At 44.8% G+C, this 144,179-nt stretch overlaps 1 protein-coding gene and 2 long non-coding RNA genes across 15 annotated transcripts; 1 reads left to right on the forward strand and 2 right to left on the reverse strand.

The window, feature by feature from the left end:
• Nucleotides 1-10,964: 10,964 nt before the first annotated feature.
• On the reverse strand, nucleotides 10,965-114,082 carry COL6A3 (collagen type VI alpha 3 chain). 13 transcript variants are annotated; one of them, XM_083702486.1, is made up of 46 exons: nucleotides 113,918-114,082; nucleotides 91,683-91,823; nucleotides 88,787-89,404; nucleotides 83,464-84,066; nucleotides 76,415-77,017; nucleotides 73,840-74,418; nucleotides 71,623-72,189; nucleotides 69,240-69,845; nucleotides 67,127-67,729; nucleotides 64,863-65,462; nucleotides 62,770-63,372; nucleotides 60,725-61,071; nucleotides 58,999-59,077; nucleotides 57,800-57,945; nucleotides 56,421-56,513; nucleotides 55,254-55,307; nucleotides 54,289-54,360; nucleotides 52,106-52,132; nucleotides 51,930-51,974; nucleotides 51,759-51,812; nucleotides 51,313-51,375; nucleotides 50,668-50,733; nucleotides 50,492-50,545; nucleotides 49,202-49,237; nucleotides 47,517-47,579; nucleotides 46,499-46,561; nucleotides 45,332-45,394; nucleotides 43,703-43,765; nucleotides 43,338-43,388; nucleotides 41,777-41,812; nucleotides 41,616-41,678; nucleotides 40,485-40,547; nucleotides 38,544-38,576; nucleotides 38,410-38,446; nucleotides 37,637-38,307; nucleotides 37,146-37,242; nucleotides 34,648-35,340; nucleotides 32,713-32,806; nucleotides 31,663-31,721; nucleotides 27,895-28,161; nucleotides 27,192-27,275; nucleotides 22,063-22,233; nucleotides 21,897-21,944; nucleotides 17,260-17,343; nucleotides 12,927-13,097; nucleotides 10,965-11,764 (listed from the first exon to the last, which is right to left on the reverse strand). In XM_083702486.1, the coding sequence occupies exons 2-46, from the start codon at nucleotides 91,771-91,773 to the stop codon at nucleotides 11,724-11,726; spliced, it is 9,624 nt and encodes a 3,207-aa protein (XP_083558612.1). In that variant the 5' UTR covers nucleotides 91,774-91,823; nucleotides 113,918-114,082; the 3' UTR covers nucleotides 10,965-11,723. The 13 variants fall into 13 exon arrangements, with proteins under 13 accessions (XP_083558612.1, XP_083558607.1, XP_083558609.1 ...); XM_083702481.1 differs by having other exon boundaries at nucleotides 21,897-21,947; XM_083702483.1 differs by lacking the exon at nucleotides 88,787-89,404 and having other exon boundaries at nucleotides 21,897-21,947.
• On the reverse strand, nucleotides 14,323-16,782 carry LOC310833611. The gene is made up of 2 exons (XR_014558843.1): nucleotides 14,812-16,782; nucleotides 14,323-14,766 (listed from the first exon to the last, which is right to left on the reverse strand). It is a non-coding gene; the product is annotated as an uncharacterized lncRNA (long non-coding RNA).
• On the forward strand, nucleotides 78,092-90,422 carry LOC310833824. Its single transcript, XR_014558948.1, has 3 exons — nucleotides 78,092-79,053; nucleotides 85,067-85,198; nucleotides 90,236-90,422. It is a non-coding gene; the product is annotated as an uncharacterized lncRNA (long non-coding RNA).
• Nucleotides 114,083-144,179: the final 30,097 nt, after the last annotated feature.

Below are 144,179 nucleotides of genomic sequence, written 5' to 3' on the forward strand. Positions count from 1 at the left end.
AGAGTGCAGGCAGTGCAGAAAATTGGGACACATCGCCCGGGTGTGTCGGGCTCGGCCCACCCGACGCCAGGCATCAGATGACCAATCCAAGAGCCCCAGGTCCCGGGGCCCAACGCACCAAGGCAACTCGACGGAGCTCACGGACTTCCAGGTATACCAGTTGCCCTACCCCAACATAGAGAAAATTTATGTAGAGGTACGGATAGAGGGGGCCCCATGCCGCATGGAGCTTGACACGGGTTCAAATCTATCCATAATCTCGGCAAGGACCTTAAGGAAACTGTGTCCTACTGGGGGTCCCAAACTCAGGCCGGCCCCATTCACCCTCCAGGACTTCCAGAAACGTAAGGTCCCCACAATGGGGGTGGGGACCTTCAGGGTGCAATACCGAGGGCGGACGCGGCAACTGGACTTGCTTGTGGTCAAGGGCCCCTACATTAGCTTACTGGGATTGGCATGGTTTGGACCACTGGGACTAGCCATCACCGGAGTGAACCACACTACCTTACAAGTGGATGTGGACGCTATATGCAAGGAATTTCCAGGGGTTTTCGATGGGAAATTGGGACAGTATACGGGCCCCCCCATTGCTCTACAGCTTGACCCCGCAGTACGACCAGTCAGGCTCAAGGCCCGCCGGGTCCCGTTCGCCCTGAAACCACGTATAGACGAGGAATTGGACCGGCTAGTGGAGCAAGGAGTGCTGGAGCCGGTGCCTAATGCCCCCTGGGAAACCCCAATCGTCACACCCGTCAAGCCTAATGGTTCGGTCCGCATCTGCGCAGACTACAAATGTACTATAAACAAGGCCCTCACGGCCCATGCATACCCAGTGCCAGTGGTCAGCCATGTCCTTGCTACCCTGGCTGGGTCGAAAATTTTTGGCAAGCTGGACTTGGCCCAAGCATATCAACAGCTGCCAGTAGATGAGGCCACAGCAGAGGCACAGACGATTGTGACGCACAGAGGAGCGTTCAGGGTAAAGCGGCTGCAATTCGGTGTCAGCGTGGCACCAGGCATATTCCAGAATCTAATGGACTCGCTCCTTAAAGGGATTCCTGGCGTCACCCCCTTCTTCGATGATGTGTTGATTGCCGGGCCCACACCAGAGGAGTTTGAGGACCGCCTCCGCACCGTTCTGCACCGTTTCCAGACAGCGGGTCTCAAGGTGAAGCGGGAAAAATGTCTACTAGGAGTGCCTCAGGTGGACTTTCTGGGATTTATGGTGGACGCAGAAGGGGTCCACCCGACTGGGGACAAGGTACGGGCCATTTGTGATGCCCCAGCGCCCAAGAGCAAGACTGAACTTCAGGCCTTCTTGGGACTATTGAACTTTTACCATTCCTTCCTTCCCCACAAGGCGGCGGTAGCGGAGCCCCTACACAGACTCTTGGACAAGCGGGCCCCTTGGGTGTGGGGCCAGCGCCAGGAGGCCGCATTCCAGGCAGTCAAGGACTTGCTTGTCTCAAACTCGGTCTTGGCACACTTTGACGAGAGGCTGCCGGTGGTGCTAGCATGCGACGCCTCGCCCTATGGCATTGGCGCTGTCCTGGGACACCAACTCCCGGATGGGAGAGAAGTACCGGTGGCATACTTTTCCCAGACACTCAACGCAACCGAGCGGAACTACTCACAAATCGACAAGGAGGGTCTGGCAATTGTGAAGGGAGTAAAAAAATTCCATGATTTCTTGTACGGGCGGCCCTTCACCGTGGTGACTGACCACAAACCGTTGCTTGGCTTGTTTGCCCCCGAAAAGCAGACCCCCCAAGTGCTGTCTCCTCGTGTCCTCAGGTGGTCAATTTTCCTTGCCAGCTACCAGTATGCACTGATTCACCGCCCGGGGAAGGCGATGGGCCATGCGGACGCCCTCAGCAGGCTACCACTACCGGAAACAGGCCCCGACCCAGCACCTGCACAAGAGGTTATGAGCCTGGAGCTGCTTCCCGACCGCCCCATTCAGGCACAAGAAGTTGCACACCACTCCAAGAAAGATAGGGTCATCTCCCGGGTCCTGGACTGGGTGTGGAGGGGATGGCCCAGCAGCAGGCCTGGGCCAGAATTCGCTGGCTACACAACCCGCAAACATGAACTGTCGGCCCACAAGGGGTGCCTTTTATGGGGAAGCAGGGTCGTTGTTCCCCAGCCCCTCCGCAAAAGGGTCCTCACAGCCCTACATGAGACACACCCAGGGGTAGTAAGAATGAAGGCCCTTGCCAGGAGTTATGTGTGGTGGCCGGGGATCGACGGAGAGATAGAGGCCTGGGTCAAACACTGCCAGGCCTGCCAAGAATCCCGCCCAGATCCCCCAAGGGCCCCAGTCCAGTCCTGGGAGTCCGCCCGAGCACCATGGTCACGCCTGCATGTGGACTTCGCTGGCCCCTTTCAGGGGAAAACATTCTTCATAGTGGTGGACTCCTACACCAAATGGCTGGAAGTCGCACTGGTACCGTCCACTTCTACGTCCGCAGCCATCCGGGTACTACGCAGGCTGTTTGCAACCCACGGGCTCCCTGACACTCTCGTCTCAGACAACGGGACTGCATTTACGTCAGGAGAATTCCAAACCTTCACAGTGCAGAACGCCATCCGCCACATCCGTTCGGCGCCATTCCACCCTGCCACCAATGGCCAAGCAGAACGCATGGTGCGGACCACCAAGGACACCCTTCGCCGCATGACGCAAGGGGATTGGGAGTACCGCCTTGCCACATTCCTCCTAGCACAGCACAGCACCCCCAGCTCAACGACTGGCCGGAGCCCCGCTGAACTACTAATGGGTCGGCGCCTTGCAATCAGATTGGACCGCCTTCACCCCGATAGAGCTCAGGATGAGGTAGTGGTGGGGGAAGGCAGGAACCCCCGGACCTTCGAGGCCCAGGACCCAGTGTACGCAAAGAATTTTGGGGCAGGCCCAGCATGGGTACCCGCCACAGTCACCAGGGTCACTGGCCCTGTGTCGTACGAGGTGCTAACGGATGGAGGGCAATGCTGGCGCCGCCACTGCGACCAGATACGGCGACGATTCCCGGGAGAAACCCAGGAGGAGGAAAGGGCAGAGGAGTCCCAAGGGAACAGTGGGGCAGTGAGGCCCATAGAGCAGCAGGGGCCAGCAGGAGAGGCAGAATCAGTAAATACAGAGAGGACCCGTGAGGCCGAAAGGACACCGGAACCAGAACCACGACTGAGCGAGCCGGTTGCGCCAGACCAAACAGCCCCATCACAGCCAGCATCCTTGGAACACGAGCCAGAACCTGAACACCGGACCAGGGAACACCACAGGCCGCAACGGACACGTAGGCCGCCAGCGTACCTTGAGGACTACGAATGCGACCTCCCGGGCAGGACTGGAACTTAGAGGGGAGGGGTGTTATGTACTGAGTCGAATAGGATCCAAACTGCAGCAGTCTGATTGGTCCTAGAACAATAGGATCCAAAAGGCAGCAGTCTGATTGGTCCTAGAACAATAGGATTCAGAATGCAGCAGTCGGATTGGTCCTAGAACAATGCAGCAGTATGATTGGTTGGCAGGAACCACCCAATCATGCTCCAGATTTAAGTGAATCCACAACCTGATTGGCTTACAGTAGAATTCCGGAATTAGCCAATCATGTGCAGCCCATTGTGTAAATAATGTATATAAAGCAGATACCTTGAGGGGACATTCATTCATTCCTCCTCACCACTATGAGCTGAATAAAGAGCATGAAATCACTTTGCGACTCTGAGTATATTTCAGGGACCATCCCACTTCATAAAATTTCCCACTTCATAAAATTTTCCTCCTCAAGTGACAATGGGAGGCAGAGCTAAGCGCTGCCATCCCCACTGACCATGTCACATCAAACAGTAAATGTTTGCAGTGTTTAAAGTTAACACTGCAAATATGGTCTTGAAGAGTAAACTGTAAAAGAGTTTACAGTGTAAACTGGCTAGCTGTGAGCAGGGCCAGCCCAAGACATTTTGGCCCCTGAGATGAACCACAAAATGTCCCTCCTGGCCAGAGAAGAAGGGGTGAGTGAAGAGCACAACATTGCTGAGGTGTTAGAGTGTCATTCTGTGCTTCTGTGCTTCTTTCTAGCATATAGCATATAGGAGTAGATGGAGTTGTATTTGGCATTGTTGTCTGTTGTCTTGAGCTTTGCAAGATGGCTGTTGGGGGAATAATATTTCCAAATCATGCAATGCAGCTGCCTGTTATCCTGACACTGGAGGGGGTACCCAGCTTGCAAAATATGGTGCTCTGCTTCTTGTATGTTGAGGTTTGTCTAGAATAGATTCAATATCGCTAACAAAGAGCAGGATTCAGGTCCTGAGCTCTTCAGAGAGGAAGTTTCTTCAAACTAGGTGTTTCCATTCAGAACTGGTGGAGGCACAATAAGACAGAAGACTGGAGATCCCTCAGATTAGAGTGACTATTTGTCCTTTAAATAAATCGCTAGCAAACGGCAGACAAAGCTGGGCTGCTTCTGCCTGCAGAGGGGCTCTGGCAAACTGCAGTGAGTTATTTTTGGTCCTCTGTCTCCAGCCACGCTGGCAGATGCTCTTCCAACTGAATGACAATTGTTTCCATGTATGCACTGGAACGCAGCTGTTGAACGTTCTCCAGCAACGTCACCTGCTTCCTTAAAAGGCCCAAGAAAACTGAGCTGCAAGTCCTGATACCTTGCAGGGCAGCAGAACGAAAGTGGAGGCTTAGCAGCCGCTTATCACGGGGGATGTGTTCCCACTTTCAGCAAATGGGAAGCTATCAAAGCATTGCACTCAACTAAGAGAAGGCAAAGAAAACCCCGTCTGAAATGGGACCATGTCACAGAGGAGGAAGAGACTGCGCAAAGCCCCAAACCAGGCCTGGCAGTATACACTCATTTTCCAAAAGAAGGGGTGTGTGTGTGTGTGTGTGTGTGTGTGTAACTTTTGGGAAACCTTTGGCCTGCCAGAAGTTGCTGAACTGCAATTCTAATCAGCAAAGGAGGCCAGTATGTTGGGAGTTGTAGTTCAGCAACATCTGTGGGGGGCAGGAAACAGCAGATCATTCCCCACCCCCTTGTGATGGTACAGAGTTCCTACCCAAGCCCTGGCGACCGCAGATTGGAGGGCCAGCTTGGAGGGATTCTGGTCTGTTTCCTGAGCTGCCCTTGTTATCTGGGGGCTTCCAAGAAACAAGTATGAACCGGGCTGCCTGCTGACCAGAGAACATGGTTTGGGTCAATCTTTATTAACCTTTAGGCCAATGACCTGGATTTTTGCATCTCTATAAATTTTTTGGCTGGTTGCTGGAATCCGTGTTTCCACTGCCAATGACAACAGGAGTCTTTCACTTAGTGTATGGCCTGTATGGCCCATGTGTTTCACTTAGCGTATGACCTGTATGGCCCATGCGCATGAAGGAGCCAGGATGCAGCACTCAGGCCTAGCAGACCATTGCACAGGGGCTGCTGTTGTGGGTGAGCTCCCTCCATTGTTCCTGGCTTGGCTGTTCAGCTGGGGGATTGGGGGAATGTGATGGCCAAACAACAAGCCAACTGGCCTATGGTAGTTGTGGGGAAATGGTCCATTACACCCACTTTCCTACACAGCAGTCACACTGCACAAGAGCATAGCCATATCTGCAAGCAGCAATGTGAGAAAGTGTGTGCTGTTAATTCTGCTTCCACTGGAGTTACATCAGGTTTGGCCCAGGCATGTCCCACAATCTGCCTCCAGCCCCAAGCGGTACCAACATTTCTGAAGCCATGTGCTGATTTTCTGAGGTGCAGAAAAGAGAGGATGAAGAGTAGCGGACTCCCACATGTAACCCTGAGCTAAACCATGGTTCAGCTTAGGGTGGCATGGCAGCAGCAGGCCAGGAGAAGCAGCACAGTAGCTGCAATTTCTCTGGGGACCCTCATATGGCTGAGCACTGCATGTGAGCTGAGTAGGTTTTCAGACCCACACATCCCCTGAGTCAGCGGTCCTCAAAGGGTGTGGCATGTTACCCTGACATGGCAGGAGATGATGGCAAGTGTGGCAGGAAGATTCAAGGGCAATCAAAGAAACATTTGCACATTTCAGTGTAGAATAGTATGGTATAGTACACTATCAAAATAATATTTTTATTTGCAGAATATGAATCTTTTCAAAATTAAGTACTGCTGGGAGTTGTTTTGTTTTCCAGTGTATTTCTTATTTATAAAAAAAATTGGTGTGGCACAAATAAATTTTTATTCAGAAAGTATTCCGTTTGAGAACTGCTGCCCTGTCATCTTCTAAGGGAGGTTGGCAAATTGCTTCAACTTTGAGCTGTAGCACCGGAAAGGAGAGACGTGCTGATTCTCCTTTTGGCAGTAAAACCCATTGGTTGTGTTGCTGCAGTTCCAGATGCTGCTCTAAGTATAACTTGCCCCCTTAAGTCCACTGGTGGGCAGACCAGTGATATGCCACTGGACTGACATCTGACAATTGATTTTTTTTTTAAAAAAAAAAAGCACAATGAAAAGGGCATTTAACAAACAAATCAGTACTTTACTCTCTGCTGACAATAATCTCAGAGCTGATTCCAAATAGATATTCAGTTAATTAGTCTGGCTTCCAAGTCTAGAGAGCAACCTGATCCTTCTCCTTTGCAATGCCAGAAGGGCACTGCCAACACTGCCCAACATTTCGGAGCAGTGGCCCAATGTCAATAAAATGGCAGGAGGAGAAAGAAAGAAAGAAAGAAAGAAAGAAAGAAAGAAAGAAAGAAAGAAAGAAAGATGAGTTCTGCCCAGCAGGATGAGACAAGCTCACAGCCTAAAATGTTGAGGTAAGGAATGCTAACTAATGGTGCATGTTGCTGTTAGCTTAGACCTAAATGTAGGAAGCTTGTCATTTGTGTTATGTATTAATATTTTTAAAATAAATAAAAAATGATTTGTGTGTGTGTCAGGCACTATCCAGAATACTGGAAGGCAAGGCTCAGTTTGCTTCTTTACTGAGCAACTGGGTGGAGTGTGGCTGCACGTTTTTCTTTCCCCCCAAGTAGCAAGATGAGAGACTTAGGGCACTGTCGTCATCAACAGGAAAACTGAACATTTGGGAAAGGGTCCTTATACCTTGGAAGGAGCAGGCCCACACAGCTCCCCTGAAGCAACAGGTTTGAGGGGGACACTTGGCAGCATGGCCATTGGTGGCTCTTTCCAATCTCCATGAACCTTGGGGGGCTGCCTTGCTGGCTAGCAGTGGTGGCGCATGGCAGCAACACTCCAACACATGGCCTGTGGCTTGGTGTGGATGCCATTTCTATTTCCCACAATGCTATGGCAGGGGTGCTCCAGGGCAGTGTAGGAAATGAAGATTTTGGTGGCGCCAAGCCACACTGGGGTTAATCCAGGCCATTTTGTTTCTCTGATGCTGGTTTAAATCAGACCTGAGTGATGTTTTCCGATTTGGTGTTACACTGCGTCACACGGGGAAGACTGAAGCCAAGGGAGAAACCTCGTGCTCTTCTAGACATGTCCAAGTAAGGACAAAGTCAGTCTCTGTGCAGGATACACTTTTAAATTCTCCCCTTCAACAGTTAAATTCCTTTGTTATCCTATATTTTATGTGCTTGAAAGGTCTCTTGCTAGTGTGGTTTTTGCAACATGTGAAACGTTTTGGATGAGCATAATCCCACTGCTCTTGTCCAAGAGCTTTTATGAAAAACAGATACTAAAAGCTGCATGAGTTACAAGCCTTTGTATCATCCCTCGGTGTGGAGATTCTGTTCTCAACAAAGACTCCCATTGCATCTTAAAGACTACAGTGGTACCTCGGGTTACAGACGCTTCAGGTTACAGATTCCGCTAACCCAGAAATAGTACTTTGGGTTAAGAACTTTGCTTCAGGATGAGAACAGAAATTGTACTCCGGCAGCACGGCAGCATCAGGAGGCCCCATTAGCTAAAGTGGTGCTTCAGGTTAAGAACAGTTTCAGGTTAAGAACGGACCTCCAGAACGAATTAAGATCTTAACCCGAAGTACCACTGCATTCTAATTAAATTTTAGATCCATGAAGTCCACTTTCTCTGATGCATTAGAATGGGTTAGATTTGTGTGGGAACCACAAGTGGCCAGAGTGTTGCTGCACTCAAGTGAGTCCTGCTTGTGGGATTCTCATGGGCATCTGGTTGCCATGGTGAGATGAGAATGCTGGACTTGTGATAGGTATTTTATGGTCTTAGATATATGGTAATGTTCATAAGTGTACCAACCAAGCACGTACATAGACCGATCTGGAACCATTTTGATTCCTAAACTGAGCAAATGTTTTCTCTGCAAGGTCAAAGTGCGAAACCTCCCATCATCTCTTTCCTCACAAATCCTGTCTTAAGGGCACATTTAAGATATGAATAGGGTGTGAGCCTGTGACCTGGCCCAGGAACTAAGTATTTATCATTACAAAAGACTGGCCAGGCTCCCCAGGCAATCCAATCAAGTAACCTGCCAGACAGGAGATAAACAGTGACAGGAGAAAAACAACATTACAATTTCTGTTTTAAGACTGCCTTTTCTGTGATGTAGGTATGATGTATCTGAGGGGTGGTCTTAGGTTACACCTCTTCTGTGATGTATGATGTTCCTGGGGGTGGTCTTTTGATCTCCAGGGTGGCAATTTCAAAAGTCTTTATAAGGTCTTGCATGCCATTTTTCTGGGTCCCTCCTCTCTCCTGCGGGTGAGGGCAGCACCCTGTTGCAACAGATCAAAAAAGATCATGCTTACTAGCTGCTTTGCTTCTCAATATTCTCTGGTTGGCCTGTTATTCTCTCCTACCAATAGGGAACCTGTGTAAGGACTCTATATGGGCTCTTGGATACCCCATAAGGGAAAAGGGCAATTTTTGTTTACAACAGACTAAAGAAGAGCCAAAGGCTCTACTTAAGTTTGTTTTCTTTGCATGGTGTATGAAGTATGTGAATAAATATATCAGCTGGGTCATTGTGCTGTTGTCATGGGCCTGTGGGGAGGAAGAGTGGGCTTCAGGCAAGGCATGCTTCCTCTCCTCTTCTACTTCCTGTACATTTGTCTCCCTCTCTGCACTGCCAAAGTCCCGCTGAATGGTCCACCCTCACACTGTGCCTGTTCCCAGCCTCCCTGCTCCTTTTCCTGGCATTGACATCAGAAGTGTGTGTGGGGAAAGAGGCCCCACTTCCTCTCCCTCCCCTGGTTGGAGTAATATGAGGGGTGGGCGAGAAATGCATGAAGGGAAAGGAGATGCACATATTGAGCTGCCGTAGAGAGGAGAAAGACACAAGACAAGCAGAAATCACGGGTGGAGCAATATTCACAAGGCCACTTCATATGATTTTGGGGTGGGAATTAAAGATGGGTAATTAATACTGTTCTAAAGATGCATTTCTTTTCACATTTATTTGCTCGGTTCCGCTGGCCCAAGGCAAGCAACAACACATTTTTCTTACTTTGCTGTGTATGGAAAACATCCCTGTCATTTAAAGCACCACCAGTAGCTCTCCTGAAAAGTGAAGTTTATGTAAGATTCAAGCCAGTACAGCTCTTGAAAACTGTAGGAATCTTCTTTTCCAACACCAGGAGGGGATGCAGGGTTGATGCAGAGCAACTTTTCCGATCAAGTGCAATCCAGATGTTGCTGGACTCAGACATCCTTCATCCACGACCCACGTCCAGGAATGATGGGAGGTCATAGAGCTGGACGGGATCACCTCATCTCCTGCAATGCAGGAACATGCAGCTGTCCCATACAGGGATCGAACCTGCAACCTCAGTGTTGTAAGGAGGGGTGTGTGAATCTGAATTTATGATGTGGTTTATCTCTCTAGATCATGGCTGAAGTATAAGATTGACATAACTCTTAATATGACATAAGACCCTCCATGATTAGCTTTGGTGACTATGGGACCAGCCAGATCCCAGCCCCCTGCTGAAAGGCATTTGGGCCATACCCTGAGTTCACCCACATCTGACCTAAAAGATTAACCCATGCAAATTTAGTTTTCTAGTACAGAATACTCAACCTCTGAATGGGATCCACCCATGCAAAGGTAAGAGACAAGCAAAGGCAGAGATGGCTGGTTCAGGTCATTGCTCCCTATCACAAGTCTTTCACTGTTTGTTAAACAAACAGGAACAGGATGACCAAAGATGGGCAAGGTGAGAATTAGGCAGGAAATTCCAAAAGTAACTATAGAAATTTTGAGAGTCATTCATTTCTCAGCCCCCTCCCCTATCCACTGGCAGCCTTGGCAAAGTGTATAAAAAAAAATTAGATGCAAAGGTTCCTTAGCCCTTAAGGCTCCAACAGCACAGCACTTAACCCACTTAGCTCCCTAGGACTGCATGTCTGCTTCACTTTAAGGACAGGCATACTCCCCCCCTCCCCATTTCTGGGTGATGCTCCTGCTTCTGTGAGGTAAAGGTAAAGGGACCCCTGACTGTTAGGTCCGGTCGTGGCCGACTCTGGGGTTGCGGCGCTCATCTCGCTTTATTGGCCGAGGGAGCCGGCATACAGCTTCCGGGTCATGTGGCCAGCATGACTAAGCCGCTTCTGGCGAACTAGAGCAGTGCATGGAAACGCTGTTTACCTTCCCACCGGAGTGGTACCTATTGATCTACTTGCACTTTGATGTGCTTTCAAACTGCTAGGTTGGCAGGAGCAGGGACCGAGCAACGGGAGCTCACCCCGTCATGGGGATTCGAACCGCCGACCTTCTGATCGGCAAGCCCTAGGCTCAGTGGTTTAACCCACAGCACCACCCGAGTCCCAAAACCTGCTTCTGTAGGCTTTTAGAATAGTTAGGGGATCTTTTGTTCTTTAATCAAAGTGTGCATGTATTGTAATTTGCAGCGGAGGTTCAGGATCAGAGCTTTCCTTCTCCTAGATGGGCTACCTTCCCAGGTGGACGAGCCCCATCTGCCCTTCATCTTTGTAGTATGTTGCTTTTATTGAATAATAAGAGAAAACACAAAACACTATGAAACTCAAAAATTCTCAAAACCACAATTAAACTTTATTTAAAAGTTCTTTTGTATAGATTTCCTAAAAACAAAATCATAATAAAAATAAAATTCCCACCCCCTGCCAAAAAATACTTTTTTTCAATAGAACACACAACATTGAGGATTGCCAAAAAAAAAAACACATTCTACACCATGTTTTAAAAATTCTTTAACTGAGTCGTTGGTCCCAGCAGTGCATCTGTACTAAGAAATTCGCATTTTTTTCTTTGATCACATATGCATGAAAAAGAATTAGTATAATCCAGCAAGAGTAAAACAGAATGAAAAGTTGGACTGCTTGTGTTTCAGAACTGGCTACTCCTTCTGCATAAGGCTTTCAATCTAAAGTTATGCTCAGTTATGGAAACGAAAGAAGCAATTACATAACAGCTGCAGTGATTTTCTTCCCACATTATTTTCTAGTCTTTACCTTGCCTAAAACAGGCAGGATACTGGGATCCAAAGGAAACTGTAATTTGTTCAAACAACTAAGATCTGTGGTGGGTAAATATTACATAATGTTGAAATTATAGAGTATATCCCAGACATATTTAGCATTCAGTCCATGAACAGTTTAGCACCATATTGATAAAGTTGTGTAGCAAAACACTTTTTTGAAGCTTTGCTTCGAACGTAAAGCAGAAATAACACAGTGCAAGGTAGTCTATACCCTTAGCTTTTATGGGGTATTTTGGCAATGGCTGACTCCTGGTTCTCTTAGAGGTATGTGTTGATGTTTCACCGTGATTTAAGTCCCTATTGTTGTTACAACACCAGGATTGACAGGAGCTGAAAAAGCAAGAATAGCTTATTATGATTTCACATCACAAAAAGACAAAGTTTCAATGAGAAAACGAGAGCAGATAACAAAAGGTAAACTCCAGCATCCTGGTGGGCCACCTACTACTCTCTGGTTGTGGGAACCTTAGAAAGCGATCACTAAAAAATGGAGCAGGCAAGAGTGAAGCCAGCCTAACCCTTGTAGAATGGGAACAAGGGATGGGAGAAGAAATATGCCAAACTCAAATTCTAAAGGAGACTCACCTAATTTGACCCAGGCAGATCATGCCCGGGACCACTTTTTTAGTCCACTTCAGAATCTGCAGTCGAGCAGATTCATTTATGAGGTGATCAGTGGGCTGCCTGTTCTAAAAAGGTTTCTTTTCTTTTTTAAAAAATCAACTTTTCAAAGTAAACACTGGGGGCAGTTATGCTTTCCCTATACAATTCTCTCTGATAGCAACAGAATGTTATCCAGTCCCGTTGTTCTGATGGCTATTGCACTCCTAGCATGTTGCTGTCAGAGCCCTGTGGGGTAAGCTGCAGGCTGTGGGAGGCTGCGGGACCTACTCTGAACAGTTGAGAGGAATAAACTGCCCCCAAAGTGCTGCTTCTTTTTTTAAGGTGTGAGTTTCCAGGCAGATTTTAATAGATACTTCATTTTAAAATCTGCCTGGATACAGGACAGGGCGGATTTAATGCCATCTCCATTTGGTACTGGATCCGTCCATTCCCAGGTTAGCCCAATTAGGACATACAGTGGCCTGCAAGAAAGCAGAAGCCAGCTTCCCTTACCATATTTGAATGACGCTCTACTGCTTTTTCCTTTATAGCTTTTCCTAGGGCTATGTCATCAGCTTTTAAAATAAACCATGAAAACCAAGTTATACTCAGTAGGCACGTTTACATCTGCACAGCCGTTGTTGTTTTGGTTTGACATAGCAGGCAAACAATCCTAACTAGAAATAGTTGTGCTACTGTTTTTAATATGTCAGTGCAACTTCAATGGGATCTGTCAATGAAAGTCAACATGGCAGCACCAGGCTAGGGTGAGAATTTGACCCAATTGTTTAGGTGCTCTTCTAGCGTCAACAGTTTCATGGAAGATCCCCATTCGTTGCTTACTCTTTTCAAATAAAGGCAAGCGGCAAAAGTAGAGGTCATCCCTTACCTGAAATGCAGACTTTTTCACAGTCTTTCTGTGTGTCAAATCTGTTTTCATTTCCACCACAGCCACCATACCAGAATCTAGCACAACTTTTGGTTTTTAGATCAAAATACCACTTGAGGATAAAGTTCCTGCAGGTCCCTTCCTCTTTTTGCAATTGACAGATATCTGTGGCTGGAAATCAGTAGACAAATAAATAATCAATGTATTGGCCAGTCCATGCTTCCTGTGAGTATCTTCTACTTTGCGTGTTCACAGATACTCAGCAGAACAAGAAGATGAAGCATCCCCTCTGCTGATGTGCATGCCGAAGGGACAGGGACAAACATGGGACATGGGAAGTTTTATCCATCTCCAATATGCATGCAAGATGAAGCGACAACAGAAGACCATGTCGGCAACAAAGAGATGACCAAGAACCCCTATCTGCCACAGGAACAAGGAATGCAGAAGTAATGGGATGGCTGGAACACAACTGATTTAGGAAGAGGGGATCATGCCTTCCAATACTGCACCACTGACCTAGCTTTAAATGATGATACAATATATTGAGAACCTCTTGTTAGAAGGGAGCAAGGGGAGAAAGGATCTAAACTATTCCAAAGTCCTGCTTTTTGGGCAGTCTTACAAAGTAAGTGTGCACACACTGAACTTCCAGGTGAATGAGGTTTATTAATTATTTATCTGATAGTTTGGATTTGATATCCTGCTTTATCACTACCCGAAGGAGTCTCTAAGCCGCTAACTATCTCCTTCCCCTCCTCCCCCACAACAAACACTCTGTGAGGTGAGTGGGGCTGAGAGACTTCAGAGAAGCATGACTGGCCCAAGGTCACCCAGCAGCTGCATGTGGAGGAGCGGAGACACGAACCCAGTTCCCCAGATTACGAGTCCACCGCTCTTAGCCACTACACCAGACTGGCTCTTAATACCATCTGATTGTTAAATAAGAAAAAAAAACTCAAAGTAGTTTCCATATATTGGGAATATAAAGTGTTATTCTGCTGGGTGAACAAAAAACTGAGCCATGTTTGGTCACAATTAATAATTAAAATAAAACACCACATTTATCCCAGCACCACATTAATGCCACCCTTATAACATGTACTGATGCCCCATTTTTACTGCCTCCCATCTTCCAGATGTTGTGGGAGGGTTGTAATGTGTGGGGCATCTGCAAGCACGGAGGCATTTGCACCTGATTATACCAGTAGCCACAACAGTGAAAGAGAATTCAGTGTTGCTAGCTCTTGTCTCTTGAACAGAATGAAAAATCTATGCAGACCTGACTCCTTCAGTTATCATTCAGATAATGAGGAGTTAGCACATAAGCACAACAGATTCAGTGTATGATTTTGGAAATGTCCGCCACAAACAGAAGCACACAGGATTTTAAAGCCCAAGTTCAGAAATCTATGATAGCGAGAGACCCCATGCTCCATTCCAGAGCCCCTGGAGTCTATTTTTTTCTGGACTTTTGGCTCACTGACGTCTTCTTCAGGCTCTTGGGGGGGGGGGTCTCCTCATGAGGCACGAGGTCTTTCCAGCTCTCGCCTGCCATTTCAGGCGAGAATTATTTCTTTCTTTTCTGGCATATACACGGTTGTGCGCAAATCGATTGCACGTAAGTGGGGAGATGCCTGCACTACTTTCAGGTCTTGCAATGGGAACATGGTCTCAACTTATCACAGGATGAAGAGAAGGCTAGATGGACCCTTCTCTGTGATGCAATAGGTTTTTGATACAGGGTTGATTTCAAACAATACCTCTTCCCCATAAAACCCTAGAGGGGACATGTCCTACATGACATTGCTTTCATCTCAATTATGCACATTTAAATGAGCTCCAAAGCCCAACGTAAACTGGATCCCAGGTGAGCAAGAATAACTGAATGGTGCAAACGTCTCCTTTCAACTATACTATCTGACCTGTACCTGCACAGTGAGAGAGCACTCCAGGGACCCAAAGGCCAGCCAAGAGCTGCCTTGCTTTTCTCACACAACATGCATGATGGTGGAGGGTCTGGTTTGAATGAGACACTGGCCATGGCTCAATGCCACATGTGTCACATTTCAGTAGGGTGTATTAATGTATATGATGCATCTCTGATTTACCCTGAAGACTGTAAAGGAAAGGAAGAAAATAGTCCCTAGAGAGATATCCAGCTCAAAGGTCAACACAGCCAGAACTACCACGGACCAACTCTATGGATCACCCTCCTGCGGTGATTCCAACGGCCCTCAAGTTAGCTGCCTGAGGGAAGAGGCTTGTGGCAAGAAGAGATCTGCCTGCTTGGCCAGGACAGGGACAGCTGCCCTGCTCCCAGGTTTGATCCGAGGGGAGGGCTTGCCAGGAGCCCATCTTCTCTGAGGAAGCCAGAATCTGCATAGGTAGACCTGTGGGTTGTAGGTCATTCCAAGTAAAGCCAATGAATCTAATGGATCTAAATTCGTCCAATGCCCATTTATTCCATAGGAGCTATACTGGATACAGTCCTGTGTAACAGTGTTCTAATAACTGGTGCCTGATGTTGCTTTCTCCTCCTAATCCACCCATTTCCCCTTGTGCATCATGTATTTTGCACTGTCAGCTTAAGGGCATGGACTGCCTTCCTGCAGATGTTGGTAAGCCAGATGCAGAGAGAGCCCTTTGGATGAGGAGAAGATCATATGCTTTGAATGAATGAATGAATGAATGAATGACATCTTCTGAGAATTCTGCCTTGGGATCTACAAGGAACCAGGAATGGCGTGCATTTGTTTCTCATCCACCTCTCTCTCTCTCTCTCTCTCTCTCTCTCTCTCTCTCTCTCTCTCACACACACACACACACACACACACACAGCTATCCAGTAAAGTGATGGAAGGATGGAGTGAAATCAGATATTCTAAATGAAGCAATTTTTCCACAGATTGGAAACATACTTTTAGGCAACAGATTCACCATGTGTTTATAAACTTTAAAACAGTTGCATCATGTTAATAAATGCTTTCCAGAGCTTGAACTGACATTTAGAAAGTATGGTCCTGATATGAAAATAGACAAAATGTACTTCCTGCGCATTTGATGCATGAAATGTGTGCAGTCCAGCAGTGGGTGTGGTGTTTGTGTTGACCAAAGTGACAAGCATCTGCCAATTGTGGGCTTATTCTCCCTAGGATGAAATATTGACCTGAGTACCAAGTCCCTGGGTGAAAACATACTGTAGCTTGTGTGGAATTTTGGCATGTTTCTCTTCTAAAATGCAGGAAGCAACTGCTAGAAAAAGAGCAGGCCATTGCTACTGAATCTAATCTGGTCCAACTGTGCTCATCAAATTCAGAGAAGTCCAGTATAAAATAAGTCAAATTTACCTGTCATCCCATCATGTTCATATTGCATCCTTCCCCTCCCCATTTCATGAGCTTCTTGAGATGCTTTTGATGCTTGATCAAGTATTAGTTTTCTCGAGGAACTTAGGAAACTGTCAGAGCATCTATTGTCTGATGATGATTCTGGAACAGCCGCTGAGTTGCAATCCATCCCTATTTTGCATCTTTAAAATTCTGGATTGCTCAGTGATGATAAAACTAGTTTCATTCTCTTTACTTTGTTCTTTATAGTGAATGAATAATTGACTTAGCCAAGTATTAAATCCAGAAGAACCTACTGCTCTTAATGAAGCAAAATTTCACTGGCACTATGGGAGTTTTACTTGGGAATCCTTGGGATTCCATTGGGACCCACTTCCATGGGAGATGCTTGAACACTTCTCTCCACAGACAAACTAAAGAATCTGCATCTATTGATCCCATACCTTCCTGCTTCAGGGCAAAATTTTGCCTTGCGTTGTTTTCTATTTTCTCATGTAAGTCATGGTTTCTGACCCGGAGGCAATTTTTCCCTTTGTCTTTTTGCTTTATTTCTTCCCCCGGTTTCTTTTCAATACATATAAGAAAAGGTAAAGGACCCCTGACAGTTAAGTCCAGTTGCAGATGACTCTGGGGTTGCGGCGCTCATCTCGCTTTATGGGCCGAAGGAGCCGGCGTTTGTCCACAGAGTTTTTCTGGGTCATGTGGCCAGCATGACTAAGCCGCTTCTGGTGAAACCAGAGCAGCGCATGGAAACACCGTTTACCTTCCTGCCAGAATGGTACCTATTTATCTACTTGCACTTCGTGCTTTCACACTGCTAGGTTGGCAGGAGCAGGGACCGAGCAACGAGAGCTCACCCCGTCGCGGGTATTCAAACCACCGGCCTTCTGATCAGCAAGCCCAAGAGGCTCAGTGGTTTAGACCCGCGTTCAGTACATATACTTTCCTCAATCCAGTTAACTTCTGGTTTCTTTTTCTCATACCTGCTCTTGCTACCTTTTTTGCTCTGCTTTCCAATTTCCTTCTGGATAATTTCCTCCGTAACTTCTTCTTGTGCACTTTCTGTCCTGTAAATGTCGAGACCAGTTATTTTACTATGGGTTGGGGAGCCTAGGAGTGAGGCTGAAAATGGAGTGCAATTCAGCTGAGCACTGAGTGGAGTCAGTGTGCAGGGAACAATTTATATTTGTCAGAAAAAGGACTCAATGGAGTCTTTACAAAATGTTCTTGGTGTGTTCAGCCCTTCAGCTGGCTAGAAAACCTTGGTTTACGCTTCTCAGTGTGTTTCAATGCTCTTATTGCCACACTTAAAATTTTTTTTTGGCACCAAGTAATGACTTGTTTGCATTTCCAACACTTAGGCTGCAATCTCATGAGAGAGGGTCCAATAAGCCCAAAGACTATGCAGGAGCTGGTCTAAAATTCTTGCCCTGATTCCATCCCTGTCCCCAACTGTCAGTTTCAAATGGAAGGGATTTTTTTAAAAAAAGTCATAAAATGGACCTGAGTGTTCCTGTACTGTCACATCTGCCCTACCTCCTTTGGACTGCAGCCTTAGTGAATTACAGTGTACCTTGGTTCTCAAACACCTTGGTACTCAAACAACTTGGAACCAACCCAAACACTGCAAACCCGGAAGTGTTCCGGTTTGCAAACTTTTTTCAGAAGCCGAATGTGCTCCATTTTGAGTGTTACACTTGAGTGCCACATTTCCGTTTTGAGTGTTATGCTTAGGTCTGTCTGTTTTTGCTATTTATTTTGCGTTTTTGTGGCTTTTTGTGACTGTGTGGAACCCAGTTCAGCTACTGATTGATTGTGACTGCAGTACATTGCTTATTGCTTTCATTTTACAGATCAATGGTCTCGTTAGATAGTAAAATTCATGATAAAATGCTGTTTTAGGGGTTGTCTTTAAAAGTCTGGAACGGATTAATCCATTTTGCATTACTTTCTATGGGAAAGCATGTCTTGGTTCTGGAATGCTTTGGTTTTGGAATGGACTTCCGGAATGGATTAAGTTTGAGAACCAAGGCACCACTGTAATTTGCTGCTGATACATTAGACTCCTCTGCTGTTTTAACTGCTCCTACCATTTAAAATAGTTTTTATGGCTTAGTATTTTGTTTTGTATGACTTTATGTATTTTTTACTCCACCCTGGGATCCACTGACATGAAGGGTGGGCTACAAATAGTATTAATAAATAAGAAACTAAAATTAAAGTTGGCTCAAAACCAGTGTTCTTTATCCAAAGCATTCAACAGGGCTTGAAGTCAAGAGCCAAAAAGTAAAATTAGCAGATCACCCTCATCTTGTAAGATGATCCAAACCGTTGAAATCTAGATCTCTGTAACATAGATGCTGCTGCTCTCGTTTCAAAACAAACTCTTAACTAATGCTGGGGAAACCTATGGCGTAAAAACCAAAGGAATACCTATTGAGATTGTTCAATAAACTCAGAAACCAAGCTATGTATTTTTAGAGGCTATGGGCAAGGGAAGATGGACTGACCCTGCTCCTTCCCATGCTGTCTCTGCCTTGGTGCCTTCGGAAGACCTTTCTTCTGCCCCTTGTTACTGCTGCTATGCTTGCTCAATAGTCAACTACTCAGCTCTTTCTTTCACTTGCAATCCATCACAAAATTTATTTCAGAAAATTCCAGGATTTCTATTATGTGATGTGAGGAAGGGCTTATGCACACTTTGATTCCTTTCGCTTTTTCCCAGCATGGGCCACAATTTAAAGCTCCATGGCCCAGCGCCCTTTCCCCTCCTCTGGAGCTTTAGTTGTGGAAACCTGTTCTTTAAAGCTCAACTGGAGCAAACATCAATGAAAACCTGAACTGACATTTGTTCTAATTCAGCTTTAAAGAGCGGCTTTTGTGGAGGGTGGAGGGAGTGGCACACACTCAGAAACCAAGCATTAAAGTATGAACCTCTGCCTGGAAAGAGCAGGGCAACAGCTAAGTGTGGCCAAGCCCCAACCGAAGGCCCCTCTGCCTTCCCAACAGAAGTGGAAGGGGTGAAATGGATGAGTTAGGAATCTGAAGCTGATGGTCGAGGAGGGGACGACAGCTGGAGCTTATGGCTCAGCTTCAGCACTCCTTGGGATGGGAGAGAGAAAGCCTCACCCTCTGGCTGGCACTGGGTCATGTCAGTAGCACATGCGGGGCCAGGCAAGGAGTGACGGGGAAGACTCCTTTTTACCAGTCCTCTTCTTCAGGAATAAAAAAAAAGGGGGGTAACCTGATGGTGCAGCTCAGTTCAGCGCTGTCTCACCACCACTGCAGCCTGCCCAACAGGATATGCCATCCCAAGATATTGCCACACTTTTCAAATATTTCAACAGGAAGGAAGCATTAAGCACTACATTTGCTGAGAATTGGCCCAGGAGCCATGGGTAAAAATGACAAGATAGATGTTGGTTAACTGATGAATGTCAAAGAAGCACAGCAATGAAACAGAGTCAGGCTATAAATCTTAGCTGGGAAAAATCTTACTCTTCCGTCTGCATGCATAGGATTGGCTGGAAAGAGGGCTGTAGAAGCCTTTTCGTTGGAGATTTCTGAGAGGCATCTCTTATGGGATACTCTAGGGATGTGCATGTTGCCTTTGTGCGTGGAACAATAGTCTACACCCAGCAAAAGATGATGTGGCGCTTTGGGGTTTTCTTTGAGCCTGGTGTTCCCAATCTGAAGCCTGCCTAACACCCATTCATGCCATACCCTCCAGGGTTTCTCACGGTGGTCTCAGCAGGGCTTTGTTGGGAATGGGCCTCCTATCTCAAAGGAGACCACTGGAGCAGAAGGCCATGATGAAAAGGACACGGACACGTTTGTACAAGAGTAGAAACACACAAGTGACTATGTTAGTAATATTGAGGACAATACAGCACGAGTGGTGAGGTTTACATGCTTACCAGAGAAAGGGACATATTCTTATTTTAAATTCTGGTTCTTGTGTCTCCTGCAGGGGGGAAGGTGTCTCACCTTCCAGGTCAGCACCACCTCCTGGTGAGGAGCTGGGGTCAATTTCTGACTCTACCAAGGGGAGGGGCTCCCTGACTCCCCAAACCTGAACTGGAAAAGAAGATGTCCCTTGACTCCTATGACATGACTCAACATGGAAATAAAAATATTTATCTAACGGCAAAGCACAAAAACGCATGTGGATAAACACAAAAGAGACGGACAAGGACAAGAGAGAGACTCAAACCAAAATGCTCTCAAGGTGAGAAGTCAAGTAGCCTTCCCTCTGGACACACGTGGAAAATGAAAATTTACAGTAAGAAAATTTGTCTCTCTCATACCCAGTGGCATCTCCTTGGGTGGATCTGACAGAAAAACCCATGCATTGCGAAATTAGGGCAAGTGGCAGAACGGCTTAGGCAAGTATTAAGATCTTCGAGAGAGAGACTCCTCTGCCTGTCAGGGGCTGAAGATAGGATTACAAATTCCTCCTTAGGGAGGCCAGTTCAGCTCTGATGGTCCTTCTGCCAACAGGCCAAGGCTTCACCCAGCAGCTTTCCAGCTGAATGGTTTCTTGGCTCTCTGCTCTGTCGCACTGTTATATTTTGCCCATTTTTCGTTTTCAGGGAGCTGCTATTTTTAATTTCTGATCTTTTTCTTTCCTTTAAAAAAAAATAATACTCTGTTTCATTGTGTATTATGGTCTTAATGCTGTTAGTTGCAAAGGGCATCAGGTATGGGAAGGTGGGCACAAATCACAATTCTAGAGCATGTTTTTGAAAAGCATGGCTGAAAAGGCCACTCGGTTTGGCGTCCTCTTTGCTGCCTCTCCCCCTCCCTTGGAGGATGCAGACTGGCAAGTGTCTGAGCAAGATGACTTGGAAGCGCCTTCCTAGTTCTTGAAGCCCCTTGGTTGTGGGCCAACTCTCCCAACCTGGTGCCCTCCAGATGTTGTTGGAATCCCTGCAGACCCAGCTGGCACGGCCAATAGTCAAGGTGATGGTTGTCCAACAACATCTGGAAGGCAAGAGGCTGTGTAAGACTGGTCTAGGCCCTGAGATCCAAGGAGGCTGGATGTGACAGAGTCTTCTTCTGCTCCCTTTTGTTAGTTTTTATCCTTCATCTCTCTGAAAACTGCTTACAGCTCCCCTTCCAAAAACAGATCTTGAAGCTGAAGGAGGAGAAGCTGACCAACCACGACTAGATTCCTAGGTCCACAATCCAGGTGCAAAGCCAAAGGTTCTGATGTGCCAGCATACTAGAGGTGCTCAGCTGAGCGCAAAATCTCACCACATCCACAGGATGGGTGGCTAGCAGAGATAGGGGAAGGGGCTTCCCTCATTCAAATCCTGTTAGAGAAGCACCTCTCTTGGTGGAGTCAAAGCTGGCGCTGCCCACCAGACGATGAGGCCCAGTTAATGAGACTGCCCTCTGGATGCAGGAGACAGAAGAAAGTGCAATATATTGACACCAGCATTGCTTTTCTAGGTCCGATGGGAGGCATGCAGACGGAGATGGAGAAGTATGGGGCATTGACAGCAAGGCAGGAAAGCAGCAAGAGGCGCATGGGTTACATTGGGCAAAGCATCCCAAAGATGCATCCAGTATAATGACACATAACTAAACGCATAATCCTCTCCATTCCTGATTTTACCTGATAAGGGACTTTTCTCAAGGACAGGCAGCTGCATGACTCTCTCATCTGCTGTAGAGAAAAAGTGTGTGGAATTTGTTTTTAAACTTTTATCCCCTTCCGCTCTGAAACGTTGCTTGACAATGTTTAAAAGTGCAAAATGGGTTAACCCTCTGTGGGTACTTACATGGCTTCAAGCATCTGCTAATGCAGTCAGCTTCTGTCTCAAATCTATTGGCGTTACCGCCACACCCACCATACCAAACCTGGGTGCAGATCTTGTTTTTGAAGTCAAAGAACCACTTAACCTGATACTCCTTGCACTGCGTGCCCATGTCAAGGTCCAGCAAGCAAGGATCTGTCAAATTTGAATTTCAAAATGTGCAAATGTTAAATGATTCTGAAAAGGTTAAAAGCTGCAAAAAGGCACAGGAAGCAAGAGGGGGCGGGGGAGAAGCCGTTTTCAACAGCACAAATGAAAGGGAGCTTGATCTGAACTATTATCCATCTCCTAATGCCTTCCTTTACAGAAACAACCTGGGAAATAATAATGTTGTGCCCATTCCTAGTAAAATCACAAACATGCCAAGCAGCCAGTGCATGCAGCTCAATGTTTTATTCTGCTTTAATTTTATTTTCTGGCATGGATTTGCTGTAAAAGCTGATAGGCTCGTACATGCCCCCGCAAGTCTTTAGCCACATCCAGTGCAGTGAGGCATCAAAAAAGCATAGTGGAGAAATGCAAGAATGGTGCAATGGTCAAATGTTACAACCCAAGTGACGTTCATGGGTGGTTCCCCAAATTACAAAGACAACGTTGTTCCAAGTTGTCCACCCATGAGCACCTGTATCCCAGGTGCAGACCATGGCTGCAATAAATATGGTTTTTCCCGTCGGCTAAAGGGTACACACAACTGAGAAACTTTTTGGCTTCCCATTCAGCCTCTAGCCTGCTTCCCACCCAGCTGATATATACGTCCTCAGTCCAGGCGCAGTGAGGTGAGTTGGCTACCTGGAGGCAAAATCCTCACCTTGAGGGAGCTGGCATGCTTGAAGCTTGGAAGTCTAAGACAAGGAAGTGGGTTCTTAAGCAGCTTCCGGAGCCAGCAGACACACCAGCTTTGCCTGTCAGCTAGTGGACACAGCACCACACACAACTGACCAGTTAAGGATAGATTCACACATTAGGAAGGAACGTATTTCCTGCTATAACCGTGCTTTCTTTTGAGACAGAATCAAACCCTGAAGTATATTCCAACCTCCATGACTACCTTCTCCAGCTTGGGGCATCTAATGCTGCCAGGCTCTCCTTGGCACATGACAACATGGGAAGCAAAGAGCAGGGAGCAGAAGGAGGCTTTGAGCCAGGCTGGGGCCGTTTGGACAAGGGCACTTATGAGCATGGGGAGAAAGGGTAAAGTTGGGCACTTCAGTAGGGGCCAATATATTATAGGCCCCCACTTGGGCTTGAGGTTTTTCATTCCATGAACCTCATTGCCTTTACTGTGAGTCATGGCTTCCCTTCCCTCTCCTTATGCTCTCCTGTGTTAAACTTGAGACTGCAAACTCCTTGGAGTGGAAATCTGCTCTATTTTGTTTGTTGCCAACCACTATACCACTCAGAGTGGCTGGCATACATTATTATTATTATTATTATTATTATTATTATTATTATTATTATTATTAAAATTGTGGCTTGCTGGCATGATTACTGCTGTTTATGCTCATTCGTGGGCCATCTCTTTTTAACTCTGCACACCCATGTTGCTCTCATCTTTAAGCTCAGACAATATTCTGCTGTATATGCTGGTGACCAGCACAGGAGCCTCCTCTTAATACCACAGTAAAATACCACTATTTTAATATGTAAAAAGCAATTGCACTACCCCTGTAATGGGCACAAGGACTCAACGTACAGACCGCCTACCTTAGATACCTTGCAGTAGGTATCCAAGCTCATGAGCATTTTTGTACCTGGCAATAATGACAGCACTCTTGCACTATTGGTAACTGTAGGTGGAAGCAAGAGAGGAAGAAGCGCTCTGCTATTCCATCAAATTTACACCCCAGCTAAGGAGAAGAAGAGAGCTTCATGTGTGAAAGCAGCCTCTGAAGGAATTGATAATTCCTGATATTCTTCTGCATTATCCTTCCTATGCTTGCAGCTTTTATTATACACTTTGTGAGGTGTTACTGTGGCTCATAGACCTGTGTTAGGTGTCCTGTGGCTCTCTTACAAAAACCAAAAAGTTAATAAAAAGTTAAAACATCCAGACAAAGACAAGTGCCTTCCAAGAATCTGCTCAGTGCTCTGCTAAGTAAGTGTGTCATACAAGATGGAAATTGGTGACAAAAAAGGACCAAGTGCAGTTATACACATAAACTGAAGGTGAGCATTACATAGAATGATGCAAGTGAAGGGAGATGAAAAAACACAGAAGAGATGAATCGAGGACCACACCCTGGAGCGCTCGACTTCAACAACAGAACAAGCAACATACAACCTCAGCATCACCACAGAACATCCAGGAAACAGGCTTTCAGCAAGGTAACTTATTTGGGCCCAGCTCTCTCAAAAACAATTAAGAATTCCAGAGGTGCCTTTTTTTGTTTTGTTCAGGTATATGGAACAGCATATTCAACAGAGGCCAGCTTGTTTGAAGACAGTTATATGCAGCACTCAATGTGCATGAGAAGAAAAGCTACTGAATTTCTTTTTACAGGTGTTCTTCATAGCAGCTTGTAGTCTTCAAAAAATTTAACACCAAGGACACAGTTCTGAATCTAAGAAAACTGACCACGGAAATTAGGAACTTGTATAAGACAGCTGAGGCAAGAACTGCTTAATGTGCAACAGACAAAATAATGTAAATTGGACTGCCTAATCCACAGTTTCCCAAACATAGGTCTCTAGCTGTTTTTGGACTACAACTCCCATCATCCCTAGCTAGCAAGACCAATGGTCAGCGGTGATGGGAATTGTAATCCAAAAGCAGCTGGAGACTCAAGTTTGGGAAACCCTGGCCCAAGCTATGAACTATATGGCTTTGAATTTGAAACAATTATGTGGCACAAGTGATGTCTATTGTTACAAGTGGCCAATGCATAATGAGCTGGTGTCAACATGATAATCTCTACCATCACATTTAGAAAAACAAGCAGATTTGCCATCAATTATTTCTATCTTGCTTTTGAGAAAATAAATATGAGTAGGCAAATGAGATTATATACCTAACATATAACAGGCAGCAAAAGTTCTAAGAGATGTTTCAGTCCAATAATTATGTGAGAATTGCATTATATTATACTTATTAAAACAGAAAGATCAACAGACTATTGGCATTCACACACACAACAATTACACATTTATAAAAAATGTTATTCATCCACATAATTGTTAATCACTGAGTACAAGCTATGTTAATTGTTCATTAATGGTTTATAAATGATAATAAACCATTAATGTGTTGAGACAAGGCAAACAGACAAGCACAAGGACTTACAATGTGACACAAACTTTCATAATTGAATACTTTCCAGTGAGCCACAGGAAAATAAATATTTTCAATATCCCTTGGTGATTTTTTATTGTTGGCTCCATGATGGCCATGACATGGGAAGCTTAGCCACTGCCTGCTCAAGGAAGAGAAGCCATGGCAATCTGGTGTTTCTTTTGGATTTTTCCCAACCCCATGAGGCTTGCTTATTACTCAGTTAATTAGATGGTCAGAGATTTGAGGGAAACTTCTTTCAAGGCATGTAGATAATTTGGGATAGCCAGCCTCAGACAACCAGCATGCTAAGCTCCAAACAATGAATGAAGAGGTTAAGAACATAGAGCAATCTGTCTTGCCACTCTGTTCTCCCATTCCATCATGCCAACCCTCCCAGGAAGGAGGTCTAAGGTGGATCATGCTCCAGGCTTAGACTGTGTGGCTTAAGCAAGCCATCTTTGTGTTTCTATACAAATAATTTAGAAACATTTACCATTTTGGAACCTAAGTTAGACTGCTGGTTTTTTCTTGCTGCTGTATGCAAAAGCGCATGAATCTGACCTTTTTAACTTCCCAAACATTTGGTCCCTTCCCTAAGGGGAAGTGGGCAACTTTGGAAGTAACTTAGAACAGGGTATGTTAGAGATCTAACAGCCTATGTTTCCACTCTTGGCTTTGCTGTGTGTTTTGCCGTTTTAAATGTCAGCTTGAGCTGTCTCACCAAAGAGTACTTGCCCCAAACCTCGATCTAGGCACCTAGGGATTTTTTTTAAAAAAATTACCTAGTATTTTCCCTTTTATCCAAATTAGCCAGCAGATAGCTGATAACATAAAAAATACACCTTTGTTCAATACCTGTGAAAGAATAAAACCCATGATTTTGTGTGGCCTGGGATCTGGGGATCCATTCTCTGATACAGAGTGTGCTGCCCTTCTAAGGATGCAAGCCTAAACATGTCTACTCAGCAGTAAGTGCCACTGAATTCAGTGGTCCATACTTCTAAGCTGAAAAGACTAGGATTGCACTATTAAGCATTAAGTTGTGCAATGCTGAAGGAGGGGCTAATGGGACACATGTCCCCTCAGAAGAATTTCAGCACAGTGCTGGGATGAAATGAACTGTGCACATTGAAACTGCTGGCATTTCTTCCTGGGTGATTTTTCTAGGGATGCAGACAGTGCGTTTCAGTGACTAGTATGACAGAAACTATGGATATTCAAATTGCAGGTGTTTTCCTCTCAAGCGACTACTCCTTCAGCAGGCTCCCCTTTTCTTTGTGTTTTCAGTGCAATGTTCAAAGCGGCAGAGCCACATTCATTTGAAGGCCATGCATCTCGCAACTAAAGAAATGCCCATGTCATTGCTTTCCATATTACACTGAATCAGTCGAGCACCCTGCTGGCTTTTCCTTGAACATCTGAAACACCTGCTGAATGTACTGCTTTTCTGCAAAGCTCACTTCCCCCCTCCTCTTTACAAAATTAATACGTTCTACATTCTTGGCTTGGTTGGTGGAGCATCACTGGGCATCAGTTATAATGACACTACTTGTTGGCTCTACCTGGCATATGATTATGAATGCCGGGTGCTCCATATGTTAATGGACTCCCTTTAATTTAAATCTTTGCCTCTTATTTGGGAACATCAAGGTGCTTTAAAACATTATGTGCATCTTTTATGTGCATTCTCTTTACAGAAATTATTTGTCCTTATTTCAGAAAACACGCCACCTAAGTGCCCCTTACTTTAAAAGAAAAATCTGTCAGGGAGCCCAGCTGAAAACGGGACACCACTTTGATACCTCAGGAGCCCTGGACTCACCTGTTTCCGGTCCTTCCAATGGGTCAGTGTTCACCATCAGATTGGCTACAGCTGCTGCAGGTAGCTTGGGCAATGGCATACTCTCTGCAAAGGGAAAGCATAGAAATTGTGGGGTGTGAGGGGTGGAGTACCTCATAGTAACCTCCTAAGCAACACCTTGTGTACATTTTCATTTATATCAAAGTCACCCACAGAAATCTCTAGCTGGGAACTAGAGGTGTCATTTTTTAAAGGAGGAAGAAGAGATCTCTTTTTACAAACCACTGAATTAAGCTTGGTAAATAACAGTTGGGACATCATTCAACATGAAGCACAAGATTTTGAAATGAGTATTGGTTTCCACTGGGGACATTAGTAACAGATGTTTGATTAACTGACTATATAGATGAATTTCTCCAGCTGCTAAACCCCTCCCCCTCCCCAGTCAATATTTTCCAATCTGGTTCTCTTCAGGAGACAATTGTTACCCTGAAGTGCTAGAAATAATCAGATCCAGTTCACTCGCTTTTGGAAAACTCAAGCCTTTACAAAGAAAAAATTCACAGCCATTCATCAACATTTTCAGCTTCTAGAATGCCAATTTTTGTGCATTGTCTGAGCATGAGTCAACATTATTAATGCAATGTTAATTTCCTCCCTGTTCTTAATATTTCTAACATCTGAAAGCGAGTGAATTCAATCCCAAGAAACAAGGCAAACTTACTTGTGCTAAATGTTCCTCTGTAGGTTGCTTTGGCCTGTGCATTGTGGTAGCCAGTCACAAAGACATTGTATTTCTGCCCACTCCTGAGGCCTCCAATAACCCGTTCAGTGCCAGTCAAATTGAGCTTCAGGACTAGAGAGTGGTCATGTGCGGAGGTGATTGTGATGTCATAGACAAAGACATGTTGAGGTTCAGGGTTCACCCAGTGCAGTTTAGCGCTGTTTTCTGTGATATCAGTTATTTGGACTTCACCTGCGTGCTTAACCACTGTCAAAAACAGAACCTGGCATAAGGCTTCAAAGTAGAAAGAAAGTAGACTGCATTTTTAAAAGAATAGATCATCCATAAAAACCCAAGAGACCTCAAATAAGTGCACCCCAAATATAGCATTCCCTTTGTTTGGCTGATTTAATTTCAAAACAACTCCAATTGCCACTTAAGAGCTGGCGCTAAACCTGGATGGTCAATTATTTCCAATTGTCTATTTCCAATGTTCAAAGACAACTACCAATACTCATGTAGTGAAAATGGCACCATTCTAACACATCAAGGGAGGCCTCAGCAGACTTGGGCAAGGTTTGCAGAAGCCAAAAAATCTAGTTAGAAACCCGTAAGAGGGGCAGCCCTTTAAAAACAGGCCAGTGAAAATTGATCTAGTGTCCAGATCAAGGGAAGCAACAGTCCCACTCTCTTCTGCCTTGGTCAGACCACACCTGGAATGCTGTGTCTAGTTCTGGACACCACAATTTAAGAAGGATGTTGACAAGCTGGAATGTGTGCAGAGGAGGGCAACCAAGAGGATCAAGGGTCTGGAAACCAGGTTTTATGAGGAGCGCTTGAAGGAGCTGGGTGTGTTTAGCGTGGAAAAGAGGAGTCTGGGAGGAGATAAGATAGCCATCTTCAAATATCGCAAGGGCTGTCACATGGAGGAGGGAGCATTCTTGTTTTCTCCTGCTCTGGAAGGTAAAACTTGAACCCATGGCTTCAAGTTACAAGGGGGCAGATTCCAACTAAACATTTGGAAAAATTTTGACAGTCAGAGCTGTTCAGCAGTGGAACACAGAGCTTTCCAAATTGTGTGTCACGATATGTTAGTGTGTCAGCTGCAGTGTATAGGCGTGTCACATGATCTCTCCCCACACTCCTCCCGGGGCTGGAAAGGGATTAATTTAACCTCCATTTTGCTAGTCAAATTGAATTAATGTGCTGTGAAATGATGCATGTCTAAAAAGTGTGTCACCAACATGAAAAGTGTGGAAAGCTGTGTTTAACATATGTAGTGTCCCAACTGGGGATATTCAAAGTGTTGGTGTTGACCTTTAAAGCCCTAAACGGCCCCAGTATACCTAAAGGAGCGTCTCCACCCCCATCGTTCAGCCCGGACGCTGAGGTCCAGCGCCAAGGGCCTTCTGGTGGTTCCCTCATTGTGAGAAGCAAAGCTACAGGGAACCAGGCAGAGGGCCTTCTCGGTAGTGGCGCCCGCCCTGTGGAACGCCCTCCCATCAGATGTCAAAAAGATAAACAAATACCTGACATTTAGAAGACATCTGAAGGCAGCCCTCTTTAGGGAAGCTTTTAATGTTTAACAGACCACTGCATTTTAATACTTTGTTGGAAGCTGCCCAGATGGGCGGGGTACAAATAAATTATTATTATTATTATTATTATTATTATTATTATTAATGTAAGTGGGTATTTGGGGCTTTTCTGTCTATTTAGGCCCAGTTCTCATAAAGAACAGCTGAGGGCCAACCTGTGTCTGAGCTCTATCACATTAACCACCTCAAGAAAACCAGCATGTCAAAGAGAGGGCTTGGCTAGAACACTTCTCCCTGATACTCTGGTTTTGTATGGGCAGGGAATTATGCAGCAGAATTCCAGTCAACACTGATGCAGCCTAGAAGCAGGCTATCATACTAGCTCATCTGCTGTTTGTATAACTTAGGTTCTAGTTTTGCACCAATGTTGTAGACATTAATTTCGCTTGCCTGCCTGCTTGCTTGCTTAGGAAGTCTGCAGAATGTGAAACATCCCACTGATAAAAGACTTGTGGTGGTACTGGCGAGATCCCTGTTGAAGACAGTAGTTTTGAAATGATTCCTCTCTATCTTAACTTGTTAGTGAAATTTATTCTAATGAACTTGTTTGAATGATCCACTGTATTATAATGATCTTACTGCTCCATGCCTTTTTTTAAAAAATGAAAGTTTACTGTATTTTTGGATTTTATTTTATTAGTCTTCAGGCTGAAAAACAACCCATAGAGAACAAGAGATCTCCTGATTTGTTATGGTCCATGGAAACAAGTTAATAAAAGTCAGAGGACACATGCATGTTTAAATTACTAGAAAGAAGCATTTGGTAGAGAACACATATTAATGCAACAGCATTAATATGAGTATGGGACTGAATTTTTAATCAATCTTCACAAAATATTTATTTATTTAACACACACACATTAAAATCTACACAAAATATTTAAATCTATCCACATTGTGTATGCTGATGGAAGACAAAGTTATTTACCTTCCTCTACCAAGATTATTCTTTCTAACAATTTAACATATATGTGCCACTTGACTTTCATTAATCTGTTTATGTGGACAATAATGATTTGGGAGCTCTCCTGCTAACAGCATATGGCATGAATATTTTACAATATGCATTGTAACACACGGAGACAATCTATTTTTGAAGCGGTATTGGCTTATTTGGTCCAAATGACAATGTTCCCAGTCAGATGACTGAAATCGGCTGACTTGGCTGTGAGATTAACCAGAAAAGTGTAATACAGTGGAAAACAATGGGCATAAAACCAACCCAGCATATAGCTAAGAAATTCAATGTCCTTAACTGCATCATGGATGTCACTCAGCTCAATGAGTGATTTATTTACACAAACATCACATGGAATTTCATCAGAAGAACTCCATCAGGGCAAAATGTTCTGATCATTTAATTTTTGTTTTAGTGCAGACCAATCTTCTGGGAGCACAGAATTTCAATGAAAGGTCAGATTTTTGGTTGGAGTATATGGGATGAGGCTTCAATTAAAACTAAGCTAACTTAGCAGCAAACTATGCTTTGACTACAGGTGCCTGTAACAAAACTCCAGTGGCTTGCATTCACCAGACTTCTTCCATTTGTGCAAAGACTACCACTTGCATAACAAAACTTCCCCTCCCTCTCCCCTCTCCATGGCCCTCCAGTCTGCTCTTGAGGGTTAGGGGAACTCCTAGAATTTGCAGGCTGTGCAGGCAGAGGAGAGCAACGTAAGGTTCTGCTGCCCAAGCAGAAGACCTTGTGCGAACAAGACAGTAGTGTTAGATACAACTCAATGGTTTCTGTTTTGTCTCTTTTACTGAACAGTTGCATTGCTTGAGTGTAATTGTGACTGGAGGAGCTGCAGAGAGAAAGGTGCTTAACTTTCCCACAGCATCTGTTTTTCTGTTCCCAACTGCTGTTTTTGGACTACAACTCCCATCTTCCCTAGCTAGCAAGACCAGTGGTCAGGGATGATGGGCAACCCTGCTCTAGGGAACAAATAGGCTCCACTTGTCTTTGCGGCTCCTCCACTCAAGACTGCAGCCTCCTGCAGCTCCTTTTCCTTTCCTTTTTTCAAAAAGCCAAACACATTTGTGCATTTGTGTACAATGTGTAGTTTGTCCTTTACCAAAGAAAAGTGGTGGTCCTTAACTGCCGCCAAAATGCAACATGTAAGGATCAAATATCCTAAGGATAAAATATGCTAAAGACATTTGTACATACCTTCCAGTTTTTCTTTTGTTGTAGTAGTAGGTGTAGAGGTAACATTATTTGGAATGTTTCTAATTGAAGAAACAAAAATTAGTTATGGATATGTGTATATTTCCCCCCATGAGCAAAGTGCTTTACAGTTCTTATAAAGTTTCCTGATCCATTTAAATTTAATGATGCTGCTATGATCCAATGTACTTCCCAGAGGAATAGACTAACTAGATTGCTACATGGAATTTCTCAGTTTGAGGCACCTTCCAATGTCAACTTTTAGAATCTGGAGCACATTTCCCCATGCAGGAGACTGGGAAGAATAACTGTAAAAAGAATCCCTTGTTCATTACAGTGGTGCCTCGCAAGACGAAAAGAATCCGTTCCGCGATTCTCTTCGTCTAGCGGTTTTTTCGTCTTGCGAAGCAAGCCCATTGACAGCTTAGCGGATTAGCGCTACAGCGGTCTAGCGGCTTCTAGCGATCAGCTGTTAAGCGGCTTATCAGCGGATCAGCTGTTAAGCGGCTTAGCGGCTTAGGAAAAGGGGGGGGGGGAAAACTGCGGGGACTCGCAATATTTTTTCGTCTTGCGAAGCAACCCCATAGGGAAATTCGTTTTGCGAAGCGCCTCCAAAACGGAAAACCCTTTCGTCTAGTGGGTTTTCCGTCTTGCGAGGCATTCGTCTTGCGGGGCACCACTGTATCTTTTCTACACCCATTGTCAAGATAAGTCTAATTCCTTGCCTTCAATAGATCTCAATGTTAGCTTTGCAGACTGGCATGCAGGCTTATCTCTTCCAAACAAGCCAGCAAAAATCTCCCAAACGAGAAGTACTGGAGCTAAAACCTTGAAAAGTGAAACATACAAAACGTCCCTTTTCTCACTGTGTGCCTCACACTCTTATACAGGAAAGAGAATTAATTCATCTTAAAAGTGTATTTGTCAGAAACAGAAAACATGCATACTGCTGGCAAAAAACATGTATTTCATCTGATTTTGGGAATAAGCTGCGACTGTTCAATCATCTGTCTTTTCCTTCTATTCAGAATACTAAAAACTCATTAGACTTACACTTCTTTCTGGCCAAATTTTTTGACTGGCTGATCACCTTGAAACCAATCACATTGTTTCCTGATGTCTGGAGACAGGTAAAAGGCATTTTCACCTAAAAATACAAGCAGAATTTGAACAAAGCCATTCTCCCTGGCCATACATACTATTTCAATTTAAACCATAATAAAAGTAGTCTAGTAAGTATGATAGGGGCCATATCTAAGCATTTTAATACTTAGCATTTATTATATACAAAGAAAAATAGTAATTTGCATAATCTCTTCTTCCTTTCTTCCCAATGAAAAATGGTTTCAGTCTTGCAAGTAATAAAACACAGCTCTCCATTCTGCTGCTTCTAATTACGATATAAGCAAAATATGTGGAGACTGTAATTCTGCCAGCAACTAAAGGAAGTTTTTCTTTAGCTATAATGGAGGAGACTATGCTTTAGACTTAAATATCTTATCGGTTGACCTAAAAAAGGGGAAGAAACAAGAGATTTTACCAAATTAGGGTTGAAAGAGTTTTAAGTCTGCAACAGAAAGCTGGAAATTGTTGACAACTGAAAGGAGGACTATAAAGCTGTGATCCTCAATACACACAATATGAGTTTCCACAAAAAGTGTTTATGACTCCAACTTTACTAGAGTCTAGAACAGAAATTGAGGAATCCCTTAAGAGAAATGCACATGTCTCTTGGATTTTAGAATCACAGTATCCAGTTTTTTTGTGGGAAAACTTTATATATGATCTGTTATGCATTTGGTTCAGCAGACCCATCTGTTTGGGGTCTTAAAATCAGTAGTCCCTGTGTAGCCTGGATTATATGACAGCCAAGCCTGAATAGTACCACTGTTTCTCAGCAGCATGAGAAAAACTTCACATAATATTCATGCAAGGTATGAGTTTCCTGGTACAGCTACATGCCTGCCAACGGCATGTTTTGAAATCTGTCTTAAAGCACTCTTCTTTAGGACTGCAGAGCTGCATGCTAAGCTGTAGAGAGCTTGGTATAGAGGAGGTCCCTTGGGGCCAGTATCGCCCCGCCCCCAACTGTGTGCTTGATGCTGCTCTGGCATATGTGCTGCAACTCAGAGGGGACCTTGCATTGCTGCCGAGGCCCTCCACCTCTTGACCCCATGCCTCCTCAGGGCCTTGCATATAACTCTCTTCCAGCCCCCTTGGAGAGCAAATGTGCACTTGGTGAAAGATCAGTGGCTAGGAAGCTGCAGGAACGGCAGTTGATGGGGCACAGCTGAGTTGGCCCTTTTGTGGGAGAGCAGCAGTGACTCTGAGGGGAGGGTTTACTAGAGCCGCGTGGGAGCTGCTTCATATCCTATTTATGACCTATAAAGCCCAGTTGGGTTCCAGGCTTTCTGGAGGACTGTCTCTCACAATATGAGCCTGCCTGGCTTTGGAGATTTTCGGGGGCAGCCTCTCTTTGGCCCCACCATCCCCACAGGCACAAGAGGGCCTTCTTGGTGGCTGCTCCCAGACTCTGGAACTAACTGGCTGTTGCGACCGGGGCTTTGAATGGTGGGCGTTGCATATTTTCTTCTCCTTCAATGGTTTCAACTTGTTTTGGTTCAGTGTCACTTTTAAGAAGGCAACCTTTAAAAATATTTATACCTGATTGGGGTGTGTGTGTGTGTGTGTGTGTGTGTACGCATGCTGTATCTGTTTTTAATGCATGTCATGGGCTGCCTTAGGTCCTGCACTGAGGGAAAGGTGTGACATTAACTAAACAAGTACATCACCATCTTCTTCTTCTTCTTCCACAAATGAAGTATACTGCCCTGAGTCTGAAGTACTTGGCATCAGAGCATCAGTGCCCCTTTCACCTGGCTCAAATGTCCATGGGGGGGGCAATGCACACTTCACCCCCCCACCTCCCCTTGCACATTTCATGGTCAGCATCAAATTTCCCACTGCTGTGCCACTGCATATACTTACTGCTAATAAAAGATGGCAGGAGGTTCCCAAAGCGCAGCAGCGCCTCTTCATGGAGCTCAGAGGGCTTATCGACATATTTGAAGAAGACATCATTGGGCTCACTTGCCAAACTGTAGATGCTCTTGATGTTCACTTTCCTGCCAATGCCCAAAATGACAAAGAAGTATCCTTTGCATTTAGCTTCTACAATAACTCTCTGAAGGTGTTCGAGTTCTTTGCTTTTAATCTCTCCAGTCATCATCAAGACTATGACTTTGAGATCTCTAGGGTTTGGCGCACTCTCAAATATGTGTTTTGTCGTATATTCAATTGCGCTCGCCATAGCCCGTGTGCCATACAGCTGTGCCATTTGGTTGCTAATGAAATCCATCAGCTTGTCTTTGGATCCATAATCTGTCAGGGACAACTCCACCTGGACGGGAGATGTACTTGAGTTTGATTCAAACTCATAGGGAGCATGTTGGATGACGGCCACCCTGGCATGGTGCCGGGATACCTTGGGGTCAGAGCTTGTTTCCAGCTGGCTTACTACATACGAAATGTAGTTCTTCATCTCTCTGAATTGCAGATGGGTGGTGCTTTCAGAGCTGTCTAGAATGAATGCTATATCAATGTCAACATCTGTAGGAGCAGCCCGCCTGTCTCTGGTAAAAGGTCTTGTGGGACCACAGCTAGAATCAGGATCACATACATCTAAAGGAATAAACATATCACAGTTAACTCAAATATCTGAAATCAACATCCTTCAGCGTCACAGTAACAAGAGGGTGTAGGAACCTGAATTGGCATATTGCATCAGAATCACAACTTCTGGTAGCTTCCAAATAATTTTGAGAATTTCAAAGAAAGCAAATGGTTTTAAAATTCCCTCAAAATGAGTGTACAGTTTGGGCAAAAGATGAAGATGTGACAGGTCCGTTGATTCTCTCCCCAGCAAAATGCTGCAATTACTACCAGTGAATTGGACAGCTGTCCATGAAGTCATGGCATTGCTGCACTGGCTAAGTGAAGCCAGTTTTTAGACCTCAGTTTATAACTGCAGGACCTCTGCAGGAGCTAAGTATCACAGGGTAGAATGAAGGCACTTGAACAGCACTGCTGTGAGCAGAAAGATGCCAGGACCACCAATGGTTCTTCTGCATGGGACGCAGGTGGAGCTGTGGTCTAAACCACTGAGCCTCTTGGGCTTGCCAATTATAAGGCTGGCAGTTCGAATTCTTGCAATGGGGTGAATTCCCATTGTTCTGTCCCAGCTCCTGCCATCCTAGCAGTTCGAAAGCACACCAGCGCAAGTAGATAAATAGGTACCACTGCGGTGGGAAGGTAAACAGCATTTCTGTGCGCTCTGGCATCCATCTGTTGTGCCAGAAGTGGTTTAGTCATGCTGGCCACATAATCCGGAAAGCTGTCTGTAGAGAAACGGCACCTTCTTCAGCCTGAAAGTGGAGATGAGCGCCGCAACCCCATAGTTGAATTTGACTGGACTTAACCATCCAGGGGTCCTTTACCTTTTATCAGTCATGGCATATGTACTGTGACTGCCTCCAGAGGTTTGGGCAAGATAGGGCTTTTTACCTTTATCTGTATGGCACTGATTTAATGGCCCATAAACCTGAAAACAACTTAGCACGTTGCCACAATAAGGGTCTTTGCAAACAAAAAGTGCTCTTTCAGTTAGATACAATATTCAGAATAAAATCACTATAAAATTAGTGCATTGTGCAACAAGCAATGTGTGATGTGGACATTTCCAACTGAAAAACACTTTCATATTAGGGGTGGGCAGATTGAGATCTACTGAAAGATCTCTATTCACAGTAGATCCAGAAGGGTTTCTGAGTCCCACTTTGTTTAACAACAGCAACACAAAAAAGCTCCGCTGCCCCACTTTCCTAAATTGTGTTGCTGGAATAGAACACTTTGAGGGGTGTGGTAAACCAGGTGTGGATTTTGGGTCTGACTATGAATTCTTGGCTGACCATATGCTCGGGAGCACCCTTTACTTTAATTAATAGCCTGTTTCTGCCTGGCTGAGCTACGGTTCTGTACCTGGCTTCAAGTGGTAGACCTCCAGGAAAACAACAACTCCCAAGCAGATCCTGTGGACCCTTCTCATAAGCATATACTGTATATTTGCACCTCACTAAGACAAATGGGTTTGGCACCTCACAAGGCATAGGTTTTAGGGGTCCAGCAGCTGCTCAAATGTACAATGGGTGGTTCTGCACTGGCACAGAGCCCTGACCCTGGCCTACAATGTAAAGGTACCTACACTTCAGTAGCAAAAGTAAATTTGAAGGTGGCAGTTTCTTGAATGGCTCTGCAGTGTGGCAGACAAGGGACAAAGGTTTAAAGCCTTTCCTGACAAGAGGCCCTGCCTAGCTGGCAGAAGATCGTATTGTCTGTACAGTGCAGCTAAAGCAAATTCCTAGTAATGGCTGCAAACTGTACTGTCCTTGAAAAGTACATTATATAGGAAAGAAACCCAAGAACCTTACCTAGACAAACGTGGCACGTTATTACTCTCCTAATAATTTGGTTCAGTTGATCCCTGTTGCCAGAAAATACGATGGCTTGCCCACCAGTATTGTTGATCTGGTTTAGACAAAAAAGAAAACAGGCATCAAACATTGATTGGTGTAGACAGCCCATGAATAGCTGAGGCCAAACAGAAGATTCGGTTGACTTCTGAAAACTTTGAGCAGCTTATGCTTTTTAGACCTGCCTTCAGACTACACAGGAGATGGTGGCTGAGAGCTAGAAATCAGGCAGTCAGTTTCATCATGCTTTTTTACAGTGCATAAAAATGAAAAGCGTTTCTTTTTCATATTTATAAATGCTTTAATACATATGCCACTTCTTTTTTTAAAAAAACTGCAAGGCTTTAAAAGAGGGCAATATGCCTGGTGGCCACAGTCCCTGGAGAATGGCTGTGGCTTAATCCCACAAAATACCCCTGGAGGAGAAGAAAAGTTGAAGGGATGCAAACCTGCAGTGCATTTATGAGGGGTCTGTCCTCTCTGGAGGTAAGGAATACAGGCACAACTCCCGCATCATATAATTTCATGACAGCTTCGTTAAGTTGTGCAGATGCTCTTGTTGGCCCATTGCTGAAGAAAACAGCCACTTTCCGCATGAGGAACCCACTGCGGGCACGTTTGAAGGTATTCCTGGCCACAAAAGACATGACCGTTTCTAAGCTTCGCTGTTTTGATGTCTGCGGCATTTGGAGCTCTTGAATCTGCTTGATGAGATTTCCTTTCCTCCGGGAGTCAGCAAAACGGATCTCAGTGGTGACTTCGCTGTTATAGGTAACTAACGCAACCCGGGCACCCCTGGGACAGTTGCTTTCAGCAATTGTGAGGTTGTTGACAATTGTCAACACTGCTTGCTTCGTTCTGTTGAAAATGTCTGCACTTCCCCCAGTGGCGGTATCTATAGCAAATGCCAGTTCTGTGGGGTAAACTGGACATTCCCTGGGACCTGCAGGTAGTGGATACATTAAACAAGAAAGGAATATGATCAAACACATTTGCTTCCAAAATAGCAAGGGACATATTCTGCAACTACAAACCAGTCCGTTCCTTTGAAGCCACAGCTTGCATCCATTTCTGGTGCCAGAAACTGAGGAATCTAATATGGACTTACCATAACAGCAGGCTGTGAATAACAGAAAGAAAGAAAGAAAAAGAAAGAAAGTCAACGACTTCATAATCTCCTCCAAATCAAACTAAGCATTAGAGGCAAAAGAAATGGACTTACGGCATTTATCTTTGATGTTGCGTACAAGTGTGCATTGCTTTAAAGGAAAAGGAAAGGCAAACGGTGAAAAAAATGAAGAAATACAAGAAGTTTGGTACCAGCACGAAAAATTAGGGAACGAGAAAATGACTTACGTCTCTTGCTTCTCCTCTGTCACCCTTGAGTCCCTGAAAGAAAGGATTTTAAAATGCAACTGTAATTGCAAGACTTGGGTTTCAGAGTGCTTGTCTGATAGGAGCTTGACAGATTTCAGTCAACTGAGTAGTCAGGGAGGAGGGCAAAGGGTGTGTGTGTGGGGGGGGGGGAGTCAGAAGAGTCTTGCCAGGGAATGGAATAGGAAGGAAGCAAATTACAATTTATTGTCATCGGATCCTGTTTGTTGACATTGTATTTTGCAGAATTCTGCATCACTTTTATATTTGAAAATTAATAAAAAATATAGTGTGTGTGTGTGTGTGTGTGTGTGTGTGTGTGTGTGTGTTTTGTGTGCATTCTTCCAAATAACGGTGTGCCTTGAATTCAAGGCAAAGTTTCATCGGGAGATCTTCTTAGCGAAAAATCTGAGTACCACTATTCTGAGGGCCTTATCCATGAAATGTTTAGAAGGGTGCTTCGCCTGCCTTTCTACTGATTGGGTTATACCATCAAGCCTCAGTCAAGTCCTTGGCACATTCTATGCTGTCCCCAAATCCCGCAGGCATAAGGTTGGCGCTGCAAGGAGTGCCGTAATTCTTCCACTCTTTTTGTAAAACAGCTGCCTCTGGTTTCAGAGGCTGTTCTGACCAGGAGGTCCAAAATGTCACAGGAGGGTTACCTTGGGGGAAACTAACCCTAGATCCTGACAGGAGGGGTAAGAAACCAGGGAAATTAAGGGGGAAATAATTCCGGAGCTCTCTTTGTTACTCAAGATGGTGGAGGGTGGAAAACAAGGCTTCCATCTCTGAGGAGCCAAACCCTTTTGGCCTCCCCCCCCCCCCATATTTTCAGGGAGGAGGTTGGTTCAAAGGAAAATGTTCAAGGAGGAAGAGGCCAAGCATGGAGCTGAGCGAGGCTTCAGTGGCCACAGAGGGGAAGGAGCAGGAAAGTAGCTCCCGGAGGAGGAGGAGCCACTGCGTTTGGCTCCACCCACATCCTGATGCCGTGTGGGTCACATCATGCACCCCATGATGGCCCCCTTCTCCTGCAGAAGTTGGTGCCTCTGGTGGAGAAGGAAATAATTTATGGCCTTTGGTCTCACCCAGCAGGGCTCTTCTTATATTCCCATGAACTGAGAGGGGGTTCTTTGCTGCTGTTCACTGCTTTTTTCATTGCGTGGACAGGCGGAGTCCCCAGATCCCACGCGGTCCCCCCCCCCCGCCATGTGGAATAACGACTCAAGACAATGTGCTATGGGATTAAATTGGCCACAACTTTATTAAATTTCAAATGTGGGTAGACCATGGCTCAGGCATTGGGCGTTCTCCCTCCCCAGTCCCCAGCCGGGGACCTGGGGAGCATCAGGGTTATCCAGTGTGTGGGGGGGGGGGGATGGGCCGGCTCTGGAGAACATATGTTCAAGCAGAGATAGCCGCCCCCGTTACGCCGCCGCCGCAGGGGAGAGCAATGACGACCTTTCAGCGTACGGCCAAAGCCTCCCTTCAAAAACCCCTTTAATGGGGAATCCTGGTATCGCCACCGCAAAGAGGAAGATGGACTAAAGGATTCCGCCCAAGGCCTGATACCGCCAAAGTTGTGACGTTTTGCTACGGGAAAGGCGAAACCTGCCAATGCAGGGAAATTCCTTTCCGGCCCTTTAACAGTGACCTTAACGTAGCAGCGCCCGCATACCTGTGAAGAAAAGCTAACCTGCAAAACCTGTGAAGAAAAATTAACCTGCAAAATAAGACATTAACTGACGGTGGGTAGGGCGGGAGAAGCTCTGGAGCCAAGTGAGGATCATTCTATTAGATTAACAGAGATGGAATATGGTATGTGAGTTTAATAGTAAGCTCAGTATAGAAAGAAATGTAAAGGTATTCTAGACTCTTCAGCAAAATCAACATGCCAGACCAGTAATGTGTGTATTGCAAACTTACCTCTGGCCCGGGATATCCATTCTCTCCCTTTTGGCCTCGTACGCCAGGTGCCCCTGCACTTCCCTAAACAGGAAAAGGCAAACAAGAGTAAACCTGCTTGATCCAAATCCCACACATCTGCCCTTTTAAGTTAATCGCATCTGCTATGGGTTGTTTACCTGGAGAGGTTTGAATTAATGCAAACAGAGCCAGCATGATTCTACCTGGCCTACCTGCAGACCCACCCCTCTCCATTATTTCTGCCCTGCCCTGGTCTGTGGGGCTGCCCTGACCTCCCATCACTTGCTGAGAGAGAGGGAGCAGGCTGTGAGGGTTCTGAAATTCCTCAACCCCCCCCCCCGATGTTCAACAGAAATCCGCTCTCCAACAAGTTACCCAAACATTTGAGAGCATTTAATTTCATTTGGAAGTTTATACTAGTTAACTGTTGTAGGGGCTCTTTGATTACCTGATGATTTGGACTTACTTATGCTGAAATAATCTTTATTTTAAGCAAGTGTTGTAAGCTGCCTTGAGGACCAGTTGGCAAAAAAAACATATAAATGGTTTAAATAACATTTTTGTTCATGTACACTATGCAGACTCCTGTGTGTTGGATCCATAAAAAGTGTGTGAAAAACAAACAGCCAGTAGTACTTGCAAATGTTTCTGCAGTGCAGTAACAGCTTCGAATACAGCTTGCACAAGTTTTTGCACAAGTACGTGAACACTTATTTAGATTTATGCTCTAACATGAGCTGTAAAACAGCACTACTATGAACAGAAAGCACCTTCAACAAGCATGTCACATTTGAGTCTAACTTTATGATGTGTTTATGCTTGGCTGCAGTTGGCCCACTCAGAGTTTATTAGAGATCTCTTCTCTAGTAAACTGGAAGTGGAAGCTGATCTTTGCCTTGGAACTGATCATTTTGACGGTCTGAGACCGATTTTGTGCTGGCACCTACAGCACTTTTATGAATATATGAGTACTGGGACTTCTTTTTTTACCCCAAAAAGGCACCGAATACAACTATGCAAGTAGCTGCAACAGGATGAAACTGGGAATAAAGAAAATGATTTGTAGAAGAACATGAACCAAGCAGGCTCTCAGTTTAATCTTCCACTATCAAACACAGGGAGCTACATTACCCTGAGACCTCTGCTTCCTTTGGGGCCAGGATCTCCAACACCACCATTATCTCCAGGCGCACCCTGTTTAAAACAGAGCAAAGCATTATCTCTCTGGCACATATCACTCATGAGCTACTGTATTTTAGCATAAGGAACATAATTAAAATTTTTCTAAGTACCCTTATTCCTGGATATCCTGGGAAACCCGGCTCTCCCTGTGGAAATAAGAAACAGATTGTGGGTTCAATGAAGCAAAGGCAGTGACCTTCCTTTGTCTCTTCCCAGAAATAAAAGGGCTCAGATGTTCCCAGCTGTGCTGTACCAGACTTGAGGAGGCACCCAACAGGCATGCCATGCCACGCCACTCAGCAGAAACAAACCACCTCCATCAATTCTGCTTTGAAATTGTGTTCCCAACCCCCTGTAAGGGCAAATTAACATGGGGGGGGGGGAATTCATGCAACATAAGACTGATGTTGCCTGGATGCTCCTCACCCCCATGAATGCTTGAGACGCTGTAAATGGGAAGTAATTGGCTGGTGTGGAATTGTCCCAAGGAACCCCTTCCCACTGCCATGTGCTGCTTACAATGACTCTAGGATTTCTTTTCTAAGTAATAATAGTTTCACTGGAGTCTAGTTCTGTATATGCATACTTCAGATAACTTCGTACATTGTTTGAACTTGTTAGTCTTGGCTTTTATCATCCATTTTATATTTCTCGGTCATCCTGTTTATAAAATCATTTTTGCTAATTAAGCACAGCCACTGTGAAGACTAACATTATCAAGAATTTTTTTATTATGATTCATACAATACCACCAGGGTGTATTCTTGTAGAGTACTTGCAGTATACTTGAAACATTGCAGAGTTTCACAGGTGAAAACAGGCAAATCCCTCCCCAAAGATTTGTGTGTGGCCACCTAGACAGCATCTTAAAAAGCAGAGACATCACCTTGCCAACAAAGGTCCGTATAGTTAAAGCTATGGTTTTCCCAGTAGTGATGTATGGAAGTGAGAGCTGGACCATAAAGAATGCTGATCGCCGAAGAACTGATGCTTTTGAATTATGGTGCTGGAGGAGACTCTTGAGAGTCCCATGGACTGCAAGAAGATCTACCTCTCCATTCTGAAGGAAATCAGCCCTGAGTGCTCACTGGAAGGACAGATCCTGAAGCTGAGGCTCCAATACTTTGGCCACCTCATGAGAAGAGAAGACTCCCTGGAAAAGACCCTGATGTTGGGAAAGATGGAGGGCACAAGGAGAAGGGGACGACAGAGGACGAGATGGTGGGACAGTGTTCTTGAAGCTACCAGCATGAGTTTGACCAAGATGCGGGAGGCAGCGGAAGACAGAAGTGCCTGGCGTGCTCTGGTCCATGGGGTCACAAAGAGTTGGACATGACTAAACGACTAAGCAGCAACAACACCATTAGGGAAAGTAAAGGGATGAAGGGGGTTAGCCAAAGGCCACGCAGACAAGGAAGGCTCTGGAGAAAGAGAGAGGTGGTGTCATGCCTGCCCTGAGGGCGGGAGATAGGGAGGGCCACGCAACATGCAGAAAGAGGACATGGGCAGGGTTGCCTTACAAGGCAAGATACCCTGGGAGGCCTTGCGCTCTTTGTTACACATTTTGCTTTCACCAAACTCAACTGCAAAGCTTGCATTAAGGCGTGCCTTGTGGATTAGGGACCCTTCATGTATCTCTCGGATAAAGGCAAGCCCTGGGACTGTACATACCTTTCTGCCTTTAGCTCCTGCCCTGCCAACTCCATCTCGCCCATCATCTCCCTACAAGACATAAAGGTGCAGAACATGAATGCGCAGCACATCCTGGAGCTTAGAGCCTTCTTCAGCCAGTGTATGTGATCCTCAAAATTAGACATGTCAGAAGGCCAAGGTTCATGTGTTCAAAGAGAGTTCTTTGAAAGAGAGGATTGGGAGAGTTGAAATGGAGGCTCTGTGAAGTGGATTGTGAGCTGCCAGCGCTGGCCTCGCTGAAGGGGTCAAGCTCTCAGATGCGAGCCTGTGGGGATTGGCTGCTCGTTTCTCAATGGGGAAATGCTGTTCAGCAATGCTTCCAGCCTCCACGGAGCCACACTTACCGTCTCTCCTCGGGGCCCAGTGGGACCATTGGGACCCTTTGGACCAGAATTGCCAGGTTCGCCCTGTGTTAAAAATAATAAATTTAACTTAGGATGCAAGCTAGTATAACACAGTACTTAAGGGGCTCGGATATGAATCCCTGGTTGGAATCGCTTCTGCAATAGGCTCATGAGGTGACCTTAGGAAATCTGCCTCCTCTACTTAAGCACTCCCATTGAAATATGGGGGTAAGAATAGTAATCTCACCTGCAGGAGGGTTGTAAACATTGCAACAAGATAATGTAAATAAAGGGCTCTCAACACTTGAAGGAGCGTCTCCACCTTCCTCGTTCAGCCCGGACACTGAGGTCCAGCTCCGACGGCCTTCTGGAGGGTCACTCACTGTGAGAAGCCAAGTTACAGGGAACCAGGCAAAGGGCCTTCTCGGTGGTGGCACCCACCCTGTGGAATGCCCTCCCATCAGATGTCAAGGAAATAAACAACTATCTGACTTTTAGAAAACATCTGAAGGCAGCCCTGTTTAGGGAAGTTTTCAGTGCTTGATGTTTTATTCTGTTTAATTTTCTTTGGGGAGCTGCCCAGAGTGGCTGGGGAAACCCAGCCAGATGGGCGGGGTATAAATACTGAAATTATTATTATTATTTGTGTTTAGTGCCATCTAAATGCAAAGCTTTATTATTATTTCTCTCTTTCTCTTCCTATGTCTGGGCACAGCAACCCAAAGAGAGAAGGGAAGGAAGCCTCGAGATGGAGGAACCACCAAATTCAAATTCTTGCAGGGCTTACACTGGAGGGTAGAAGGGGGGCAACATTTCTCTTTCCTTTCTGTAACCCTAAATCTCCCCCCCCCCCCGAAGTATGTGAGCTTCAGGGCCAGGGAACTTTATCTCCATTCTGGGAGGGGGGGAGGGCTCTGACAGTGGATCATCCCCTTTCCCCTCCTAACGCAGGTGCTGTATCGGCGACAGAGGAGGAACAACTGGAGAGTTTTCCACAGCTGCAGCAAGGAGGCATCCGTGGGGAGACCTCATACTCAGCCAGCAGAGATGAGAATCTCTGGGGATTTCCCTTCCAGAGACCCTAAGATTGTGCCTTCAATATTTGCTGCGTTATATTAAATTGGCTTAAAATGGCACCTATCTTCATTGCCCAACCAACCACATTAAGGAGAGGCTTCAATGCAGGTTCTGTAAGCTCCTGCCGCCCCCACCTATGTTGATAGTTAAACCTGAGACAGAAAAAATCCCTCCTGGATACATCAGCATTCAAAGCATTTGACACATTTTCAGTAGGAATTGCAGCATTTGCACTCTGCATATGTGCAGAATCTCGTTTTTAATTTTGAGCTACAGAAGAACTTTGAGAGAAAGAATCATGCTTGTTCTGTACTGCTTCCGAGCACGAAGCAACTTCACATTTCAAACTAGGCATTCACACATTTTGGCAACGTCACTAGAGCTGACCTCTTATATTTACGGCTTTCAAAGTGATATTGTTAAAATGCATGCCGTCACAGAAGAATGGGGCTGACTCCACTTCATAACAGGAACCCTAGAAAATCATTCACATCTTAACACCAACATTAGTGTCCCCCATCTCCAGCCGTTCTCTGTAATTTTGTCACTTACCTTTTTCCCAAGAGGACCCAGCCGGCCACGTTCCCCAGCAACTCCCGGTGGGCCTCCACTGCCCTATGGAGACCAAGGTCTGGAGATTGGCAACAGAGCAATAGCGCAAACATAACAACAGGAACAGCATGAACAGGAATTCTTATGGAAGCTCAAGGGGCAGGATTTAATCTATGTTCAGATATACTTAGGCAGCGTTTGGAATCAAGATGGTAGACTGAACCTTTCAAAACTGCACTATTTCTAACCACTGACTTCAAAACTCAACTGATTTTTTGGTTTCTTAGAATTCCTGAGCCATGTTGGACATAAGGCATCCATGAGAACCGGATTCTGCGCTCATATAATCCCCAGATGAATTTGGGCAAATAAGTGCAGTTCCTTTAAAACCTAAATTTCAAACTTTTAAAATGCTGCACTCATATTTGGTAATTTTGTCAACTTTATTTTCAATTCCAGTTTTCAGCAACATTGGAAGAATTTGTGGAAGGAACTGCTACAATGAATTTCTGCAGATGCTACTCAATAACATCACAGCAGCTGCATTATTATTACAGTATCTATTTATTTCTACTCCGCCTTTTTCCCTGACAGAGAAAATTCTGCTGGACGGATTTTTGAATGAAACTTTTCAGACTAACAGAAACAAGGAGCATTTAAGAAGTTACAATTTGTGAAGGATCTTGAGAAGATGGAATGTGTGCGGAGGAGGGCAACCAAGATGATGAAGGGTCTTGAACCCAAACCTTATGAGGAACGGAAAGAAGCAATTGGGTATGTTTAGCCTGGAAAAGAGGAGACTGAGAGGAGATATTATAGCCTTCTTCAAATCTCTGAAGGGCTTTCACATGGAAGGTGGAGAAAGCTTGTTTCTCCTGCTCCAGAGGGTACGACTCAAACCAATGGATTTAAGTTTACAAGAAATGAGATTCCAGCTAAACATCAGGAAAAACTTTCTGACGCTAAGAACTGTTGGCAGTGGAATGGATGGCGTTGGAAGGTGGTGGACACCCCTTCCTTGGAGGTTTTAAGCAGAGGTTGGACGGCCACCTGTAATGGATGCTTGAGCTGAGATTCCTGCAATGCAAGGGGTTGGACTAGATGACCCTGAAGGGTTCCTCCCAAATCTACAATTCTATGATTCTAAAAAGAATAAAAGAATTTTACCCTTGGACCAGGCAGGCCTTGCTCTCCTCGAAGACCTGGAGTCCCAATGGTGCCAGGAGCTCCCTGTACATAAGCAAAAGTAAATAGCTGAGGTAAAAAAAAACATTCAATACAAAAATGGAATTTTGCCGAAACACAAAGGAGCAGTAACTTAAGGCCTGGGTTCAACTTTTGAGGTCATGGCACTATTTCTTCCCTGATATAAGTAAATCTCAGGAAATGACAAAAACTTACTTTCCCATGTCATGACACCACAAAATAATATATAGAAGCTCTGTGCAGACATTTCTTCAGTAAATAAATAATGGTCTGTACCAGGGCCGTAGCTAAGGAGTGGTGAGGAAGGCTCCTGCCAGGGACACAGGTAAGGGGGGGGGGCAAAATCGGCTAAAAATTAAATAATGGATTTTCTGTGAAAGAATTCATTACAAGGTTAAGTGCGTGAGGAATTGAATAGGTGGAGGAGGGTTGGAGGAGAGGTGGAAAGAAAAGCTAATTTGTCTGTGGCTGGGGGGTGCAATCTGGATGGTTCTGCAAGATCACCCAGCTACGGCTCTGGTCTGCACTGGACCTGAATTAAACCAGTATCCCCTGCAGTAGGCTAAATATACAACATTAACTATTTAGCGATCCAATGATGGTCTCTGTGCAATTCCACTGTTGGTACGTTTTCAATTCACATCCCAGGAATTATGTAGAAAGATAAAGTTCACAGCATCCTCTGTTGGTACTTTGCAGGGGGAAGAGAGAAGCACCAGTTACTTACTATTGTTATGAATGGACAGATTTACCTTACCGGGCATATATTTGAGCTGTGACATTTCCTGGCTTTTGGGCTCCCACTGTTTACTGCTTAACCTGGGAATGTGCTTCAGCTGCAGCCCACAAAGGCTCAAGCCACCTTAGTCTTCAAGGTGCCACAAGTCTCCTTTCTGTTCTCTGTTGTGCAACAGACTAGCAGGGCCCTGCCCTGGAACGTCACCAGAAATGCCAGAAATAAGCCACAGAATCTACTCACCTGTGGTCCTCTTGGACCTGGTTCTCCCACAGATCCTGGTGTACCTGCTGGGCCTCTGTTTCCCTAAAATATAAGAGTAATTGAGTAGCCAGTGTAATGAAACTAGTGGGCTGTAGATTAAGGACAGACAAAAAGAAATAAGCACTTCTTCACAACATGTGGAATTGACTAACCCTAGGTGAGGTACTGAAAAGGGTGTGAAGACTTTTCTGCTGTCCTCTGCCTTTGCTCCTCAAACCACGCATACATGGCCAACCCTGTGAATTCTGCTTCCTTTTTAATGAGAGTCTGTATTCCTAAAGTAGATTAGGCAAATCCATGGAGTTTCTATGTTCAAACAGCAGGACTAGGCATCTCTTGCCTCCATGTTGCCTCTTTGTGGGCTTCTCAGAAATATCTGCACCGCCCACTGCTGGGAACAGGGTTCTGGGCTAGAGTCTAGCATTTAAAAGATGAAATGTAACTTTCCTAAATTTTGTCCAGTATCTACATGGAAAGCTTCATTTTCCTCAAAGGTTTATTTCCATGAACCAGACTGGGTGGCTGTAGACCAGTCATGACTGCTTAGCTTCATCTGAGCTACCTTGTAGGGTTGCTGCAAGGATAAAACTGGGGGGGGGGGGCGGCGACACCAGACATGTGTGCATGGGGTGTGGCAGGTATAGCCAGGGATACCCTAATGTTTCAGAAAACCGGGAATCGTGATGAGGAGGAGAGCATACAGTGCAGCAACGTAGCTCCCTCAACTGCTACAATTCTCAGGGAAGCGGTGGGGAGGGAGAGACGAAGGCAGGATGGGGAATGAGGAATGCAGAGAGAGATGCAGGCAGAATAAAATGGCTGGAATGGCTTCTGTCCACATCAGTCTCAGGAAGCATCCCTGGAGCGACCGGCTCCCATGGCAGCAGTAAGGGAGGTGGGAGGGAGTCCTTCTCTAGGCCAGGAAGATGAAGAAAAAATGACCTCTTTGGTCAGTTTGGGTCAGTTCATTATCTGGTTAAAGATAAAGATCATGAAAATTGACCATATATTTCTGCACGTCTGGTTATTACTGCCATATAAATTTGGTATTTTGTGTATCATTTTAAGGTTGTGTAAGTAAAGTTTAGTTGTCAATTTTAAAAAGTAAGTTTAGTTAAGCTTCAGTTTCTTTTGTTTTGTTGGATGAATAAAAATAATGTTCTTTAGGACTGAGTATGAATATGCATCCAACAAATGTACATCTTTAAATAAATAAAAATTCCATGGGTGCACACCTGAACGAAATGTGCTGTGCATGCCTTTGGGGGACACCATGTAAACCTCACTGAATTTCAGGTCTTATTACTAATAATTTTTTTCCCAGACATGAGCCAACTGTGAAGCATATTCATGTCTGCAAACATCATAACAATTGCCTTGTATAAATGAGCAGTGTACATGATTAGCTAAAAAATAATAATAATCCATAAATGGTTCAGCTGCTTCTAGGGCAAATGTTTCTAAAACAAATTATCCTAAATGCAAAGTCACCTCACAAATTTATATTTAATATCAGAATTGCAGGAATTCTCATTTGCATTCTTCAAATCTGATATAACTTCTCCTGTCCTGCAACCCATATTCCCAATCATGGATCTTAAAAAAAGAAAGAAAGAATGGTGTAGAAGTATATTATATTTTGCATGTAGATTGTTAGCACTTACTTTGATCCCTGGAGGGCCTCTTCTGCCCTGTTCTCCCTGCAAATCGATAACAAGCACAGCCACAAACAGTAATGTGAATCTATCTCTAGCAACAACCTCTGTTCTATTTTTGTCACTGCCTCTGCTTTGCAGTCTTCTTTCATGGTTCCCTGATAGGAAACAGGCCACTTATTCTGAACTTCCTTTGTGGGAAGGCATGTGGAAGATCACAGCAGGGCTAAGTAGCTGTTTTCGCTAAACAAGCCTTATCCGACACCTCCTCTGGTTCAGCTTCTGGCCCTCCTTTCCTTCAATGTTTCTTCCACAATGATGCCCATGACATGGCTTCCCCCCAGACAGGACCCACATTCTCACTGCCCTCACCCAGATCCCTTAGGAATACCCTGCTTCATAACACCAGGCAATATGTCTCCCACCCAATGAAGCTGGCGTTCTTGTGGTAAAACCATTCCCTGTAACAGGCAGGGCCAAGCCTCCTTCATCACGGTAAGGTGGCCTCCCGCCAAGCCTCAGCCCTGGGGCCCATTGCGACTGAAAGTGTTATATCCAGATCTTTGGATGAAGGTGCGTCAGTCCACATTTGCCACCTGTTCCTCCCAATACGTCCTCGCTCCAAAGCTGGCGTGAAATCCGCTGAATTGTCTCAGGCAGCAACCAGCTCAAGGCGACTGAATGCAGGGAATCCATCCCTGATGATACTGCCATGGGAGCAGGAGAGCACACAGGGGAGAGCAGGGAAATGGCTCACGCAACCAGGAGAGGCCAGGCATCCCTGAAGAAATACGGTGCTGCTTTCTTCACGGATAACATCACAAACAGAAGGAACTTTGCTGTTTGTGACACCTGGCTGTTTCCCCTAGTTTCTCTCGTTGGTTTTGTAAGTAACCAAACACTATAATCCCAACGCATTGATTTCTAACAGTAGCATGAGCTTGGCTGGAAGGCGCACAATTCAGATGTTACTGAAGCTAAGCAAGTGTGGAGCCAGTCATAGGAGACCACTTGGGAACCCTGCTGAATGTCAGCTTGAACTTCCTGATGGAAGAAAGGTGGGCTCTAAATGCACCTACATAAATAAATAAGAAAGAACCCACACTGGGGTGCTGCACCAACCTGCACCCCTCCAAATTGTTTTCAAGAAGCAAATCTTGATGAAGGACAGTATAAAAAATATTACAAATAACAGCTCAGTTCCCTGTCCTGATGCATTGTTGATGGAGTGTAGCAAAGCTGTTTCCTTCCATTACACACTAGGAACCATTAGCCAGAAGCAAACTAAACAGTACTCACATTTCTTCCAGGTCCTCCTGGGGTACCTGCTGGTCCATCTCTTCCAGGTTCTCCCTGGGACAGACAAAGCACACAGTCTGTTTATTGCTTTATAGGCAAAGAGTAATCAATATAACAACATTTTGTTTGAATTATCAGTTTTTATTGCAGTGACAATCCAATGAAATAAGCTTTACCGTTTGTCCTAGTTCACCCTTTTGGCCTTTAGCTCCTGGCTGAGTGACATCAGGTCCTGGTGTGCCCTGGAAGCAGCAGCAGCGAAAAGTGAACAAGTCATTAGTGAGGTAGCATTTGCTTTAGTAACTTCCTGAGTAGCCATGATTTGTGTTTTGAAGCAGGTGCTGCAAAATTAACATGCCTTGAGATCTCAGATTGTTGTGCTATATATATTTCCCCTGCCTCAGCCCAGTGGAAGGGGTTCAACTAGCAAAGATTGCTGCCTCGGTTGCTTTGAGGGTTGGGCTCTAGGAGCCCAAATTTCAGTCACCTCAGAAGAGGTAGCTGCATCTGCATGTTACGCTGCAGTATGGTGCATCCAGTACCCTAGATGTTCCCGTTCCAGAGAGCCACCACTTGGTCAGCAGAGAAACCTAAATAAATTGAGACAGCTTGTGGCCCACTCCCAGGAACCATGTACACATTAGGGGTTGCTTGTATACAGTATGCCAGAGATGGGGAAGAACCAAAATTGTGTGCGTGTTTTAGTGATGCACACCACTGGACATCAAGAGCCTTCTGCTTCGCAGAGAAACTGCTCCATGACAGTTGCCACAGTCTAAAGTCTGAAATAAAAACCCTTGAAAAATGTTCAGCATATTTACCGAATCTCCTCGCAATCCACGGTCGCCACGCTCTCCTCTTTCTCCTTTGACTCCTTTGGCACCCTGCAAAGGTATATCCACATCATAACACAGCTGAAAGGCACCCAACACAGCTATGGCTTTCTGCAGTCAGTGTGTCGCTTGCAGCTTTAAGTATGTTGTCTGACGATTGCTGATTTCCCACAAAGAAAACACTAATGAAATGGAAAATGGACTGCATTCTTGCATCTATGTCAGGGCCTCTTTAATACCAAACAAGAGGACCCCACCTTAGGCCGCGCATGTCTTTTCTGATGTAGAATCAGATGTGTTGGGGCCTGTGTTGGACCCGCAGAGGTCTTGAGGTTGCAAGCATTTTGCTTTGGTTTGTGGGTGCCGGCAACAGCTCTGGGTTCACATTTGCCCTAGTGTGTTTTGAGTACTGTAATAGATAATATAAAACTTACCCGTCTACCGGGGCCTCCCCTGTCCCCAGGAGAACCGGGATGACCTCTGTCTCCCTGGCAAAAGCAATCACATTATTCACATCTATTAATGAAAGTTTGTTACATAAAACAAATATTTTCCAAACCAGAAAAGTTTCCTTTAAATGACCAAATGTTTCCCAGGCAACTTACTTCTTCCCCATCTATTCCATCGAGGCCAGCCTCACCCAATTCACCCTGCAGAAGGGAACAAAGCAGTTATTACAGGGCAAACCACCAAATTTACACAAAGGTGACAATGCATTGTTTGTAGGAGACAATGCATGGTACACATTTTTTCCTTCTGATATTTCTAAATGGTTACATACCTTTTCCCCTTGAAATCCACGACCTCCCTAGAGAGATACAAGAAAAGGAAGGTTATTCATGTAAGTAAAACCTTGTTCCTCAGAAACCCAAATTAGAGAAATAAATCAAATGATAATCAAGGGGCCACCACAGTTCGAAGCAGCAGATCATCTGAGTTCCATCAGCTTTCCCACTGATTTCAGTAAGAGTTGGCCTGCTCTAAAAACTGCTTGATACAAGAATGTTGTGGCTCAAGGTGCCCCCAACTTAAAAAAATAAAATGAAATTTAAAGGCTGAAATCTGATGCGCATTTACCCCAGAGTGAGTTCTACTGAGGTCTCAGTAGACTTTGATAGGAATGTGTTGGAGGGGCTGGGCATGAATTGTGCAGAAAGCCACAAAGCCCAGTGGGTATTGCAGCATCAAGAAGAACTTTGTATTTTCTACCCTTTCTGTAAATTCTTAAGGACACAATGAAGATTCCAGCCCCTCGGAGGGCTCATGAGCATGGGACCAGAGCGCACAAACTAGAATAATCAGAAGAGTTGCAAGAGTTGTTGTAGCTCGAAAGGATAAAACTGCTCAAATAAATGCCTTTCTTTTCCCACATCTGAATCGCTCTCCCTTCTGCCCACCCACTTTCCAACTCTTCTTAGACCCTTTGCTCAAAACAAGTATCTACAACAGGGTTTCCCAAACTTGGGTTCTCAGCTGTTGTTGGACTGTAAAAGGTAAAGGTAAAGGACCCCTAGACGGTTAAGTCCAGTCAAAGGTGACTATGGGGTTGCAGCGCCCATCTTGCTTTCAGGCCGAGGGAGCCGGCGTTTGTCCACAGACAGCTTTCCAGGTCATGTGGCCAGCATGACTAAACCACTTCTGGTGCAATGGGACACCGTGATGGAAACCAGAGCGCACAGAAATGCTGTTTACCTTCCTGCTGCAGTGGTACGTATTTATCTACTTGCACTGGTGTGCTTTCGAACAGCTAGGTTGGCAGAAGCTGGGATAGAGCAAAGGGAGCTCACCCCATCATGTGGATTTGAACCATCAATCTTCTGATCAGCAAGCCCAAGAGGCTCAGTGGTTTAGACCACCGTAACTCCCATCATCCCTAACCAGCAGGACCAGTGGTCAGGGATGCTGGAAATTGTAGTTCCAAAACAGCTGGAGGGCCAAGTTTGGGAAACTCTGCTCTAGAGAATAAGACAGACATTCTAGACCATGAATGTGGACCCTTCAGGTCCATGCCAGGGGCAGAGGTCAAATGTGCCTCTCCAGGCCTCTTTCTCTGGCTGCCAGAGCCCTCTGGAGAGCACCTGCCTTCCCCCAGGCCACAGCCTCTCATGGACTCTGCTCTGGTTCTCAGGTGCTTCTCCCTGGCTGCACTGTGCCCTTGTACTGTGACAGTGCCTCTCACTTGCCTGGACAGAGGACGGAGGTGGGTGAGAGTGGTTTTGTATGTGAAGAAACCTCTTCCCTTTGCACAGGGTGGAATGCAGTCTATTGTGCAAAGCTTGCCTGTAGCTTACTTGGGTCTGAGTTGATGTCACTTTGGGTTCCCTCCATTCTGCTAAACCTGTTTTGCAATGGCCTGGTGTCTACATGCAGATAAATGAATTAGCTTGAAACTAACTTACTGCGGAAAGGTTGTATCCCCTGCTCTGCCTTCTGCTGCCTCTGGCCCCATCCACCCTGACATGTGGCCTGCAGAGGGCTGACCATTGGGCTGAAAGGGTGACCACCCCTGCCAGTCTGGATTTAGGTGAGGGCACAACCAGCTCCAGGTTTATGGAGCGGAGTTTCACAGCATAATCCTTTATGTGCCTGCCCCAAGGTAAATCCCACTGAGCTCAACGGGGTTACTCTCAGGTAAGTGGGTATATGAGTGAAGCCTCCCTGGATAATCCTACAGATTATCTGTTCAGAAGAAGTTCAACTGAATTCAGTGGGGCTTCTTCCCCAGGAAAGTGGGACGAGACTTGCAGCATCCATCACTGTCATTCATTTTCTGAGCTTAGGGGAAAGAAGACGAAGCAATGTGCTGAAAATACCCAATATTTATCACATGATAAATATGGGTGCTCACGGATCTGCTGCAAAATACCAATACTTGTTCTTCAGCTGGAGTGAACAGGGCTGGAACCTATGGACAGATGTTCATCTGCTTTATTCTGTACTATTTGTGGTTGTTGCTTTTAATACCTTAGTTCCTCTTTCACCAGGACAACCTTGGAATCCTTGAGTTCCATTTATACCTGGAGGCCCACGGTCACCCTGTGAAGAAAGAAAGGAATAATTCAACAATTTGCATTTATGTCCATTCAGTCATAGATGGACTGGGTATTATCTTGGCTATTGTGCCTTACCTAGAAAGCTGCTTATTTAAGCACTTCTGCAATTAACACCTGGTGGATCTCTAGTGACACCTCTCCTTAAAGACTCACATAGAAATTCCATCATACTTTAATAAAACTATAAATGGGATTTGCCGCCGCCGCCCCCGCCCCCCATTTTAAATGGCAGATGAGAAAAACCAGTTATCTGGCCTCTGCTGATCAGCCCACAGTACTAACTACCATTGCTTAGCTCTTTGTAACTTACGTCTGCAACCTCTTCCTTCCAGCCACACGACAAGAAGATGAGCGGAAGGGCAGACATCCTTAAGGTTAAAGTCACTTTCCCCCTTCATTTTCTTTTTCATTCTATAATTTCATTTTTAATTTGCATACCACCTTTTTACATAGCTGAGCACAGGGCAGTTTACAAGCCACAGAAATAACAAAATATAGAACAAAGATCACACATCCTATAATAATCTGATCCAGATTATTACTACAGATTATTACTACAGATTATTACTACAGATTATTACTGAAGCAGATTACTATAAAAATAAACAGCTCAAATCAACTAAATAATTGATTTGAAATATGTTACAATTAAGAAACCTCAAAATCAGCAAATAACAATCAAACAGAAAATCACTCTCAACCATTACAGTAAATCGTTACTAGACTACAATCAGTTAAAACAGCAGCAAAGGCACAACATACACAAAATTTCTCAGTCGGAAAATAAAAAATAAAAAAACTGTCCAGTAGCACCTTAGAAACCAACTAATTTCTCAGGGCACATGAAAGAGTTTCTATTTCAAAAAGTTTACTCACTGGTCCGCCTTCATCTCCAGGATAACCTCTGTAGCCATTTTCCCCTGAAGATCCCTTTAAAACACACAAAGACACAACACACATGGTTTGTATTTCCATCTATATACAGTACATACACTCGGGCTCTCTCTTCTAATATCCTGTATTCCTCCCCTTAATCTCAATTCAAAATCTTTCTGGGTTTCTACAAATAGAAGGTTTCTATTTTACTATTTATAAAAGTAAATAATTCTGTATGTATATCAAATTTTACAATCTTTCATGAATAGCAATGGTATCTTCTTTTTATGGCATTGGAGGCTTGCAGTCAGATAATAACAGAAGCAGATGGTATTTAGCTTATCTCTGCCTCCTGAAGTTCTATTCCTGTTTCTCTAATGTGAACAGTGTTAAATTATTCATTACTCTTTGCATTACAACTCAATGAGATGTTCAGAATTTGACCAACATAGCAGAAGTCTTTGCCTATTCACATTCAACTTGTCAATACATCAGCAAGCACTGCCAAGCTCAGAAATATGACCCTGGGACTACGAACACAGTCCCCAGCATGGTCAAATTCTGAGCCAAAAGTAGAAACTTTGCTTTTTATCAATCTAGGTAACAATGCTGAAATGAAATTTCACATCAGTTGAAATGAAATTTCAATTCAGAATCTGGCAAATTTTAATGGACAGCACTGAACCGATTATCTGCACAATTCTTTCCAAACAAGGCTACATGAGTACAATATACAGAATTTGCCATAATTCAGTTCTGGCCCCTCTCATTGCCATTCTAAGAGAACAAGGGAGGTGTTCAGGGTGAGTCCTGGCACCTCTTTTTCTAGAAAAATAGCATTGGCAATACATAGATCATTGTGAAATAAAAGCTGTCAGCCAAAGAGCTACTTTTGGTGTGCCAGGGGTCTGGGCAATTTTTCTAGTGCAATTTTGGCCTCTTCCCCTTTGAACCGAAGAACCACCTTGCCTCCATCAATGCCATATCACTGATAGCGCCCAGTTTCAGAACCATGCTGCTATTAGTCATGGGGCTGATATCCCCAGATCTAAATCCCCTTGGAAGTGTAGAACTAGTTATGTAGTACTTTGCATCCTGGTCAAAAACCAGAAAATTGGTTGCTGAATTTCCATTGGCTGAAATTCCAATGAGGCTGAAACATCTCACCTTTGGTCCAATAGATCCTGGCAGACCTCTGTCTCCCCTCTGTCCTGAACATTTGCATGGGACACCACAGCATGCCTTTTCTGCAATGTTGTCCTGTAAGGAAAGTAAGTATTGCCATTAGTAAATTAGAACACAGATCAACTTATTTTTTTAAAAAAACACATGAGCTACACATAAATTCCTTCTCCTCAGTGGCCATGTTTGCAGTACATTAGGGTGTGTTGCTAGAGAATGAAAGGAGTTGAGGCACAGGCCCATGACACAAATGTACATAAAATTTGCATATGCTAATGTGTACCCAACTGTCCTACAAACCAAAGTCCTTTTTAAAAAAAAGTCAAAAGAGGCTCCTTACAATATCTCACAATGACGGCAACGCCACTAACATGAAAGAGGGAAATTAATGTATGAATTGTCTCAATTTCTTTTGGAGAGTTTAGAAACTAATGTTTTAAAAACTGGCAACTAAATTTTAAATAGCTGAAAAAAGCAGAAAAGATGCTAAAAGCAGCAATGAGGACAATACTCAGCTGACCTGGACCTACAGTTTAGAGAATAGGTGTACATCTCTGAAAACATTTTCTAGAAAGCAACTGTGCTGAAATAGGCAGAAGGATGTCAAGGAACAATGTAATAGTAAACAAGCCTTGAATTCATAATATTTGGGGAAATCATTTAAACCACAGGCCTTTCCCCCAAAGAATCCTGGGAACACCAAACACAAAGCTTTCTTTCTTGTAGTTTGGATCCATTGCTCCGTGTCTGCTGCTCCAGAGAAGCGGACACGGAGCAATGGTTCCAAACTACAAGAAAGAAGATTCCACCTAAACATTAGGAAGAACTTCCTGACAGTAAGAGCTGTTCGACAGTGGAATTTGCTGCCAAGGAGTGTGGTGGAGTCTCCTTCTTTGGAGGTCTTTAAGCAGAGGCTTGACAACCATATGTCAGGAGTGCTCTGATGGTGTTTCCTGCTTGGCAGGGGGTTGGACTCAATGGCCCTTGTGGTCTCTTCCAACTCTATGATTCTATGATTCTATGAAAGCGCTATTCGCAAACTGCAGTTCCATGATTCACTGGGGGAGCTGAGTGCTTTAAATGTAGGTGTGGTTGGGACCACAGCATGCAAACAAGTCTGAAAATGACATCTTGGTAACTAAGTATTAAAGTCCAATGGACAATTACATAGGAGAACTAGTTTGACGTAGCAGCTAAGACACACAGAAAGTTGCTAGCTGAAATGTAACCTAATAGAGTTAGGCACAAAAAGAGTGCATTTCTGCAAAGAAGAAACCACAGGTGTGTAACAGGTGTTCAAACCTAAGTCTATAAAAGTATACATCTAAAGCTACCCAGGCAAATTACAGATCTTAGTTATTTACCAGTTGCTCTGCCAGTTCAAAGTCTATATCCTGCAGATTCACTCGGAGAGGTCGATTATAAGTGAAACCACGCCCAAATTCCAGCTTCATCACTTCGTCGAAATTTGCTGCTCGCTCCAAGCCAACAAAAATGAGAGCCTTGACACCTGGAGAATTGTAAGAAAAAGCCATCAGTCATAAGCGATTGTTCACCAACTCTAAACAGCTTATTCTGTATAGCTCTGAAAAGTGCCACCCTTGTTCTCTGGGTAGACACCATCAATATGCTGATGATGGCAGCTAATGCCCTCCTTTCATTTGATCCAAGCACTCTGCTCTCGGTGCTTATTCTGCCTAGAACCAAGTTGCACCAAATTACTGGTGCCATCTCAGGCATTTCAGAAATCCACACTATCAGATTTTGGAAAATATTTCCCTGCTGTATTATTGTTCTTGCTATTCAGACACTGATTGGTCTCTGTTGAACCAGCCAGGCCCAGAAGTTAAGGAGCCCTTACTACAGGCTTCTTCTCCCACAGCTCAACATTTTGTGAACCATTTCTTTTTTTCTAAAAAATCCCAGTAATGGAGGATGGTGAGAGCCCCTTCCTCAAAGCTGCCACACAAATCTTCCTTGAATTAAAAAGATGGTACAGCAACACAGCTTCTCAAACGGCTCCTTGGCTCATTCATTCTCTAGGAATATGGTATTCCTCTGGCTCCACTAGACTGGGAACCGTGCAAATGTAGCACTGAGCAAGAAACCCCAGGCTCTTTCTCCCTTTTTTGTAATTGTCTGGGACAGCCCTTGCTATGTCAAATGGGATCACAAGCTAGTAATTAACTCTTTCTTGTGTCGCAGTGGTTAAAGAATGGCAAAAGAGAACAAATCAGGGTAGTTTTAAAATGTCAGTCTTCCATCTTCATTCAAAATGGTGTCCAGTTGTATCCGAATGCAGACAAAATTCTGCTCTTCCCTCTCAGGAACCATTGTGCAAAATTTGCTTATGAGATATAAAATTTGGCTAAAATCGGCACAGAAATGTTTAGTCCACCATCTTGATTAAAAATGGCTTCCGTTTGCATTCAAACACATACAAAAACCATCTCCCTCATGCAAAATTTGCTTACAAGGCAAAGAGACATGCAACTTTCCAAAATACATCGTTGATAATATATTCCAAAATATAATATATTCCAAAATATATTGTTGATAATACCTTCTCTCTTCAGATCATCAGATGCAGCTGCTAGCTGCCCTCTAGCACCATCAATGCCATCAGTTAAGTGTATTACAACCTGAGAAAGGAAATAAGTTATTATACATCAGTTGTGAAACACATTTATATGAAAAAACACCACTCTAATGTAATTTATTTTATTATTAGATTTATAAACCGTCCTTCATCATAAGATCTCAGGGCGGTTCACATAATAAAAGGTCTGCCATGAGAAATGTAACAACCATTCTGCTTTCAGATGAATCCTCCTTATTGGCTGGGTGCTGATGCCATAGCTTCTATTCTCTGCATTACAAGAATTCTGCACAGCTAAAATGGAACCCGTTCTCGGGGAAAGGAGGCACTTCTGTGCATGTCCCTCTGCCATGGGCAACCTTGGGCCATGTAGTTCTCCCCAAGGTGCCCTGGTCAGTTTTCAGAATGACATTCAGGAAAAGGCCTGTGGTTCATGAGCTGTCCAAGGATTTCTTCTGGATATGCCCTGTGGCACAAGGGTATTCAAGGCCAACCGTCCTCCACACTCTTTGCCTTGGATGAGAGCAGGATGATGTAGAAGTTGGGAGCAGCAAGGAGACTGATAGCTCCTCCAGTCATGGAAGAGGGACAGGGGTGGCGATGTGGTTTAAACCACTTAGCCTCTTGGGCTTGCCAGTTGGAAGGCCGATGGTTCGAATCCGCACAATGGAATGAGCTCCCATTGCTCTGTCCCAGTTTCTGCCAACCTAGCAGTTTAAAAGCACACCAGTGCAAGTAGATAAATAGGTACCACTGTGGCGGGAAATTAAACGGCATTTCCATGCACTCTGGTTTCTGTCACAGTGTCCCATTGCGCTAGAAGCAGTTTAGTCATGCTAGTCATGACCCAAAAAGCTGAATGCGGACAAACACCAGCTCCCTCGGCCTGAAGCAAGATGAGCACCACACCCCATAGCAGCCTTGAACTGGACTTAACCTTCCAGGGGTCTTTACCTTTTACCAGTCATGGCATATGTACTGTGACTGTCTCCAGAGGTTTGGGCAAGATAGGGCAAGGTTTGAAACGAACAAGGCTGCTTAGGGCAGAAGAGCGGCTTACAGGGCAATGCAAGTTAGCTATCTCCACCAAAATTACATCTATAACTCCATACAGGCAAACAAAACTTATTAAGTGCTAGTTCAAGACATTTTGCAGCATGAACTGAAGCCCTAACCCTACCATTCTTCCCAACACACTTTAAATTCAGACGCCAATTCATAGATCATATCTAATTCATATAAAGATCAATGCTATAAAGGAATACATTTGGGGTTTTTTAATCTTCACATTTAAGCATTTATTTGGCAAATCTAAATTTCCCAGCTAATAGTGGATAGTGCTGTGGTAATAAAGCAAATAAGATTTTACAAATTCTTTCAAAGAGCAACTTGTTGCTTTGTGTCTATAAAACAATATTTGGCTGCAGCAAGAGATTAGGATCATAATCCACTAATCTAGATTTGAAATAATGGGGGTGGGACTTAATTTGCTTGCAGCTGTTAAATAATATTTTTGCAAGAGTTTAATGAAACAGTTGGGAGAATTTTTTGCCAGAGCATGTCAAGCAGTTCCAGTATTATGGCTACTCAGCCTTCCACGCTATGTGCTGGTTATAAAACTGAAAAGCAGCACAGATCCAGAGTCCATCCCCTCCCCTCCAAAAAGAGAGAGAATGAAGTCCAAACTTACCTTCACGGTTCCAGCAGGAGATGCTCTGAATTTGTTCTGGTAAGATTTGAGGGTCTCTGCAGTTAGGACATATGGACCACCATTGTGCAAAGCTTGGAACTTCTCAAACAACTCCGGCTGGTACTCAGAAAAGTCAAATGCTTCCACAACTCCAGAGCGAGTCTGCGCCAGGAGAGACACCCGCACCCGAGGTGCCTGGTTGGCAGTGCAGCTAATTTTCTGCATCTGAGTAATCGTGTTCAGAATGTGATTGACCTTTGACTCCAGCACCTTCTGTGAAGCAAATATGCTTTGCCCTGGTCCGACATCTGATACATCAAATCCGAGTATAACATCCAGATCACAATCTTGAGTAGACAAAAGCAGAATGGCATGTTACACCGGCGTAGGGGAACATACATCCTACACAAATGTGTATAGGATTCTTCCATACAGAAAAAGGGATTTGTGTAGCAAGTACACATAACCCAATGTCCTAGACATGGTGCTTTCTTTCTGTTATTCATGGGTAAATTGATAACAATATCTATAATTATTAAACTACAGTGCAGATAAGCTTTCAGTAAAGATGTTCCTTACTTAAGCTTTTGACTCTGCTTCTCCCTTTTCCCCAAACTTGCACCACGGCTAAACTTCCACCCCTAACATATTGGATACCCCCTGGGACAGGTGCCACACTTGGTGTTATTTAGCTTACTTTTTGAATTTCCGCCCCACAATGGTCCAGTAATGCGCTTCCAGTACTTACAGAGGAAAAGAGGGCCATGAACCCTGATAGCCAAAGGGGCCTCCATGTTGAAGGAGGAGGAAGAGGAGGGGGGTGGCTTCCAGCACAATATACAAAAACACAACAGAGCATCACACATTTAAAGCTTCCTGATACAGGACTGCCTTCAGATGTCTTCTAAAAGTCAGAGAGTTGTTTATCTCCTTGACATCTGACGGGAGGGCATTCCACAGGGTGGGCGCCACTACCAAGAAGGCCTTCTGCCTGGTCCCCTGTAACTTCGCTTCTCGCAGTGAGGGGACCACCGTGGCTGTGAGAGCTAGAAGCAGAACTTCATCTGCTCATCTTAATGCAGCTGAGGGAGCATTTCAAATCTTAACTTTGCCTCATGCATGGTTTGAATTTTATCTCTGCCATTAACTCACTGGGTAGCTTTAGGCAACCTTCTCCCTGTCTGTCTCTCTCTTTCATTCCCCACTCTGCCTTTGGGGTTGTAATAATCATGTAAGGTTGCAACAGGGTGGTAAGGCATAAGAAGCACTATACAAAATCCAAGCTTTATTATTTTCATTCAGGACCAGCCAGATCCCTAACTCTCCTCAAGCTTCAAGGTCTTTCAAGAAACTGGAATTTGGGGCCTTGAGCCATTCACTGGCCTGACTCAGACTATATCCCACCTAAGAGACCACTAGTGGTGCATTCCCACATGCCTTCAGCAGCGACATGCTTTTTAAATTGGTAAGTGTTGAAAATAAAGTAGGTTCTATCGTAAATAAAGTAGGTGCTAGCGGGTGGCGCTGTGGGTTAAACCACAGAGCCTAGGACTTGCCGATCAGAAGGTCAGCGGTTCGAATCCCCGTGACAGGGTGAGCTCCCGTTGCTCAGTCCCTGCTCCTGCCAACCTAGCAGTTCGAAAGCACCTCAGAGTGCAAGTAGATAAATAAGTACCGCTCTGGCGGGAAGGTAAACTGCATTTCCACCAGAAGCAGCTTAGTCATACTGGCCACATGACCCAGAAGCTGTATGCCGGCTCCCTCGGCCAATAAAGTGAGATGAGCGCCGCAACCCCAGAGTCGGTCACGACTGGACCTAATGATCAAGGGTCCCTTTACCTTTAGCTTTTATCGTAGAGTGTAAGGAAGTCAACCATTCTATGGAAGAAGCTACTGTACTTTAAAAAATGCAGTATCAAAGGAGGGAAAGAAGTAAAAGCACAGTTGTATACAATAATTACACCAATGCAGAGCGTCAAGATGGAAAGTGGACAAGAAAAAAGCAATGGAAACAACCCAAGTGTATTTAAAATGGCAGCCATTACCTTTTGAGACTTCCCCCACTGGTCTGCACAGCTGCTCTTTCATGGTATCACTCAAGGTAACCAGCACAGCCTCATTCAACTCCGAGAGTTCCTGGGCCGTTGCTGCCCGGAAAGCTGTGGTGCCGTCACTGGAGAGTTTGGTAACTTCCCCAAGGTCAATGTTTTTCACTCCAACTGCAAACACCTTGACACCTGACCGTGCCAGTGCTAAGGAAGCTGTCTGCGCATCGTCTTCCGCCTTGCCTCCTGTTATAATAAATGCAATCTGAGGGACCTTCTGATCTGCCCTGCTGCCAGCCTCCTTCACGAAGTGTTTCGCTTGGACATGCTTGATGGCTGCTCCAGTATCAGCAACTCTGCCTCCTTTGTATGTTACTTTCTCAACAGCCGTTAAGATATCGTCTTTTTTGGAGAAATCCTTCAGGAAGAATTCATCACTCACATCTGAGTTGTACTGCACTAAGGCAACATTAATGGAATCGCCTTCTTCATAAATAGCGTCAATGATGCCATATATAAAGTTAATCACTTCTTGGAAATTGTCTTTCCCAAAGTTGATGGAGCCATCCAACAAAAAGACAACGTCTGCTTGTTTTTTGCCATCTGAAAGATGTAAATGGATGGGGGGAAGTGTGAAACAGGCTGAAGACCCCCTGCCCCAATCAGCAAGGCAAGAGAGCTGCGTCATCTGAATAAGGGTCACCAGCAGAATCCATAAAATATAGATAAATGCATTATGGATACCTCTCCACATTTACTTTGTAAAGAACAGAAAGTGTCTAGAATTGATGGCTGTGAACACAAACTTGAAAATAAGCAGGTGCTTAAATCTTACTTAAAATTTTAGAGGGATTGAATTGAACAATAACAATTGAAGACACCTTATTTCCTCTCACTAGACTACTGTTGTTGCCCAAAGTTCCATGAATGGCAACTCATCCCTTTGCCAGTGCTTATGGGAGGAAGAAATGAAGTTGGGTAGCAAGTACCCATGTAGGATAAGCAAATCCAGTATATATACTGATCATAGCTGTCAACGTTTCCCTTTTGTTTTCAGGGAAAATCCCTTATTCCGAATAGGATTCCTCGCAAGAAAAGGAAAAATTTGACAGCTATGATACTGATGCATCTAACAACCGTAACATCCCACCCCTACACCCCATTTTCAATGTTGGGGGTTTTAAGGTAGGCTCTTGTGCCCCCATGTGATAATTTTGTAGATGATTTTATTTTGTATCCTATTATTAAAATGTGATGTCAAGATAATGAAGAATATGTGTTTTTAAGTTTTTTAGATTCTAAAAGAATAAAATTATCACATGGAGAGCAAAAAAGAAAGAAAGAGTTGGTTCATGTGATTACCTTCTGCTTGAAGGATGAAAGTTTGGTATCTCTATCAAGCAAAATGGGAAAGGTATTTGTGGGGTGAACATTTGCTCTCACCCCCATTAGTAGTATCACAAAGTATCAAAAGGGTGGTGAAGGATTATTAGTATTGTGAGCAAAGACTGAAACACTGGAATGGCCTTTAGCTTGTATACCTCATTTAACATATGAATCAATCCATTATCATTACACTCTGAAAGGCTCCTCTTCTGGAAACTATCAAATTTATTCTTATGGCCTATACCAAAGTAGCAGTGCTCCCCTCATCACACAGTGCATGGATTTCTGCCAGTCACGTTCAAATTTATATGGGGTCAGTCCAAGGCCAGGCCAGCTTTTAAATCATGGGAGTGGACTTGGGTGAAGGCTCCCAGGGGTCAGTCTCAGGCCCCACCCCCTCAGTGGCCCCGCCCCCAGGCCTGCCCACGACTGGATCAAACAGGAAATCAAATTCCAGTGAGAGGTGAATACATCTCCCTTCAGTCACTGGAGTCAAGTCACACTGTGGAGACTTTGAGCCACAAACACCACATCACCATGGAAGGGGTGAGGGGACATTTCCTCCGCTAAAGAACAAGCCTACTTGGTCTCTTTTGTGTGTGTGAAATGACAGCGCAAAGGTCTCATTTCCTCTAAAATTCCTCTAAAAATGCAGTATTTCCCCAGCACTACATTCAAAAATATTTGTTTTGAAATGAAAGACTAACCAGGGAAAACGTCAGGCGGCGAGAGTGTCGGCTCCTGAGGTGCCTCAAATGATGCATAAAACCTTTTCGCTATTGATGGGAGCTCAGTAAACTCTCTCACGAAAAACACAGTTCGGGGATCATTGGTAATTAGTCGCAGTTCTTCGTTGTCTGCATTCCCTGATCCTACACCCAGGCTTTTAATCCCAGATGTCTGCATCTTGACAGCAGGTCTGCTGACATCATCCTCTGACCTCCCCCCAAGCAAAAGAACTAAATGCTGTGGGACTCCATCTTCTCTTCTGCTGCCTGCAGATTTAACAAAGTAGTTCTTCATAACAAACTCCAAGGCTTTCCCAACATTCAGGGGAGCACCTCCTCTGTACCGCAAGCGCCGAAGGCTGTCTATGACAGCACCTCTTGTTTTGTGTTCTTTTAAGCTGAACTCAGGGAACACATCATTGCTGAATTGGACAACACCAACTCTTGTTTTGCTTGGTGCAATTTCCAACATCTGGACAATCTGGATAATAAAATCTCGAATGCGAGCAGCATCGTCCCGCTTGACATTGTCAGAGGTGTCGATGAGAAAGACAATGTCCTTTGCTTCACTGTCAATATCTGCAGGAAGGAAAAAAGCAGCAAAGAAGAGTGTCACTGGCTTCCTTCTTACACTAATGCCAGGCTCAATTCCTGGCATTTCCAGTTAAAAGCAGCTTGGGGAGAAGTGGCTGAGAACATAGACAGCCACTGCCAGTCAGGACAGACAATATTGGGGAAGTGGACCAATGTTGGAACTCTGTAAAAGGCAGTGTTACAAACACTGGGTAAACCAGTTTAGCTTTTTTTCTAAGCTGTAGGTGCTTTTTTCTATGTGCAGCATTTTCAAAAATGTCTTTATGCAAATCTGTACAAAATAGGCTTCTGAAGCTTGACTCCAGTTTTTAAACACATTTCTAATGTCAGTATCCTAACACCTAGTCTTAACCACAACTACTTGCAGGCAACATTAATGTCAGTGGATTTCATTTCCAAGAAAGTGTGTTTCAGCTAGCAGCAGGATTCCATTTCTGGTGCTGCAATACTACAAATTATTTCACATTCCTCTTGGAGTTTAGAAACATTAAGCTAGCATTGTATGCTGACATAGTTGTGTGCAAGCATTAAGGGGTGAGACAACAGTAACCTCTCCTGTTGGGTATTAATATTCATTCTATACCAAAAGAATATCTTGATCATTACATTTGTTTAGCTAACCATTTTCCTTATTTAAGTATGTATATCCAAAAGCAGAAATTTATCTCTGAACCGATGATACAGAGGCACCATTTTAAGAGGTTTATGTCCTCTTTCTGGTCTTCCCACAGGCATCTGGTTGGCCACTGTGAGAACAGAATGCTAAGACTAGATATGCCTTTGGCTCGATCCAGCAAGGCTCTTCGTATACCCTTATATCCACCAAATGACATTTGAATATTATCTTCTAGAACAAGAGCACTTGTTGGAGCTGGCTCAAGTCATTTTGCCATGTGAAGAGGAACAGCAAATCCCTCCCTCAACAAGTGAAACTGCATAGTACCCAAGTTACTTTGGCATCTGAGATAGAACATCAGAACATATGAACAGCCTGATGGATCAGGCTGATGGTCAGGCGGTGGAAGCGGCGGGCTCCGGTGCACAAATGCGCCACCTGGCAGCAGCACACCCCCCCCCCCGCCCCCAAGCATGTGACAGAAGACACTACGGCCCTGATTCAACTTATGCTTTTGTGAGCTAACACTCAATGGGCACCATCAGGCACCACCATACATATAAACCAATTCTTTTGGTCTAGGCAAGAGAATTACAGATGCTTTAACTGATCATAAGGAGATTGATTATTCTCCTTTTAAAAAAAACGCTACCTGAAAATGTGGCAGATCTGGCTAGCAAAGAAAGCTAGCTATTGCTATTGCCCTCACCCACCCAAATACAGATTAAGAACCTTACATAGTGATGTCAGGAATGAGGGGAAGCAAAGGATCCTCTATCCTACTTTTAGCATCATTCTGTGAACTCCTAAGAGGAACAGAAGCTAATGTGACCCCGTGCTAGTTATCGTAACAAGAGCCCCAGAACATTCTGCAAACTCTTCAAACTTCTAAGTCTTCAGACTGGTGCAATTCTGCAGCAGTTGTTGTGACATGTAGCCTGGTAAGAAGTTTCCCTATAAGATGGAAGAGGTGGGTTATCTAATGGGAGATGAGAAAATGATTTAAACAAACAAAAACAGACAGCAATCTTACCTATAGGGGGATAACTTGTGTCACCAATAAGGCTTTGTATCTGCTGTGAAGTTAGTGTTGTAACAGGGGCCAGCAATTTCTGTTCCAGACTTGGAAGATCCTGATAGGTTGATATCTGGAACACATACTGAGGGCTAAGAGCTATTTTGACCAATTCCTCATAATCCATGTTCACTCCAATAGGAAATGGTGCCACACCAACACTCTTGACTTGGACTACAGGATCCTCTAAATCATCATCAGGTGGTCGGGAAAAGAGAATTATTAAAAACTGAGGTGCGCCCTCTTCTATGCGACTTCCTGAGGGCTTCGTAAATATGTTCTTTGACACATATTCTAGGGCAGATCCAAGGTTGACTTGCCTCCCTCCTTTGGGTCTGAGTCTTCTCACTGCAGCTTGTACCTCATCTTTGGTGGAATGTGCATTCAGCAGAAATTCAACCCTGGGGTCATTGCTGAACTGAATCACAGAGACCCGAGTAGAAGCAGAGCCCACGTTCATATTGTTTACAAGTCTCTCAATAAACTCAACAACTGAAGGAAATTGAGTAGCTGCAAACTGGGAGCCATCAATAAGGAACACAACATCTCTCCTCTCATCCACTACAGAAAAAAGGAAGACTTTAGAAGACACTAGTACAAATAAATTATACAAGCAACACATTTGAAAGGCACAAATAGTAGTAATTTTAGATTACAGTCGACTTGCCAAGCGTGGCTTCTGATTGGCTGCAGAAAGCTCCTGCAGCCAATAGGAAGCCCCGTTGGACATTTGGCTTCCAAAAGAATGTTCAAAAACCGGCTTTCAACGTTCCAGTTTTCAATCATTCGGGTGCTAGAACGTTTGACTCCCAAGGCATTCAGGAGCCAAGGTACAACTTTATCAGCAATATGGCACTGAAGCCAAATGTACACTCAGTAAAAGCTACACAAAGTGAGCTTCGCAAAGTTGATCACTCTTTCTCCTGACAATTTTAGATCACAATCTTAGTGATGGAAAACTATTGTTCTCTTATAATGGCACTGCGCCTACCTGAGAGAGGCTGGAACTAAGTTCCAGTGAGTTCTGGATGAAGAAAAGCCCTGGGTATGCTAGTGGGAGACAGCACAGAAAGTCCTACTTGCACCATGGGATTTCCCTCTTCATTTCCTCCCCCCCATGCCCTCCCCCCAATTGGCCTGGGGAAGGAGAGCAGAGAACTTTTTGACTGACAAACAGAAATGCCAATGCTGACACAACAATCAAATTAGTGTGACATTGAATTCCTCTGTTATAAACTATAGTATGAAGTTTGCAAATCATGCCTTATGTTAATTATAGCCTGGCATGATGTCTAAATAGGCAATCCATAGGATGGTCATCACTACTCTGAAACTGAGAAACAGGAGGGCTGAGCTAATGTGAAATGAAAATAGAAAAAGCAGCATTAAGCCCTGGTTTGTCTCTTGCCCATCTGGAAGCATTTGGGGTTACGACTAGTGCAAACCATAGTTTGCCAGGGTGTGAAGTGGGCACAACATGCAGTAGGATGGCCATTTTGCTTCTCTCCTACTGCACAAACCTTCATGGAGCCCACCAGACCTGCCACTTTTATCTGCATCAGACCGAGGCTGCGGCACAATAAATCTGGGTCACAGAAGATAATGTAGCCAGCAACACAATCAGAAAACATAACCCAAGAGTAACCCCTGGAACCTTATAAATGCACACAAACATACAGACAGGAAGTTCCCTGCCTTCTGCAGGTGAGACATTACCCACTGGTAGTGTAACCACCCATTCTGGGTGCAAATAACAGTACCCAGACTTAGGGCTGCCATTTTGTGTGCAGTAATTCTGGCATTTCCCCCACCGTACGGTTCTTGTGTAAAATGTTTTTGCGAGATTTTGTGCTCTTTAAGCAGCCACAGGGGAAGCCAAAACAAGCCCTGACAAATGTGATCAGTGCTGCTGCAATAGCCCTGTGCCCATTTTGAACCAGATGCTGCAGAACAGGGCTCAACACGCCCCGCTGCCTCCAGCAACTTGGGCTGCTTCATGACCTCAATGTCTTTGTGTGTAGTAGGAGCATAATTATAACACAGGTTCAATAGTTAAGAAGTTTCTTTTCACCTGGGCTAGGAAGCGCTGTGGCCAAAGCGGTTATTTTTGGCCCGGTCAACTCAGCCACCATTTGTGAAAGTGTTCGTTTTAAGGAGCCCAGCTGAGCGACACCTGGGACAAGGTGCACAAACTGAGGAATGAAAGAAATTGTCTGCATCTCAGTGGCATCTGCATTTTGAATCCCAATGCCAAACGGCACTGCACCCCTCGTCTTGAGATCCAAGGCAGGCCTTGTGACATCATCGCTTGACTTTTCCGCAGTCAGCAGGAACAATATCTGTGGGACCCCTTCAGACAACCTGCTTCCAGCCTGGCTGGTGAATACATTGCTCCTCAGGTAGTTAAGGGCAGCCCCTGTATAAGGGGCAGGGCCTCCCATGGCAGACAATCTCTGGATGGCCCTGATCACTTCGGCCTTGTCTTGGTAGCGATTCAGAAGAAACTCCGGCTGCACACGGCTGCTGTACTGGGCCACGGCCACCTGAACTTTGTCAGGACCAATATCCAAAGAGTCGACCAAACCTTGCACAAAGGACTTCACCTCTGGGAAAATGCTTCGCATGCCATCTGAACCGTCTATCAGAAACACAACATCCTTCTTTGGAGATTCCTCAGCTGTTGAAGAAATGTGGGGGTTATGAGGAGAAAAAAAAGGAATACAATCAATTGTCACATAAAGAAAAAGGTAAGCTCCCATTTGCCTATTAAATTTTGCATGCTTTTGCTCCCAGGGTGAAAAGAAAACTGAGGGGGAGAAATGAGGGAAGGCACCACCAACACAGGGAATGAAGAGAAGTAAAACCTCAAATAGGCACAGGAATTGGTTAAAAAGATTACCATCTTAAGTAGCTTTACTGGTGAGAGCCAGTGAAAGTCAGAGTGACTGTTCAGTTTTCCTGAAGAAGGAGGTGGTGTGATTGAGCCCAAAGAAGAGATTCTTGATTTGAAATGCTTCAGGGGAGCCTTCAGAAACCAAGAGACTCCTGTGCACTCTGAAGTTTCATTTTCTCTCTGTTTCCTGCTCCCATCGTCATCTCAGTAGCAAATACTTGAAAGTTCTCTCTTCTACACTCAAGGGCTCATCTACACATACCTTTGCTACAGGCTTTCGAGACACAGCTCTAGGCTTTCCAGGTCTGTGTCGAAATGGGGTTTTTGTTTTTGTTTTGTCCTGGCACTTTCCATAAGAAAACCCATGTTTTAACCACTGAATCAGAATGAACGACCATCTGTGGAAAACTCAATTGCTGTTTGCTATGTTTCAGCTGTAAAATGCAGGTTTCCCAGATAAAAGTGCAAGAAAAGAAAAGAAAAAACAATGCTCATGGACCTGGAGAGCCCCGATCTGTCCCTAGATATACGGCACAAAAGGACGTGTGGATGGGCCCCTACTTAAATTACCCCTCCTTTACACTGGCTTTACCTTCCCACACATCAGGCTGAAAATGGCCATGCTAAACTGTAAAAAGGTAAAGGGACCCCTGACCATTAGGTCCAGTCGTGGCCAACTCGGGGGTTGCGGTGCTCATCTTGCTTTATTGGCTGAGGGAGCCGGCGTACAGCTTCCGGGTCATGTGGCCAGCATGACTAAGCCGCTTCTGGCAAACCAGAGCATCGCACGGAAACACCGTTTACCTTCCCACCAGAGCGGTATCTATTTATCTACTTGCACTTTGACGTGCTTTCTAACTGCTAGGTTGGCAGGAGCAGGGACCGAGCAACGGGAGCTCACCCCGTTGCAGGGATTCAAACTGCCGACCTTCTGATCAGCAAGTCCTAGGCTCTGTGGTTTAACCCACAGCGCCACCCGCGTCCCTATGCTATACTGTACTGCAAGGAAATAAGCAGCTATAGGATGGAGAAGCAGCATTTAATAATGAGAGAAAGGAGCTTTTTCCGGGGCAAATGCTTTACCTACAGCAAGCAGTCATGAAAAAGCAAGAGACTACTATGCTGACAGGTAAAATATAACAGTTGCCTTGTGTTCTTTCTGATATAATCTATCATACAGATTGGTGCTGGGCTCATGACAGAGCCTGGATTTCCAAACTGGGGAGTCTGTTTTCAAACTTCCCCCAACTCAAAGCCTGTTAGTATCACTACTGCACTTCATTATATATGGGAAGCACCTTATAGCTGCACACTCAATGACATTTGTATCTGGGAAAAGACGTGAATGAGGTCTCCCACATGCAAAGAGGAAGCACAACACTCCCTGCACTTTATAAGCATCAAGAATTATCTATTTGAGACTTTTTCAAAGTAAACAGACTCTCCTAAATGCTTTGAGCAAATTGCAGCTAGCCAGCAATTTCTTATTTACAGCTTCTTGTGTAACCCGTTGGACTGTGCATGCTTCAAAGAAAAAGACGAAAACTGCAGAAATGAATACCTGATGGCTGAGACGGAATGGCTTTCAGCAGACTGCCTATTTGAAATTGTAGGTCTCCAATTCTGGAAAGGGAGTCAGCAACTAGCAGAAATTGAGGGTCGAAAGCTATCTTTTCTAATTCACTACGATCTGCAGTCCTGGATTTGATAGCAAAGGGAATAATTCCACTTTGTTTCAGAGCATCAGCAGGGTCATCCACACTATCGCTTGATCTCCCAGCAGCAAGGAGCATAAGTAGTTGTGGCACTCCTTCATCAATCCTGCTTCCAGCACTCTTCACAAATATTTCTTTCGTGGCGTAATCTAACGCAGCACCAATGTTGAGCAACCTCCCTGTTTTTATCTTCATTCTTTTCACTTTCTGAAGGATGTCTTGCTTGTTTGGGATATCTTCAAAGTTGAACTCAAGTTGCACGTTATCACTAAACTGTGCCACAGCTACACGTATGGCATCAGGACCCACATCCAGTTCAGAAATAATCCGGTGCAAAAAGTCCCGAACAGCAACAAACTGACCCATAAGGTTGGCTGAGCCATCAATCAAGAACAAGATATCAAACTTGTTTTCTGGAATTCAGAGAAATGAAAATGTTTAATACACAAAAAGATATTGCAGATTTATTTTGCAAACTAGGAGATAATAAATCAGAGTGATCTTGATTATGTAAGAGGAAGAATTCAGGCTTTGGGCCTTTCTATAGCACCTTTCCTTAAAAACCCCAAATTGTGGAATCACTGGAAATTACTCTAGAACTTCCAGGAGAGTGAATTATTGGTACTTTTAATGTATTATGCATTGTGAGGACTATATTGTTGAGATGTGCAATCAGTGAACCTAAAAATGAGGAAGTGGAAGTGGAAATGATTCCAGCTTCTTTGAAATGCCTAAAGCAGACCTTAGTACTTGCAGCTTTCTGTCATCAACACAGGGAGGGCATCACATCGTAGAGACATGAGGCTTCTGTCTTTAAGGCTCTGAAGAGAAGGGATGGTACAGAAGTGTGCCTTCTCCTATCATAGCCAGTGCTTTTTTCTGGCAAGGAGTTCTTGAACCAAGTACTGTTGCTTAGGCTGCCACTGCTGCCTGCCAGCCAGAGTGCTTCCTTTGCCCCAGGCTGGGGCTTACTTCTTACAAAGTTGGGGAGGGAAGGAAGGAGCATGTTCAGTTAGCTGCCTACTTTGTCCTATTGTAGCTGGAGGACACATGGGGAGGATATCCCCACAGGCTCAGGCGGCCACAGCCCACCATCCAGTGGCAGGCACCTCCTACATCCCTTAAGGGGCTGGATAAAAGGGAGGAGGAGGAGCAGGGCTATCGGCACAGGCTCAGGCAGTGGCTGCTGGCCTGCTAACCAGCGAAGTGAAGATTGTGGCACTTTCTGATGGTACGAGCTGCTTGAAATGAAATGGACTGCCCTGGAAGGTGGTAGTCTCCCCTTTGCTAGGCATTTTTGAAATAGAGGGCAGGAGGGACACCCAGCAGTGGATCGGCAGCGCATAGGACTAAAGGCCTCTGGAGAGCTTTACTACTCTAGGATTCTGGCTGGGAGACAGCAAGTCACTTTCTGTGTGTTTATAGGGCTTCTATTTTATTGTGTGCACAGACAGTTAATCTTCCCCACCCCTTCGGAACAAAGAAAGTGGGGGGAATGAGGGCGAAGAGAACAGAAGCTGCGCCCTCAGATACTGTTATAAATGTTACACACTTCTTTTCACATATATTATAGAGAGAGGAGGAGCGAGATAGTTTGTTTTAAAAAATAAAAGTAAAGTAAAGCTATAGAAAGAAAGAAAATGAGCACTCCTCGTGTATCTATTTTGTCAACTGTAGCTTCTCAAGATATGTCCAAATGGTAAAATAAGTGCACGTGCAATCATTATGCAAAACAGTGCACTTGGGTTCGCATCAGCCAACCACATTTCTATTTATACCCTGTGCATAGATCTAGAATGTGTGAAACAGCCCTAAGGGCTTCTTCATTAAATTCAAACATGGAAGGAACATGTTAGGGATGCTGTGGCAGTCACACGTGGCAGCCTTCATCCATGATGCTCGTTACATGCATGGAAACAGGTTCCCTACATGAATTTCACAATGTGTGCAATGCCTCTTAAGACACAGCTGTGGCAAAATGTTTCATGCCATTTGAAACATACCTGCAAGATAAAACAAAATCATTCTTAAATCCATTTTGAATGAAGAAAGGAACAAATTACCTGCTGAATCTTCAACATAATATGTTGTTATTTGACCAATCATTTCCTGTGGCACGTTTGCCAGAGAACTGAATTCATCCTTAAGAAATACCATTTGTGGATTGTATGCAATCCGCTGAAGTTCTGTCAGATCAGCATCTTTAACACCAACGCAGAAGGTCAGCACTCCTGCACGAGCTAAAGAATGGGCAGCCTGCTCGAATGAATCAACAGATCGCCCTGTCGCAAGGTAGACTAGAACCTGAGGGACGCTTTCATCTATCCTGCTCCCACCGGCTTCGGTGAAATGATTTTCACGGACAAAGTCTAGTGCAGCACCAGTATTCAGTATGGATCCCCCAAGGAGTCTCAATTGCCTTAGATGATCGAGTACCTCTGCCTTGGTTAGAAAAGTGTTTAAAAAGAATTCTGTTTTCGGATTCTCACTAAATTGCACTAGGCCGATTCGTATATCATCAATTCCAACATCAAGGGAGCCAACTAGGCTCACAACAAAGTCACGGACCAATGGGAAGTTGGCATTTCCAACGTTGGCTGATCCATCCAAAAGAAAGATGATATCCCTTTTATTTAACAGAACTGCAGTAGAGCACAGAAAATAATGTAAGAAATCACAGAAAAACATACCAGAATTTGTCATGTGTGCATACAACATTTGCTGTACACACATGTTCACCTTGTGAGAGAGAAGAGAAACAGGACAGCCATGAAGAGATGGAAGGAAGAAATGAGTGAAGTGTCATGATGCCCCCCCCACATGGTTCAAAGCACACCCAACTACATTTTAGGTTTTCTGTCTACAGGTGATGCAAGCAGGGACTCTTTCATGTTTAAAATTGCCAGTGAACTTCAGTGTAAATGGATTTTTAAACTGGATCTGAAAGCTCAGAACAATTTTAAGTATCCAATTGATATTATCGGGCATCAAAAATGGACTGGAAAGTTCCAAAACAGCCTGGTCCTCAGCACTCACTTGACAATGTCTTTGGACCAAGGCCAGATCCTAGAGGCTTTTATACTTGTCATAAATGTGTCAGCACATGTGCACAGGACCACATATGTCTCTGTTGAAGCACCAGGGCACCTGCTAAATCCCCTCCTGGGATGGATTGGGTCCTTTCTGTTCCCTCCCCAAATGAGTCTATGGAGCACCTGAAAAAGCAGGAATGGATTGATCCATATCTAGAAGGAATTCAATTCCCCCACATGACTAGAGCAGGGACACTCTCGCCAGACCCCACCCCTTGCGTCCTGTGCCCAGCCCTGACAATGTCTATGTCTGACTGCGCTGGTCCACTTCAGCCCTGCTTTCTGCAGCCGTGTCTTCATCTAACTCACACCTGACATCAGATATAACACCAGATGTGCCTGGCTTAGGGCAGTGGTTCCTAACTGGTAGCCCACAGACCCCAGGGGGTCCACGTAACTCACCCAGGGGATCCATGGCACCATTCACATAACAAAAACTACTGCAACTGAGAGAATGAGCATGTGCACCCTCTACTTATGCAGTTGCCTTATTGCCCATCTAGCATGTTTTATTTATTAATGGAGGTGCTTTTAGCTTATGCTGGTCTATGACCGTAGTAAAGATTTGAAAAACTACCAGAGAGATATCAGTATTTTCCAAAGTAATGAGTCCATGGCTTGGCTTTTTGAAAAACAAGGGGTCTACAGAACTTAGCTAATTGGGAACCACTGGTTTAGGGGGAACAGCCTTGTGGGCCAAATTTGGAAGCTTAGCAGTCCAAATTTGGCCCTCAGGTCAGAGGTTCTCCACCCCACACAGCTATTAAATGTGTAAATATGGCAATAGTTTGAAAGCCTAATTGTAAGATTAGAAAGGGATAATTGTAATTTATGCCCATATGCTAATACCTGCAGGGAATGAAACAGGGGGTGGGGAGGGAGAGGAAAGACAGAGGGAGAGAGAGAGAGAATATATATATATATACATACACATATTGAAGTATAAGAACATTTAGAACATTTTTAATTTATATTTTAAAATAAAAATGCCACTGTTTATATGCATCATGCAAGACTGTATTAGTAAGAGACATACATTTTGAAAAAGCTTGTTAAGTGACAGATATTCCCGTGATATTCATCTTAATTTAGGATAATGCTTTAAAATTTAGCAAATCTAGAATAACTGAGCTACGTATTAGGGGAAAAAATCAGGATTATTATAAAAGCTCCTTAGAAAACTAACACTATTGTTCTGCATTAGTTTTGCCATCTTGCTCAGGATTCTTAAAAGTGTTCACTGCAAAAGATTTATATCCCATAAGTGCAGTCTTTCATGTCCTGGGTGCATTTAGCAGTCTACCAGCTCCCTAGAGATGCAAATGACAGAAGAGACAGACAGAAGGCCTGTTTCAAGAGTTGGTTGCAGCAAACGAGCCTGCCAAACAGACCCTGCCCTGGAGAAATCTAAAGTGACGAATAAACCCATCGTAAATTATCATTAGCGTTGCTGAGGATGAATAACCGGGGTGGGAAGGCTGTTTTTAAAACAGTATTATTTACAAAGGCCAAATGCATTTTAGAACTTAACAAGAACAGTGTTTACCTTTTCCACTTGGTGTTACTTCAATCAATCCGGACAGTGTCTTCAGGGGTGACAAAATATCATTGAGAGTATTTACCAGGATAGGTGTGCGGAACTCGGAAGGACTGAATACTAGGGATGGTTCGTAGGCAATTTGTTCTAGTTCTGCACGATCTGCTTTTCGGGACCCAACAGCCAGGATGAATATGCGACTCCTTTTCACTTCCTGTGCTGGTTCAGCAACATCATCTTGGGACTTTCCACCAGTAATAAGGACCAGCATTGATGGTATGCCTTCATTGATCCTGCTTCCAGCAGCGCTGGTGAATAAGTTGTCTTTCACATACCTTAGTGCGGAGCCTGTGTTGAGTGCAGCACCACCCATTGGCCTTATTTTCCTGACACTTGCAAGGACATCTTTTCTGTTCTGGAAGGTATTGAAATAGAACTCGGGTCTTACAGTTTCTGCATATTGTGCCACTGCAACTTGAACGAGGTCCGGTCCAATTTCCAGTTTCTGGATGACTTTGGCCACAAAATCACGAATTGCATTAAAAGGGGCAGCTCCCAAGGCTGCTGTGCCATCTATCAGGAAGACTATGTCCCTCCTATTGACTTCAACAACTGCAAGCAACAATATACAAACATATAATCAGTAGCATTACTTACTTAACTCGTTCAATCAATTCCTTATCACTACATACCTTCTAGGGGCTACATCTTACAAAAGGTGTCTTTCTTTGTTGTCGTCGTTCCCCCCCCCCCACACATTTGTTTATGCTGAGTTATACTGAACTGTATTGTAATTCAAATGTACTAAATCCAAATGATCATTTCTACACAATGTTTTAATAGTGCTACAGAAGATCCCTCTGCAATAGTCACACACTCAGTTCAGGGCTCTGCACTGTGAAATAAGGATGGTAAGAAGAGCTCTGTTGTGTCAGATCAATGGGGGGTCACTAGGCCTGCACCCTGTTCCCAGCAGACGCTAATCTGATGCCTTTAGGAAGCTTGCAGGTAAGACATGAAGGCAATAAGCCTCTGGAGCAGGTCTCCTCCCTTTTTGCTATGGAGCTGCCTTTCCTTTCCACAAACCTGTCTTCTCCCAACAATGTACCACCTATGTTGCCTTTGCCAACCATCTGAAGATATCAGACTCACTGCCCAGCCCTGCTCTTCTCAGGATAGACCACCACTTCCATTTATATACCTCCAGCCTCGACACATCGGCCCAGTAAACTGCCCCACCCCCAGGCTCCCTCCCGGGCCCTCCCCCATCTTCTTCTTTACCAGCCCTGATCCCACCCCCCAGCACCAAGGAGATGAGGACATGAGCCCATTGGCACCACATTTGCTTCATAGCCAGAACTTCCATGTGCTCATCTGAAGCACTTCTTCCCTCCTGGATTTGCTAATGCGGCTCAACTGGGCAATTGGACTCTATAATAGGAGAGTGACTAGAAGGGCCAGAATCCAGTCCAGGAAACTTTTTAAAAAATAAAATAAATAAAAGTTATTTCTTTGATCTTTCCATGTCCATGCTTCTTATTTTTTAAATGGAATTAATCTGTCTCCTAAAATGAATGTGGTAAAGACTTTACTACTCCTACAAAGCAAAATGAACTCAGCACTCAATAGGGAGAAAGCTAGTAGGGGGGGTATACTACGTGTGTGTGTGTGTGTGTGTGTGTGTGTGTGTGTGGTTCAGTACCATACAATATACAAAAAGACATAATTAATCAAAGTCCAATTAAGTCAGTAGTAATTCTGGAGCTGTGAACAACAGGGCAGGGTAGCTTGAACTCAGGCTTGAAATACACCCTAATTCACTTTAGACCAGTTGCGGGGTCAAAATGTTTGGGGAAGAAAAAAAAGTGTACCGTATAAGACCAGAGAGTTCTGTTCCTAGACAAAGATAGGTCACAACCCCTCTTCTCTGTGACGGAGGAAGTGAAGGTTCTTCTCTGCCTTTCTCTCACTTCATTTCTCGCTATATAACTGACCAGGATGGACATGACTAAACTTGCTCCAAGTTCAGACCACGTGTTTGAAACTATATGCCATATTTTGCCCAGAAGAGTGTTCTCCTTGCTGCTGCATGGAATAATGCATGAACTAGACCTTTGGATTTAGTAAGCAAAACATCTTAAATTTACTTAAGAGTGCATGGTCCATTCATTGCAGGGGTGGGGGTGGGGGGGAGAGCTTTAAAGCAGACTAAATGTCAGAGACCAGCCTGAGGATTACAGCTCTGATGAGGAATGGTGGGAACCTTCCCCTCTTCCTGCTCCTGACCTGGATCCTGAAGCTGCCCAGGAACAGTGGAGTAGCATAGATTTAGAGAACTGGCTTGCAGAGGGACATAGTTCAGAAAACAACAGCTGGGCAGAGCTGAGTGGGGAACAGCTAGGAGAAGCAGAACAGGAAGAGAGAGAGATAACGGACTCCCCTTCACTAGAAAGTGTTCAGCCTTTATCTCCAAGGGCAAGGAGAGCTGATAAGGTTGTTATGCAGAAGGCTCAGTGGCTGTGAGATCAGGTTGCAAGAAGGGGGAAGTGATGAAGATAACTTGGGGAGGGGGTGGGGGAGTGAAGCACCTTTATTCAGAGAATGGCTGCGTTGTTCTTTTGCTCTGATCATTAAACACTCTTAAACAGGTAAGGGACTCTAATTTCTTTGTTCTGCTGATGCACAGCCGGGGGGGGGGGGGGGGCTCTGAAGGCTAACACTAAACGGGATATGCAAAAGGGTTTAATAACCTATATTCCATGCTATACCGCTGCTTTATTCTGTTTTTAATGCTGCTGGGGGCTCTCCCCCACTGGAGAGATGTAAAGCTCCATGTTTTGAATCTAAGTGCTCAGCTGATTATTTTATTAATTACCCACATATGGGTCAGCTCTATTTTCCCTCCATAGTTTTATTATCACAAAGGCTTTCAATCCGAATTCCTGGAAAATGACTGGTAACTAGCAGAAAACTGCTAGTTCACAAGGAGCTCAAAATACAGTTTTAGCAAGTTATGTGACACTATGCCTAATGTAATATTAATTAGAGCAGGGAAGAAGTACTCACTGTGATATGATCAAGGTTGTAATATCAAGTGACAATTCAGGATTTAAAGTTTGCTCAGGGTCTTCACTAACAACATTGTGTAAATACCATTAAATACCAACATTATGTAAAGAGCATCACATGGAAACGCCATTTATCTTCCCGCCGGAATGGTACTTGTTAATCTACTTGCACTTTGACATGCTTTCGAACTGCTAGGTTGGCAGCAGCTGGGACCGATTAAATACCATTACAGGGCACCTAATGGCAACTTGCACTGTGAATCTACAGCAAACACATATTATACCTGTGAATTTCAGGTGATTAGTCCTATGACTAGTGTTCACTGCAGACACAGAGAAAGACTGCAATATAAACCTATGTTCCACATAGAAGAGCTTGCAGGATTATAACTAGTGTGCTTAGAGGACCAAAGTAGTGGAAAATCATTTGCGCCTTTGCACTGTTTTAGTAATACTAGTTTTCTGTGAGGTAGAAAATTCAGTTTTCAGGCATTCTTGCAAAGGAACAATTTCCTTGACACAGCAAAATAGAAAAAACACATTCCTGCAAAACCTTAAGAAGATGCCTTATACAGCCAGTATCTATACAGCAATGGTTTCAAACAGGCATCCTTCCTAGGCTTACTTTGTTGTTTAATCTGGGACCTTCTGCATGGAAAGAATATGCTCTACACTGATCATGTTAGAATCCCATGTTCCATGTATATGCAGGAAAGTTCTGCCATGTGACTCCTCACCTGCAGCCCAAAGTGGGCCGTCTTTAGGTTTACCATCTTTGTGAGAAAGAGACCATAATCTTTCTGTCAGTTTACTTTTCAGTTTAAGAGCCTAGGAAGGATCTATGCATGTTCCCTAAATGTGTGAAAACAAATTGTGCCGTATACAAAGAAATATTGAGTCTGAAGGCGGCTATCTCAGCATGATGGTCTACCCAAGTTCCTCCTTGCCACTTATCATGGAACTCTGGGCTGAAGTCCAATCAACATGTAGACAACACTGATCTCTACCTCTTGTTTCCATTGTCCAATCTCAGGCAGGCAGAGGAATTAAACTGGATTAAACTGAATCCAGACAAGACAGAAGGGATGTTGCTAGAGTACGGTACTAGCAGTCTAGATCAGGTGAATGGTATCGTTCTAGATGGGGTTTCACTCCCCTTGTAAAATCAAGCTCACAGCTTTGGGCTGAGGGGTCTCCTGGATCCATATCTTTCTCTGGATGCCCAGAGTTTGTTACTGGAGATCTTTTTCTTTCCTTTTTAAAAAAATCAGCTTCAGCTCATTCAACACCTGCAGACTTTCCACACCTGACGGAACTATGCATTTTAACTTCCACTGCATATTACTAGCTTCCTCTGCTTTGTCCTGATGGTTTATATAATTTCGCTAAAAGACTCACTCATATTCTATACGGAAGCAGAATAGATTAATTATTCTTTGGGGGTAAATTTGTAATTCCAGTTTGTATCTGAAATTATCTCTACGTTGCAAAGGCATTGTAAATTATACTAAACTATACTTTAAAAAACTTATTCTAGAAAGTTCTGATGAATTGATCCTTGAATTACAATAATCTAGTCCATCAATATACAAAACCAGCAATTTTTTTTCAACTGAAATCTCATCTCAAATACGCTTGACCACTGTGATTTGCAGAACTGACACTTTTCTAAGTGCCACATAATGTTTGTTCCACACTTTTAAGGAATCTAGAGATGGGAAAGCCTGGAAAAAAAACTGGAAAAATTGGTGGGGGGGGGCAGGTTTTTTTTAAAAAAAAAAATCCAAAGCCGTTTTTTTTGGGGGGTGGGCAAGGAAGTGTGTGGAATATTCAAACTATATCAAATTGGGTTTTGATTTTTTTTACAATTTTTCTGGGGGGAAACGGCTTTGGAAAAAACCCAGGAAAAAACCAGTTTTTTCCCCCAATTTTCCCAGTTTTTTTCCAGACCTTCCCATCTCCAGAATTAACAGACTAAAAATACACATTGCAGACAAAAACGACAGATTAAAATATATGTACACATTATATAAATTCAATAAATAAAAATAAATAAAATATGTCTGCATTGTTGGAAGGGACCTTGAAGATCATGCAGCCTAACCCGCTGCAGTGCAGGAATTATCAGCACCAGGCTCTAACCAGCTGAGCTATCCAGCTCTGAGTAGGCTTGCTTTAACAAAATTGTTTTTGGCAGGTGCTGAAAGAAGTGCAGTGAAAGGGTCTACCTGGCGCTTCTTTGCAGGGGTTGTAGGAGAAGCAACACTTGCGCCACACTGTTCTCAAGAGCACTTTGTGGTTGTGAGATGGGAAGGAATGCCGGGGCAGAGACACGAACAACAAAATTGCCTGTCCCCAGTAGATGTAATTGGGCACTTGGGACAACTGATAGCTCTTGGGTTGGAGGAAAGTGAGGTTATGTGTATTTTAGGAAAAACACCTGAAGACTCGTTTTTCATGAGGAAGGAATACTTTGTAAGACGAGGTCTGGGGACATCTAAACTGTTGTTCAAAGAGCTACTATGCAACAAAGTATTCATTATTCTATTAATTATTCTACTGTGTATGGTGTAGAGTGGTTGGCTTGTCATAGCCTACCCTTTGCCTTTGAGTCATGTGCAGAGACCCTCTTTGAATCATACCCAACTCTACCTCTCTTTTAAATCAGAACCAGTGAAGGCAGTGTGACTGTCTTGAGGCGGTTGGAGGATGGATGGTGGCTAACAGATTGAGGTTGAATCCTGACAAGACAGAAGTACTGTTTTGGAGGGACGGGGTGGGTGGGTATGGGAGACTCCCTGGTCCTGAATGGGGCAACTGTGCCCCTGAAGGAGCAGGTGCGCAGCCTGGGAGTCATTTTGGACTTACAGTTGGACTCACAGGTCAATTCTGTGTCCAGGGCAGCTCCATCTGGTATGCAGACTGAGACCCTACCTGCCCGTGGACTGTCTCGCTAGAGTGGTACATGCTCTGGTTATCTCCTGCTTGGACTACTACCATGCGCTCTATGTGGGGCTACCTTTGAAGGTTACCCGGAAACTACAATTAATCCAGAATCCGGCAGCTAGACTGGTGACTGAGAGTGGCCACTGAGACCATATAACACCAGTCCTGAGAGACCTACATTGGGTCCCAGTACATTTCTGAGCACAATTCAAAGTGTTGGTGCTGACCTTTAAAGCCCTAAATGGCCTCGGCCCAGTACACCTGAAGGAGTGTCTCCACCCCCATCGTTTGACTCAGACACTGAGATTATTAAAGTAAAGCACTAACAGCCCCACCCACCATGCAGAATTTCTAATTCTTACAAATAGAGCAAACTTCATTTGAATATCCCTTTAGCAATCAATAACATTAAAAAGTAAGGCCTGAGGGTGCCATTAAAACTGCACAGTGTTGGTTATTTCCATCATGCACCCAAGTTTTACCATGGAAGGGGCACCATAAGGATTCTGTTCTCCAGTGCCAAAGATCTTGTAGGTCAGCAGTGGGGCTCAGAGATCTTGCCTCTTTCCCATCCCCCAGCCACACTTGACCACAGCGGCAATTGTTCCATCTGCACTTGTGCATTTTATATACAGTGGTACCTCGGGTTACAAACGCTTTGGGTTTCAAACACTTCGTTTTACAAACTCCGCCAACCCGGAAGTAGTACTTTGGGTTGAGAACTTTGCCCCAGGTTGAGAATGAAAATTGTGCACCGGTGGCATGGCAGCAGCAGGAGGCCCCATTAGCGAAAGCACGCCTCAGGTTAAGAATGGTTTCGGTTAAGAACGAACTTCCGGGACGAGTTAAGTTCATAACCCGAGGTACCACTGTATGTAGATATATATTTTCAAAGTCCTATATGAATTTGCTACAGAAGCCTATGTAAAGCCATGATGCACTCTGACTCCTCAGGCAATTAAGAGGGCTGTTAATAAGCGCCCATAAATGAGTATAAATAACTGAATGCAATACAATGGTTCATTAAAATAAAAAAATACATACCTTCTGTAAGCATGGTTGGGCCATCTAACAAAATGAGCCTCTGGGCCACTCCAACAATGTTTGGCAGTAAGAGATCTTGAAGTTCGCCAAGGTTACTTGTGTCCAGGGCAGTATACACGAAGCCTCCATCAGTAGCAATTTGCTGAAGCTCTACATTGTCAGCATTCTCGACCCCAATGCTAAATGAGAATATACTCGCTTTCTTTATGGCCAAAATCCCCTCTCTAAGGTCATCGCTAGACTCACTGCCGCTTATCAGCACTAAGATCTGGGGGACACCCTCCTCTATCCTGCTGCCTCCTGACCGGGTGAAGTGGTTTTGCACCACATGCTCAAGAGCTTCCCCGATATTCGCTTCCTCGCCACCCGGCAGGCTAAGCGCCTTCACTGCATTTAAAATGTCAGCTTTCTGGGTGTAGCTGTTCAAGAAGAATGCAGTTCTGGGTTGATCACTATACGTCACTACCCCAATGCGTATGTGCTCATCTCCAACTGTGAGTTTTTCAATAAAATTTGCAAGGAAATCACGAATGGCTGCGATAGCGCCAGCGCCGATGTTGTTTGATCCGTCAATAAGGAAAATAATGTCAGCGGATTCTTGTGCTTAAAAAAAAGAGAGAGAAATGCAACAGGTGAAAGCATTAAACAAAGTGGTTCCATGCAAGTTGTTCTGACATGTTTCTTCGGAAACCAGCAAGAAACACGAATATGGAGGAACAAAACACAAGGTGGCCAAGATCAAATTGCCTGCTAGTTCTGCATTCTGATTGAATATGAATGACCAGATCATATCTATTAATTGCATAAGAACATTGTACCTGAAAGAATTTTCACATAGGTCTACTTGAGGGCTGGGGAGTGACATATTTTCATTGTATAGTTTATTACGTTTTGCATTTGTGGGCAGATGACTCCCACCTCTTTGTGCACACTGATACATGAGGTTGTGCTATACAACATCACCCTCATGCTTAAGGCATGTGGCCTTTATAGTCGCTATCTTCTGTGACCTGGCCCATGCACAACACCTTCTCAGGCTGTGCTTCCAGGCGCATTTGGCCAACAAATAACCAGGGAGATGAGAGAGCAAGGAAGTCCCCTTTGGTAGGCAGAAATCCTTGCAATAAGAGGGAAAACCTTACAGGCTACAAAGTACAAGTAAAATGGTTAAAATGTTAATCTAATGATAAATTATAAAACAACTTTAGAGCTTAGAGAAATCCTGGAAAGAAGGGAATTGTGTATATTAAAAAAAAAAAAAAATGTTCAAATGCGTTTAACAATTCCAATCAAGAATTGACCAGGATATAAGGCAATGTTTTCAAAGATCAAATAAGTATCACAGTATATTGACCATATATTTGTTCTTTATATTTAAGGTATGTCTACATGTTTACTAATGATATAAACACTAAAATTATTTATTTATTTTATTTATTTATATCCCTTTTTTCCTCTAAGGAATAGAAAGAAAACCTATATAAATATGCTTGTAGACATGATTTATAGGAATATTGTTCAAAATTGCATTTCTAATGAAGACATTTCTGCTTTTATTCTTCACGTACCATATGTCTACTGGATATTCAATCAAGTAATGCAGAATCATGTTAAAACAAGGTGATGAAGCCAGTCATAACACAATTATCCAACCTTATATATGAGAATTCTTCCTGAATGATCAGCTGTTTTGGATATAAGAAATGTATAATTACGTGGAACATCTCAGTGGGAGGTAAGCTGGCACTGGATCACAGATTAATTACCATAATTACCATTAATTATCACAGATTAATTACCATAGTCATTAGTCAGGTGAAGTCACCCATGGCTTGCTATAATCTGTCCTAAACTAATCTGAGTGTTTGGGAATCTGATCAAAATCACTGTGTCTTAACACGTCAGTCTCCATATGTGGAGTTTTCTTGTAAAACTGTTGATCTGGAACAGCAACTGTTCTGGTTCTTTTATCCACAAGCAGCTGAATGTGGATCATATTTAGCTTCACACAATAGACAAGCGTCCTCTGCTCACAGCAAAATTTAGTGCATCACTATAAAATGGTCAAAACTGAGGCTGAACTGACGACAGTATTTCATGAATATTTAAATTCATCAAGATGATTAGAGGAAAAGCCACCAAACTCTGGTATTACATTATGTTTAAAGCATATTTAGATCAAATTTGGCCAGCATTTGCTCTTTTACAGTGACTATCTCACAGTTTATGCTACCAGTGGAGAGAACGATGGACTCAGACCACTGAGATTTTGGCCCAAAACTTTAAGCAAGTCACGATAGCTGATCCTGAACAACCTCACTTGTAACTTGATCTTCCATAACTCTATCCCTCTGTCTCCTGAGGAAGGGACAGGATACATCTGTGATGAATAAATATACTGAACATTCTGGAATGCTTAAAGTTTTCTGTTTTGCCATTTTAACTATCACACTCTTTGTCGGCCACAAAAACCTAGTGTGCTGGTATTTACTACATGACCTGAAGGTCCCATAAACTGAAATACTGCTGATCTTGAAGAAATAGGGAGGAAGTATACATAACAGCTGGATAATTTGTCACCACTGAAATACCATTATACTGAAGTACACAATGAAGGATTAGGCTGGTGGTGGAGGGCAAATTAAAGCATGCTTTGTTACACAACTAAGCAAAGGATTGTTGGCTTAGAAAGGAAGCAGTGACTTAGTCATTAACCATGATGCAGTAAAATATGTAACAGGACAATGACAAAAGTGAACTCTGAACTGGTCAAGTAATTCATTCCCAGCATGACCAAAATCTGTCCTTTAATACAACTTTGGGAACATATCATCATGACATTTAATATGTGGAGGCTGTAAAAAGCACCTGTTGGGTTTCACATTCTATCTCAGGTAAAAAAGTATTTGTAATTGATTAAATATCATGTTATGCTTTGATATACATAAGCTTATTAAGCCAATTATATGTCCATTGCTAGAAAAAGAAAATTACTTTTGGATGCCGGCAACTATAGTAATATTTTTGAATAAAACACCCTGTACTGTATATAGTTATATACATTCTGTGTATAACTGGAATAACCCATGTGCGCAGTTACCTTGAAGCACTGTTTAACTCATATGCCATTTGCAATATATATTTTCACAAGCCAGCTCTCCATGCTGGGCTCTGCCAGACTATGAACTCATATATACCACTGCATAAAGATGAACCAAGAATCTCGTGGTGATGTGAGGGCTAAATCAGAGCTTCTGCTCAGATAAGAGGTAAACGGAAGATCCTACAATATGTGTTTCACATCTCTCTGCCTCCTGCATGCTCAAGTTCTCTAAAGGACGTTATGAAGATATATTGCCTTGAATTGACCTTTTTTGCATGGTGATTCTTCACATCAAAATCTGGGAATCAGTTCCAATTCCTTTAAAGCCAGTGATGGGAATCAGTTCCAATTCCTTTAAAGTCGTTTCTGGCAACAAAGGTTACCATAGGTTTCTGATATGCTTTTTAAAATTTTACTTAAAAACATTAAAAATTCATTCTGATATCTAAATGGCCAGCTCATCAGTGACCTCAATGAATCTGAATATTGCCCCATAAGATTTGCAGAAAAATGAGAGAAACATCTGTTTGCCTGTGTATCATGCAGCAATGCAATGGCGGATGATGGAGCACATAATGGAGTTAATCAGACAGGACAAGATGAGTGTTATAACCTGCATATTGCTGTCAACCTGCAACATTCAAAACATCCATTTCTCCTTTCATGCATCCCAGGGTATAAAAACAAAGGTCTGAGAAGTCCACAATGCGAGAGAATCGTTCTATCATATTAAACTCAATAGTTTTTCACATTCAGGGTTCCCTTTAAAAAATCATTTCGCTCCCGTTTCCTTCCATTTAATGAGGAACAGGAAGATATGAAGTAAGAGGAAATCTTCCACTTTGCCTGACTTCCATTTCTCTCTCTTTCATCGCAGGAGTTTCCTTGATTAGACTTGCCAGGTGTGCTTCATCCCTTTTATACAGCCCCTCCCCTACCTCTCGTGGTGAGCAGTAGGGGAGGGGTTCTACAAAAGGGATGGGAGAAAAGGACTTGGGGAGGGGGCAGAGGTAGATGGCAGCTGCCACAGCACCTGGAAAGATGAACAGGTAAAGGGGAATCTCCAGGTGGCCATCAAGGAAACTGGGCTTGACCAACGACATGCTCCCACTGCCATGGCCAAGGCCCACTTCCTGGGTAAACTATTGCAAATAAGAAAACCATAAGGGAGCTCTTTGCCCACCATTTCAAGCCCGTATATTACCTGAGAACAGGAAGGAGGCCACCTGATCTTGGGAAAGCCCTTGGGCACATAGATACTTTTTTCACATAAAGTGTAGCTCTAGGAAGGCACAACAGTGGAGCATAGCTGTCAACTTTTCCCTTTTCTTGCGAGGAATCCTATTCGGAATAAGGGAATTTCCCTTAAAAAAAGGGGAACGTTGACAGCTATGGAGTGGCGAGGGGAGCTTAAGTTTCGCAAGCAACATTCATTTACTTCTAGTTCTGTATCTGCAGTAAATGTAAGCTAAGGTGTGCTGATAAGAGTCTTGACAGATCTTCATTCACTGTGGTTCAGGTGTTCTTGAACACACCATTATCTCGGCTGCAGCAGCCTCCCTCACAAAATGTGGTTACGATAATAATCTTCTATGTCACATTTAAATGTACTTTACTAATGACCACAGGATAAGGAAGCACTTTGGACTTCATTTGTATGTGATTCTGCTTTAGAGCCTATAGCAAAAAATATGCCAAATTGAGCAGCCTTTGTTTTTAACCCCTCAGATGTGCAACTTAGGGCCTTTCCAGACAATTCTGGCTTTTGTTACTCAGCAGCTGAAAAGCAGAGGGACCAGGCATCTTGCGCTAACACAGCCCCTCAGTGTGCTGAGAATTTTTTCCAGCACTCCCTTGAGTTACTTATCACTTTCTGTAGTGAGATAAGCAACATTCCACCCATCTACATGACACTCTGTAAAATTTTTAAATACTTTATATAACTCATAACTGTAAACATTTATTAGAGGTTAGGCACTCCCTGAGCATAGCACTCAAGCACGGAATCCCTCGCGCAGGGTGCATGCAGGGAGATCTGCAGCAGAACTTCACTATTTTGTTATTTCTTCCTCCCATCTTTTTAATTTGATTCCTGTGGTTGCTGTTGCCGGGAAAGGCCCTTGGTCCACACATCCAAATGTCTAAAATGATGGGAAGAGCACCAATTGCAACACCTCCCTTGAGTACAAGTATTGCAATATCGCAGCAGAACAGCGTTACCTGTGATGTCTTTAATCACTCCTTTTGCTCCAGCCATTTCTGGAGTCATAGATGAGCGAATACTTGCAACTAAGTCTCCCACAATGCCGTGGAGAGCAGTAAAGTTCTCTAGGTTGAACAAGTGCATATCAAGGGGTTCGCTTGCTATTTCCTTTAATTCCCCTTCCACTGCGTCCTGCACTCCAATGGCAAACATGTTTACATCGGCAGATTTAAGAACAGATGACGGCAGAGCCACATCATCTTGGGATCGTCCATCCGTTAACACTATAATAACCTGGGGGGCGCCATCGCTCACCCTGCTTCCAGCAGCTTTAGAAAGGTGGTTCCGAATTAGAAACTCTAGTCCTTCTCCGGTCTTGGTTCCTCCCCCCATATAAGGCATGTGTGAAATATGGGAGAGGACATCTTGTACAGTATGGTATGTGTTTAACTGGAATTCTGTGTGTGGGTTTCCGCTGAACTGGACCAGACCAAACCGAAAATCGTTTCCACCCACATCTAATTGTTTTACAACATCATACAGAAACTCCCGAACAAGTTGGAAATGCTCCTTTCCAATGCTCCAAGAAGAATCCACTAGAAATATTATATCAGCAGCAGCACCGATTTTCACATCTTTAAAAAAAACACATGGATTTATGATTTTCTAGAGGCCACAGGCCAGGAGAGGGGAGTCTTGTTCTATAGCCATATACCCCGCTTGGCATAATTGGCAGGAGTACAGACCTTATGAACCCATAAACCCAACAAACTGGGCCAGGAGGAAGGGGGGAGGGAAGCTCATTCCAACAGATCAGCTTGCTCTTGTTGAATATATGGTACGCTGAATATATAATTTTATTCCTCGTAAACTTATGGCTGTTTCTTGCTACAGAAACTTCTTCCAAAGGAATATTCTCTAGATATGGGATTACCTAAGCAGGACGAGCAAACACCCCAATGCGTTCATGCGTCATTATAAGTCATACTCAAAACCTGTTGATCCAATGGTAGCAGCTCCTGAATAGGTCAGTGAAGAATACAGTGGCAGTTTGACTGTTGATTTTGTTGGCCGCATTTGTGGGAATTGAAGTTATTCCACTTGCCTTATTGTAACACTGGCTGAATCAGCAAATAACTAGAGCTATAGAGAAGTCCACCCCACATGCTACGTTAGCACAATGCTGAAAATTATCACACTACACTAGTAATGGGTAGATTTTTTTGTACTGATTTAAAATGTCAGTCCTTGAAATTATTTGCATGCTTCTTACAGAAAAAAATGAAACATTTGAACCATTTTCCTGAGTTTATCTGAAGACTTAGGAAGTGCCTTGCGAACCTGCTATCAGTTTTTAAAAAAACCAAAGACCCAAAGACCTCCTTCTTCCCTTTACATGCCTATGAAGAGACAGTGGGAACAGGAGCTGTGTTTTCCTCCCACACTGCCTCTGCTTCCATCACCAGGTTGCTTAGGCTGCAAGAATCCTTGGGAGAACTACCTCTACCACAATCACCTGGGAATTCTGCCTTGGCATTGGACTAATCAGTAGGGCAGAGGGAGGAAATGAGGGGGAAAGCAGCTGCCAACCGCCACCTGACAAGTAAGCAATGACAAGCAAGTAATGGCAGAAAACAAATCACTGGAGAAGGGTCGGGTGGGGGTCACAACACTGGTTTCCTGGCAACAGGATTCCTGCTGCTTGCCAAGGGAGGGAGAAGGACAGTGGCTGGGAGGTCAGCGCAGGGTGGGTCCACCACTGGAGTCCATTTGCCAGTGCACCCAACCTGTGCCAACCTCTGCACTTTCCCTCCCACCTCCTCCAAGTGAGCAGCAGTGACCCTGCTGCCAGAAAGCTAGCATTGTGCCTCTCCACCCCCTGCCCACCCAGGGAAAGCCCCTTCTGCATAATGGGAAGCAGGGATAGTGTCTGGTGGGCTGGGGTCTGGCACAGAGGGCTTTGGGGGACAGCAAAGGCTGGCAGCATCAGGGAAATGTGGACATTATTTTCCAACTGGAATTTTGATCCACGGCAGGAAAGAATTCTGGGGTTTTAAAAGCTCACTGGAATTGCATGCCAATAATTGGTAGAAAAAAAGAATGGTATAAAGACTTACTACAATCACCCCTGTGCAATAGCCCTCAGATATTCTGTAATACTACTTAGCACATTAGAACATTAAAAAAACTGGTCTCAGACTAATTTTTGATCACTTTTGAAAGGGGGTGGGAATTGCATTATAATAATGAGAATGAGGGTGGAAGGTGGAAGACTTCCATGGCCAACAGTATCCATATTTTTCCTGTGCTACGTATGTATACCAAGAGAGACACTGGCCATGTTTGGATGTAACTTTAAACCATAGTTTAACACAGTGAACCTTGGCAAGCCTCAAGATGACACGCTCCTCCTTCCCCTTCCATTTCAGTCAGTGAAAACAAAAGAAGTTCATAAACTACGGTTTGAAGTTGGCTTGTTTCTACCAACCATAGTTAAAATGAACTACAGTTTGTCATGGCAAGCGGTGACTAAACTAAAACAGAGGCAAATTTTTCTGAGCTCTGCATGGCTGTGCTGGAGGAGGAGAGAGCTCACAAGCCTAAGGCTTGTTTTGAAAATTAAGCTTGTTATATCCAAATCAGCCCACTATTTCTACCAGTAAGCAAAGGTAAGGGGAAAAGAGGTTATACAGGAGCAATTACTTAATTCACAAAGATCTGTCCCCAGTCTCTGTCATGGGATCACTGCAATGAATGTGTTTATGGAAACGCAACAGAGTTTCAGGGATATGAAGCTGCAGTTGGTACAACTGATTTGAACAAATATTTGTTAGGGCCCAAAATACATGTCCTCACTCTCTGCCAACTTCAAGACATCAAAAAGCAAGTTACCTAAAGATAATGGCAACTTACCAGCTCCTTGCTGCTGGGCATCAGCATTATGGTAGCCTGAGAGTAAAAGACAAAAGATGGTTGCTAAAGGCAAATGCCGGTGTTTCCTCATTTTCTTTTTTAGGTGGGTTGGCTAGTTTCTCAAAGCTCCAGTTCTTAGATCTGAAAAGAAACAGAGATGCTGTCAGGAAAATTCCTACAGAACTTCAAATGGGAAAGCTACATAACTCACTCATTCCACGAACCAAGCACACATACCATAATGATTTTGCGTTTGCTATTAATAACTGTTTTCAATCATGCAACAAAAATGGAAACTAGGCCATCAATATTTACTTCTGGGCCACTCAGCCTACGATTGTTACTGGCACAAATAGATTCTGTCTTCTAGGAAGAGCAAGTCATCGGCTGAGCCGCCTTCCTGGCCAGAGGTGCTTGGGAGGCAGCTATAGCACCTCAGAGCTCTGTTACCTCCCCAGCTTATAAAGTAAGATGCAAGGAAACCTCTCATGCCCTCCCTTCTCCCAGGTTCCTCTTCCTCTGAGCCTTGTGCTGATAAGAGGTGACATGGCTGAGCTCCAAAGAGTGCAGCCCACTGATCATCATACAGATTCATCCAGGTTATGTTGGCACAAGGTGTGTAATGCCGAGGTCTGAAAAACAGGGTTGCGCTCCTGCAACAGCATTCTGTGCCTGAAGTTTAAAGGGTTATCCCTGCCCCATGAAGATGGAGACGCCTCATTCCAATTAGCCAAAAGTGTTTCAGCGTCTCAACTTCTCTGCCAATTTAACTCAGCACGTGCAACACAACATGAAAGACAAGGAAGTCTGAGCTCATTAACGACAAGCAACATGTTTCTGTAAAAAAAAATAAACAGCTGTCAAAAACAAACCAGTTGGAAATGAAAGAGTTCCAGATCACTTAAAATTTTGAAACTCTGCACTATCTTGTCAGTGACAGCTGCTGAAGAGTGGAATGGACTCCCTCAAAAGTTGGTGGAGGTTTTGGGGCAGAGGTTGGATAGTCATCTGTCAGGAAACTTTTAGTTCTGGTTCCTGTTTTGCAGAGGTTGGACTAGGGTGCCCCTGGGGTTCCTTCCAATTCTTTGGTCTGAGAAGTTCAATCACACAGTCCAACACTTGCACAGCTGAGATTAACGACTACAGATCGCATCAATAACTTCTTGCAGAATGTATCTGGTTTGATGGAAATGAGGAAGAAACCTCCAGAATCAAAAGGCCTCAAAATCATTAGAACAGCTATATAGGAAGAAATCAGTCAGGCACTCTGCATGTGCCCACTGTGTATATCCGATAAAAAATAGGTTGCCATCCAGAAAACAAAGTAGGTTAGCATAGATCCAGAATGGCTCCTTGGCATGTGAGCGACCAACTTGAACCCAGATGCATCTCTTCCCCTCTTGGAACTCCAGGGCCAGCACAACCTCTCCTTTGTGATCATTTCCCTTATGTGGTGCCACCCCTCACTACAGTTGGAGTCCAGCTTAGTGATGTTCTTCCATCAGGAGTCCCCAGATCAGTGTTTCCTCAAACTTGGGTCTCCAGTTATTGTTGGACTACAACTCCCAACATCCTTAGCTAGCAGGACCAGTGGTCAGGGATTGTGGGAGTTGTGGTCCAACAACTGCTGGGCACCCAAGTTTGAGAAACCCTTCTCCAGATGTTGCTGGATTACCACCCCCACAAATGCAGATCACCTCCATGGGACAACATCCAACATCAAGCTGCCCTCTTTGTGTCATGCCATCACCCAGCTGCCTGGAGTCCTACTTGTAACTGGAAAACTTGTATTACATACACAGATGGAATCTCTTCGGACAACTGCAAGTGCAGAGGGGCAGGAATCCCAGAAGTGCATCATGCACCCCATCCCCCCAATTCTGCCCTCACATGTTCTTTGGCATGCCTGAACAGGCCTGCAGAGTGAGGAGAAAGTGGCGAAGAAGGGAGCTTCAGTGCGATCACTTGTGGCACCCAGTAGAATTGGTCTCGAACAGTGCTTTGGAGATGTCTCCTGCTGTCACCTAGTTCACCGAGCTGGTCAAACTGCATCTGGGCTATTCTGCTCCAAGCTGCAGATGAGAGGTGCCTCTATCATAACACAGGTCCAGACAAAATAAGGTTTTCCCCAGTGCACACCAGCAGCTCAGAAAGAATACTGAATGAGAACTCCTCTCGTTCTTTCTATGGAAGGATTTCCGTAGGGTAGATCATTCTGTTTCATAAGCCTTTGCCTGTAGTCTGAAGTGCTACAGTCCATATATAGATTTACTACCTCAGTAAAGGAACAATAGCTCAATTTTATTTTCATTTCTAAGGGACGTGGGTTAAACCACAGAGCCTAGGACTTGCCGATCAGAAGGTCGGCGGTTCGAATCCCCGCGACAGGGGTGAGCTCCCGTTGCTCGGTCCCTGCTCCTGCCAACCTAGCACTTCGAAAGCACGTCAAAGTGCAAGTAGATAAATAGGTACCGCTCCAGCAGGAAGGTAAATGGTGTTTCCGTGCGCTGCTCTGGTTCACCAGAAGCAGCTTAGTCATGCTGGCCACATGACCCAGAAGCTGTACGCCGGCTCCCTCGGCCAATAAAGCGAGATGAGCGCCGCAACCCCAGAGTCGGCCACAACTGGACCTAATGGTCAGGGGTCCCTTTACCTTTTATTTTCATTTCTATTCTGAATTTCCCTAAAAGAACTCCTCGCTCTCATACATATTACAGAAACTGCTCTGCAAACGTAGTTATTTCTTTTCCTCCCCTCCTACCTCACAAATATGGTATTCAATCTCAGTTCCTATATATTTTATCTCACGATAAAACTATAGCCTCACAGAAACACAATTCATGTAAAAGAACACAAATTCTTTCTCAAAGCAATCTTCACATTCTTGAAACAGGCAATAAATTTCTTATCATTATTATTTATTAAATTTATATGCCACATTTCACCTGTAGATCTCAGGGCAGTCCCCAAGACAAAAATCACAAAATACATCAAAATGACTTATACACATACAGTACTTGACTTTCTACTTAGATTGAAGGTTAAAGAATTTGGGTTGCAATCCAGGATACATTTACCTGTGAGTAAATCCCACTGGGCCAATTGGGGTAGGTACAATGGGCTGTCAGATTGATTGATTGATTGATTGATGGATTGATTGATTGATTGATTTTACTACATAGGATTCTATCCAAGGTTAGAGCTACTCAAAGCAGGCCATCAACATTAATGGACATGAGTAGGTTCATTGATTTCAATGGGTTTATTATGAGCAAAACTTAGCTGGATGCAACCCAAAGTCTGGAACAGGAACTGAGGCAGTTTGACTGCATAGGGAAACAGAAGTACAGTGGTACCTCTGGTTACGTACTTAATTCGTTCCGGAGGTCTGTTCTTAACCTGAAACTGTTCTTAACCTGAAGCACCACTTTAGCTAATGGGGCCTCCTGCTGCCACTGCTGCGCTGCCACTGTGCGATTTCTGTTCTCATCCTGAAGCAAAGTTCTTAACCCGAGGTACTATTTCTGGGTTAGCAGAGTCTGTAACCTGAAAAGTATGTAACCTGAGGTACCACTGTAACATGTTTAGGAATAAAAACTCAAGGAGGAAAAGAAAATGAAATGCTTGAAGAAGTTCGTGTCCTCCAGATTGGTAAAAGGCTTCCTTTTGCCACCCGTTTCCTCTTTCAAGCAGAGTAGGAATTACCCCTGATCTTCTTGTGTTCAGAGGCGAATCTGCTTGGCCCGCAGGCTCTCTTTTCTGCAGGCATTCTTCCTCTTCCCTCCACAAACGCTTGAAAGTATTCGCAGGCCAAGCACTTCATCTGTTGGCTCTTTAATTATACAAATATGGCAATGGACGCAGTTTTCTCCTTTGAAGGAGAATGCATATGCAGCTGTAACTCGTGTAACGCCGTCCGTTCCCTCCGAAGAACAAAGTTTTGAGGGGTGGGGTGGGGATGTTCTTCCTTGTGATCCAAGAACACAGCTGAAGAATATATTACACAAACATGCGCTGATGCACTGCCAATAAACTCAGATGTGAAAAGTGATGGATGTGGCGTTTCGCAGGGAGGGAATGCTGCCATTCAGGTCACAGTCCATATGGTGGGGGCTACTCCAAAGCAAAAGGCCATAAGGACAGGAATTGCTGGGCAAGAGCCAGCCCAGGCCCTGTCCCAGTTGCTCTCCACTGTGCATACATCTCTGCAGCTGCACACTCTGCAAGCTGTGGGTGGGAAGGTTCGGCTGGAGCAGAAGTCATGGTGAGAACCGTAGAGAAGGGAGATTCCAGGTGCCACCCAGACCAGCTCTTCTCTCACATTTCGGCCCAGTTTAGTTTTGCTGCTCATTGTTTGGGTCTAGGTACTGTAGACAATTCTTTTCCTCAAAGAATTGGCACTGTAGTTCATCCCCCGCAGAGTTATAATTCCAGCAACTACAGTGGCCAGAATTCTTTGAGGGAGGAAATGTCATGAGCCCCTTGGAGGTGACACGGAGGCGCTGGTCAGATCTCTAGGAGGAATGTGAAGACCCCAGAGATGGGGGAGGCAGAAATGGCACCCCAATAAGTCTCTGATCCTGGTGTTGTAAACAAAATCTGCTCTTTTTTCCCTTATGGGGTCTCCAAGAGCCCGTACAGAGTCCTTAAGTGGGTTCGCTATCAGTAAGAGAAAATAACAGAGGCCAACCAGAGAATATTGAGAAGCAAAGCAGCTAGTAAGCTTGATCTTTATTAAACTGTTGCGACAGGGTCCTCACTCCCCACATGCAGGAGGGAGGAGCAACCCAGAACAAGCCCTTATATATACTCTTTGAAATTGCCACCCTGTAAGCTTAAGGCCACCCCCCAATACATCATACATACATCACTGAATCTTGTCTGGCAGGAAACCTGTTGATGGATTTACCTGGAGAGCCTGGCTATTCTTTTGTGATGATAAATACTTAATTCCTGAGTCCAGGTCACAGGCTCACCCTAAAAGGTAAAGGTAAAGGGACCCCTGACCATTAGGTCCAGTCGTGACCGACTCTGGGGCTGCGGTGCTCATCTCGCTTTATTGGCCGAGGGAGCGGCGTACAGCTTCCGGGTCATGTGGCCAGCATGAATGACTAAGCCGCTTCTGGCGAACCAGAACAGTGCACGGAAATGCCGTTTACCTTCCCGCCGGAGTGGTACCTATTTATCTACTTGCACTTTGACGTGCTTTTGAACTGCTAGGTTGGCAGGAGCAGGGACTGAGCAACGGGAGCTCACCCTGTCGCGGGGATTCGAACCACCGACCTTCTGATCGGCAAGTCCTAGGCTCTGTGGTTTAACCCACAGCGCCACCCGCATCCTTATTCATATCCAAATGTACCCTTAAGGCAGGATTTGTGAGCATAGAGACAATGGGGAGGTTTTCGCATTTCCTTCCTCCTTGCAGATAGACATTTGAGGTCAATTTGGGAGAGTCAAAATGGTTTCAGGACTATTTTCCTGTACTATTTCTTACATGCTTATGCATGTGTTTGCCTTGTAAATTTATGAACATTTAATTTATATATTTGAGACCTTAAATTCTTATAACACTGGGGAGGGGTCCAGGGACCTGGTGGGGGGTGTGGCAATCAGGATTCAGGAGTGGGACCAAGCAGGTTGTCAGAGGGATGTCCCACTCTTCGACATCAGGCCTTCCTAGCCTGACACCTCCACCTGGGAAGCCACCTCTGGAGCACCTTCTCCTTTCAGGGAGGCGTTGATCCCTTCTAGAAGGCAACTGAGAATGAATCTGATGCTGAGCCAGCCTTGACTCTGACTCTGGCTCCATGGACACAGAAACGGCAGCACCAGTGAAAACAAAGGCCACAGAGCCCACCCGCCCAAAGGAGCGTTGCTTTGCTTGCCCATTCTTGGGACTCCGGCTGCTTGCCACCCACATGGTTGTGCCCACCCACTCTTTAAAAGGATAGTGTGGAGGGGGGCATTGTTTGTTGGGTCAGTTGCTTCAGAATGTGTCTGAACCTCCTACGTACCTGCTGAGCCCGGCAACCTCTATTTTGCCTTAAGGGCTGATATGATTTGAGCACTAAAGCCTTGGGCAGAATTTGAGCTGGGAATTGGAGTTATTAGTTCAGCGAACAGGGACAGGGCAGAAAGGGTGATTTGTGGTGACTTTAAAGGGGTTGCCTGCACTAGGAGCATTCATGTTCTCATCTTCCAGAATCATCTTCCAAAGCAACTACTCAATTCCCAGCTTAAGAATGGAAAGTGAAATGCCAGTGAACAAGAAAAGAGGTTTAAGACACTCTCAAGGCAAACCTAAAATATGCAGTATAAGCACGGATAATTGGGACACACTGGCCTGCAAGTGCTCTGATTGCAGAATAGCCTTTACCAAAAGTGTCATGGACTTTGAAGAAGCACAAACTCAGGATGAAAGGGAGAAACAAGCTAAAAGGAAGGCATATTTGGCAAAACCTCACTGTGATCAACTCCTGCCCGGAAACCTATGCCCCACTGTGGAAGGATGTGCAGATCCAGAATTGGCCTCCACAGTCACTTGCAGACACACTCTTAAGACCACATTCATGGAAGACAATCTTACTCGGCTATGAGTCATCACCGAAGAAGAAGAAGAAGAAGAAGAAGAAGAAGAAGAAGAAGAAGAAGAAGAAGAGTGTTCATTGTACTTGTCACTTTATATTATTAACTAAGTGGCTTTTGAACACCTCAGGTTTGCTGCCATCTCATAGAACCATAGAATTGTAGAGTTGGAAGGGACCCTAAGGGTAATCTCATCCAACCTCCTGCAATGCAGGACAGGAATCTCAGCTATGACAGATGGCCATCCAACTTATCCTATAAGTGAGCAATCCAGTCTCTATAACAATCCCATCTAGATGAATGTAACAGTTAAACTAGTAGGGATGGAACAGTTTGGCTATTATTTTATGGCCTTGACCTCTTTTGTAATTTCTCTAACAACAGTTCTCGAAGCTACCAGCATGAGTTTGACCAAACTGCGGGAGGCAATAGAAGACAGAAGTGCCTGGCGTGCTCTGGTCCATGAGGTCACGAAGAGTCGGACACAACTAAACAACTAAACAACAACAACAACAGTTTAGACGCTGGTTCAGATAATCCTACTCCAGCATCTTCCTTCCTACTTGTATAGTGAACCAGCAGCTTCACAAGTAGGAGAAAGGGAAACAGATTGGTCCTGCTATTGCTTCAAAGCAACCCAAATGCTTCAGCCTTTCTTCTTAGGGAAAGTTCTCCAACCATGCAATTATTTCGGTTTCCCTTTTCTGCAATTTTTACAACACCTTTTTGGAATGGGATGACCAGAATTTCACACAATATTCTAAACGTGGTTGACACCATATTGTATGATGCAAAACAATGTTTGAAAGTTTTAGTTCAGTCCCCTTCCTAATGACCCCAGCATGATCTATTGATCTATCCTCCAAGAGCAAATATCATGCTAGCTTGGACACTTGGGTTAGTTAAGTGACAAAGGTGACAGTTTCCTGTGGAAGGGAAAATGCCACTCAATGCAATCCATTGCCTTTTTGAGCCATGTCTGTTTCTCCCAGAGTAGCTCCTCCAAGTTAATAAAGTATTAAGAATCCTGCTGGATCATACCAAAAGATCTTTGAATTCAGAGAATCCAATGTAGCTAGCCACATGCCTCCATTAAGCCTATAAGAAGGGCATGAAAGCGGTCACACTCCCCTGTGGCTTATCCCCCATATCTGATATTCTTCTTCTTTCTTTCTTTTTTGGCAATCACTCGTAGCCGAGTAAGATTGTCTTCCATAAACACGGTTTTAACAATGAGTCCGTAAGTGACTGTGGAGGCCAATTCTGGATCCACACATCCTTCCACAGTGGGGACATTGGTTTCTGGGCGGGAGTTGATCACGGTGTGGATTTGCCAAGCATGCCTTCCTCTTAGCACGCTTCTCCCTTGCATCCTGAGTTCGAGTGTCTTCAAAGCCCAGAACACCTTTGGTAAAGGCTGTTCTCCAATTGGAGTGCTCGCAGGCAAGTGTTTTCCAATTGTTGGGGTTTATAAGCGTTTATAATAGTAGCCTGTTGGTTTTTGGTGAGTTTTATTCAAAGGGTTGAGAGCCGCTCATTAATGCCAATATGGATTTCTGACAGGAGCTTCACAAGTTTTTGATAGCAAAGCCTACCCCATGTATTCAATGTTCTTGTTCAGATAGACCTTTCCAGAAGAATGTGTAGCCTCCTTTTTCTTCCTTCAGTTGCCCCTCACCTGCTCCTGAAGCACTGCAATATCGATGTTAAAACGTCGCAACTCTCTTGCAATGATGGCAGTTCTGCGTTCAGGACCCTCGTTATCTGTGTTATCCAACAAAGGCCGTGTATTCCATGTTCCAAAGTTCAATTGTCTTTTACAACTGCTAGGTGGTGACCCCACTGGGCACGGTTATCTAGTCAGTGGAAAAGGGAGGCAGACTATGTTTAGGGCATCTTTTCTAGCCCCTCCCCATTTTCGGGGTGAGCAGAGTGGATCCTAAAAAGGGCTGCTCAGTCTTGGATACAGCTGTCGAGCTGCTCAACTGCCTTGTTCCTTGAGTCAGAGTGACTGAATCTGTATCCACTGCCCATGTGCCGGTTCATGACTAGGGGCTTCCAGATTTCACGATCCTGCCCCCGTTACCATTTGCCGATCACCATGGGACTTCTTTGGGTTTGGGTTTGGAATGGGTTTTTGGAAGATGCCTGTGTGTGAATTTGTTTTATGTGTGTAGATCAGTGCACGCTGACCAACGCATTCTTCGTAGTAAGGCTCCATTCCAACGGCATGAGTAGTCACGATGACCGGTAGATTCTTATCTGCTGCAGCCTTCATCCGCCTTCACAGCCATTGTAACATACCTCTTGTTATCATCTGCCTGCTTGGCCATTGAGGACTTCTTGGATCATTCTTTGTCTAGCTCCTCCCCTTTGACCTTACTGCCTTGGGTGACCCTGCTGGGAGTACGAGATTCCCGATGGCTTCACTCACAAGGGTTATAGGAATGTGCAAGCCCACTCACCACAGCAAGGTGATGATCCAGCGAGTGAGATCTGATATTCATGGGTATACTGACTAGAGCAAGAGATCATACTTTCAATTGAAATTGCTCATTGTTTCTTTGTCCCAGGGTGCCTTACTGCAACCTTTGACCTTTTTACACCAGGCACAAACTCATTAGGCTTTCAAAAAGCCAGAAGCATACCTAGGGTCCATTGCACCCTTGGCAAGGGGCTGTTTCAGTGCACGCCCCCCCCCCCCGTAAAAATCACTTTACCACAATAGCAACATTAGAGATTACTACATTTTGTGCAGCCCAAGTACTTGCAGCATCCAGAGTGAGGGTGAGGAGAGGGGAAGGGCAGGGGGAAATTCACACCTTTGTGCCATGGTTCAAGAAGGATTGGAAGTTTCTTCCACATTTGATCTTGCTGCAGCAGCAGTGGCATGTCACCAAATGCATATACATCATAAACTCCACAGTCTGATAGGTGGTTTTTGCACACCCACACACCCACTGACATGTGGAGCCTGTGATGCAGACAGCGGTTAGCTAAGGACAAAGAACACTGTGGTTGGGTTAGGTCAAGGTAGGTCTAGCAATAGCCGGTCAGATGGTATCAGGAAAACTACAGGACATGGCATGAAGCAGTCCCTTTTCACTGTAGGCTTCCAGCTGCTGGTATTCAAAAGTACACTTCACCTGAATATATGGAGGTTGTACCATTTAACTTTGATTTCTCATAGTCACCACTAGGCCTTATGCTACAGAAATCTGTCTCATCCCATTTAAGACCCATCTTAGACAGCGTTCATCACCACATTCTGTGGCAGGAAATTCCACTAAGGGGGCATTCTCAGTGGTGGTATCCTGACTTTGGAATGCCCTCATTTTCCAGATGTGACTAGCACCAACACCAAGGGAGTTTCAACACCAGGTGAGAACATGGTTATTCTTCCCAAGCATTTGTCCCTCCCTTGGCTGATGCATACTGATTGGTCTTATATTAAATGGGATATTGTTTTATCGTATTTTAATGTTGTTCTTCACTATGGGATGATAAGAAAGACTTACAAAATTACTATTAGTTTTATTATTATTATATTATTATTTATTATTTTATTTTATATTTTATTATATTACTATTTTATTATTATTATTATATATTATTATTTTGAATTACAAAATATTTTATTTTTGTTCTTTTGATAAATGGTCAGCATCATAAGGGTAATTCTTGGATGTGACTAGAGAAGGAAACAGGAGATATGTTACAACACAAGCTTCTGGGCAAAAATGTTCTGCCATATGAGGAGGAGGAGAAGGATGCTAGAGAGGGGGAGCCCAGCCTGTTTTGTCCCCTGAGGCGATATGGGAATGTGCCACTCCCTGGGCATACTTTCTGGATTGAATTAAAAAACAACAGGTGTGCAAGCTCACGCCCAGCCCAAGCTCAGTTCCCAGGTCAGACCCGATCTGGGGGTGGAGTGGAGGAGAGTCAGTGGTCGAGAACTGCCACTCCTTTCCTCAGCTGGGCTGTGCCACACACAGCTCTGCCACGCTGGAGAGAGGCTGCGGCGCATGAGGAAGCTGCCACTTCCTTGTGCGTGGCCCAGCAGTTCTGGCGGAGAGAGAAGAATGGGTGGAAATGCTGCCACCACTCTCCTGGACTGTGGCATGAGAATGCACCAAGTGCATCACTTTGCGAAGTCAGCCGCAGTGCGCCGGGCTTCCATGCGCTCTGCCACTGGTGGCAGATGAGACACTGCCTCTTGCACTTCTGATGCCTGATGTGAGTGCTGCTCTCCTGCTGCTGCTGCAAGCCATAACTTGTCCCCCAGTCTGGATCCCTTTGTGTTAAGTTGTGGGTGAACATATCAGACGACACAGCGATTCTTCAAACAGCTCTTGTTTATTCACAGGCCAGAACAGAACTGAACTGAAGGGTTCAGCCAGCCTGCTTATATAGAGCTCCACTAGAACGCAACAGTAACCACTTTCTGTAACTATCCAATCAATGAACATCACTTTCAACCCCATATTTGCATATGTGGACCTGAGTGAAAACTATCTAAAGTATCCCCCTGCTGGCCCAGGGTGAGAACTTCAGTACATAACACCTTGCTTCCCAGAAACCTTGGAACAAGTGGAAACGTAAAAGCCTGAAGCCTCTTAAAGGCATGGAGATTTTCTAGGCAAGCGTCACACATTTGTTCACAAAATTACTTGGGGCCTTTACTTAACGATGGCAATAGCTTTCCTTCCCATTCATCACGAAGAGTAGTTTATTCAGTGCTATGAGTAAGTTTCTGGAGGAGTTTCTGGTCTGAGAAGGGATATTAATCTCAAGCTATAATGCAAATGTTTACTCACCCACTGCACACATTAGAAACTGTTCCTGATGCTACAGTGTTTGTGCAACTAGTATTTAACATGCTCAAACACAAAAGCTTGATTCTGAGTGGGGACTCAGAATTTAGAACATGGGTAGGCAACCTAAGGCCCGGGGGCCGGATTCGGCCCAATCGCCTTCTGTAAATCTGGCCTGTGGATGGTCTGGGAATCAGCGTGTTTTTACATGAGTAGAATATGTCATTTTATTTAAAATGCATCTCTGGATTATTTGTGGGGCATAGGCATCCGTTCATTTTTCCCCTACAAAATATAGCCTGGCTCCCCACAAGGTCTGAGGGACAGTGGACCAGCCCCCTGCTGAAAAAGTTTTGCTGATCCCTGATTTAGAAAAATAATAATGTGGGTGGAAATTCTGCAGTTAAAACTATGAAGCAAAACCTTCCATGAGATAGCTGCCGGGCTGTTTTATTTTCCCCCTGCCTCATAAATCTTTTTTAGGTCTGTGGCTTAGTTATCTCTGAGATGGTTACCATGCGCCAGGGCTGTGAACATATCAGTTGACACTGGGAGTGTGGGTGGTGCTCACATGAATGAATGCTCCTACATACATTTCATTTATTTTTATTTGAAGGTGAGGCTTCCACCTGCAGTGGTTACAGAGGTGGTTCTAGATTACGGTTGCCATATTTCAAAAAGTGAAAATCCAGTCAGCTTTTTTATACTTTTGCCTAAATTTGTCGAGCTATTTCTGAGGGAAATCAGCAGAAATGACAATGCTGCCATGGGTCCGGATTTTCCCAGACATTTCTCCAATTTCCACCTGGACACTGCTTGCGGCTGCAGTATTACGGATATGTCTGGGAAATTATGGATCTAGATAGGCTGATATAATCAAGGGGCGGGGAGCCAAAATTTAAATTTTTCAATTCCATACAGTAGTTTGTGTGCAAGATTCATTAGTCTTCCAATTTAGACAGTTAAATCCTTGGCCAGCAATCTCCTTAGTCTGAAGTAACTGATTTCCTGGATGTTTGTCCACTGAGATCTGGATCATCTACAGTTGTTCATTAATACTGATTAAATTATGCACAAGGCCATCAAGGGATCAGACCCCTCGGTCCACATAACAGCTTCTTGAATGCATCAAGATGACAGATGTTTCTCAGATAGTAGTAGATCAGTTTCAGTTAAAAAAGAAGTGTGCATCGGTTTCCCTGGCAAAATTATGTAGCCTGGTGTGAGTTTCTAGGCACCACACTCTTTTAGATTACAGTGGAACACAAACCAGAAAAAGATCCATTAAAAACCTATGTCAACCTGTCCAAACATGATTCATTTAGGATTGTGCAGACACCACTCTAATCCAGATTTCCACAGGTCTGCTGCAAGAGGAGCCATGCAGGAACAAAATCCACCATCAGTAACTGCCTGATCACCGAGAACAGCTGTGCGAGGGACCAAGCTTGGGACCTGTCCAATATCAGATCACTATGGTGAATGGGACCTAGTGAAGTACCACCGATCAATCATGGGTTACCCACAGGATGGATACAGCTAATGAAATCCCACTGTCCCCTCTGGTGCAAAATATGGTAACAGGCTTGATGCAGGAAGTCCTGCCTGCTCAACTTCCCTGGCCTAGCAATCCAGTTTGATAGCTGTGTCTCATAACCCAGGGGGAAAGGGGAATAAAATGTTACAACATTCAAACTGCTCTTTGCACATATAGCACACTTCGTGCTGATTTTTTTCTTTGCTCCGAAGAGATCACATGCTGCCCAGCCCTTCGGATTTCTACCACAACTCAACCTCAGGCTCAGGTCATTATTCATTTGTATGTTCCCTCTTGCAGTCTTTGCGTAGAGCCCAGGTCAGCCACTGGGGACCATCGTCGTAGATCTCCAGAGAGGGTGAGATTGAGGAAAGAGGTTTTATCCAAGTGGTCTCCATAGGCCTGCATCAAGGTACATTTAGGCTAGAGCCCTCTGCTGTGAAATAACAAAGCCCAGAGAACAAGGCTTTATCTGTTCAACAATAGTAAGAAAAATAACTCATTTCTGCAGCCTCACACGTTCCTTTCCCATCTCAAGACACAAAGGCCAACACTTCCTGGCTCTAATATGGCTTCTTGCAGTGCATTTCTCAGGGCTTCTGTGCCCATGCTAGGGGAGAGTGCAAATAAACCCAAGGAGGGAGGAAGAAGGTCAAAGAAATAAAAGTGGCACTGTCATAAAGAAGACTTTTATTTGTTTGTTTGTAAATGGTATTTATAACTAGGCTTTGCCTGTTTTCTGCTTATGATGCCTTCAACGTAAGCTAGTAAGGGCCAATGGGGCGTTATTTATGGAAAAAAGCAAGAAACTCCCTAAAAACTCAACAAGTCTTTGTATACAGCCACATATTTTACCAACCACCCTCCCTCCACCCATGCCACTCAGCATCTTAATGTGGAATACAGAACGTTAGGATCTGGAAAAAATGATGGCACTCCAAGGCTGGGCTTCTGAATCAGAAGGGAAAAAACCAGGTAACAGAGCTCGTTCAGTCCAGGAGAAAGTTTGTTGAAATTGGCAGATGCAGAACTAGATTCCTGCACAATCACAGGGTCAGTTGCCCCCTTGTGTAGGGAAAGAACATTGATCTGTGGCCCAGTCACACTTCTGCAAAATCCCCCCTGGAAAGCATGGCAGTTACACCTACTGCAGTTTTGGGCTTTACCCTAGGAAAGCCTGTGAACGAGGTCAGACCCCTTCAGAAAAGGAGCGTCATTTCCTTGAGAGCACAACTCTATTATAATGTATTCCTTTGCCCCTTTCTGCGGATCTTAGTGCTAAGTCAACTCAGATACTGCTTTCAGTGATGTACTAACTGAATTAATGGATTTGATGTTCATTATTAAAATTTATTTCAGTGATCTCCATAAGCTTTGTGGCAACTCCCATCTACAAAGATTGTGACAGTTCTCTTAGAATCAAAGAGTTGGAAATCCTCCTGCTTTGACACACAAGAAAGCCTTCAAGTCTCTGCTGGAAGATGCCAGGGGAGCGAGAGACCACAGGGCCTCCCAGGAATTGGTTCATTTCTCCAGTCTACTTTCTTACAACTTAAACCCCTTTAATCTATTCCTACCCTCTGAGGCAGCAGAGGACAAGTCTTTGGCTTCTTCTGTGTTACAGCCCTTCAGGACTCAGTGTTAGAAAATCGGATATATAAGCTAGGCGCCAAATGACTCCTTAAACCAGGGCCACAGTTGCCATTTGGGGACCAGACAGCTTGAAAGTCGTATTTTTCAAGGCAACTTTCTGGTTCCTGAAATTCATTCTGATTGTGCAGATACCAGGACCAAATAAAATGGAACTATTACTTCCTGCGACTTGGAAATGATGCTTCTATTAATGGAACCAAAAAGCACATAAACCTTTTTTTTTTGCAGGCACATCACACTGCTGCTATGTTCAGCTAGCAAGATCATATCCACATGTATTGATGTTACTAGGGAACGTACATCCCTATCCTATATCTGTGAGGTGTCTCTGCCTAAACGCAGAAGTTTGCATTTGTCCTTGCTTAACTTCATGCTGTAAATCTGCACCCTGATTTTCATCCTATCCATATTCATTTGGGTTTTTTTCTGCCTCCCAAGGTGTTGCCTGTCCCTCCCGGGCCTTTTATAAGTTTGAAAAGTTTGTCCTTCATCAAAGTCATTGATAAATAAGTTGCAGAGTGGGGTTGCCAACCTTTTCTGACCTGTGGGTACATTTTGAATTTTGAGAAAGTGGTGTGGCCACCAGTCACAAAATGGCTCCCAAGGAGGAGACAGGGCATTGCACCACAGAACACAGAGTCACCGCTGCTTACACACACACACACACACACACACACACACACCATGCCACCTCAAGCAGCCTTAGGCTTACCATGGGAAGTCAACTATGCCCAGCTGTCCTGACTGTGAAGATCACACCATATTGAATTCTCACATAAACACAGCCCAGCACCAGGAAAAATGTACAAGGGACCATAGAATCATAGAGTTGGAAGAGACCACAAGGGCCATCGAGTCCAACCCCCTGCCAAGCAGGAAACACCATCAGAGCACTCCTGACCTATGGTTGTCAAGCCTCTGCTTAAAGACCTCCAAAGAAGGAGACTCCACCACACTCCTTGGCAGCAAATTCCACTGTCGAACAGCTCTTACTGTCAGGAAGTTCTTCCTAATGTTCCTCCATGCCCCACTCCTTCCCTCACACACAGGAGGTGCATACATACTGACCACAGGCACACGTGCATCTCTCACTTGCTCGCTCGCTCGCTCACTCACTCCTGTATGTGCACTTCATTCACATGGACACTTCTCTCTCTCTCTTCCTCTAACTCTCTCTCTCTTACAGACCACATATTCACATGCAATCTTTCCTCACAGACCACACATACATGAGCAGCCCTCCCGCCCATGCATGCAGGCGGCAGCCACACATCTCCCCTTTCCAGGCACATGGGCACCTGCAGGATGGCAAATAGATGTTCAGGTAAACACTGGAGCATGCTAACTGGCAAGTTTTGCCTCATAACTCAGATTCTAAAGATGCTAGCAACTTTCTTTTGGGAAGGAAGGAAGGAAGGAAGAAAGGAAAGGAAGGTTATGGTTCATCCTGGGGGCAACAGAGAAAGACTTTGCAGGTGCCATGGTACCTGCAGTCACCAGACTGGCAACACTGTAGAGCACCAGGTCCAAGACAGAGCCCCGTGGCCCCATTCTTGAAACCTCCCTTGCATTGGATCAGAATTTCCAGCAGGCTGTGGGTCCACATGACAGTCCTATAATCTAGCCCGCATTTAATTGCTTCAATAACCAAAATATCATGGGGAATATATTACCCTTTCAAAACAAACTCGCAGCAAATTTCAGAGCAGGAATTTGTTATGCAAAGGACATTATTAATTTGTTGTGTGGAAAAACAGAAGGGTTCCGGAACCAGACCTGATTTCATGCACAAGTTTGCCACTAATAAATCCAACAAAAAAGCAGTATATCTGCTTCCCTTCAAACCCCAAAGCTTTAGAAATATATGGGACTCTATGGATTCAGAATGGATTATAAGTGGCAACAAGGCCTTTGGGAACAAATATGTATGCCAACCAGCCTAGGTTTAATTGGTCTACCACAACAAGAAAAGCCTGCCCTCCTTTTTTTGTTCACTGTTCTGTATATTCCCCACTTGTAGCGCCTTTGAGTCTGCATTCTACTGACCCACCATCTTACCCCTGCCCACCAAGACACATGCCCAGCCCCACCCACTTATGCAAAAGAGTGCCCTGTTATCTTTTGCATGGTATATCAGGGCATCTTCAGGCTCTAGGAGTTTGGGGAAGAAGAAAGTATTGATCCTCACCCACAGCACTGGAGGGGCCTTAAGGGCAGAGTGTGCAAGCATGCTTTGATACTGCTTGGGGGGCCCAGTGTGGTGGTGGGGGCACCACTGTAATTGTTCACCTTTTCTCCTAAGAATGAATGGCAGTTGTGAGTTTATATGTGTTAACCTCTGGGACACCATTGGAATGGGATTAAACAGACGCCTGCTAATCCCACAGAAATCAGCAGGAGCCACTGAGAACTGACTCATAGCCCCCCTCTCGGTTCTGTTGGTTGGCCACACTGCAGCAGGCTCCCCAACCTGCAGGCTCTGACATGGCTGGATTACAACGCCCATCTTCCCTGACCACTGGCCATGTTGGGAGTTAAAAGTCAAAAGCAGGCATCCTCAACCTTGGCCCTCCAGATGTTTTTGGCCTACAACTCCCATGATCCCTAGCTAGCAGGGCCAGTGGTCAGGGATGATGGGAATTGTAGTCTCAAAACATCTGGAGGGCTGAGGTTGAGGAAGTCTGGCCAAAAGCATCTGCAGCGCCTTTGAAGAGTATGGCAGAGGCTCCCCCTATATGCACACTGGAAGATTCTGTTGTTGCCCCCCACACCATGGGATGCAGTGTGAGTGTGAAAGAAAAGAGCCTATATGCATACACTTGTAGGTGTGCAGGTCCCTTTCATGCTAACATTAAGCATGTAGACATCAAATCAGTGTACAGTGGTACCTCTGGTTGCGAACGGGATCCATTCTGGAGGCTTGTTTGCAACATGAAAGGAGCGCAACCCGCAGTGGCATGCCTGCACTTGCGCGGGTTGCAATTTGCTGCTTCTGTGCATGTGCATGACATCATCTTACGTTTATGCGCATGCGCGTGACTTCATATTGCGCTTCTGCACATGCGCGAGCGGCAAAACCCGGAAGCAACCCTTTCTGGTACTTCCGGGTCGCTGCGGGACGTAACCTGAAGGAACGTAACATGAAGCAGACGTAACATGAGGTATGACTGTATGTGATGAGATGAATGGAGTGAAAGAATGCAGGGTGAAAAAGTGACTAGCCCCAAAATGTTATAAGGGCAGAAGGGAATATTGAGAACAGGTAGCCAGGCAAAAGTTTTCCTCTGATGTGTTCTTCATTGTTCTTAAGCTACAGAGAAATCATTCCAAGAAAGTATACTAAAGCAAAGCAAATAATAGGTGTGGCTGCTGTCACTTGTGGGATGAGGTGGGAAGGACATTGTTCAGGCCTCCACAAACCCACCCACCAACTCAACAGGATCAAGTGTCCCGGTCCACTGGTGAAGAGCCTCTTCAGCCCCCATGAGAGGTTCCCACTCCCCTCTCCATAGCTGGGGGGCCCGGGGGGGGGGCACTCCTCCATGTCCTGGCACATGCAGAGGATTCAGGAGATGGAAAGCTCAGTGGGGAACACAAATTCAAGCCAAGCCTAAATCTCCGAATTGCCAGTTTACATATGTCAGCTTATTTAATTTTGAACAAATTTTAAACCATAGACAGCCTGGTATTTCGACACTATAGAGCCCACACTTGAAGAAATAAAAATCTGACCAGAAAGCAAACAAAAGGAAAAATAATAATGCTCAGAGTAGTTTTAAAGTAACTCAGAAACAAAAATGGTTGTTAAAACTTGGCCAGTAATCAATCCCAGCAGTAAGATTTTTAGAAATTTCCAGACGTGGGATAAGGACATCAGACCAAAAAATTGCAGCCCACAAACAAATAAGGTATGAATCAGCAAAGCCTGTGGGAAGGCGGGGAGAGGAAGGATTCCCCGGATCCTGTGCAAGGATGGCCAAGAGTTAGAGTAGTGCCTCTAGGGGAATCACAGGGGTCCTTGCAGCTAAGCATATCGTGTAAGGGGCCTATGAATCACTGCAGGGGAAAGAACCACAAAGAAACTGACAGAGCTTCTCTCCCAATGCCAGTGAAACCGCTGGAACGCATGGGATCTGAGCCATTCCTGCCTTAGTCATTGAGCTGAAGGTATAGACAGAAAGCAGGGTTTGGCCAGGGATATCTTTCTCACCCTGGGGTGAGGCAGTGAGTGCTACTCAGAGAAAATGGCATAGGCTTCTCAGAGATCCGTCATAACAGAAATCTCCCAGAGGAGGAGCCCAGGTTTAGTTTTCATGCCCTTGGCAGTTAGTTACACAGTTATTGGTGATCTCCTTTCCACATGTTTCTGCAACGCTTTTGCAACATTTGTATATTAGCCTACAGTCAAACCTTGGTTGTCAAACGTAATCTGTTCTAGAAGCCCGTTCGGCTTCCAAAATGTTCGACAACCAAGGCGTGGCTTCCGATTGGTTGCAAAAGCTTCCTGCACTCAGCTTCTGAAAAACGTTCAAAAACCGGAGCATTTACTTCCAGGTTTTCGGGAGCCAAAACATTCCAAAACGGAGCCATCCGGGAACCAAAGTTTGACTGTATTACCACTGCTCTTCTTTTCTGGAACACACTGAGCTACTAAATATATATATATATGGGTCGGATTCCATGCTTCCTTCATAGCAGCCTCTATAAAACCAGTCACAGTTACATAAAGTAAACTGCTATCCATTCATATAAGAGAAATAAAGGCTATTTTCTGCAGCTACTTTGGGCTGCGTTTGTTCTTTATTTTCAACTGCAAAAAGCTGCAAATATGGCAGAACTGGATGCTCACAGTGGTGATGTTGCATTCATCACACGGGGGGGGGGGGAGTAGCTTTTAACTGACAGGTCAGTCAGTCTACAGGGCCATGATAGTGTTGGCTTTGAATTATCTACAATTCATGGAAGCAGCGGGGTGGCGGGGTGGAGTGCAGCATGAGCTCCCCACAAGCAGAGTTCTTTGTGATTCTCTAGCTTCCTAATTAGGACAGTACTCTGTCACTTTTAAACTTCAGCAATATCCGAAGACACATTTTCCTCCTGCAGTATCATTATTTTCTCTGCTATAAATGTGACATTGGCAACTGGAATCCCAGGGGTGACATCACTATTATGTAAACATCGAAAGCAAAAATAAGCAAGCAAACTAATTTGTTGAAAGTTCCATTTTGCACACTGTATGCTGTGCTCATTTACTTTGCAACCAAGGAATAGTTCCAAGAGAGGCACCAGGAATAAACGAGCATCGCTCGTGGTGCATTTGGAGCTATGATCACACTCAGCATTTATAGAGCGCTTCCAATGTCCAAAGTGCTTCTCATACAACCGTCATGTTAAGGCAGTGCCATATTACTCTTCCCATAATATATACTTCTGACAGAGAGAAATGAAAGCTTTCATAAGGTCACCTTGTGAGTTTGTGACTGAAGTGTGACTACAACATGTGGGATAAATTTGCATATCAAGAAATTGCTAACATTTTAAAGCAAGAGATCCAGATTCTGTACCTCAGCACACTTGTTCCGTTTTAGGGTGGGAGTCATGTAATGAGCTCTGGGAGCGGAAGCCTTGCACAAGAGCTTCCGCTTGTAGGAGGGGGCGTTCCCTCCTCTCCCCCCACCCACATGTCCTCCAAACCTCCAGAAAAGTGCACAGGGAGAAGGGGGGTTGTTCCATCTTACAAGCTGTAGCGCTTGCACAGACAGAACATTAGTAACAGCATGAGGTGGAATGTCGCCCTTAGTTTTGTTATTTGCCAAGGCCTCTGCCAATCTGGCAGAGTTTTGACATGCTGAAGTTTGCACCACCATTAAATTTTGATACCTTCATTTTGAAAAGGGTTGCAAAATACACATTAAGCTGGAAATCCTGCATTCATACACTTACAGATTTACTGTGCAATCTCCAGCCTCACTGTTTAAAGAGGAATCTACCCTCATGCTACTGTACATGTATAAGATTGCAACCTTAAAGGGGAATAATTTTGTAAAGTGGGCACAGACCATAGCCTTGAATTTCACATTTTCAATTCATATTAGTTCCATTGCAAACATTCCCAGAGAAGTACTTAGCTTAATTACGATTTCCAGCTTGAAGGAACCTTTAAGAGGAACAAAAGGTCAGCAGATTATTATCCCACTAACATGATTAGGTGTTGATGGGTAGATTTCTTCTTAATACTTGCAGAGCTACATGGTCCCAGAGCTCAGATTGCAAGGAAAGAAGAGCAGTTGTATTTAGTCTTTGCACAGTTAACAGAGAAGACCTGTGATCATAGTTGGAAGGGACCCCAAGGGTCATCTAGCTCTTTCTTTTTAGCAGCCAAAGGGTGTGTCCCTGTCCCACGATGAGACTTCCAAGTCCATTATGGAATATGAGGATTATGCTGAACCCATGTCCATGTGAGATCAGTGCCATGGAGGGATGGTTCATTAGGGCTGAAGGCTGAGATAAAGGCAATTCCCCTAAAGTGTCAATCCTTTAGAGATCCCTCCTGCGCCCCAGAACACTTCACAGAGACCCAAACAGTTCCCTAGTGCATTTTGCTTAACTCTACTTCCCCCTCTTCTTGTTGCTTCAGGCAGCCAGACAAGACACCATTTCTGCTCTCTATACACTGTTTGTGCCTTCTCTGGCATCGCACAGTCACTGGTGAAGGGATGCCCAGGCTCTGCCCTCTGTGGGCATCCAGGACTCCTTTGCATCCCTGTGGAGGCCAGCCCTGATAAATGCTTCCTAAAGGGCTCCGTCCTTCTGCCCACAAACCTTGGCCGCATCCTTGCTCTGTAAGATAGACCTTTTGGGTACTAAACCTGGCAAAGCGGCCTCTTAGGGAATCCTCTCCTGACTCAGGCAGAACCCGGCAGCTGCATCAAACAGCAGTCACTTGTCTGTCCGTGTATTTTGATTTGAATCGGCTTTTCCTGAGCAAATACCAACATCCCTTCCCCCCCCCCCCCCAGCACCTTCTCTCCTTCTGCAATCCAAATAAAGTTAGCCTGATTCGAGAGCCGGTGTGGAGCAGAGGTTCGAGGGTCAAACCCGGTTCGAAGCTTCCAGGTTCGAATCCTCCACGCGGCTGGATGACCCTGGGCCTCTCAGCCTAAGCAACCTCACAGGGTTGTTGTGGGCATTCAATGGGGGGGGGGTGAGATTCATGCAAGCCACCTGGAGCTCCATGCAATAAAAGCTGGGATATAAGTACCATCAATAAGAAAATCAGTAAGCAAACCAACTAACTCACCAACCAACCTATGCAGGTCTTACACCTAGACAAAGCAGGCAGCAAACGCAGGGAAAGTCAGACTTGACAACGGACAGCAAAATCACCCGCGAGAAGCAACTTCTCCGAGCAAATCTGATCCTCCAACTGGGAGATTGGAAGAGAGAAGGCGCCCGACCTGGAGGGCTGACTGGGCAGCCCGCTTCTCCTGCAGCCCCCGGAGCTGCCTCGCTCGCCCCCCGCAACTCTCCTCCCGCGCCGGCCCCTCCGGCCGACCCCACCCGGGCCGGCGCTCCGGCTCCTCCGAAAGCGAGCCGCCCGGAGCCCCGTCCGCCCGCCCGCCCGCCCGCCCGGCCAGGGCGCTTACCCCGAGGAAGCTGGACGCGGGACTGGCAGGAGCGGAGCGGCCGCGTTGCGCGCCGGACTCAGCTCTCCTCTGGCCGCCTCTTCCCTGCGCCGCGCGCCTCTCTCGCGCCTCTCGCTCTCGCTCTCTCGTCTCGGCGGCGCAGCGCGAGGGCGGCGCTCGGAAAATCCTGCTGCGCGGGCGGCTCTCGGCGGCGGAGGGGCTGGCGGGGCGGGGGGGGGCGGGAGACGCGGTGGGGACGGCGCCGCCTCCAGCGATGCCAAAGGGGCGAGCAGCGGGCGGGAGGGAGGGGGGCCGGCCCAGGTCCGTCCGCGCCGCCCCGCGCACCTGGCGCCAAGCAGCGCCCAGAATCCGCGGGAAACGCCGCTCCCCCCGCACGTGTTTCCCCTGTCAAACTTTGGTTTCGGCGCCAACTTCCTTCTGAATTCGAGACTCGGGAAAAGGAGAACGTGAGAATGCGCCGGAGTGAGAAGAAGCCCTGAACTCGAAGTTACCTTGGTTTTCTGTCAACGTGATATTACCCAGAACGTCGCGGGCGAGATCTCTCTGCCTGCGCGCCCACAGCCATCAGTGCGCGGTGCAAAGCAGAAGGAGAGCAAGGCAGCTCCGGAAAGAGGGCCGTCCGGGGGGGGGGGCTGGGCTGGAGGAAACGGGCCCTGGCTGCTGCTTCGGATTGACCTCGGTTCGAGAGCCCGCAACCGGCCCGCATTTCACTGGCGCGCGTTCGGCTTCACAAGCGCGCCTAAAAGTTTATACAATGAAAAGGGGGCAGGAAAGGGTCGGGCGCCGGGGAGAAATGACCTGGGCAATCCCACCCCCCTCTGAGCCCTACGGGTTTTGAATAAACACGGATTTGGCTTTTGGCGCGATCCCCAGGCCTACCGTAATAGATAAAATTAACATTGGAGGTGTCTTAATACATACGCTCTTTTGCAACAAAGTTCTGCAACTTTCACTTAGCTTCAGTTATTAAAGTGGCAAAAAGGGTGCTGCTGCTGCTGCCCTGCTTTTGCTGTACTGAGATTAATATATTGCAGAATATGAATGTATGCACGTCTTCATTTGTCCCAGATATTATAGGTGGCCAATGAGTTTTAAATAGTGTTCCCCCGCCCCAAGTATTTAACTTTGAAGCAGCTGAATCATAAAAACTTTTAAATGGACTCAAATTAATTGAACTATTGTTTAAAAAAGGAGACCTTATTTTCAGAAATGAAACCTTTGTGCACTCCGTTCCCATGGAGAGGCTGTCCTTGAGATTTTGGGGTCCTGGTCTGCATAAGGCCCAAACCAGCAGTTTGAAGAGGGCCCAGAAACTGATGGGTAGCCAGTGCAGCCAGGCCAGGATTGGTGGGATGTGCTTAGGCCATTCTGTCCAAGTCAGCCACCTGGACACCACATTCTGCTCCAGCTGCAGTTTACACACCACCTTCAAAGACAGCCACATGTATAACATTTTGCAGTGATGTAACCTAGGGGCATGGGATGCAGGTGGCGCTGTGGGTTAAAGCCTCAGCGCCTAGGACTTGCCGATCGAAAGGTCGGCGGTTCGAATCCCCGCGGCGGAGTGCGCTCCCGCTGCTCGGTCCCAGCGCCTGCCAACCTAGCAGTTCGAAAGCACCTCCGGGTGCAAGTAGATAAATAGGGACCGCTTACCAGCGGGAAGGTAAACGGCGTTTCCGTGCGCGGCGCTGGCTCGCCAGATGCAGCTTTGTCACGCTGGCCACGTGACCTGGAAGTGTCTACGGACAGCGCTGGCCCCTGGCCTCTTGAGTGAGATGGGCGCACAACCCCAGAGTCTGGCAAGACTGGCCCGTACGGGCAGGGGTACCTTTACCTTTACCTTTAACCTAGGAGCTACCAGAGCGGAGATGACAGATGTTAGGCTATCCCTGTCCAGATAGAGGTGCATTTGGGTCACCAGCCATAGCTGATAGAAGGCACTCTGTGCCACCGAGGTCTCTCAAACTTCAGATCAGGGCTGGAAAATAAGCAAATCACAAGTAAACAGAGATTGAAAGGTGCAATTGCCTAATTCCTAGCTTCCAATCAGCCGCAAACGTGCGTAAACGTTTTTACTCTGCTAAACAGGGCTTCACAGCCTGACTACACTCATATTTTCACACACACACATGGCACAGGTTTAAATCCCAAACCTATCTCCATCAGTTTGGGAGGACCATTTTGTGGTTCGTATCAGATACCAAATTGGGCCACCAGTGACACCGATGGATCCAGAAGCTGCGTCCCTGCTCCTTCAAAGGGCGTGTACTCCAGAGCAGGCCCCCTCCCATCCATCTGGTCTTGAGAAGCAGTCCCTCAGCCTCATCTGGATAGGCTCTCACCTAATGCATTACAGAAGGAAAGGACTGCCTAATCCCAGGTCATAGGTCTGCTTGGGATGCATGGTCATTGTGCAATCCAACACCTAATAGTACAGTGGTAGAATTAGTACACAGAACAAATTATCAATTCAGCTCTTTTCAAAGACCTCTGTAAAGAAGCAGGTCAGCTAGCAACAGAAAGGATGCAGCGCAGAGGGCAGAAGGGCTTCTCCCAGGGGGTGGGCAGCCTGGAACAGGAGTGGGGAACCTTTGACCCTCTAGATATTGCTGAGCTGCAACTTCCATCAGCCCCAGTAAGATGGCCAGTGGCCAGAGAGGATGAGAGATGCAGTTCAGCAGTGTCTGAGGGGCTGAAAGCTCCCACACCTGTTCTAGAGTGTAGGCATTCTGTTCTTTAACACCAAAGACTACCAAAAAGACCGGCAGAGGGGACATGAAAGAGACTTAGAGCCTCGGACTTAAGATCTTCGGGTTGATGATTTTCCGAGATTGATGGAACTATTGCTAGGGGCCGAAACCGGGGAGGGGAGTTGGTGAAAGAAAACTGGGAATTTAAAGTGTATATATTATAATTTGTCTTTTTTCTTTTAATGGGAGATAGGAAAATCGTGGAATGGAATCTTTTTTTGACCCTAGAGGAAACGTCTTAGGAATAAGTTCAGATATATAAGTTTTAATGAGAAATAAGATTAAATAAAGTAAAAGTGGATGGTTAATTGGTGAAAGAAAGAATGGAAAATTACAGTATATTAAGATATAAGGATAAAAAAGATTTGCTGAAATATTTATATGAATTAGAATACAAAGAGGGGAGGTGTGAGGAGGTCAAGGAGATAAGTTAAGAAAGGGAGTTATATTAAGGTTTAATTTGTTCTTTTGTTTTTTATTTTGGATTGTATCTTTTTTTTCTTTTTTAGCTGTTTTTGCTTTTTCTATTTTTCTATTTTTATTTTTTTCTTGGATATGTTTTGTTTTTGTATATTGTGTTCTTTTTTGTAACCTTTTAAAACTTGAATAAATATTATTGGGGGGGGGGGGAATAGAGTGTAGGCATTGCAACGGGCAGGGTCCCGCTACACATGCATTCAGCTGGGGGACATAATGCAAGACATGGAGTGGGTTTGGGGGTTTTTTAAGAAAGATTTTATTAAGACTTTTCATGATACATTGCAATAGAAGAACAAACGAATCTAAACAGAAACAAAGAATCGAGGAGAAAGGGGGGAAATAATATAAAATTCTCCTTCACAGGGAGATCTTAGTTTGTCTCACACAAAGGTGAACCCTCCCAGCTCTCACCTGGGAGCGTTCATCTCTGAGCCTCCCATCCTGAGCAGTCTTCCCTTCCCTGCCTCTCACACAGGGTCCTCCATCAACTAACCATCACTTACACCTGCATGTTGAGCACCGCTTCAACCAGGGTTGGGAGGAAATGGTGGTGGCTGCCCTCTGGAGTCTCCTGGCCTCTGCACCCACCCAGCATGATTCAGAGTGAGCCCAGTTCCCTGTATGGTGGTCTCAAGTTCCCACTTCAACTGATGAGTAAGGTTATTTTGAGTTGCCCCCACCCTTGTTCCCAACGTAGATCTTCATTCACTCTTCCTTCCCTGGTGGGGGGAGCCATTTTGTGATTTTCCTCAGGTCCCAAAATGTCTTGGGTCAGCCCTGCAGGGGCTAAAACACTGCCTGTCACCAACAGGTCCAGGAGGATCAAGAGGGATGCATCCCATTTCCTGCTCCTCTGATGCAACCCATGGGCAGCCCCCGACATCCTTCTGTACAACCCCCATACTTCAGTGTCAACCATACTGCTATGCCAAACCGAGGAGCTAGCAGGACTGTCCAACTCAGTCACAAAGGATGTCACCTCAAGCATCGTTCCTATATCATTCACATGCGCTCTGTGATTGAGTCGCAGAAGGGGACCATGTGTCCCAGCCCCAAAGTGTGGTTCCTAGAATGGTGTCGGTTGAATCCCACATGTAGCTGGCTGTCTTCTTGCGGGCTCTTCTGAGTTTCCTCTTGGCTCTTCTCTTTATCTTTTCTCTATCTTCTCTTATCTTTTATGAGGGAATAAGAGGAAAATACCAGAACAGTTATTATAGAGGCTTTAGCGAGCCTGAGCAAACGCATCCACTGAAAGTTTAAAAAGGGGAATGTTACTCTGCTAAATTGTGGAACTTGTTAACACAAGTTGGAAAAGGATATAATCAGACAATGTATCCTCTCCTGCATCCCTGAACATTCCCACAGAAAGGAATCCCAATGCAGTGGTACCTTGGGTTACAAACACTTCAGGTTACAAACAATTTGGGTTACAAACTCTGCTAACCTGGAAGTAGTACCTCAGGTTGTGAACTTTGCCCCAGGATGAGAACAGAAATTGTGCGGCGACAGCAGCAGGAGGCCCCATTAGCAAGGTACCACTGTAATCAGTTTCATCATGCAATAGTTGGACCTCCACAACAGCACAAGGACCTTTCCTAGGAAAGCTGTGTTAGAGACTGGGGTCCAACAGCCAGAAAGGACTTTTCCAGCAAGGGACACTCTAGTACTTCCTGCTAGTTGGAACAAGGACCCCTCTCAAACAAGCATGAATAAACTCAGTTGCCAAGATAGATAACCTGGACCTGGGAAGAGTTGAACACACACACACACACACACACACACACACACACAAATATGGCTGATGCATTTCTCCAAGAATCCTGTTCATGTTGTCAGGCTGGACAAACTCAAAGGTAACCACAGAAACCTCATAAAAAGCTGTTATCAGCTCCTGAACAATTACTGTAACATGCTCTACATGGGGCTGCCTTTGAAAAGTGTTCATAAATGTCAACTGGCTCAAAGAGCTACAGCCAGATTGTTGACCAGTGCTTGTCATTGGAGCAGACGGCTCCCTTGTTACAACATCTCCACAGGCTACTGGTCTTTTTCTGGGCATAATTCAAAGTGCTGGTTATGACCTATAAAGCCCTATGTTGCTTAGATCCAAGCTATCTGAAAGACTCTATTCCCTCATAGAGCCCCTTCCTGGGCTTTGAGATCTTCGTGGGAGGCCCTTCTTTGGGGGCCCCCACCCTCTCAGACAGGCTTGGTGGGGACTTGGGAGAGGACCTTCTCGGCGGTGGCTGCTCCCAGACATCGGAACTTTCTCTCTAGAGAAGCTAGACTGGCTCTCTCCTTGCTGTCCTTCTGCTAGCTGATGAAGGCTTTCTTGTTCCAACAGGCTTTGGGGAACTGGTGGCTTTTAATGAAAGGACTGGTGCGGTGCTGTTTGTATTGTAATAATCTGCATGTTTTTAAATACAGTTTAGATACATAAATGATTTTAATTCAATCAGTGTTCAGCTGTATTTTAATTATTGTTTCCCTCCTATGTTTTTAGCCATTCTTATTGTGTCTGTAAGGGACGCGGGTGGCGCTGTGGGTTAAAGCCTCGGCGCCTAGGGCTTGCCGATCGAAAGGTCGGTGGTTCGAATCCCCGCGGCGGGGTGCGCTCCCGTTGCTCGGTCCCAGCGCCTGCCAACCTAGCAGTTCGAAAGCACCCCCAGGTGCAAGTAGATAAATAGGGACCGCTTACTGGTGGAAAGGTAAACGGCGTTTCCGTGTGCTGCGCTGGCTCACCAGATGCAGCTTTGTCACGCTGGCCACGTGACCCGGAAGTGTCTTTGGACAGTGCTGGCCCCTGGCCTCTTGAGTGAGATGGGCGCACAACCCCAGAGTCTGGCAAGACTGGCCCGTACGGGCGGGGTACCTTTACCTTTACCTTTATTGTGTCTGTAAGCCACCCTGAGTCCCAGCCAGGGAAAAATATATATAATAACAGCAGCATTCAGAAAGGAAAGATATATTACTGATGGGGGATTTCAACTTCCCAGATATCTGTTGGAACGCAAACTCTGCCAAGAATGTAAGGTCCAACAAATACCTCCATTGCTTCTCTGATAATTTCATTTCCCAGAAGGTAGAAGAACCAATCAAGGGATCATCTATCTTGGACCTGGTCCTCACCAACGGGGAGGAGATTGAGAAGAAATATGATAACCATCTTCAAATATCTCAAGGGCTGTCATATGGAAGAGGGAGCAAGCTTGTTGGCTACTGCTCTGGAGGGCAGGACTCAAACCCACAGCTTCAAAGACTTACAAGAAAGGAGATTGTGACTAAACATCAGGAAGAAATTTCTGGCAGTAAGAGCTGTTCAATAGTGGAACGGTCTCTGCCAGAAGGTGGCAGACTCTCCTTCCTTGGAGATTTTGAAGCAGAAGCTGAATGGCCATCTGTCCTGGGTGCTTTAGCTGAGATTCCTACATTGCAGGGGGTTGTGCTGGATGACCCTCCAACTCTATGATTCTTATGTACGTAGAACAACAACAATACAAGACTGCAGTCCAAGTCAGAACAGATACAATCCATTCATTCATTCATTCATTCATTCATTCTACTGCCCTTCATCACAAAACTCACATCGTGGGCTTTTGGGGTCTCCAGCATCACCCTCTGGACCCTTAGCTGTAAAAGGTCCCTTGCCACTCAATTTGGCTCCACTCACCAGCTCTAGGCAGAAGCAACAGCAGCAGAAAAACAAGATTTCATTGTCAGTAATATTGCCATTTGAGAGCTGGAAAGAGCAGTCAGCATCACAAGGCAGCGCCAGCCACTGAGGGCCACCAACAAATGTTCCCTAGACCTCCAGTTGTCTCCTTCGCCATAGTTCAAAAAGAAACGCCAGTAGAGATGTGTATAAACTTCTGACTTTCTGCAAGAGACATAAGCTCTGGGTTTGCATAAAAATTGTATTGAATTTCTGTTTGTCCCATTTACTCATGATTGATGAACTATAGGTCAAAACATTTGGCTCTTCCTTTGTAATTGTATATGTAGAACCCTACACACCACATTCATCTTTTGGCCAAATGATAATTAAAGGGAGCAAACCCACAAGATGACCAAAATAATTACGTTTCTTTAGATCAAGGCCATAATTAAAGCATCGCAGCTGGGGGTCAGGGGAGCACTGGAAGCTGCCAGGCCAAACTGCACACAAGTTAATAAGGAGAAACTGAATGAAAGGTTTTGGGTACAGTTGTGCTATAACTTCACCACTTGCTTTCTGCTGAAGCAACCACAGGAGAGACAGAACTGCACTGCAGGGTATAACAATTTGGTAAACCCAGTAGGTATTGGTGGTTATAAGTCCCATTCAGGAACCCAATATTAAAGGGGCGACATGGCCCAGAAATTGTTGGTTAGCCTCATTATGAAGCAGAGAAGCCATATTCATAACAGAAGAAGAAGCTTTAGGAGTTTGGAGGGTAGCAAACTAGCTATACTGTTACATTTCAAACCAGCTATACTGACTTGAGAGCAGTACATGTGAAAAGGATCTAGGAGTCTTGGTTGACCACAAACTTGACATGAGCCAACAGTGTGACGCGGCAGCTAAAAAAGCCAATGCAATTCTGGGCTGCATCAATAGGAGTATAGCATCTAGATCAAGGGAAGTAATAGTGCCACTGTATTCTGCTCTGGTCAGACCTCACCTGGAGTACTGTGTCCAGTTCTGGGCACCACAGTTCAAGAAGGACACTGACAAACTGGAACGTGTCCAGAGGAGGGCAACCAAAATGGTCAAAGGCCTGGAAACGATGCCTTATGAGGAACGGCTAAGGGAGCTGGGCATGTTTAGCTTGGAGAAGAGGAGGTTAAGGGGTGATATGATAGCCATGTTCAAATATATAAAAGGATGTCACACAGAGGAGGGAGAAAGGTTGTTTTCTGCTGCTCCAGAGAAGCGGACACGGAGCAATGGATCCAAACTACAAGAAAGAAGATTCCACCTAAACATTAGGAAGAACTTCCTGACAGTAAGAGCTGTTCGACAGTGGAATTTGCTGCCAAGGAGTGTGGTGGAGTCTCCTTCTTTGGAGGTCTTTAAGCAGAGGCTTGACAACCATATGTCAGGAGTGCTCTGATGGAGTTTCCTGCTTGGCAGGGGGTTGGACTCGATGGCCCTTGTGGTCTCTTCCAACTCTATGATTCTATGATTTCCACATGTGTCAATGCAGTATAGACATTGCAGCCTTTCGACCCTCATGGCTTAACCTTCATAACCACCCAATACTTTTTTCCTTGGCCCCCTCAAAAAAAACGAGTTGTGAAATGATACGGCTTCCCTAGATTTCTCTACATGGCTACAGGAAGCCTGTGTAACCTGGTGACAAGAGGGAAACTAATGTCTGGTGCTTGCCATAGAAAACACAGACTGCCTCTTCCCGAAGGCCATGGCTGGTGGACTTTTCTTTGCCAACCAAGTTTGCGCAGCAGCTGGGACGATGGAATAAAAACTTGCCCCCAATATCTTTGCTTATTTTAAGTAATAATCAAACAGCTGCAAAACACCCCTTCTCACCACTACACCCTCCCCCAGTCATTAACCGAATTCTTTAACACTACACTAGTCAATTAGCTAGTCAAGCAGAGAGTACAAAATAAGAGAGTAAGCTAGCAAGATACGATACAAAGCATTTGGTCAACTTAAATACAGTATTCAAAATAATCAATTATCCTATCACATCACTGCATTCAGTGCAGCCGGAAACTCCCCCTGCTAGTTAGGCAAATTGCTAACATACCACAGGTGTGCTGAATTGTTGATAGCTCACAGGTGTGCCGCCATGCAGGCTAAGATTACAAACACACATACCTCTCTGAGTAGCACCATTGACCACATTAATATTAAGAAAACCTAACTATGCCCCCTGTGCTGCCCACTCAGCTGTTCCTTGATACGGTCTCAGCAAACAGCAGTAGCAATTTAGCTCGAGGAGTTCTTCCCATTGAAAAATAGCTTAAACCTTCCACACTGGTGTCTCTGAGGCAGTTTACCACACTTCGATTTGCAAGAAGCCTGAATTATATCTTAGTGCTTTCACGGTTTTGGGCAACTCATTCCCTTCCAGAGGAAAAAAAAAATGGTGTGCCAGCTGAAACATTTCTACCCAGAGACTCAGGTGCCCTGTAAATGCTCAGCCAGAGATGCATAACATTTCTCAGAGGAAAACAGGGGCAGTCCTGTCCCTGAGACTGTGGCGCTAGGGATGGAAGCTGGCAGCCCATGTAGAAAGGAGGGAGGGGGAAAATAGGGCAGAGGGTGGTGGATGTTAAGTTGTGGGTGAACATAGCAGACGACACAGCGATTCTTCAAACAGCTCTTGTTTATTCACAGGCCAGAACAGAACTGAACTTATATAGAGCTCCACTACAAAGCAACAGTAACCATTTTCTGTAACTATCCAATCACTGAACATCACTTTCAATCCCTTATTTGCATATGTGGACCTGAGTGAAAACTATCTACAGTATCCCCCTGCTGGCCCAGGGTGAGAACTTCAGTACATAACAGTGGAGATCCAAAATTAGGATATTGGAGAGTAGGGGGTTCCGTGGGGAGGGGCTCCAAAAAGCACAATAGAGTCGCATCAGACCACAACATGTCCGACAATATTCCAGATGACCTGTGTGTTCTTAGGAGGATACACTTCTTCACTCAGCCCATGGAATTCACTTCCACAGGGCTTGATGTTGACCGCCAACTTAGATGCCTTTAGAACAGGATGAGTCAACGTCCTGGAGGATAAGCTACTAGTCATGATGGCCGTATCCTGCTACCTCCATGATCACAGGCCGCATGCCTCAGAATACCAGCCCCTGGGGAACAGCCGCTGGAGGAGGCCACTGCAACCAGTCCCAGTGGGCTTCTCGTGGAGGTCATTGAGCTGGCCATTGTGGGGAAAAGGAGACCGGACTGGACAGGCCTGTGCCCTGATCCACCAGTGCTCTGTCCTCTCCTACCAACTTCAGATGGATCCTTAACAAGAAAGGGGACAAGATGGAACCTTGTGATTCCCAACTGGATAAATGCCTGTTTTGTTTTTTAAGAAAAAATAAAGTAATACTAATCAGAAAGTAATCAGAATGGAGTCTTTCTGATATGTGCAGAGTACACCACTGAATAACGAGAAGAAGTTTGGGCATTTGCATGCTTTTCTTAGGAGAAGGACAGGACATAAACAAACAAACAATAGTCTTGGGTTTTGGCACCTCTAAGTATTCATTATAATTTGGAATGCTCTTTATTCAGAGGAATCCACATGAGATTTGAAGGCATTCAAGCTATGCAATTTCTGTCAGTTTCAGAGATAAGAGCTGCAATATCACACATGGAAAATGCTTTTGAACAGAATATTTTGTTAGAAGGGAGTCTATATAGATTTAGCTGCTTCTAATGAACTCCAGAAGATTTCCAGAGATGACATCAATAGAATTGACCTGGACTGTCTCTAAATGGTTCTGCAAAACCCTTGCTATCTGGGTTACAAATATAACTACAAATACCATTAAGAATGTAACATTTTTAATCATTTCTTTAAATAGTAATCTGTATGTTACAGTCTATTTTTCACAGAGACACTAAAACTACCTTACAGTCTCTGAATGTTGTGTGAGGATCTCACTTTACGTAAGTATCCTGTCCGGTGGGGAAATAATTCCCTGTGCCAAAAGCGGAGAAGGCTACTTACTACGTGTTCAGAATTTCCCATAGCATTACATCATCATTGGAGGAACCATAATGTTCCACTCTGATTTTTATTTATTTAGCATTATATTACCATTATGTATATCCCACCTTTCAGGATAGACACAAATCCTTCCAAGGCAGTTGACAAGCAACATTAAAATGGCGGGGGGGGGGGGGAGAGAGAGACTTACAGTTTATTCTGTATTAAGAAATAAGAACTGTAGACAATTCTCTGTAGGACAGTTTGCACTCATATCAGCACCCCCCTGTGATGGGCAGCTGCGGAAGAGAGATGTAGAGCCAACTCTCAAGTTCACAGTGGCCCTTGGGGAAGCTCACCTGGCCTGGCTGGGGTGATGCACAAAGGGGGGATGTGCATCTCGGAGCAGAGCACAGCATTCTTGGCAACACATCAGGATTCCTCAGTAGGGGAATCCAAGAGGAAAAGGTTGCCCCGTCTAAGAAGTTTGAAAACCACTGGAAGCTCCTTGGGAGACATACCGGAATCTCTAATATGGTGCCTGGTTCGGGCATTAAAAACTAGTTTTAACACTTCTGGATTTCAGAACATAACCAGTATTTAGCACTCTTCGAGCATTATTCATGTGAAGGGGCAACACAAATGGGAGACATGGTCGTGCCTTTGCCCCATCGTTGTGAGGTTGGTGATGGCTTCATGTGCGCAGTTTGTGTGCAGCATGCTTTTTGTACTCGCATTGGCTCCCTGTTCAAGCAGTTTAGAAAACCCATGATGTGGCCCCTGGCTTGTGAGACAGGGAGTATCTATAGTAGGGGCCAGCAAACGTTTTCAACAGGGGGGCAGTCCACTGTCCCTCAGACCTGATGGGGGCCCAGACTATATTTGGGGGGGGAATATGAACGGATTCCTATGCCCCACAAATAACCCAGAGATGCATTTTAAATGAAAGGACACATTCTACTCATGTAGAAACACACTGATTCCTGGACTGTCCGTAGGCTGGATTGAGAAGGCACTTGGGCCGGATCTGGCCCCCGGGCCTTAGTTTGCCTACCCATGATCTATAGGATCTCTGAGCCTAACCCAAATTCTCTTCAAATGGGATCCTTTCCATTTCTTTTCTTAATAGCTTTAGAAAATGTGAGTTTAATGCCTCCATCCATCAAAATAGCTTTGATCTGAACCCTCTAAATCAGCCTGGAAAAACAGCTCATGTGCAAAGTTCAGTTCTATGACCTTGGTCCCTTTTAGCCTCTGTCTTCAGCTGCGTGTGGCTTTATTATCACAGCTGTTGCTCAGGCTGAACAAGAGGACCTGCAATCGCCAGGTTCTGTATGTGAGAATAGATAAGGCCAAGCGGAGAATTTTGGGTGGGGGCAGGAGTGACACTCTCTCCATCATGATCATCTTTGTTTCTTTAAGGGAAAACAAATATGATAGTTCCAAGCCACCTGGAGTTGTTCCATTAACGTCATTATCCCCGTGCGATGCTTCATCCAAGAATAGATTAACATGTGGAGGCTGAGGTGGGCATAGAATCATAGCTGCTGGCACCAACTTTAATCGAAGGGGCTTAGGTAAATATGTCCGAATGTGCATCTTATTGCACAGTCCATAATTTGCACCAAAAAAAGAGAATTCACGCCTGCCTACACACAAAGACCCTTCCATAAGCAGAACTTTCAACATGCAGGAGTCCAAGCTGAGGCCAGAAGATGCCATCCAATCTCCCCCCACTCCCCCATCCCATCTGTGTATGTATGTGTACACATCTGCCAATTTTGCTTCCTCTTGGCTTCTCGTTTTTTCATTCTTAAGTTCACTTCCCAACATAGAATCATAGAACTGTAGAGTTGGGAGGGACCACGAGGATCATCTAGTCCAACCCCCTCCAATACAGGAATCTTTTGGCCCATGAGCCTGAGATTAATTATCTCTTGCTTTACCCACTGGGCTTTTTTTAAAAAAAGGTCCTCATGAAAATTCATCAGCATTTTGGATTTGGAAGAAGAAGAGTTTGGATTTGATATCCCGCCTTTCACTCCCCTTCAGGAGTCTCAAAGCGGCTAACAACCTCCTTTCCCTTCCTCCCCCACAACAAACACTCTGTGAGGTGAGTGGGGCTGAGAGACTTCACAGAAGTGTGACTGGCCCAAGGTCACCCAGCAGCTGCATGTGGAGGAGCGGAGACACGAACCCGGTTCCCCAGATTATGTGACTGCCGCTCTTAACCACTACACCACACTGGCTCTCAGTGCAGATTTATCCTAATTTACAAGTTTTATATACAATATCCCTATTATAATGTATTATAATGCTATATTCAGTAAATAATAATAATAATAATAATAATAATAATAATAATAATAATAATATATTATTTATACCCCGCCCATCTGGCTGGGTTTCCCCAGCCAATGTGGGCGGCTTCCAACAAAGTATTAAAATACAGTAGTTTGTTAAACATTAAAAGCTTCCCTAAAGAGGGCTGCCTTCAGATGTTGTCTAAATGTCAAGTAGTTCTTCCCCTCTTTGACATCTGGTGGGAGGGCGTTCCACAGGGCGGGTGCCACTACCGAGAAGGCCCTCTGCCTGGTTCCCTGTAACTTGGCTTCTCGCAGCCAGGGAACCATCAGAAGGTCCTCGGCGCTGGACCTCAGTGACCGGGCAGAACAGTGGCGGTGGAGGCACTCCTTCACTGGTGGTTTTTAAGCAGAGGTTGGGTGGTCACCTGTCAGGGATGCTATAGTGGAGATTCCTGCATTGCAAGCGGTTGAACTAAATGGCCCCTCGGGGTTCCTTGCAACTTGATGATTCTATTATCCTAATATACATATATTTATGTACACTTTACCATAGTATAAATATTTCAGGACAAATTAAATGGTTGGAGAATTGCATTCCAGAATCTGGAGAAGTGTGAATTTTGAAGGATGGCCTTTGTTGTTTTATAAAATGTAACTCTTGTAGTTTCACATTCAAATGTAAACTGAATCCAATCTCACCCACTCCCAATCTGCAAGCAGAGTCAACAGGGTCTAAAGTGGAATCCAAGGTCAATATGGCGATTCCTGCTGAGGCAAAGCATCTGAGGAATTTTAGGGGAACTAGAAAGCAGCATCACAATAAAACTAGTGACATTCTGTGCCTATGTATGTATGAAGAACGGAGAGAGAGATGAGGGACTGTTCCACGTATCCTTACGTGATGTTTGTAAATCGAACTAGCACTGGACGGGTTTGGGAATCCAGGGATGGTGGACCTCTCCAGGCATTGGTAAGGCTTGAGACCAGAGCTGCCTCAGAATGCCACTTGAAGTTGAATGTCAAACTCAACACGAGTCTGTCTTGTGCTAGCAATGTTTTCATTCATTTTTACAACAATTAATACACTACCTCACTACAATAGTCTCTAAGTGGTTTGCAAAGATACAGTATAAAAATCAGAATCAGTTAGCACTAAAATCAAACCAATTAAAATGCCTGCTGGAATTCTTATTTTTATTATTTTTCATCAAATGAGTTAACCAGCACTGTATCATATTTACTTATTATGAGAAATTTTACTTTCAGCTTCATTTTTATATATATAAAAAGTTAAGTGCTATGGCATTTTCCTTTATGTTTCATATATGTAATAACATACAGACATAACATACACACATACATATGTATGTATGTTACATATAACATACACATATAACATACCTACATACCTACATATACATATAACATACATACATACATACATACATGTCAGTACTCTTTTGTTTGTTTCTTGTACAAGGTTCAAACACAACCATCTTCTGCCTAACTTAAAATGGTTCACTTCAGCTCACCCCAACCATAAACTGATTTGAACAATTTTGTTACGAAGGTTGCACACCACTTGCAATCTCCACCGAGAGGTTGAAATATTCCAGGAGGTTCCAGGCTCCAGGGTGTTCCGTGTCTCCATTAGGAATCAAGCTGCAGCGGAAACTGTTGTGTCTTTAAGAAATATGGTTTATAAGCATATATTTTCACCTGGTCCACAGCATCCTCCATGCCTTGGTCCCTGCCTGCCAAGGTGGTTCTGCCTTTCAGTTCTTCCTGCTTCCTCCTTCTCCTTCCCAGAAACCCCTTGCCAAGCAACTCCTCCCAACCTGTCTGCTTGCCCCCTCTCCAGAACACTGTTGTTGTTTTTTAAAGCGCATATTTTTCTTGTGTCACAGCATGTCTCCTGTAACCTCCCCCTGACTGGCAGAGAATCTCTTGCCCTGCTTATGATTTTCATTGATGTGTTAATGACACCAGCAAGGCGGTGTGTGTCTGTGTGTGTGTGTGTGTGTGTGTGTGTGTGTGTGTGTGTGGTGTTGTCTGGGCAGCCCAGGACCTCCATACACACTGCCCAGGCTTGCGCCCTGGAGAGGTCATTTTGGTGCTGCAAATGTAGCAAAGCTCAACATAAAAAAAAACTAAGATCATGGCCACTCTTGAGAGTCCCATGGACTGCAAGAAGATCAAACCTATCCATTCTTAAGGAAATCAGCCCTGAGTGTTCACTGGAAGGACAGATCATGAAGCTGAGGCTCCAATACTTTGGCCACCTCATGAGAAGAGAAGACTAACTGGAAAAGACCCTGATGTTGGGAAAGATGGAGGGCACAAGGAGAAGGAGACGGCAGAGGGCGAAATGGTTGGATAGTGTTCTCGAAGCTACCAGCATGAGTTTGACCAAACTGCGGGAGGCAGTGGAAGACAGGAGTGCCTGGTGTGCTCTGGTCCAGGGGGTCATGAAGAGTCGGACACGACTAAATGACTAAACAACAACAACAAATGCAGCAAAAACAATGCGGGAGGCAGCAGTTACGAGTTATAAGCCCAACCTGTGTAAGGCATGAGAGTTATGGGTTGCCTTCATCAGTGGGAGAGATCATCGAGTCTCACTGGTCAGTTACTGCCTGTTTTAAGCTGTGCAGCCACCACTGCCCCCTGCTTCAGTGGGTACTTGGAGCTCAGAGTATCACTTGACAAGCAGACCACGCAACAAAGAAGATAATTAACCCCCCCTCCCCCGGCAGGCTGGCCTAACAAACTGAAACGCCAGGCCCATGTCTGCTGGCTTGTCCACGAACCTGCCACAAGTCAATGACTTTCATGAGCTGAAAACACTCAACATTGCCATTTCACAGGAGACCAGACTCGCTTTGAATGGCAGCCTACAACAGAAGAACTACACCTTCTTCTGGCAAGGAGGGCATCCAAAAAAACCATGTAATCGTGGTGTAGTCTTTGCAGTGAGGAACTTCCTTCTGCCTGCGATAGAACTGCTAACCAGAGAGTTGCTTTCTCTCTTTCTCTCAACCACCTCCAGTCCGGTTAGCGTCTTGAGTGTCTACATTCCCACTGACATACAGGTGAAGGAGCAGTTCTAGGAGGAACTAGACCAGGCTGTCAGGGTGGTCTCAGACTGCGAGCACCTTTTCCTGCTGGGAGATTTCAGTGCCAGAGTTGGGGATGACTATCACACATAGGACAGCTGCATAGGCCACTTTGGCCTTGGCAGCATGAACAAAGGCTACCCTAGCTGTGCTGTATCACAACCTCTGCATCACAAACGTGTTCTTCTCTACCAAAGCAAAACACTGAGTCTCCTGAAAACATCTGAGCAAGATCTATCTGCAACCAAAGAGGGCCTATAGCACACAGCAGAAAGTGTGGCCTCGAATCAACGCTGCCAGAACAGGCTTCCCTGAACTTTGTGAACACTCCTTTGATTCTGCTGAACAAGAGCTACTGAACTGCCCTGAGAGTAGACTCATTGAAGTCAGTGAGTAAAAATGAATTAAACCTGTTGATTTCAATTGGTCTCCTCTGATTATGTCAAGCAGAACCAGTCTTAGGCTGAGGGTTCTTAAAATAAGTTGCTGGGTTTTTCGTGTTTTTTGTGTATTTCTGCAAACCACAGGGTTTCACCAAGGAAATGGATGCCTGCCTCATGTTTCTCTGCTTCCTCACTACACGCCTGTCAGCACTCACTAACTGAGCTCTCTATTAGAAGTAGTGATATTGCTTAAAAATAACCACAAATACAATTTTCCTTTTTTTTTATTTGGTATTGTATAGGTGTTATTTTTATGCTGCATGTGGTGGGATTTCAGATGTGATCACCACAAAATTTATATTGTATTATTGTAATAAACTTTGGGTTTTGATTTTTAGCGCCAAGTTCTTTACGATATGTTTGTCATTCAATGTTAATGTAATAATAATTGGGTTTTGCTGTTTGAAGTATTGACACCTAGCTTCCTTTTGCACATAACAGTTCATCCCCAGTTATGGATGGGGTGGTAGTGGTGGTTTTTTTTGTTAGTTTTTTTGGTCCACACATACATACCCCTGGTTTTTAAGGTTTTTAGCTAGAATGGGAGGGTCTTGCTGAGCACTAGGTGAATAAGCACATACCTTATAACTTGGGCAGGAGAAAATAGTGCTGAAGAATCCTGGGCCTTTCACCAGGAAACAGCACAACCCAATTAATTGTGAGCTCAGTTTAATGTCTGGTGACGAAGGAACATCGGAGCAAATGAGATGGCCTGGCACATTGAGCTGGCCTCCCGCACAGGAATGTGACCATTGCCCACAATGAACTACCAGATTTTTTGGAACATTCTAGGTGGAGTCAGCCAGGCTCCAGTTAACCACTTTATATGAAGGGTGTTGGTTTGTTTTTTGAGGTGTACTCCGACATGCAAGATCGACCTGTTCTGAGAGAGGAAGAGGTGGGGCAGCCTTACATAGTTACTGTTACTGTTTTCCAACCTTTCCAACAGACTATGGCGAAGGCAGTGGAAAAAGGACTTCAGCTTTCCTTATAAAACACGGAGAAATCAAATTTTGTGAGGCCTGCTAGTGTGCTGTCAAACATTTAATTCATTATGCAGCAAAGGAAACACTTGAAGGTGTGGCACCCACCCACCCGAATTATAACACTGTGCATTTGTGCCCTTGTCGTCATTACATGCATTTCAAGAACTACCCACCCATATCCCAAATGGCAAGGATGACTCTCTGAAGAATTCAGGCAACACTCCCAGGGACTATAAATAACTGGCTGGGCCCATTTTGGCTACTGCTCTTTTCCTACTGGAATGGTGTGTCACCGGTGAATAATCTGGAGGGGGTCACCCCAGAACAGATAAGTTTTAAGCAAAGGACATTTCCCCCACCATAAACAGATTGGGAAATTTTATTCTGCCCTCCCTTGCTATGCTGGGAGGACATGGTGACCACAGATTCCTTCACATGAGCTGCTGCTGTTGTGGGGCTTCAGCATGTCCATCTCTTTGGCTTCAAGCTAAACTCTACTGGAGAAGACAAAATAAATACCCCCCCCATGTTGTTCACTCTTATGACTCTTTTCCTTACATATCCAACCTTGTCCATGGTTCTGCCCTATCCATGCCTCAGTCCTCATTAGATGCCCCCTAGTGACCTCCTCTCCTCAAACCCCTTAACTTTCTGAAGGTGTCCAGTTTTTTATCCTTCTCCCATATGCATGGAGCTCCTGCCTTGCTGACACAGCCATGCTGCTGCCTTTCTTCCTTGTTTCACAGCCTTTGGCTTTTCCTCTTAGTCTTCATTCCAAACTACAGCCAACAATCAAAGAACGACTGTCCTGCAGGGGCTGGGCTGTGGGCAGCAATCTGGAGTGAGCCAGAACCAGAGGACCATGGGGACCTGCCAGTACCCAAAGACCTTGGCTGAACCAGAGGACAAAGCACAGGGCAGGTGCAATCCATCAGTGAGCACCAAAGGATAGCCAAGGCTGCAGAGACACGCCTAAAGTCAGGGAGACCTTGCTGCTTAAGCAAGGCTCCATTGGAAGAGGAGGCAATTTCTCCCTTCCCTCTCTTTGTTGTATATTTTAGATGTAAGAACCTCAGGGGAATGGACCTGTCTGAACTTTCCCTGTACAGTATGTCTGCTTGAAAGTACTGTACTGAATTCATGACGCAGATGGGAAGCCAGTCAATAGATTTGTCGAGAGAGGAGGGAGATTTGCATGGCCCAATGGTCAAAACAAATTATGGGCCCATCAGCCCATTATGGCACCAAAGAGAGGTCAAGAGGTGTTTTTTTCAAGAGGTATTTTTGGGGACTCCAATTTGAGAAAATGGGGGCAGGTGGCCCAGAGCTGTTGAGCTTTTGGGGAGGTTGGCGAAAATCACTCACCAGACTGACAAATCGCCAATCGCATACATCACAAAAGCCACAAAGCGTCTGCCCGATAGTCACAAGCAGCCAGCAAGTGCAAGCACAATTGATGCAGCGGAGCCAATCCACAGCAGCCACCAATCACCCACCCAATCACCGCTGACAACCTTCTGCTCACAGCTGCAACCAATTGCCCATCCCCCCTCTGCACTATCTGTGTATAAGATGAGCTCCAATTTTAAACATTATTTTATATTTTAAAAAAAACCCTCGTCTACTACTACTACTACTACTACTACTATGTTTTCTAAACAAGCCATAAGTGTATGACTTGCTTAGCTTTTAAATACAAAGTTTCCGGGTTCTTTTGTTAGTGGGTTTTAATGATGCTTTCACACCATGTGTGTCTTTCCCTTGCGTTGTTCCACAAAAAAAATTGTTTTAAAGCAATCACACTCATGCGTGTGGCAGGATGGGGATGTATCTGAGTTGTAAAATTAATTAATTAATTAATCAATAATAGTGCCCTATCTTCTCTGCCCCCTCTTGGCTGCATTCATCCTCCCATCATCCTTTCGGCCCAAGCAGTTTTCTCTGTGAGAACCCAAGCTAGGAAACTAGTGGTGGGAAATGGGGAGCCCCATGAAGAAACAATGGGGAGAAAGGCAGCTGAAGCCCCCCCCCCTCTGACTGCCCCCCCAGGCAAGGCAAATATCAGGAAGCTTCAAACACAGTTACTGTAAATACTAGAGCAAGGATATCATTTGCCAAATCTTGGAAGCAGAGCCAGGTTCCAAGAAAGTAATAATTAATTAGATAATGGCAATTAATTAGATAATTAATTAGATATGGAAACAGAGGGGAAATTTGAAATTAGCAGGGATGATACAATCATATAAAATTACAAGGGGGGAAATGAATAAATGGAATCCAACATCATATACAGTAGGCATATGATTTTTGGATTCCATTTATCCACTTCCTTCCTTGTCATTCCTGCATAGTCATACATTTTTATAAGAAAGCATTTAAATATTCAAATATTTGATACTGAGATGCTGGAGATAAATGTCTGTGTGTGTGTGTGTGTGTGTGTGTGTGTGTGTGTGCGCGTGTGTGTTCACACACACACACACACACACACACACACACCAGAGCATGCCAGGCACTCCTGTCTTCCACTGCCTCCTGCAGTTTGGTCAAACTCATGTTGGTAGCTTTGAGAACACTGTACAACCATCTCGTCCTCTGTCATCCCCTTCTCCTTGTGCCCTCAACGTTTCCCAACATCAGAGTCTTTTCCAGGGAGTCTTCTCTTCTCATGAGATGGTCAGAGTATTGGAGCCTCAGCTTCAGGATCTGTCCTTCCAGTGAGCACTCAGGGCTGATTTCCCTCAGAATGGATAGGTTTGATCTTCTTGCAGTCCATGGGAGAGCCAGTGTGGTGTAGTGGTTAAGAACGGTAGTCTTGTAATCTGGGGAACTGGGTTCGCATCTCCACTCCTCCACATGGAGCTGCTGGGTGACCTTGGGCCAGTCACACTTCTTTGAAGTCTCTCAGCCCCACTCACCTCACAGAGTGTTTGTTGTGGGGGAGGAAGGGAAAGGAGAATGTTAGCCGCTTTGAGACTCCTGAAGGGGAGTGAAAGGCGGGATATCAAATCCAAACTACTACTCCTCCTCCTCCTCCTCCTCCTCCTCCTCCTCCTCCTCTTCTTCTTCTTCTTCTTCTTCTTCTTTTTCTTCTTCTTCTTCTCCTCCTCCTCCTAAAGAGTCTCCTCCAGCACCATAATTCAAAAGCATCCATTCTTCGGCGATCAGCCTTCTTTATGGTCCAGCTCTCACTTCCATACATCACTACTGGGAAAACCATAGCTTTAACTATACGGACTGCCTTCTCGTGTTGAAGGGGCTTGAATAACTCAGAGAAGCTATGAGCTATGCCATGCAGGGCCACCCAAGACGGACAGGTCATAGTGTAGAGTTTTGACTTTTCCTGCCCCTGTGTGTGTCGAAGAGTGCCTCCCCTTGTTCTGCCCCACTCTGCCCCTCTTCTGCCTACTTCTGGGGCCAAAAGGACCACGCGTTGGTGGACACACATCAATTGATCATGCCTAAAATGGTTGCTGCCTGTATATATTTCATCAAATCTTTAATATACAACAGTGATATTAAAGGTTTTGTATTAAAGTATCATAGAAATATGCCATAGGTTTATATAGTAAGAGGTGTTGCATCGTACACTATCCTTACTGATGCTGACATTGGCCTTAGAGTTTGTATGGCATGTGTAATGCCTATATTTGTGACACCAAATATTAATTTTCTAAAGGATGCTTTTATTAAAAAATGCAGGGACAGATTTGGAGAGAAGACTAAGGTGTGAAATAGGAAGTGCAGAAGGAAGGAACTTGCCATATACTCAAGTCCAGCATGGAGCAGCATTTTGGCTGCAGGGAGAGAGAGGGCAATGGGTCGGGTTTTGCCGTGTTGCTCTGCACTGAGAAAAGCAACATGGCAAGCGACTGAATGTGGGGAGCAAGGAGGAAGAAGTATCCAAGGGGGACTGATCATATGGTTGGTGGGCATGGGGTGTCTTCCAGAGGAGGAAGAGGAAAGTCACACCCAGCTGCCCAGGAGCCCAGAGCCTGGGGGGCTCTGCTGGAGTCATGGCCTTCCCAGTGCCAGCGCCCACAGAATCTCTGTAGATTCAGGTACACCCTATATTTTTAAATTCTAAAATATTTTAACTGAAACTCACTTTAGAGCAGAGAGAGAGTGATTCACAATTTTTGAACATTTGTGGTGGAAATCCTGGTGTTATGGTTACTTTATTTCAAACAGAACCAGTTGCCATGGCCTATTGTATGACAGACTTTATATATGTCAGTTATCCCAATGACATTGCAGAGATTACTCATGAATAAATATGTTTTCCAGGAACTGGGCTTTGTCCTTGGCAGGCCTTTGCCACATGCCCAATGTATAGGCCAAAGACTACTAGGCTGATTCCTCACTTTGGCCGCTGTGATCTCAAACGCCCAGAGGGCCAGAGAAATCGTGTTTCCATTGCTTTCTCTTCTGTTGCTGCAATAAGGCTTGGTTCCCACCTTAACAAGGTCCCTCTATCATTTTATTTTCTTAACATCTCACTCTATATTTCCATTTGCCCCAATTTTGAATTAATTTTTCAAACGTAACATTATGATGTTCAGATTTATTTTAAGATTCTTTGAGTTCATTTCCCCCCCTCCCAGCTTTTCTTGAACCCATTTGTAGCTTTTACCTAAAATGTTGGAATGAGAGCTCCAGTGGTCCGAAGACATGATTGCCACTAGGTAATTAAATGCCAATTAAGTGCCTATGACAATCCCTAAGGGATCCCTTGTCTTTTGGTGTTTTTATCTGAGTAACACCCATGGTTTCTGAGTGATGCAAACATTTTACAAAGATGTGGGCTAAGCAAATACGTATCTTTAAAGACCAATCCTTTTTATTCAGCACCCAACCTCATCCCCTATGCTGTGCAATGAAAAAAAATGATGTTTTTTCTTATGATAGATCCTTGAAATTGAGCAGTCCTTGACACTCAACTGAACCTGCTGGTGCAAAGATGCAGAAAAACCTTAAGAATAAGCAAAAAAATGCTTGAAACACCCTGAGAATAAGCACCAAAAGTAAGTGATCTAACTGTTTAGCAACTATGCACAGGTCCTATGGACAATGGGGTGTCCACAAGCTACAATCCCCTTTAACATATTAAAAAATACTTATCTTAATACAAATACTGGGGGGGGGCACTTGTTCCATCCCTCCATTGTGAGAACGGTCCAGTCCTACTCTCTGCTTCCTGATCGTTAACCAGTTGTTGATCTAGAAGAGGACCTAACTACTTATCCCATGACTGCTAAGTTTGCTCAGGAGTGAAGTACACAATGCCTACTAGACCATCCTAAGCCACATGGTTGCCGACACCCTTAAAGAACTGAAAAAAGTTATTTGAATATGACACTAGAAACTAAAAAGGTATTTCCATTAGCTTTCTGCAGACAGGGTGAATAAACGCATGGGTGGTGTGGGGTTTGCTCCCACTACTGTGCTGTTCTGGTCTGGGGAAGGAGCCCATGGAACAAGGTCTGCCTGGTGTGGTCCGTGTGGTGTTGGATCTGTGATGTAGGCTGGGAGGCACTCAGCCCCTCAGGTCTAGGAGGAGACCCCAGTGAGGGCCCCAGTTCTAGGTAGTGGGGGATCTGGCCCAGGGGCTCCTGCCTGCCAACTTTGGATTTAGTGCCCCTCTGGTCACCTGCAGCAGACTCTGAGTCAGAAACCAAATCTGGCTCCTTCAACAGTGACCCTGCAGCTTGTGACCAGCCCCTGCGAGGCTCTGGAGTCATTTGAACTGTCCTTCCGTGACCTGCCAGGCCTCGATTGGCTCTTCTGCACAGTGATACATATATATGATCTGTATGTACGTAGGCTTTGTTTCCAGGCACTCTATCATACATTTTTGAAGCTACAGATAATGTAAAGAGGTAAAGGCAAATGACCCCTGGGCATACATAATCTGGATATACAGATAATGCACGCAGAGGATATATATTGTATATGCAGAAGCCTGTTCTTGAAACCCCGCATTCACCCTCCATACTTATTGCACATGGAGGAGTCTGCTCCCAATAGAAGAGCTGAAGGCAGTGCTGGCATATCAGAGAAGTTGGTTGAAGTAATGTTTCCTATAGGAACAGAAGCCTTTCCATTATCTCTGCTCTCTATGAAATGCTCACGTTAGTGCCAGTAGAGAAACATCCAAGATGGGAACTTCTCTCCTGGTGTCCCGCTGCTTCTTAAGCAGAAAGGAAAGAGAGTTCTCTGGTTTGCTTGCAAATATCAGGCCTGGAAATTATAGTCCAAAGAACCTTGCACATTTCCACCGGACTGAGATCTCTTTCCCCTCTTTTCTACTTTTTCTCATAGGATGCGATCCTGAACACAGTTTCCTAGCTGCTCCCTAGTGTGCAGCATCCGAATTGTCCTTCTAACTATGCTCCAGATGGTTTGATTTATGCAACAATCTAAAAGTTGTTTTTCAGAATATTAAGGAATTTGAGCTAGCCCGCAGTGTGCTGGATTAGTCATATTGAGAGTCTCATGAGGTTTATGACAGAATCTTTCCAGACTAAATGGTTTGTGAGTTTCAACCACCAAACCAAGGGACTATACTGTTTGCATTGTATAGCTTAAATTAGTGGAAATGTTAATTTGTAGATAATTGTATAGCATCACGTCGGGAAGCTTGAGGATTTTGTTCAGCCATAATTTAAAGTTAGCTGATCTGATTCACACTTCCCAGAATAATAGGAAGATTGCAAGCACACTCTCCCAGTATTTTGGTATGGTATAAAAGATACCAAATAAATGCATAAAAGATACCAAAAAACATATAATAAGCATACAAAAACAACGCAAAATGTTGCGTGTGTGTGTGTTTTTTTAAAAAGCCCTGCCGAATGATGTAGAACCAGGACAGAATTGGGCATAGCGTGCCCAACTGACACAACACAGAAACTGATGGATCCCTCCATCCCTAGATTCCCTCCATTGCAGATAATGAAAACAGCTTTGCAAGAGAAGTTGAACAGGCCAGATATACACCTAGGCTGAAAGAAAGCTGGTTTATTCCAAGTTCACCTTTATAAAACAACTTCAGCATATCTGAAATTTGTGTCTGAAAGATGTAGGACAAAAATAAGAGCAAAGGAGAGCCTATGAAGCCATTGAAATCTTGGCACTGCTCTGGCTGAGCTGCTATTTCTCTGTTAAGGGAAATGTAGTCTAGAAGGCACAAATTAATGTAGAGCTTGAAATAAATTATTCCAAAGTTTCCTCTGTGAAATGTGTTTTTAAAAGATTACGTCATTCACTATAGGAGCTTGGTTCTCATATTGTGGGAGAAGTATATTTTTATAATTTTAAATGTTAAGAGATATAAGTGTATATCTACATTAAAAACTTCTATCTGTTTAATACAGAGACCACAGAGTCCCTGAAATTGCTGTTTGATAAGGAATGGTGGGAATTCCTTGTCAGACTCAACAGTTCCCATTATTCCCAGGGGAGAAGGAAGGATTTTTAAAGCAGTTGGAGTCTGTGGTTAAAGTGTTAGAACAGAACTCTGGAAACTTATCCCAACCCTTAGGCAAGCCACCCACACTTAAAAAGTATCCCAGCAAAGGCTGACTAAGGTTTCTTATGGCAAGAGGTGGGGGCACAATCTCCCTTTACAAATTCTTCCACTACTAAATTGTTAATAATTTTCTTCCCACGATGCTTAACCTAAGTCTGCAGTCATGTAATTAAATTATATTGTAACTTTTTCTATCCCCAAAAGATTTAGTGAATAATTGTTCTTGTTTAAGGTTGGGGGTGGCCAACACACACAACCACATTGGTTCAAATCCCTGCCTAGCTGTGGAAGCTCGCTGGGTGTCCTCAAGCCAGTCACTATTGGGACTAGTTGCAGACAATGTGGACAATGTGGCACCCTCCCATTCCATGTACGGAAGCCAAGGGGCAGGGGTGGCCTGTCCCGTTTTGCCACCTGAGGTGAGGTGGGAAGGTGCTGCCACCCCCGCACCGGCCGAAGCTGGCAGGACAGCAAAGAAGGGGTTGGTGGTCACTCAGATATGTCAAATAAGATTGGGCAGAAGAAAAAGAGACACAAGGCAGAGGCACTGTGTCTGCTCGACTTTCTCCGCTGCTGGAGCACAACTTGGCTGCTTTGGGGACCTCACTGGACTGTGACTTTGGGGCTGACCCCAGGTGTTCCAACCCTGGATCTTCTGCAGAGGGCAGAACCTGACTCTGCGGATTGACTTTGGACCTTGCTCATTGTATTGGACCTGGACCAATATTTGACCCTTTGGATGGACTGCCTCCTCTCTAGTGTTGCTCTTGGGGCTGTGAGCACCATCAGGATTTACCTCTGGGTATGCCGGGGTTCGTGGGATGCGGGTGGCGCAGAGCCTAGGACTTGCCAATCAGAAGGTCAGCGGTTCAAATCCCCATGACGGGGTGAGCTCCCGTTGCTCAGTCCCAGCTCCTGCCAACCTAGCAGTTTGAAAGCATAAATAGGTACTGCTCTGGCGGGAAGGTAAACGGCGTTTCCGTGCGCTGCTCTGGCTCGCCAGAAGCGGCTTAGTCATGCTGGCCACTTGACCTGGAAGCTGTACGCCGGCTCCCTCGGCCAATAAAGAGAGATGAGTGCCTCAACCCCAGAGTTGGTCACGACTGGACCTAATGGTCAGGGGTCCCTTTACCTTTACCTATGCCGGGGTTCAAGACACTTACCAGGGTTGTGTGGTGATGGCTTCCAGCAAGATCTCTTGAGATCTCACAGAGTTCTCATGACATCTCAGCAGAAGCCCCTGCCCCACGGGATTCTGCCACCCAAGGCAGCTGCTTCAGCCAGGTGGACCAGCAGCTGAATCTGGCTTCAGCCAAGAGGTTGGGACAGGATGCTACACTGCACCTGAGCAAAGAAAGCAGACTGGCTTAGAAGGGTAGGTCAGGCTGTGCAGCAGAGACAACAGTGATCTCCAACCAAGGAGAAGTGTGTGGCTCAGAAGGAAAGGTGAGAGGCACAACGGCTTCAGTCTCACCTCCAGCACCTGCTGCCTGAGGTGCCACCTCACTCTGCCTATTGGTAGGGCCAGCCACGGTCAATGGGCCAGATTCAATGGATTGGCTGCACTAGCCGGAGCCAGCGCAATGAGTCCCACTAGTGCAATGGCGCTTCCTCCCCACAGTGCCCCCCATCAGCTCAGGTATGTGTGTTGAGAGAACCCCCAAAACAGTAGAGGGAGGCGAGGGTGTATCATTGCATCTGGCAAGCAGAAACACCTGCCCTGGTGGAGCAACCTCCTTAGCTCTACCTGGAATTCCACCAAGTGTCTCTAAGCACCTCCTGCCTTACAGTGGGGGGGGGGGGGTTGGCAAAAGACCAAACCCTGAATTCCTTAGTAGGAGGGTGGGATTAAAGAAATGCAACAAAGAACTGTGTTGCGATTGCAGTTCAAAGTAATGCTCTTCTCCAACAAGCCATTTCTCTCATCCTCTAAAGACAGAACTTCTGCCAAAACATGTAAAATAGATGTCCCCTGACCTCTTGCCTGAAAACTCCCCATTGTATGTAAAGTAATATTAATAATTATTTATGCAGCTTATTTCAGATGACCCATATACATTATTTCAGTAATAATATTTGCATAATATTTGCAATAATATTTGCAATTTAGCTCCATAATTGCAGCAGCATCTGGAACTGGCTTCTCTTTTGGGGCAGCTCACTGGACTGCATAGCAGCACATCCATGTCAGCCCCACGGCCCCCCAAGCACATCCATGCCAGCCCCACGGCCCCCCAAGCACATCCATGCCAGCCCCACTGCCCCTCAAGCACATCCATGCCAGCCCCACTGCCCCCCAAGAAACAGCAACATGGACGGAACCATGTGAAAACTGCTCTCAGTCATTTCTATCAATGTGTGATGATTGGCCACAGTCCTGTTTCTTGAACATTCATCTTGAACATTCTTGAATATTCTGCATGATGGCACTGTACAAGTAAATAGGTGAAGAATTAAATTCATGATCAGAATTGCACCTAAACTAGTGTAACAACTGCAATTGACACACATGCTCAACTTCATTCTTTGCTCCACAATTCTTTCCTTGAATCTTTATTCTCGGTCTCTGACAGGGAAAGCTTAGGACCTGGAAAGACTGGATCAGAAGATTATGCTTTCTCTTTCTAGAACTTGGGATGAAAGCAAAACTGCCATAACAACTATCCACTGGCCTCTCACGCTGCAGTGACTCAACGTAATATTTTCCACATATGATTGGGTTTGGTTTCTGTTGCTTCCTTTCCCATATATTGAAACCAATTTATGCGGTCCATATTTCCTTCTAAGAAATTCAGTGCCTTTGAAGATTTCCTTCCCCAGGCAGCAACAAATTTATTCCTTAAACCATCTGACTGAGTGGTCTTAAATTAGAAAACCAAAACCAGCACCATTCTCTGTTTGCATGTGTTTTCCTTTATGTGCTCCCCCATGGCATCTGTAACTTACAGTTAGATTCATTTGTCTTCTTGGTGCCTTCTTTTTAGCAAGCAAATGTGTTTCATTCTGGGGACAAGAATGTCACCCCCCACACACACACAATCCCCCTCATGCATCAGCAATGGCTGTTCCTCAAGCTTTAGCACTGGAGAAGGTTTCATGACATGATTGCTCATGAGCTGAGTTGCTGTGATGGAACCAGAGAAGTGTCCCTCCACGGGCAGCTGGCATGCGAAGTTGAGAGTACACCTTGGCCAACATGGGTTCCCTTAGGAGGAGGGCATGTGGCTGGCAGATGCAGATGTGTTTACAGATGTGCTCCTGCTGCAACCCCTTCTGCCATTAATGCTCAGCCAATGTGCACAAGGGTGGTTGGGCCACTGCCATTCTGAACAGAACAGGAAAACCCAGAGTTGTCCCAATGGGTTTCCTTGACTAAAAAGATCCCAAGCCTTCACCATAACCTATGAAAAATAAAAATTATAAAGCCCTGCACTCCCATTAAAAGGCAAGCCAGTTCCCATCTGCAGGTCACAGAAGGAGAAGCAGGGAGCCTGCACACCTGACGCTTGAGTCGGCTTGTTCATGTCATGCTGCGGCTTAGCAAAATGCCTGAACTCAGTCCCCACGTCAGGTGTGGCTGAGCTTTACTGCTGCTGTGCTTTAGTTTACTTCTTTGCCGCTAGTTACGACTTTCGGTGTTACAAAATTAAAATTTAAAATAGTTTTATATTGTATTTGGACTTGGGTTGTGTTTTGCAAATGTTGTGAGCTGCTTTTGGGTGCACGGTTCTCAAAATGTGGGTGATGAATTATTTAAATAAATAAATCCATGCTAAATCATGTTTTTTGAGGTGCTGACTTTAGTTGCACCCACTTCCCCCCCCCCCCAAATCTGCTGAATGATCCCGGAGTTTCATATACTGGTTTTGTCCTCATATCATTCAATTGTCATCCCTCAAAAGCACACAGGGAGTTACAGTGAATTCCCCTCTAGGTCCCTGCATAATTCTAAGAATATGCGGACAGAATGAGAAAATGACATATTTTCCCAGTCCAAACTTGCTGCTGTTTTTATTTGTGAAATGTAACTCTTTATTAAAGGCTAGTCTTGACTGCATTCCAAGACCACACTTAGAATTGTGGGTTTTGTTGTTAATAACCTGGATACATCTTGTTGTCTTTTTATTTCTAGAAAATTAAATAATCAGAAACAGAGAACTTTTTTTTCTGGATGTGAGCTAAGATGTTGCATTAGAGCAGCAAAATTGTTATTCCTGTTTGTTCCATCTGAACGTGCAATAATGTAAATGGCAGAGTACATCCTGTTCGGTGCTTCTCTTACAGCTGTGCATCCTCTACACTACAGCTATATACTCTTAATTCCTTAGCTGATCTATATAGTTTATTAACATACCATTAACCAATGTCCCTTTTAGCTCTGCAGAAATAAAAATGTCAACAGAAAACATCTGGACAGCCATCTCAGCCAAATAGCATTCCCTAGATAAAATATATGCACCGAGTGAAATATGTGAATGTATACTGTAGATTGATGAAATCTCAGAAGAGCTGTGATTACATTTGGTGAGAGAATATTGCAAAATGTTTGCTACAATGGAGAGCCTGGGGACGGGGGAGGGAGCCACGCAGCCCATGGCTAGAACATGCTCCTCCTTGTTTTTCCACCACGTTGGCTTGGCATGGTCCTCTTTCTCCACAGGGTGATGCTGTCACTCTACCTTTCCATCCCATCCACTTCAGGATGATAATTCAAATGTCCTGGAGAAATGTCTTTTCAGTCATGTCCAAGAACTGTTCTGGACATAAATTTTGTTCATTTCCCCTAGTTTCTCAATTTGTGCTGGAATTGGGATTTGTTGTTATCCTTCAGTGCGATTCTAAATTCCTCTGCCCAGAAGATGCCATTGAAACATGGTCCTGTAGCCTCCAGAGTTACTGTTACAGGGAGGAAGAAAGGGGCATCTCTTGAAAGAGTTGCTTGGCCTGAAGGCTGCCAGGGGAAGTGGGCCT

The sequence above is a fragment of the Podarcis gaigeae genome (assembly GCF_964106915.1).
Source record: "Podarcis gaigeae genome assembly, chromosome: 1".
Taxonomy (NCBI): Eukaryota; Metazoa; Chordata; class Lepidosauria; order Squamata; family Lacertidae; genus Podarcis; species Podarcis gaigeae.

Coding starts and splice junctions, on each gene's coding strand:
- COL6A3 (XM_083702481.1), bottom strand. CDS start 91,773: ATGAGGAAACACCGGCATTTGCCTTTAGCAACCATCTTTTGTCTTTTA. Junction 55,308..56,420: donor CAGGATCTATTGGACCAAAG/GTGAGATGTTTC, acceptor TGTGTTTTAAAG/GGATCTTCAGGGGAAAATGG. Junction 35,341..37,145: donor AACGTGCCACGTTTGTCTAG/GTAAGGTTCTTG, acceptor TTATTCCTTTAG/ATGTATGTGATCCTGATTCT.